The sequence below is a fragment of the Convolutriloba macropyga genome, chromosome 5 (assembly GCF_964194025.1).
Source record: "Convolutriloba macropyga chromosome 5, txConMacr16.3, whole genome shotgun sequence".
Taxonomy (NCBI): Eukaryota; Metazoa; Xenacoelomorpha; order Acoela; family Convolutidae; genus Convolutriloba; species Convolutriloba macropyga.
Window position 1 is genome coordinate 13,547,388 of NC_134472.1, and position 137,268 is coordinate 13,684,655.

Sequence of the window (137,268 nt, forward strand, 5' to 3'; positions counted from 1 at the left end):
GGTGTTATAACGAGAAGTATTCAAGCATTGACATCATTAGAACGAGTTAAAAGAAAACCGATCTTGCCATCACTCAGTAACAGTACACAAACTGCCGCATAGATTTAAAGTATAAGACATAATTTTGACATCACGATATGGCACTGAAATCTTGATACCGCAAAATGTTATATTATGAACCATTTGGTAACGTTCAGAAAAGACCAAGTCCTGGCATGGTCAAAAACTGAAACGCTGAAAAAACTGATAAGGCCTAGTTTTCTCATGAAAAAATCAAGATTTTAGTCTTAAAAACAAGAACTCTACAATCAACTCTAAGCTCAAAAAGACACAATATTAAATCATAAGGCACATAAACTTCCTAAGAAACTAATTTACGTTTTTTAGAGAAAAAGGGTATCAAAATTTAGAAAGCAGGAAGAAATTTCTTGTGTTTTGGAAACAGAGCAATTGAGACAAAAACTATATAGAATTGTCTTGTTGGAAACAACATACAGCAAAACAGGTTGTAATTATTACAAAAAGTGATAAAGTGATCAAGAAAAAAACAGAAGACACGGAATAATACAAAGACAAAGGTTGTTGAACAAAAAAACTGAGTTCATTTGTTTTATAAGAAAACTAGTTTTTTTTAGAAAAAATCTTCGGTCAAAGTTTTAAAACGGTATTCCATCAAGATCTCAGAGCTACAATATAAAAAATGAAAAATTAAAAGACCGACTCAGACCATTTAAGTTTTTACCAGAGTAGAAAAACCAATAAAATCGATAGTTCTCATGAGAATGCTAGAAGTGACTTATGTTGAAATGTGTAGAATATGGACACATATAAAAAAATTTAATAAAGCTTCTCTGTTTTTCAAAGATAAAAACAAAATTGAAAGAAAGTTAAGTAGAAAAACAAATGCGTTCCATTCATTAGCATTCAATCCCCAGACCCATACTCCAGAAGAGATAAAAGAAAAAGGAAAGAAAACATTACAAAAAATATATTTTAAATGAAATTATTTTTACTGCATTTCAAAGACTGAAAAATTTCGATTACTAGGTAAATTAACTCCCTGAAGGTGTTAGAAAGACTTTCTAGTAAACAAAAGCAAAATACAACAACTAAAACTGAGAAAAATTGGGCAAATATTGCCAAAATGAGATTAGCATTTGTAAAATTTTATAAAACACAAATTTCTCAAGTTAGAGAGAAAGTTTTAATGTATAAAACGGCAAAAGGAAGTTGCCATGTGTATTGACTGTTGAAAAAAGTCCTCTTAAGAATCCGGAAATTAAGAAGTGCCTCAGTAAAGTCAAAAATTAACTTAGAGAAATCGGCGGCCCCTTTACGCTTGAAAAGCATTGTTAAGCTGTCAAAATTATTGTTGTATCACTCCCAATGGTTTACATTTCAAACAGCATAATCTAAAAATAATTTGCACGAAAAACCAAATTACAAAAAAACCGCGAATTGGACGAAAAATTATTAAGCACGGTTATCTATATAGTCCATTCTGTCAAAACCATTTTTCAAATTCGAAAGGTCGTACACTGAATGCAGCGTATGATCATAAAAATTTGCTTGCTAAGCAAAAATCTGTTCACCATGGCAGCTTTTTTCACGTTTTCTTTGAGGTCAAAATGCCGCATGAACGAAACTACTTCCTTTAAAAGCAAAAAAGCATAACCGGAAGACTGGGTAAAATATAACTTAAACCCTAGCCACTAGCTGGTAGAACTATTAACTTCATTATACCATTCAACTGCAAAGAACAAACCGACGAAAGAAATTTCCAGGAAAAAAATTAAAAAAATTCTGGGAGATATTTCATGTGTTGCGACTCCAAAATCAGGGTTCACTCGAAAGCACGAATTCTAAAAAAACTGTTAATTTTTTTTAATTCTCTGAAAAATGTAAAGTCTAAATGGCTATTCTAAACGCACCTGAACAAACCGTCCGTGCTTATTCGTTACGCAACCACGTGACACTCAAACGGACTAAAAACACTTAAAACATAAGCATTGAAAACTACCAAAAACTGCAGAGTTGATGTATTTATTTTATGAAAATATGTGCACCTTGGTTTTAGTCGGTGCACCTTGGTTATCAAGCCTTTAATTGTTTTCTCCTAGTAACAATAACCCTAGAACCAATCCTAATTAAACAACTCAATATTCTGAAAGTCAGGAGAAACAAAAAAAAATTAGGCAAAAATTTCAACAACAGTGACTTTATGCAAGAAATTGTTCAAATTTAGCCTAATTTCTTCGACTAAAACCAATTTAAATTGATATTAACGAAATGGAAGTCCACGAATACAAACTTAAAAACCATTTTCAATCAAAAGAAAATAGCTTCGACGCTATTAACATGAAAAAGAGTACAAAAACCTGTAAAAAAAAGCGTCTAGAACGGCGAAATCACAAAAATATCTCAAAATTGCATATAAAACACTATATTATTGAGATGATCATAACTGCTCCGAAACAAACAGTTACTTGTAAATGTGGTTTAGATTAACCTCTTTACCTAAAAATGTAAAGAAAAAACTGCTTTGAAAACTAAACGGATTTTGACCATGCAACTTTCATTCTACCGCCCATTTTTTCGAATGAGCGTTCTATTACCTTCCGATAAACTTAATTGCTTAAATGTTATTGTGGACAATCAATATGCACAACAAATCAACATTCTTGAATAGAAAGTTGGATGCGTTTGTGTTCATGGATTTTGCTTGTTTAAATTTGTTTTAATTAAAAGTGGAAAGCGCTTAAAAATGCCTGCCTGTGCACAGGTAACGCGCTAATATGTTTCCCGCTGTTTGCCCGATTATTCCCCAAACGCTCCCAAATTACACAAATGACAATCGGATATAATCAAGCGCGAGGCAGGTTGCTTACGTTATCTTCATTGAGGCAGCACCGCTCAATATGTAGAGGCAAATTAGTAAGAGAATTAATGCAATTGTTATATTCTCCATGCAATGCGCCTTAAGGATCATTCCGTCCAAGCCGACTTGCCACGAAGCCGAAAACATCTAACCTGTTAATTAACTCTTTTTGTTATGAAACTGCCCAAATTTGCTGTAATTCGGATTAAAAACCTCAAATAATTCTTGACATTTTGGATTTTTTTTAAATTAAAACGATTACTTCAAGATCCAAATTTTTCCAAGAATAATTCTGTAATTTGAGATGTCGGTTTTGTGATGTGGTAGTGTTAAAAGGGGGTTACGTAAGCTGTATGTACTTTATGGTGGTATTGCAAAAATAGGATAGGTTAGTCTTTTTTTCTTTCTTTCTTTCAGTAGTCTTGAGAAAGCCTGCCTGTAGCCTAACCCCAATAATCAACGATAGTTAATTTTAAGTAGTCGCTCTATTCATTTTCATTTTGTTCACATGCGCTCATTGTATTTAATTTAACATTTATCAATCCCCCCTTGTGTGCGCTCTATTTTCCCTCTGTCTTTTCCTGATTGCAGTTGTTCCCCTTTTCAGTTGGCAACCTAACCTGAGTTAGTGGAGTTAGTAATAAATAATAAGTAACCCCAGTTATTGAGTTTCAATTGTAAATTTCCACTTTTCAAACAAGCGCTAAATAAAAACCAACCTCTTCAATTTACGGCATTCTCTGGCACGCTTATTACAGCTAACTCATTTGAATTGATTGCCATTTGTGCTCCCAGTGCGTATAACGTAGTCAGCCAACTTTTTTTCTCTATCAATTCACCCTTTTATTACTTAGTTAGCAATTGAGATTGCAAATGTGGATTTTTTTGATAACGTAAGTATGATGTGGCTAAATAGAGGCAAACATTAGCCCATTTTCCCCCTTTTTTACATCAAGCAGTTGCATTGGAGCTGGGAATAGAATTTGGCAATTAAGTATACGTATAATGCATTTACGTAATTCCAGAGCGATATAGCTGCAAGGCTTTTCCCGTAATTTCCATATCATTCTATCCCCCAATATCTGGCTAAATTTTTAGCAGATGAGGAAAATTAACAAAATTGGGAGAGACAAAAATCAATAGGCGCTGGATGCCCCCACCACAGTATGTGTGTCGAATTTAAGGAATATACAGCAAGTATAGTAGTAACGAACTACAAGTTCACCGCGTATTAAAAATAGCAAAAAACAGGTGAATCATTTGATTATTGCGTTTATTATTTTCATTTTCCTTATTATTAAATACCTCTGCGCAGTAATTTAATGCACTACCTATATATGCCACATATGCACTTCTTTCTATCTCTCGCTCTTTGTTTAATATATAATATCACATTTATATATCTATCCATAAAAATTCCGGCTTTTAAAGCCGCTCGCTCGCATTTGCTCATTTAGAATTCAATCAATTAAAAATACGCAAATCAACGCAATTAAGCAAAAAACAGCGAGTTTGTAAATCCTGAATTAATTTGAATGTTCAACGCAGAATAGCTTTAAGAGTATTTACTGCTTTTGAGAAGTGAAAGAAAAAAATCTTTTGTAATTAGAATTGCGTTCATTTTAAGCTTTAGTTTTTTATTATTAACAAAAAATAATCCAAAACTGTGTAAATGTGGATTTATTCATATAGTATATAAGACATATACTTATACATATACATAGTCTGGCTTCGTTTATTTCAATAAATTACTCCAAAAATTGCTTTTATGCGTAATGAAGTGAAATAAATTATACAGTTCCCCTATAGACTACTACTCTCTATAATGCAATAACGTGGATTTTATCATTATTTTGTATGAGTATATTTGTCAAGGAAAAATCTTGGCACAAGCTCATTTTTAGCTATCTAGCTACACATATAAGAGCTACTAATTCTAAATTACTTACTCTATCTTTTCCTTACGTTTCTCCGTATTATTTTTGTTCCTCGCCTCTTAATTTTTATTTTTCCTCTTCCCCCCATTTTTGTGGCAGAGAGCTAGCTAGCTAGCTCTTTCTCCCTCGTTCTCTCCTCGTTTGGTTTAATGTACACGGGAACGGATATTCACTTTCATTAGCTATTAATCATTATTTTATTAAACAACATTGCAGATTTGAAACACACATTATATTACTCAAAATCAATTCATTTTCTCTTTTTTCTCCACTATTTCCCACTATTTTTATTACCAATACTCTCTCTATCTTTATGTGCACATATTTCAATACACCCCCTTATTAAACGCAATCCCACGAATTTCTGCCGAACCTTTGATCTCTAATTCGAAGGAGAATTTTTGGGCGAGTTTAGATTGCAAGATAAAGTGAGTTAAACATTTTTTCAGTTTCGTTGAGTTACTTGATATTTTTCATCCTATATCTGTGTTCATCCAACTATAAAGTTTTTCATCCTATTTTTCATCCTAATATCAAGTCGTAAAGACCTTGATATTTAGGAATTAAAAATTATTTTCTGTGTTTCAAATTAATTGGTGAAAAAATTTCAGATTTTCAACTTCTCATCAAAATTGTGATTTTTGAATTTTATTGTCAAAGAAAACTTACAGTAGATAACATAATTTTTAAAGGATATCTTTCTAAATAGCAAAAATGGCATTAATAAATAATTTGATATTTGCTTGACCTCTGGGAAAGTTTTCAAGCATTGAGCAATGATTTGTCAGCAAAATGCCCTACGATAGTTTTGTCCCCGGAGTCAAAAGAGCTGAGTATACTGTCTGATTCGTAAGATGTCAATTTTTGCAGCGAAACTTAGCGAAATAGTCAAATCCTAACCTGAATGACTGCTGCTGTTTCTTCGTCAAATATTTTTGTAAGTTTTAATTTTATTTCGTTCGCTTTCATTTTGTGTTCCTTATAATTACCATTAAAAAGTGGAGAAATTGTGGTTTGTGAAATCTTCAACTAAAATCTCACAGGTGACAATTTTCAATATGAAAAGCCAATTACTCATTTTAAAGCTTATCTTAATTTCCATTTCTATACTATCTATTTCTACGACTCGAAGAGGAGTATTGGTGTTCCACAGGTTTTTTGTCTTGCTGAAGAAAATTTTTTCATGGCTTTAACTTTGACCTTTATCTTTTCGAACATTGACTTGCGCATTTAGAGTACTTAGTTGTTTATAATGCTCTGATAGTATACAAGATGAAAAGGTCATCATTCTGCATTTTATGAAGACACACACCTGCACCTATTACCCCCTGACCTCCGTCCCCCACCACCCTCGTGTCCCCCGCACCATCTATCCACTCCCTCCCGCTCCCATTGCCCTAACACCCGCAAGCGTTTTCTCTCCATTTTCATTTCGAGTTGTTTATTTCGATCTGACCGCTTTAGACATCTAAACTTTTTTGCACGAGTCTTTGAGTCGCTCCCGATATTCTACCGATTGTGTTTTCTTAAACAACTTGTGCATAATCGGCGAAGAGTGGTGTGCATGTTCAACTTTAGTCGTTTTTGTCATTAATTTAGAATTCATAGTGATCCACATTTTCCTGATAATCTTGTCCGAATTATAAGAGATTGTCAATAAAGCTACGAGCAATTTGTTTTGGCAGTATTTTGCTTCCGCGTATCATTAGCGAGGGTAAAGATTATTGGACTCATTGTCTTTTTTTCTTTTTGTCTACATAAGATTTTATTGCCCCGCTCAAAGATCAACTGGTTTTTTCGTTCAGTTCGCCCATCGATATATTCATCGTAAAGAGTTGTGAGTGATATAAAGCTTGTCCAGCGTAGAATATCAAATTAAAAAATTGAAACGATTTTTTTGAATTTCGCTTTTTTAAGCATTTTTTGAGGTTTAATGTTTTTTAAACATTAGTCTCATTTCCGTTGTTTTTTTAAACATTTTTCGTAAGTTTTGTTCAAATTTGGATCAAGTTTTCTGATAAGATGAAAAAATTGTTACCGATAATGTTATTGGTTTTATATTTAAAGATTAAAGACTTGTTGAATTGGTTTGAACCGACTCTGTTGGTAAAAAATATTTGCTAAATTTTTGAAAGTTCACTTTTTTTTGAAAAATAGCAACAAATATGCTTCTTTAGCCCGTCTTTCAATGTTTTCCGGTAGTTCAGACATAAAAATTCCTGGCAAAACCTTTATGTACACAGATGAGAGCTATTTGTTATCACCGGCATCTTGGAAAATGTTATGGAGCTCTTAATTTGCGGTTCTTTTGCAAATTTAAACCGAGGTTTATCAAAAATTCATCATTTTTTTTATATATTAAGATTTTCTTTTGCAAAATTATCTATTACGAAGCTATTAGTAATAATTACTTTATTTAACAGCCGCGCAGTGATATCAAGGCCAGTTTTGGTCTCATCGTAGAGTCTTACAATGAAAATGTTTCAATTGTATTGGGTCGCCGTCCTTTTAAAAACGTTTTTTGTTATTTTTTAAATCCCAATTACACACAAGTCTGCGTTCCTTTCGAGGGTCAGGTTTTGATGGGTTCCATTTATGTTTAATTGCGGCCCAGAGGACAAATATTATGTTCTCAGAGTAAAGCTCGTGGTTTATATGGCGGCGACAGTGTTTTTTGTAAAGTTTTAATGAAATCTTGAGTTTTGCCAGCATTTGTTGTTCTTTCTGTAGTCTTGTGGTTTTCTGTGATTAATCAAATACTCAATTCGCTATCTACAGCGGTTTTAGTGAAATTATCTTTTCTTTCCAGTCGACACCTAATGGCTCTAGTGTTTCTCAGTTTTTCTTTCAAAAAGATATCATTGATTTTTTTAATCTTTGCCAAACTTTTCTGCCTCATGTACCTCAACCTAGTGCTTAGTCGCAATAATTGTTGGTCCCAGATTTCCTCCAGTGAAACCAAATTAGTAGGGATAGAGTTTTTATTTTACCTAATATCTCTTTTTACTTTTAATATTTTTCTTTAAAGAAATTATCGGTGAATTTCTGAAACTTGTCAACTTCTTAGCTTTATTTTTTTCAACTGGCAACTCGGCTCGGTTATTGACAGGTCTAGTTTCAATTTCTGCGAAAATTCTGTTAGTGGTTGTATGCTTTAACTAATGTCTTTATAGTTTTGATACTATGGGTTTAATTTGTTGATGCTTTTCTTTAACTTGTCACAGTTCCCGTCGCTAGTGAATGGAGGCTCATTAGAACATATCTCACGTTTTCAGCGTAAGGTTTTAATAAATTCGACATTTTTTGCGCAAATTTCTCATAGTTTTCGAGTTTTGCCTGTAATTGATATTATTTTTGTAGTCGTATGTCGTTCTGAATAATGAAAAGTCTCAATGTCTTCTTATTGAGTGAAATTATTTAATTTTTTCAGTTGATATTCGATGGTTTTGATGACATTGAATGTACTTGTTTCAAAAATATCAAATTAATTTTGAACTTTCACTGTTCATCTTCTTCATGTCAACTTATCATTTTAACTTAAATGTTAGTTCTCTTCGACTGTCTTGTAACTTAAACACTAATCTTCAATGCTTCAACCGGCGTTTTTAGGACTGGCATTTAATTCCATATAAAAAGTTATTAGCTTTTTAAACTGGTCAATGTATTTGGTTATTTTTGTCATTTCTTATTGCCAATTTTAAAACCGGCTCTTCTGATGTTCAAATTAGGCGCAAGTGGATTTAAAAATAATTTCCGTTAAAAGTTCATGCTTTTAATAGCTAGCTTCAATACTATGTGTTTTTGCAATCTTTTTTTGGTTTTTTTGGTCTTGCCTGTTTTTATTTTGTAGTTTTACAATTAATTTAATTAATTTAAAGGTTTCATTTTGTGATCATTTTTGTTACTCATACCACCAATTGTTTTCGAACAGTATGCGAGTTTCCGAAAGTTTACTCTTTTCCTCATTTGTTTGGCAATTAAGTCAAAATATGGATGAGCGGAGTCGGAACATTATGTGCAATAACATTACGCAGCCTCCTTATCTGTCATAAAAACGCTATCTGTGGCAAACAGTGACAAGTCCTCTGCAGAATGTGCTCTGATCATGCACAAATGATATTGGATATTGTATTATTTTTAACCTGTTTCCTATATTGTATTATTTTTAACCTGTTTCCTAGTGTGATCTTTGCATGATTTTTTAGAACTCATATGTGCATCTGTTATGGTTGCGAGAATTTTTTTCTGTAATTTTTGGTCAAATTTACCTCTGTGTTTTTTCTATCTTCGTGAGAAACTAATGCATGGTTCTAACTCAACATCGGGTGCCTCTTCAAAGATGGTTCATATGCACTACAACAATTTGGATCTCAAAATTGGATTTCAAAATATCAGATAAAGGCGTGTAGTAGTACCTGGATTTGAAACCAGGTCCAACTTGGTCATCATCAATTTGGAATCAAATACTGAAAGATTTGGAATCTTTACTGAAAGAAACTAAAAATAAATGTGATACAAGGACGCTCGGTAATGTGCATTAGCACATAATGTTCCAACCACTCTCATCCACTTTTTGGCCAAATTGTCTACCAAATAAGGAGGGGATTGAAAACTCCCAAAAATTCAAATATTTTTCGAAAGTAATTGGTGTATGAATAAAAAATTGCTTTCAACTGAAACCGCTTCGCAAAGTAATTAATATCGCCTTAGGGAACCGATGTGATCTGCCATTATCAAGACTACGGGACTTGACAAACGGCAAAACCAAATAACAAGAACAAACATTATTTACATCCAAAAAACTTAATATCAAAATCAAAATAAGGTCAAATAAAACCTAAACTAAACAAATTATTTTGTACTTCACTAGGAAAAACATGGGACATGTCCTGAATGAGACTCGGTAATAAGTAAACAAAAACAGAAAAGTTAAATATTGCGTTTTTATTTTTTAAAAAAATAATTTCAAATAATGAGAACCATTAGATATCAACAGAAATATTTAAATAGGTTTATTTTCATCCAAATGAAAACTTTGAGACCTTCCATGATCCAGAACATGTACGTCTACAAAAACAAACGACAAATAGACAAAAAAATTAATTAAACTTTGTGACAAAGCGGATTCGAAGCCGTTCAGATCTTAATATTTTCCGTAAAAATAACAATATAATCAGTTGGGCCTTCTTTTAACATCAATAATGTGATAAGTGACCCCTGAATAATGAGACTGTGTAACAAGTAGACAAATAAAGAACAATTTGTCAAAATTAAAAAGCTATTTGTTTTTTTTCCGAAAACAATTGATTTCAAAGTCATACAAACAATATCTATCGACTTAAATCATTAAATGGATTCATTTGTTCCTCCCAAGAAAGCCAATGCGATCTGTCATTATTATAAAGAATTTTCGAAAAACCCGTGTTGAAGCCGTTAAGACAAAAAGCAATGCACTAAAAACATCAGATATGTTTAATCGTGCTTTTCATCAAAACCAATATTGTGATATGTGACCTGTAATTATTTAGGCTAGGTAACAAGGGACAAAAAAAGAACGGCGAAGTTAAAAAACACGCCTATAATTTTTAAAAAATATTTGATTTCAAAGTCATGAAAAACTTTACCTATCAACTGAAATCAGTAAATAGATTTTTTTGTTCATCCATCAGTAGCCTCTGAGAACTGCAATTATCAATAATTTTTCATATGAGTGCAAAAAAAAACGACAAACAAAAAGAAAAATAAACTAAATTTTACTAAATTCTGCCAGAAGACGTTGTCGAAGCCGTATGTTGATTGATGTTTTCAATGATTCTTTCTTGACATGTCTAATGTGACATCTCACCTCTGACTCGACCCTTAATAATCTGACAAAAGACGAAAAAGAATATCAAAGATGGGAAAATGTCCAAATATTGAAAATTTTTCAAAAACTCGTAGCAGTAAAGCCAAAAAAACGATTAATTAAAATGTAAAACCGCAACAGTTTTTAAATTATAATCCATGAACAATACGATGCAATCTTTCTTTGCTGACTTTAAGCTACAATCAGACCAAAAAAGAGAAAAAAGTGGCAAAGCTCAATAATACATTGTTTATTTTGAAAACAATTTTTTTAAAGTCAAAACAACCACTAGCTTTGGACTAAATTTCTGGGTATGTTTCCTTGAAACGCGTTAGATGGCCAATTGGGAATGTCACTACTTAGTATTGATTTGAGTTGTTCTGTTCGGGTATTAACATTAAAAAAAGCAGAAAATGCAAAATTTTTTAAGAAAAAAGACAGCGACTGATTACATTTCGAATTGTTTTTGGATTGTAGAAACAGCGATTAGACCAAAAATAGCCTTGCTATCACTGGATATGGATAAATTGACATGAAGTCAATATATATAAATTAAATGATTCGTTTTGGATAATTATCGAGTCAAATTATCAAAAAACCGACGAAATTTTATTTTAAGAACACCCTCAAAGGAATCGCAAATATAACTAGCCCTCTTTGGATTTAACGAAGATTGAGTTAGTAGATTTTATGTGTGTTACTCCGGCAAATTTAAAAAAAGTGGACTAAATAATGGTTATTTCGTGCAATATTCAAAAAGGCTGAATTTTGAAAGTTTGGCAAAAAATTTTGCCGAAAAATGGGATCAAACAGTTCAACAACAGTCTTCTATCATTAAGGGTAAAGCTAACAACACTGTTGTTAACAATTTTAACAAATTTTTCAGCGGAATTACTAAAAATACGGAAAATGTGAACAATACCAACGAACATCTGTCAAATATTCACAAAATTTTAAACCCCGATAAATCCGTGGAAAAAACGAAATTAAAACGAAAAATATTTTTAATTATACATTCTAAGCTGGACGAGCTTTCTAATGATACCACTCACAACTCTCTACGATGAATATATCGATCGGCCAAAATTGGCTGAAGAAAAAATTCATTTGAGTATATAGTTCCTCCCCTTCTAAAGCGGGTCGGAACCATAATTGATTAGAGTCCTTGTATACTATCTCCGGTGTGGGGCAATAGACTATCTGCTTTTAAAGTTTTTTCACGTTAGAATAATTGTCAATTGAAGTTTGATGTTCCAATTTGTTTTTAAACGTCACCAGGAGTAGCTATGATTTTTTTATAGGTGTGGCTTGTCAGTGTAAAATGTCACTATTTTGGTTGTTTTCCGTGTATTTTATGTTAGAAATTTGGGAATTATGTTGTTATAATAGTTTACACAACTCCACGCTGTTCCAATTTATAATACATTGTCAAATATTTGGAAATTAATTGCATAGTCAACTTAATTATGTTGAACACCTGAATTTTCCGCAATTTATAACTAGTATGCTTATAACTAATTAGTTCACGTGAGCTTGTTTCGCTCATTTATAATTGTGTTCACATTTAGTTGCACACGGTAGACATAAAATTTCACAGTGTTCTATATAGACAGTTCTCATTAATGGGTTAGTAAGAAATGTATCAATTATAATAGGTTAGTTAAGCCATAACTAACGAACTCGCAAAGCTCTCTTGCGCTGAGTTAAAATTAAAATTAGTTCAATAAATCAGGTTACTAATTAGAAGTTATTGCTTGCTATCTTAAGCAAAGTCGCTATTTTATTCATTTCTGATCATTTTTTATACCAATAACCTTGCTTTGAAAAAATCGTACACGTTTAGCAACTTTTTACTGAGGTTATTTAATTTCTCTTCAGCAGTTGTGGCACAATCGGACCAGGTAGGTAAACGTGCTCTTTTTTGGGTCTGAAGTTTTAAAATTTCATTTGATTGCCTCTGCAAATTCATACTTTCTCTTCCTATTTGTCTTAACCATACAATATTCTACTGGAAATTGCGTTTGATTTTTAAGCTCACATTGTTTATGGGGTTTGCTTAATAAAATGGAAATTGTTTTTTAACTAAATTTTTGTTCTGACTCACTTGGAGGGGAGGTACTATATACTCAAATGAGTTTTTTAATTCAGTCAATTGTGGCTGATCGATATAATAATCGTGGATAGTTCCGAGTGGTATGATTAAAAAGCCCGTTGAGCGTAAAATATGGAATGAAAAAGATTTTTTTTATTTTTTTACAGGAAGTTATCGAGGTTTCAAATCTTGTGAATAACAGATGGAACTCCGTTGTTTTTATTCACATTTTCAGTATTTATTTTTGACCAAATTTTTGTCGATTTCGCTAAAGTTCGTTTAAAATGTTATTAACAATTTTCTTGGATTTACTTTTAAGGATAGAGGAGGCTTGTAAATTGATTTTATCCGAATCTTTTGGCTAATTTTTTTTTTAAAAATTTTTGAATTTCAAACTTTTTTTAAAATCGAAAATGCTTACAAATACGCTTTTTTTGTCCCACGTGGTTTTATTATTGCGGAAGTAGAAACCTATCATCGGTTGTCGCAATTTTTGAAAAATCCAAAAAAGGCTAGTTGTACTTTCGGTTCCTATAGGAGTCTATTGGAAAGAATTAAACTTTTACCGGTTTTTTGGTAAATTAACTCAATAATTATACAAATTGCATCATTTTTTATGGTTTATTGAAATAAATCTTTTGTTAATTCGTCGTTCTTGCAGTTGTACGGAATAATAATCGTTTTTGTTGGACGCGCAGGAAGATTGGGGCTTGGTTTGGACTCATCTTGGATTCTTAAGTCAATTATTTGTTGGATTATATTGATGCGCCGTCTTTTTATAAACATTTTGCGCAGTTTTTTTAAATTTTATGTTGATTATTACCGAGAATGAATTCAAATCAAGGCCCAGTACATAAAAGATCATAATTCCATCAAAATAAAGCCAAATTAATATATTTTATGTCTTCAGAGAAAAGCTCATAGTTTTTATGGCTTCGACAATGTTGTTTCGTTAACTTTAATTAATTTCAGATCTTTTCCGTTTGTGCCCTCCTGGTACGATGTGCCCCCTATTTACAGAGCACGTGTCATTACACTTTAAATCATTATTTAAAATATGGGACAAGCGTCTGGGGATGCAAATAATATGCACCCACTAAGCTGGGGAAGGGGGGCACTAACGGAAAAGATCCCTACTTTCTTTGGTTTTTCCTTCATTTAACATTTTTTGCAGCTTCATGACTTCGTCTTATTCATCAAAGATCCAATTGGGAGCTATTAGTGAAGATATACAATGCTCTCAGTAGTTATCTAATGCCTCTTAGGAATTTGATTAAATTTGTTTTAAGAGAATGTCATTTGAGGTTTGCCAACTTCTTCTATTTTGTTTCCATCCACATGTAGCATAGTCTCAATATATTACCTCGCAAAACATTAACTTACTCCACTGAATTTTAAAAAAAACGCCTTATAGTGGTTTTGATTTTTAACTAATTGTTTCCTGGCGTTGCTACGACAAAAATTCATAAAATTTTTGTGATCTTCGCACATTTGCCTAAATTTGAGGTTGTAATTTTCCCTTTTCACTTTATCACTTCGGAGATAGCTCCGATTTCTAAAAAAAAAGAATCCACAAAAAAGCGGTATTAAAGATTTCAGTGAATTGCTTACAGTTTTAACGGCTGCAAAACCGCTCCCTCGCTAAATTTATTAGAATGTTTTGCTTCTAATTGTCGTTCTTTTTTGTTGTCAAACTGCATATTCTTGACAAACAACGCCTTATTTTTTCTTAAATGAATCCGTTTACTGATTTTAATTTATAGTTAACTGTTTTAATGACTTTTTATTTTTCAAAGAAAAATTTTTGTACTTTCTAATTTTTGTTCCCAATTTTGTCTCATTTTGGCAGGGCTCATCATTTTTCTGTTGTTCCAAACGGAACTGTTGTTTTGCGCTGTTGTTATGTTTAGTTGACGTCTTTGAGAAGAGCTTAGAAGTGGGTTGTTTTTATAAGAATTTCGTGACTTTTCGATACTGATCAGCGTTTCTGGTTCTTTTGGTGACATTTTTCACAACGACTCTTTGCAATGAAAACGTATTCAAATTCAAAGAAGGAACTGGCGAAAAATCCAAATCGTTTTTGTCAATTTAAAATTTGCAATTGTTTTCAATGTCTTATAGTTTTGAGGGCTTCAGCACTGATTTCGATGAATTGTTTGAAATTTTGTGTTTTCTTTTTTCCTTGCCACATTATCACACTAATATAGTGGCCCAATTGGCGTTTAAAAAAGTGCAATTGAGGATTTTTAAAGGATTCCATGAATAGCTCATAATTTTAACGGCTGCGACACCGCTTTCTTGTTAAACATTATTTATTTTCGTTTTTGCCGCTCTTTTGTGGTCTTCTGATAAGGTTTTGATGTATAGGTATTAGCTGCTTCATATGAGGTATAAACTAACCTTGTCGATGAGCCCAGTTAATACGTATTGGTATTTGAAATTGGTTGTTTTATCAAATAGATTTTTTTTTGAAGTTTGACCCTTTTGCTCTTCTTTGTCGACCTGATACCAAGTCTCATTAATGACATGTCTCATATAAATTCTAAGGAGGTGCAGGTTAATTTGTTTAATTCAGTTTTTATCTGATTCCATTTTTCCATGTCCTTCTATTAAATGTTTTTTAAATATAGACATCGATTTTTGGTCGTAATTAATGTTTGCTATTATTTGATTTTTATGTTTGTCTTGTCCAGTACTCTCTTAAATGGCAAGTCTCATCGGTCCTGTAATCCACACTTATATTTTAACTTTGTTGAAACGATATATATGAATTTTGGAAAGTTTTCTCTCTCTTCCTCATTTAGTAGTTGAGCGGGTTCGGACCTTTATTTGCAAACGCACATTACCGAGCCTCCTTGTTAATGTTTGCAATTTAGAAGATTGTTTTTGGTCATTTTGCTGCTAACTCCTGCTGTAAATTTTTTCTTGCAATGAATTAGATATAACCATTGAGATCTGTTATGATTGAGATAGTACAGCAGAAAACGACACGTTCGTGTAAAACTCAAATATTTACTAATAATTTTTTGAAAACCAGTATTCTCATGGTTTGAAAAATTATGTAAACATTAAAACAATTAAGTATCTTTGCTAGTGTTTTGTCATTAATCAATGAGACTAAGTGGCAAGATGACCAAAAGATAATTTCAAAACAAAAAACAATTAGCTATCAACTGATAATGATGAATAAAATCTCTTATACCTCCATAGAAAGCCAGTGGGAGCTCTCAATACTGAGTTTAAGTGATAAGATAAGATGATGTAAGTTGTCCAACTTGATCAATCAAACCCCAACAACAGTTTTTTGATTGATCAAAAAACTGTTGTTGGGTTTTGAAATAGAAGTTGATTTTATGTTGCGCAGGGTTCGACAGACACAGTTGATATCTTTTTCGCGCTTCGTAAATGAACTGCACTTATGGTAACGTTTTGTAATGGCAGTGAACATGACGTGATGATAATATGGTTTATATGTGTTCACCTTGTGGAAATTGTCAAAATTTTCAAGGAAATCATTTTTTTTTACTTTTTAATTGCGTTCGTTTGTTTAATTAAAAGCTCGTTCTGATGGGTGTCTTGGTAAATACATATATAATAAAATGTTGATAATATACATTACAGAGTTATTAATGGTGATGTTGATGTGGTGTATTAGCTCTGCTTTCAGCGCCAAGTGCTAAAGTGGTGAAAACATGGACCAATAACACAAATTAATAGAGTGACGAAAGTTTCTAATTGAAGTTTTAATTCATGAGTGGCAGGTCCCTTTGTTAATCAATTTTTATCATTAGTTAAGTAACTTGAGTTAGTACTATTTGGTGGTAGTCAGCAATTAAACAAGCATTGTTGTAGAATTGACTAAATGCAATTAATAAATGAAGCGAGTAATGAGAACGTATGTTATATGAGGTTTGATCTTTCTAGACGACGTTGATTATTTGCCTGGCCTATGAAAATGTGAAAGCTTTCGCCGCTTTAGACTTTCAAACCTTTGTTTCATTATTGTGCCTTATCGTTTTAATGAGCAACGCAAATCTTAATGTCAATTTAATTAATCATTAGTTTAATTACTCTATTTTCATTAAACTATGCAGCCATTCGCTCGCTATACGTGCCACTATGTTCAATACACAGAAAACATATAGACTATGATGTCTTTTCTCGTAACATAATCTAGAGTCTATAATCATATATATACATACATATATTCATCAAGTCATTAAACCGACTTGATTACCCGATTTTCTCAAACTTTGCAATGTTTTAGCGGTTGCTGACAAATTACCATAAATATCCCAATATTCACGACTTTGCTGGCGTTGATCGATTTTTGATTTGATGAAGCGCTCGCAAACGACGGCTAGACCCCTCACCAAACGACCGTCAGATTATAATTAAAACAGTCTTAGTTAATACAAATAATTAACTAAGGCCTCATTACATAAAATGGTGGACAGTTTATCACCAAGTCCGCTAACTAGTACTAACACTGGTGGTAATAATATTACAAGTAGTACTAATGCATCATTAACTTGCAACAGTGGTAACAGTGAAAACACCAGCACTAAAATTGAAACTATAGCCCTCAATAATGAAACAACAGCCACAAATTCTGCGAATGAAACTCAAATTATGCAAAATTCCGATTTTCAACAAAGTCATTATGCGAACGGACAACTGAACGATTCTACAGGCGACATCTTAGCCCCTAAGAAGATAAAAATGGAACCATATGAAACTAAATCGTTTGAAAATACGGCCAATATTGACAGTGAAACTCAACAACAAACTATGACTAACGGAGAAAACACGGAAATAATGCAATCGGAAAATTGCCAATTTTCAGTGGACGTTAAAGAGACAGATTCGGCTAATTGTGGAGTATGTTTCGAAGGCGTGATTTCATTCAATTCCGAGGACAGTACGTGTACACTTTCGGTACGAATCGATTCCGAAGGAATTTTTAAAGTTGTCACCGCGAATGTTTTCACGTTTCAAGATTTCCTTCACGCTTCAGGAAACGATCAATTGAAAACCTTTTCAGAAGAACTTCAGAGCATTTCGAAACGAGATATGACTTCAGAATTGAATTTTTTGAAGCAAAACACAGATTCTCAGAAATTAAAGTCATCAAATTTAAATTTCATGCTCTGTTTTGCATGTAATACGTCATACAGTGATGTAATAGGATTGTCCGAGCACGGAAAGTTATGTCATAATTGCTCGTTTTCAAAGGACGAGTTTTCGTTTTTCGACGAATCACAGTGCAGCGTTGTGTTCCAACCATTATGCAGCACTTTGGAAAATTCCAGCATCGCAGTTTTATGTCTCGACAATATTCGCGAAGTCTCACTGGAAAGTTTGAAAATCGCATCCAGACATTTAATCCAGGGAAATTCTTCTGGGACTAAATCGGAAGATGATGAAAATTCCAGTGATATTTTGACATCACTTTTCAGTTCTGAAAGCGGGACCACTAGTAACTACACAAACGCAAGTGTTGACTTTAACTCGACTTCGAACAATATTTTAAGTCATATGGCTATGTGCCATTCTCGAAACTCAAGCAAAACCCTAAAATGTCCAAAATGTAACTGGCACTATAAATACCAGCAAACATTAGACGCCCATATGAAAGAAAAACATTCGGAAAGCATTAATAATTGCGATTACTGCACTAATAATGAACCGCACCCTAAGTTATCGCGTGGAGAGACTTACTCGTGCGGGTATAAACCCTTCAAATGCGAAGTTTGCAATTATTCCACGACAACCAAAGGCAATTTAAGTATTCACATGCAATCGGACAAACATCTAAACAACGTTCAAGAATTGAAGCGAAATAACGGATCTTTAGAAGAAACGACAAACGCAAATTCCGCCACTATTTCAGCTGTTACCGCTCAGTCATCGGCCAATCAGAACGCGCAGAATTTAGTCGACACATTAGGTGGAAATTTACAATCGGCAGCTGCAAATTTTTTCAAATGTCCCGCATGTGATTTTCAAACTACAAATGCTGCTAGTTTTAAATTGCATGTTGCAGCTGATCACGCGTTGCTGTCGCTTCAAACTGGGGCTAATAGTTCGGCTGCAACCGATTTAGCTTCGGCTTTGATTACGCAACAACAGCAAACTACGAACGATATTCTACAGTCGTTGATCTTGCAACGACAACTCGAAGCTGTCGCCGCGGTTACGACAAACCCCGAAGCCTCGTCGCTTTTTGTCGGCGGCTTGGAGGGTATTTTACCACAAATAAATTCTGCAGCCGCGGCGTCGGCATCTTTAAACGCAGCTGCGACAACTAACGAAAGCGGTGTCTTTTCGTGCGGAATTTGCAATCGGTTTTGTTCAGATGATGCTCATTTGATTCAAAACCACGCTCTTAGAGATAGAACTAGTATGACGTCACAGGATTACTCAACTGTAAATAACAGTACATTCAAATGTCTATTGTGCAATTACTCGACAAATCTTAAAGCAAACTTTACTCTGCATTCTCAAACTGAGAAACACAAACAAAAAGTACAAATTTTTAATCACCTCAAAGAGGGAAACGAAAATTTAGAAAGTATATTTGCAATAATTCACCAAATTAGTCCTATTCAGATAACATGCAATGCGTGCGACTTTCAAGCTAAAAGTATTGGACAGTTAAATGCGCATTTGACAAGCGACAGTCATGTTCTGGCGCTTAAACTATTCGAAATTTTCACTTCTTTAACCTCAAAACCGGGTGCTAAATTCAACTGCAAAGTCTGTTCATCCGGATTCATGACCAAATCTGAAATCATTTCACATGTTCAACAAGCTCAGCACTGCTCTAAATTGAGAAGCAAAAAGTTGCAATCTGGGAATAATTCTACTGAAAGTTCATGGCAGGATTTTTTCGAAGTCTCCTCTGAAAATTCGATGATAACAACTGATCGAACTTCAATTTCTAGCTCTGTAGCAACCAAAGCGTCGGAAATTTACGGCGAAGCTTTCAATTGTCCATTATGCGCGAAGCCGTCCAAAACTCGAGATCTTTTGCGTGACCATATTTTGCAGGATCATAGAGTTTCGAGCGATTGCATCGAAGCTTTGCTTGCGGCTGTCAAGCCAACTATGAGCGTAAAGCCAGTGGCCAGAGCTCCACGAATCGTGAAATCGCCAGTAGTGACTTCGGATATAGTATCCGATTCCAGCAACGTTGGCAGTTCTTCGGTTATGTCTTCAGCTCTAAGCGTAGCGTCAGCTCAAAGTCTGTTTTCGGCTAATTCGAACGTCGGTGGTTTGAAGTACAGATGTCACAGGTGTAGGAGTGAGTTTAATCACACCTTGGATCTGTACAGCCATGTGAAATCATGCACCAATTATTTATGTTCGACCGTTCCCGATTGCAAGCAAAGTTTCCCGACTCATAACTCGTTGTCCAATCATATTTCAGCTCATCCCGATCAGGACTCGAGTTTGCCGTGCTGGGACCCGAAATGTGGCCAAAACTTTCTCTCTGAAGAAAATTTGATCCAGCATTTTTTCGACTCAACGACACATTTACCGCCCGGTTTGACGTGCTCTACTTGTTTGACCACATTTCTAAGCGAATCAACATTTTCGGCTCATATTCTGAACTCGAATTGTGCAAGTAGTGAACAAAATTCTAGAGGTTCTCAAAATGAATTCAAAAACGACCTTTTGGATTCGTTTCCAATCATCTCGCAATACTCAACATCCTCACTAAGTTCCAGACCGTTCCAGTGTAATAACTGCAACTTTGCTTTTATTTGTCAATCCAATTTGCAAATGCATAATAATACTGCCCATAAACAACCGAACTTAACTGGCAAAACTGGTGTACCAAACTCGGAAAACCAGCTTGCAAACTCGGCGGAATCCTCGGTGAAAACGGAAAAGCCGTTCCGCTGCGATGCCTGTGATGTGGCTTATTCCTCCGAATCCACTCTGAAAATCCACCTAGCCTCACTGCTTCACAAAGAAACTATTAATCGTCAATCTAAATTATCAGCCAATCAAAACACTTCCTCGAGTCCTGAGAGCAATTCGAATGAACAGCAATCTGTTAATCCAATACAGTCTACAAGTGAGGAAACTCCCGGATGTAAATTGGGTTCTGGAGACGGTTTAGCGTCAGTATTTAGTGCGGATAATGTTGCCGGAATTTCTGCTGGTCAAAATTTGGCGGAGAATTTGGACGAGGCGATTCGGAACTTAGCTCAACAACAGCAATCTAGTAATGCAATGAACTCGTCTCTAGCAGCTATGAATTTGCTCTCAAATATGGGCTTACAAGTTTCGGCCCAGGATCTAAAGATGTTTCAAGATACAATGGCTGCAAGTCAGCAGTTGCAATCTTCAAGTTTGCTTGACGTGCAAACTCAAATGGCGCTGTTGCAACAACAGCAATTTTTACTTCAGCACCAGAAACTGATCTCAAGTTTGATGCCCTTTTACAACAATATGCCTCAGCAGCAAATAGCATCACAGGCGCAACTTACCCAGGATCTGCTTAGCAGTTCACAATCTTTATCAACAAATTCCAAACTTTCAGAGCTGTTCAAAATCTCCATTAGCGGAATCAATGGTTCCGATGAACAGCAAAGCCTGGTGGAGGCCGCAAATGCCCTGGACCAGATAAATTCCACCTCTACCGAAAGTGACGAGGCAAATACTGAGTCGAGTATCGCGACAGTTGATGGAAACCAACAGAATCCAGTAGACAGTTCAGTTTCAACTAAAACTCGTAGATCTGAGGGCTCTTATTCAAGTTCTCCAAATGAAACAGTCAACGTGCTTTCATCAAAAACTGAAAGCTCAACGCCTATAAAGCAGTCAATAGCAGATGTTACGTCATTGCAAATCGCCGAAGAACAATCGGCAAATATTAACGAGAACGGATTGGTCGGAAATTTCCAAGATGATGATGACGATAACATGTTTTACAGTGACGATTTTCCTCAAAGTGAATCGGACAGTGGTAATAACTCGGATTCTGAAAGTCAGTCGGGTTCAAGTTTTGCCCAGAATAACGACCAACTGAATCAACAAACGAATGCCTTCATTTTACAACAAGCGGCTTTGTATCAGCAGCTGTTCATGCAAAACCCAGCAGCTCTAAGTGCAATATTACCTGCAGCCGCTCTGGCCAATAGTAATTTTGGCTCGCAATTATTCGCGAACAATCCCTTTCTTTCTATGATTGCATCGGCTGCTAACGGGAGCAAATCGCCGACGACGAATACCACTTCGTCGACTTCGAGTTCAACCGAAACTTCTCAAAAACAACCCCGAACAAAAATTTCAGAACAGCAACTTGAAATTCTGAAGCAAAATTTCGACATAAGTAACTTACCAAGCGAAGAACGTTATGTAGCTATATCACAGCAAACTGGTTTGCCTGTAAAGGTAATAAAACACTGGTTCCGAAACACGCTTTTCAAAGAACGACAAAAAGATAAAGACTCGCCTTACAACTTCAACAACCCGCCTTCTAGTAGTAATTCTGCAAATAGCAACTCTAGCAGTACTTCGTCTGCAACTCAGCAAAGTAACAACGCTGCGCTTTCTTTACAACAAGCGATTTTTAACAACATGCAAAGTTTACTTCCAGGGGCAAATGCAGGAACCACCGGGCAATTTGACCCCTCGAAGTTTAACATGGGCGCTTTATGCAGCTCTAGTTCGGGCAAACCTCCGTCGCCTATGTCTATATTTTTACAACAGCAAAACCAGCAGCACATTTCTACAAAACGAGCAACTAGAACCAGATTCACAGATCATCAAATTAAATCTCTTCAAGACTTCTTCGACCAAAATCCCTATCCAAGAGATGACGATTTGGAGAATTTATCGCGAAGTTTGAATCTTTCGCCTAGAGTTGTAGTCGTGTGGTTCCAAAACCAAAGACAGAAAGCGCGAAGAAGTATGGAGATTACGACTGGAGCCGAAACAACTACTGGCAGCCAATCAGGTCAAAGCTACCCGAACAGCGTCTCGTCAGTTGGAAGTTCGGCTCAAGATACGACTTCCTCTCTCGGATCAAGTTCCCGAGTTGACTTGAACCCGCGAAGTACTTTAGACCTTGACGCGACTAAGTTGGTCCAGGAAGTTGTAAACATGGTGGCTGGTAACCATGCAAACCAGAACAGTTATAACGAATCGGTTATAAATGAGCATGAACCGGAACCTACAACGGCTGAGAATTTCACCACTGTTGTTGAGCCACAACCTGCTCCGAATTATGACGTACTAAACGCGGTTACGTCATCAGCATCGACCAATCAAGAAACAGGAAGTGGAAAGTTACGTAATCGTGAAGACAGTGGGGATAGTTCAAAGCTTACAATAAAGGAAGACATTGAAACTAACGATGGCGGGGGGCACAGTTCACAAGATGATGATGAATTTTACTACAATTGCAGTTTGTGTCCTGCCATTTTGGCTTCCGAGGAGGAATTGGACTCTCATCAAAGGGCACACATAGAGCAAGTTGCTCTGACAATCAGTGGTCTGTCCGCTCAACAAGAACAGCAAAATTCGCAAAGTGAAAGCTGCAATGACCTTGCTGCCATGCAACGAATGAGTGACAAATACGCTGCACTTGATAATGTTGCGAATTCAAACGAATCGCCGAATGTAAACATTTTCAGCGATGCTCAATCTCAGTTTGACGCCAATAGTGCTGGCTCTCAAGAATATTTCCGACGAATGCGAACGACAATTTCGCCTGACCAGCTCGAGGTTTTGTACACAAAGTACGGCGAAAACAGCAACCCGAGTCGGACCGAAATGGAGACTATCGCTAATTCTGTTGGGTTGAGTCGTAGGGTTGTTCAGGTGTGGTACCAAAATACCCGAGCGAGACAAAGACGAGGTCAGTGTCGTGTTATTGGGAACACAGTGTACCATTGCAAGTGTCCTTATTGTGACACTATATGCAAAAGCAAGTCGCATTTGAGTCAACACGTACAGAAGGAACATTCGGATCGGGCTAAAAATGCTATTCAAATAGCCCCGAGCACTTTGGATGCCTCGGGCAACGTCCGTTCAACGGCTCCCCCTAACGTCACAATTACAACGAAGCCTAGCGAAACTAACGGTGGATCTGGGATTCCAAACGCAACCGTGGGAACCAAAACAAACTCCGCAAATCTGTCAAATAACGACCCTCAACCTCTGGAATCGTTAGTTGCGTCGGTGAGCTCAATTGTTAATGCCGCGTCTCGTAATTTTGGAGCGTCGTTGAAAGCTCTCGGTTTGGGCGATGAGTCATCGAACGATGCGAAAAGTGTGACGTCATTGAGCGATTTCGTAAACCAACCGAATTCATCGATTGTGAATGTGAAGAGTTTTGAGGATTCTGAGGAAGCGAAGCTGCACGAAGTCTCGTTTTACTCAGATGGATCAAAGTAAGTTTTCTTTTTGAAAAAAAATACTTAAGGTCGTTGTGTACAAACTATACTGTGGTTAACTCTCATAGAATGCTATACAACCCCGACACGCAAGTGCCTTTTTGCACAAAATGGGCTATATTTGTAAAGGTTAATTATAAACGGAACATGTTGAGGGTTATCCAAAATCTAAGGGTTGATGATCGCTTTTTTAAACCTATTTTTTTGCAATTTTAGTGATGATTCTTCGGCTCTCAGCCTGACCACATGTAACAGTAACAACATCAGTCCAACGGGGACCTCCGCGAACTCAGACTTCCTCTCTTCCACTGCGGCTAATATCCTCGGCAACGCAACAGCCGCTGGAGGTGGTTCGAACCAAGCAGCCTCCGCTTTTAGCCTTGCTGGGACAGGAGGGATGTACATCAACGATGATAAGAAGCGGCATCGAACTCACTTGTCTAATGTACAGGTACGTGCCGCAGTTTTTTCTCTTCATTAGTCGCGAATTTTGAGCTGGTGGAAGTGAGCAATCATATTTAAAAAAAACTGTCGACAATGCAGACTATAAAGCGACTTCGTATGAAAGTCTACCCAATGGTCTGGAATGAGTCTGATCAGACATCGTTTCTGTCTGAAAAGTGAACCTGGTTATTGAATAGTTCACTTTTATATATTGATTAGGTAACTCTGTTGAAGTCGCATAAAATCTGATGTTTGTCGATCTACGTAGCTGTAAGTCAGAATTTCAAAGTGATCATAGCAGATTCGCGTCACCTTTCTTGAAACAGACACTTTGCAAGTTTTCAATCTGACACTGCAGAGGTCTGACATTTTAAAACTGGAAACACTTGTTGTTAATGTTCCCATACATACTAACCACAGTGAAGCTTAGAAAAAGCTAGTTTATATCTGCAAGCAATCGAAGTTGCATGAACGCTTATTCTGGGCAATTTATGAGCTGGGCAATTTTTCAATTCTAATATCATAAGTTTGTCTGAATACGACTTTGTGAACAATATATCTCTTTATATTGATAACAAGAAGGCTCGTTAATGTGCGTTCGCACATGATGTTCCGACCCGAGCTCATCTACATTTTTGACTTAATTGACAACCAAATAAAGAGATAATCAAAAATAATCAAAAAAATAATGAGTTAAAAAATTGTTAGACACCCAAACTACTAATTGAATTACATAATGCGATGCCTCATTACAGCGCTCACGAGATCTGCCATTAAAAAGACTACAAGAAAAAAACTATGCAATCAGATAAAACCTTAACTACACAGATTTACATTTTCGTAACTACACAGCAGATGGACTTTTCCTTAATGCGACTAGGTAACAATTCGACAAAAAGAAGAAGAGGCGAAATTTAAAAATCAATCAACATTTTTTAAACCAAATAATTTCAAACGTGTTAAAAATCATTAGCTTTTAACGAAATAATTCCAGATAAATTTACTAAAAAGTGGTTATGATACAGATAGGACTTTTCTTTGGTAAGACTAGGCCATAGAAACGGACTAAAGATGCAGAAAAACTACAAACAAAATTACAGACAAAACAAATTATTGAAGCCATTCAGATCATTAGCTATTATCTGAAAACTATTTTTTTTATTTCAATTGTTATTCAAATTAATTCAGCTACAATTATACTGAAAGATTAAATAAGTTCATTTTGGCCTCATTTGAAAATCATTGGTATCTGGTATTACGCGAATGTGCTAAAAGAAGAGAAAAAAACACATATATTGACCACTAACAAAACTTTTGTGAAAACACATTATGTCCAACAAACAAAACATCAGTTATGACTTAATATCAATATACACGTTGATTTTGGAATTACAGGGAATTGGATGGGACCGCGCAATGACGAGAATAAGTTACAAGTTCACGAAAGAATAACAAAAACTGATGAGTTTAAAAATTTTGAAAACAAATGGTATCATAAACTTTAAGACTGTTCGCCGTAGGCTGACTGCTTGAGTAAAATTATTCGTTCAATCCTCAATTAGACGTTTATGAGACCTCTCAGTATTTTACGACTACATAAAGATAAAAAAAACCATGCAAAAACAGCAAATTCGAAAGAAATTGTGAGAAAAACGTTGAAGCAATTAAAAATTGAACTTTTCAGTTAAAAATTCTAATTTCAATTAATTATTTAATTAATTAATTTTTTAACAGCAATGGGATTCTTCTTTTTTTTTAACAATTTGACTTCAAAAAATCAACAAACATGAACAAAATATTAAAACCACCAACTTTTTGAGAAAATCATTAGTTGCAGTAGCTTTCAACGGAAGTCAATAAATGCGCTAGGTTATGACTAGATTGCAAGACAATGATGTGTTTCCCTCATAAGTTATCAATAAGAGATAACAAGGGGTCTTATGACTGTGAAAACAACATCAAGTTCAGGCAAAAACTAAAAAGTGTCGAAGCCATTTAGATCAAGCTTTTCTCTGAAAACTTTGTCCACGTTCCATTGAAAGTGTTCTCTAGGCCAATGGGAACTATCAATGTTAGGATAATGTGATAAGATTTCAAAAGGAACCAAAATTTTGAAAAAAAAAATCCAAAATTAAAAAAAAAATAAAAACTTGTAGCATCGAAGTCCTAAATCAAAGTCCAATGGTTAGAAGATAAAACCACTAACCAGGTAATTTTTTGGTTCCAGTAAAAAGGAAGGGGGTCCTTTCATTACTGAGACTGACTTACAGTTCATAAAAATTAGTTTAAGATCGGTTAATGTCCAAAGAAAATTTTTGAAAAATTATTTTGTCTTAACAGCCATTAGTTGTCCACTCAATGCACCAGATAGGTTCTCTAAATGCTTATTAGGAAGCCTTTTGAAGTTTTGGTCCACGAGTCTATGTCATAGGACTGCAAAAATTTTGTAAAGTCTCTAAAAGGAAATCAAACTTTTATTAAAAATTACCAAAACTCAGAGTCGAAGCAAAAAAAAAACATGAGCGATTCCTTGAAAACTAATTCTTTTGTTCATTGGGCATCGTTTGACTGTAAATGAATTCTGTCATTAACGGAACTTCTATATGAAAAGTGACTAGTCTGTAAGTGACTTAAAATAATATTAAAAATTTTTCTAAAACAGCTGTCAAATAGAATTTGATTTTTTTCTATAGTTTAGTTCCCTATGGGACCAGAATTAGCCTTTTTATCGCCCTTCGTCTATTAAGAACACAAAATTAGTTCATTTTGTAGCGTGCAATGTAATTTTAAATTAATATTTTTATAGAAAAAAATCCTAATTTGAACAAAAATCACGTTAAAAGTGAACAAAATCATGCCAAATATCCCGTGTTAACAAAAAACTCTAAACCTCGATAACTTCTCGAAAAAAAACGAAATAAAAAAATCTTTCTATGTTCGAGTTCCATGCTGGACGAGCTTTTCAATGATACCACTCACATTTCTCTTCGATGAATATATCGATCGGCCTAAATTGCAAAATTGATTGAATAAACAAGCCCATTTAAGTATATAGTTCCTCCCCCCACACAAGTGGGGCTGGAACAATAATTCGCGCAAGCTTATAAGACAAATACTCGCTTTTGTTTTTCTCTAAAAGATGAAAAATGTTGAAATGAAACTTCATGCTTCATTTACATAAGGTTAAACCTTCGACCTTCAATAAATCCCCGGAGCTGAGGTACTTAAAACCAGCTTAATCTTTTCGTTTTTTGTTAGGTTCGGACTCTCAAAGCCATGTTCATTGACTTCAAGACTCCAAGTATGGGCGAGTGTGAACTGATTGGGAACGAACTGGGATTGTCAAAACGAGTCGTACAAGTCTGGTTTCAAAACGCCAGGTCGAAGGAAAAGAAAGGAAAACCAATTGTCGGATGCGGAACTGACCTGAGCTCTCAATTGGGCGAAAATCAGGTCGAGCCTGGGAAAAACTCCTGCAATTACTGCCCCGAACTGAGTTTCCCTAACAGCAGCGCTTATAGGGACCATTTATTCGGTTCTCGACACGTTCAAGCTGTGAAACAGTCCGTTTCTGCAAAAGTCCGAGAAGAAAACGGTTACACATACGCCGTGCCCGTTCCTATTGGCTACGGAAATGCAGTTAGCAACAATAATAATTATCATCGAAATGAAATTATGTCACAAATAAACACCACGGGAACAAATAATTGTTCAGCTGGGATTTCAACAATTTCAGCCCCGATGGATTTGACTACCAAAGCGGTTTAAATTGGTTCAAAAATTTCGTTTAATTTGACTTCGAAGCATGCGCTTAACATGCTAGTTTGGATGGTGTTCGCTAGATGCATCCCCCTAGCGACTAGAATTTGCATCGCTGACTGTTTGAACTCTTCACTGTGTCATGTTTTCGCTCTCATCATTTTAAAGTTTTCGAAATATTCACAATTAAACTTGGAATGCTGTTTATGGATTATTTCACTTTCGCTTTGAATAAATAGATTCTCTTTTATGATAATTAGATTATGTTTTTTAATTATGCTGTAAAGTCCAGCCTTTTGACTTTGAAGTTAACTATCGAAGCATTTTGACAAATTTGAATGAATAAACTCTCGATTAATTTATTTATAGCTATTGTTTCTACGCTTATTTAAGCACATCACAAATCATACAAATTTAGATGTTTCTATTTGTTCGTTTTTAATTAAGATTCACAGACCCACAAACAGACTGAACGTATTGCTTACAAAGCGTAGGTCAAATTATACAAAACTTAATGAACCGTTAAAATTAAATCTAGTTCATTTGGGGATAAAAGTTATAAATATAGCCGTTATAAACTGCCGCCTTGCCGCGCCGTATTTCGAAATGAGACCAGTACTTAGAAGTCTAATGCTTAAACTTCAATTTGCCATGTACCTTGAATGTACAACTTATGAGACAAAATTAGACTACAATAAGAAAAATTCGTGAAAATATCACTTTTAGCATTATGATATTGTTTCCAACACAGTAACCGATCGATTTAGCTCAAAACCGTATGAGTCAATGGTCGCATATAATGTTGAAAAAGCCATTAGAGGTTTCTAACGTTCAAAAAGATCCAAAGTTCCCATTCTATAACAATCGATGACGATGGGCGAACAATAAGTTCAAAACGCAGAGAAGTAAAACAAGACACCCTCTGAATAAAAGATCCAAAGATTTTGGATTTAAATTTTCCCAAAAATTCAAGCTGACGGAGTCCTGATTTCTTAGAATAAGAACCCCAATAAACAGAAGTAGCGATAAAACTGATAAACAAAACTGAAAAATATATCTATGTACCCTTAACAGGCCAATGAAAGGTTAGTCCACGGTGAAGTTTTTTGTATTGTGAGAAATTTTAGCCATGAAAAATAGACACTGCCAAGTTATTACAATTTTTTTTATTATCCATTAAAAATTTGGAATCTAAAAAAGTGTTTGTGCAAATCAAACTTTCTAAAACCAATCCTACCTTTGAACCGCGAATATTACATCGGGTTTTCTCCCTCACTAGAGGACTAATTGTCTTCAGCTATTTGAGTGTCTTTGAAACTTTTGTAATCCACTCTACTGTTTTGACTAAAAGAAAATTTGAAAGTTCCAGCAAAAAATGAAATTTTGAGAATCAGATACAATAGTTATCCAATTGACTGAAAGTGATTCCCAAAGAAAAAGTAAAAACTAAAAACATTATTTTGAAAATTTGGTTGAGTTGAGTCAACAAAAGCAAATATATGTGAACTCAAACCTCGGTCGATTTTATTAGATTTATGCACCAATAGTACGTTAAAACAGGAGACATAATGAAAAAAAGGAATGACATTTTCTGGAAAGTGTAGTCAAACAAACCGTTGTCCAGAAATTGAAGATTTAAAAAATACAATTATACACCACAGTACAACACTTGCTACCAAGGCAACCAAAATATAAGAAAAAATGACAATTCATTATTTGCATTGAAAATAAGTTCGCGCCAAATAAAGAAATGTTTTCCTGAAATCTTAAAGATGGTTCGCAATTAGAAAACTCGAATCAACTTTTTTCGTTTATCTTTTGCGGAAACAAAAGATGAAATGTAAAAGAAAGGGGAAATTGAAGGCTGACACGTCGTTGTGCATAAAAGGTTCCAAACATTATCGACCTCTCGACAATAAATTGAAAACAGACAGGAAAATAATAATAGAATGTGTCAAGAGCTGCAACCTAACAAAATTCGCGACCTGATTGTATATGATTCTGGAGAATTTAAATCAGGCTCAATAACAAACAATTGTAGATGCTTAAGCAATGATGATCATATACAATCAAAAATGAAATTGCAGAAGGCAAATTAAGCCAGAAACGTCGGAAATCAAAATTTCAAAAATAATAGCACGTAGAGGTTAGGAAAAAAGTTTTAAACTTTATTAGTAGTTGCACGTCTGTCAAGTCTAAATTTCAAGTCTAACTTTATTTCGCAACAAACTAAATGGCCAAGCGGGAAGTTGTTAGAAATCGGGGAAAACCACGAGAGATTTTCCTGTAATTATTTGATTTATTTTTTGCTCAAAGAAAAGTTGTCTGTCATCTTTGCGTTATGATTGTTGTTTTCACGCGTTTTCTTTAATTTTTTTAAACATAATTGCATATTTTGAATTAATTGCTAGCTTAATAAACTGGTTCCTTTTTATCAAAATTCGGACTCGAAACAATCCATCGAGCAAAAGGAGAAAAAAATGCAAGATTTCTTGATTTTTCTTCTTGATTGAAACGCTTGACGCTGTAGTTTTGTTTCTCCGGAAAGACCTCTGCAAATTGTCCTCAATTGAAAGAACAAAATTTTGACATTTCCATACAAAAATAGGCAACTATATCAACTGTAACAAGCAGTCAACGAATCAAATTTCACCAATAATCTGAAACTATTTTGGAAAATCTTATAGACAAGAAAAATCAATTATTCAAAAAACTACACATTTTTGAGTGTCAATATTTGGGAACAAATTTAGGACTGGAGAACAAAAAGTCATAGATTTAACAACTTTCGATTCAACTTCTCAACGAATTAAAACTGTCGAGAAACAGGATACACGAGTTGCCATCATCAAGCTTATAAATGGTAATTTCAAAACTTAGGTTTCATTCTCATTTGCTACAAACTCTGTCTTAAAGGCCTTAAGGTTCTAAAACCTACAACGAGCTTTCGTTTTGGCCAATTTTTTTAAAACCCGAGGATCCAGTAGATTGTTTATTTGGTTGTTTAGTACAAAACAAATGACTGTGTAAAAGCACGAAATACAGACAAAAAATAAAAAAACAAATTTTCCAAAGAGAAAAATGCGAAGACCAAAAACCATCGAGGCAGAGTATTTGTTCCGACCCCACTTGTGGGGGGAGGAACTATATACTCAAATGGGTTTTTTTTGTTCAGTCAATTTTGGCCGATCGATATATTCATCGCAGAGAAATGTGAGTGGTATCATTAAAAAGCTGGTCCAGCGTAGAATTCAAAATTAAAAAGATTTTTTTGATTTTCGCTTTTTTTTGAGGAGTTATCGAGGATTGAAGTTTTGTGTGAACACGGGACATTTGATCACTTTTGGTGTGATTTTTCTTCAAATTAAGATATTTACTAGAAAAATAGTATTTCAAACTTAAATATCTTGCGAAAAAATGAACCCATTTCGTGTTCCTAATAGGCTAAAGGCGATTAAAAAGATTAGTTCTGGTGTCATAGGGAGCTTCAAAGTCAAAAAAATTAGAAATCTATCTGAGAGCTCTTTTTTTTATAAAACTTTTCTATTTTTTTTTGTTTTTTTATGTCACCTAGAGACAGGTCACTTTTAATATCGCAATTCCGTTAATGACAAACTTCCTTTACAGTCAAATGAAGCCCAATGAACAAAAAATTGTTTTCAAGGAATTGCTCATGTTTTTTTTAAATTCGACTCTGAGTTTTCGTAATTCTGAATGAAAATTTGAATTTCTTTTTGAGGTTTTTCTAATTTTTTGAAGTCTTATGGCATGAACTCGTGGACTAACAGTGCAATATGTTCCGTATGAGATTCAAGTGTGCATATCTAGAGCTTTGATTGGACAGCTAATGTCTGTTAAGACTTTAAGAATTTAAAAATAAATTTTCGAAAATTTTTTCGAACATTAACCAATCATAAACTTATTATCGTGAACTGTATGTCATTCTCTGTGCTGAGAGCACCCTCTACCGTGTCCTATTATAACCAATTTTGATCTAGTTGGCGATTTTATCTTTTAACTTCTAGTAATATGACTTCAATGACACAAGATTTTGAAAAAATTTAAAATTTTTTTTGAATTTTTCCGTATTATTGGTTACTTTTTAAATCTCATCACGTTATCCTAAAAATGACAGCTACTGTTAGCTTAAAAAAGACGTTCAGTGGATCACAGATAAGTTTTTAAGAGAAAAACCTACGTCTTCAAATGGCTTCGACCTTTTCTTCTTGCACTTCTCTATTGAATTTTTTTGTTTTTGCCTAATTTTCTTGTTGTTTTCATAGCCATAAGACTTGTTGTGATGTCTTATTGATAGCCTATGCGTAGCAAGCATCCCCATACTCCTATTGAAGCATATTTGAGCGTATTTATTGACTTTAGTTGAAATTTATTAAGTTTAATGGCTGTTAAGAGTTTAAAAATAATTTTTCGAAATTTTTTTTGAACATTAACAAATCTTTAAATTTTTGTCAACTGTTAGTCAATCTCAGTACTGAAAGAACCCACTTGCTTTCAACCAAAACTGAAGTAAATTTTGTTGGCCGTTTTATCTTCTAACTATTGATTATATGACTTCAATAAAACAAGAATTCAAAATTTCGAAAAAAAAAAATTTGGATATTTTCGTATTATTGGTTACTTTTGAAGTCTTATCACATTATCCAAATATTATACACATTATCCAAATATTATTCTAATCGTATTGGCTTGGAAAAGACATTCAGAGGATCACAGATAAAGGTTTCAGAGAAAAGCTAATGGTTTGAATGTCTTCAAAATTTTCTTCTCGCACTTTTCTACTGAATTTTGGATTTCGCCTGTTTTGTTGTTGTTTTCATAGTCTTCAGACTTATTGTGATCTCTTATTGATTATCTATGCATGACAAACATCTTTTTCCTGCCATCGTTTTTTTCTGAGCTTATTTATTGGCCTCCGTTAAAAGCTTTTGTGTTTAATGGCTGTTAAGTTTGGAAAAAAATGATTTTCAAAATTTTTTTTGAACATTAACCGATCCTAAACTTTTTTCGTGGACTGTCAGTCAGTCTTAGTACTTGCATGATCCTGTTTTATTTCTAGTGCAGCCAAATTTAGTCTGGTTAGCCTTTTCATCTTCTACCTATTATTTTTAAAACTTCAATGCCACTAGTTTTCATATATTTTTTTTAAACTTTCGGTACCTTTTTCTTATTTTTGGATCCTTTTGAAATCTTATCACATTTTTCTAATACTAATGGTTCCCATTGGTTTTAGGGAGACGTTCAACGGATCATATTTAAAATTTTCAGAGAAGAACGTATGATTTAAATAGCGTCGACACTTCCTTCTGGTACATTTCTAATGAATTTTTTTGGTTGTTGCCTGTCTTTGTTCTTGTTTTCATCTTCAATAACTTGTTTCAACATCTTATTGACCAAATATGATTGGCAAACAAACCTGCGGTCCCATGGAGGCATAATATAGCGGATTTAATGGAAATATATTAAAATTATTGGCGTTGATACTACGAGTTTTCTCAAAAATTTCATGGTTCTAATGTATTTGTTCATATTTGATTTTTTGAAACTGTATTGATAAAAAAAGAATCCCATAGCTGTTATAAAATTAATTGAACATATAAAAGTCTGTTGTGAAAAGTTCATTTTCTAATGCTTTCGACACTTTTTTCGCTAAATTTTTTTCTTGAAATTGCTGTTTTTGCCTGTTTTTGTTCTTTAGTTAGCCGTAAATTGCTTACAAGTCTCTTAAGCTTGTAATTGAGGATTGAATAAATGATATTACCCGAATCAGTTATTCAGTTTATAGCCTTTGGTCTTAAAGTTTAAGATACACATTTTCAGACATTTTCGGTTTTTGTTGTTCTTTTCGTCAAATTGTAACCTTTTTTCATCAATGAGAGGTCACATCAAATTGCTTTTATTCTGAAAAATTAACATATCTACTGATATTATTTGTCACCGATGCTTTGTTTGTTGGACAATATGCGTTTTTCTAAACGTTTTTCGAGTGGTCATTTTTTGCGCTTCTTTTTCTCTTCTTTCAGAACAACCGCGTAGTAACAGATCCCAATGGTTTACAAATGTGGCCCAAATGAACTTATTTAATCTCTTAGTATAAATCCAGCAGCAAAGTTTGTAGAAATACGAATTGAGTTTAAAATACATAATATTCAGGTATTAGCTAATGATTTTAATGGTAGCAATAGTTTGTGTTTTCGCAAATCGCTTCTAATTTTTTAAGTTTTTCTTTCGTTTCTAAGTCTTAAACTACTCAAAGACAAGGCGATATGGTTTTGTAGTAACTTCCTAGCAATTTATCATGGATTATTAAGTTAAAGGCTAATGGTTTTTAAGACTTTTGAAACTTCTTGGTTTAAAAAATGTTGATGAGTTTTTGAATTTCGCCTCATTGATCGTTCTCTTTGTTGACTTAGTCTCATCAATAAAATTTTGCATCCGGTGTATAAAAAGGAGAAATTAAACTTGAGTAGTTAAGGTCTTATCTGACTGCATTTTGACGTTGTTACTATGTGCTTTTGAAGTTAGATATTCCGTTTTTGCTTTGTTTGTTTGGTTGTTTTTTTTGTCTCGTGGTCCTTTTAAGGTCAGATCTTATTGACGCTGGAATAAGGCATCGCATTATGTAATTCAATTAGTAGATGGGTTGTGTAACGATTGTTTTAAACTCAAACATCTATTTTTGTTATTTCTTCATTTGGTTGACAATTAAGACAAAACTGCAGATGAGGTCGGGTCGGAACATCATGTGCGACCGCACATTAACGAGCCGCGTTGTTATATTTTCTTCACAATTGCCAGGTAGACATGTTTGCGTACAACGGTCCCAGACCTTACCGCAGCCAAATGTACGAGGTCTCGGACTTCATCTCAAGAGCTCTGGATACAATAAAGTTGGACAAAAATTACATTTATATTTTAAACAAGGCTCAGAATGCGTTTGCACTAAGCCTTAGCTATCATTATATTACTATGATCGCGACACGCAATTATTGCCGAAACACAGTTCTGGCACCGTGAATACGTCTCATTAATCGATAAGACCCGTTGACTAGAAAAGTTTCAAAATCTAAAATGCTATCTTCCATTTTCCGGTCTCTAAAAAGCATCACAACAAAAGCGTTTGTTTGAAAAAAATTTGTTTAATTTTCATTAACACATTCAATTGATTTCAAGCTTTTTGATTAATATAAAATTTTTGAACAAATATCGTAAACGGCTCATGAGCCATTACCAACGTTAATGGTTTTTTTTTGAATGTCAACGTTTCGCTTATTGATAATTTACTAAACACATACAGTTTTTCATTAGGAATTGAAAGCAAGTTATTTTCAATCACTTTGGTATAAACAATAGAGCATCAATTCAAGTTTAATCCCGGAAATTCAATATCAAAGATCATAGTTTTTCAAAGAAAAACAGAAATGGGCTCAATTTCTGAAGAAAAGCAGGAACTGAGAGCACAAAAAGGAAAACTAAGAAAACTGGGAAAAAACCGAGAACAACTACAAACTGAAAAACAGAGAGACAAATAATGCAAATGAAACACTGGCAGTCGGATAGCCAAATGTAGTGGTCGAATGGCACAGTTGCGAAGAACACAAGAACGGTTTAATAAAGCACACGCAACTACGGTTCGAGGCCTACTCCAGCAACTTTTTATTTATTTTCTTGAGGCGTTTCTACCTTCCAATCAACTGCATCTAGTTTCTATCGTACTAAAGAAGAGGAAAAGGGCGCAGTGGTCAACAAAGCGTAGATTATTAACGAAAGAACAAACGTTTGTTTTCTCCGACCGGGGTTCGAGTCCAGCTCAGTTGCCTCCAGCATTCCTTATTTTAATTAATTGTTTTCCGCTATATTAACAATATGAAAAGCAACAGAACATTCAGACGTGTTAAGAGTATTCGGCCAGCTGCTCGCCTGGTCAATTCGGGGCCAAATACAACGCAGTCTTTTTCATTTTCTGTCCATCTCTTTCTTTTCTTTTTATCTGTTCAGCCAGCCGCTCGCCTAGTCAATTCCGGGCTGAACAGATCACAACTGTCATTATTGTCTTTATGCGTAATTAATGACCAACTGTTGCGCCTTCTTTTGATGCCTTTCATTTCAACTTTCTTATAATCTTACTGTTGTCCTCAACACTCCACTGATTTAAAACGAAAACATCTGTCAGTTCAAAAACAAACAAAGACTATTAGTATTGTGCTGCGCGTGGTTTTATGGTTTACGTTAGCGTAGCACATTTATACAACAATTTCTTAGTTTTGTCAATTTTATTTTAAAGTTTTTTCAAGTCAGAAACAACGCTTTCTTATATTTCTCCCTCTCTTTATCAATAATAACCGTTTCTATCATCTGCTTAATCTTATTCAACTTCGAAACAGAATTATCCGAAAACTTAGCCAGCGATCTAAGCCCCAGATAGAATTGCATCAATCGGAGAGTTGTTATAGTTGAAAGGAACGCTGAATATTTGTAGCATTGAACATGCCACGTAGCGCGGTCCGCTAATACAGCATCAGAATTGGGCGCTTCGGTTCGAAACTATCCAAATCAGTTCGACGATCTCCATTTTAAATTTGCGACGACTTGAACATTATAGAACGAAGCTTGGAAACTAAAAACTTACAACTATATAAGTCAACCTAGTGCACTGAACTAGCACCTAGAGGAACCAGAACTTCAACACGAGTGGGTTCGAATCCCACCCACGCCCATTGAAATTTTAAAATTTTGCAATTCGATTTTTTTTTGTTTTTTAAAATTTTATCATGCTTACCTGAAGAAAATATCACAAGCCTTTGACACAATTCCCACGAGGCTAGCCAAGGAAACGATATATTTTCATTTTTATACGTCAAGTTCAGCCAGCAGAAGTCCTCCACGATGCTTGAAATGGCAGAGTGCATCTGAGGCAGAGGAAGTCTTTTACTACAGTTAGATAGAACTTTCAGTTTTAACAAAAAATTCCCAAACTCAGTTTTATAAACTCAAACTCTCTTCTTACTGTGTATATAACTTCATTCACCTCTGGTTGAACACAAATTGTATTGTATATGGCTGGTATGAACAATAGAGCATCAAAATGTATTTTGCAACTGCTTTAAACAGTTAAACTTGTACCAAAACTCCAATATATGAGTTTCCAAAATAAAACTCATTCTCAAAAAAGTGGTTTGCAAAAAACAAAAAAAAAGAAACGGAAAATTCGTTTTTCCCAAAAGAACTCTGAATTCTAATCAACATATACCTTCCCTTATAATCAATTGAAATTTTTTTTTCAAAACGTGATACCAATTACAACAGACCAATCAGTTAGCCACTAGAAACAATGAAACGGGATTTTTCTAGTATCATGAATTTTCTTCAAGAAAACCAAGGATTTATTTGCATTTCAGAGTTTTCCTATTAGAGATTGAAGAAAGCTCATCATCAGAGGTGCAAGGGTAGTAGCAAGGTGCTTGTAATGTATGTGTTGTAATATCAACTTATAAACATAACATCGGAAGAACTGCTCTCGAATGAGTAGTGGCAGCTCCAACATATTGCAGCCTGATTCATTCGGGGGGGGGGGGGTGTAACTAAAAGTATGCAGGGGCTTCAAATGACCTCATTAAAGGTTATTATACAGTATTATAGTCACTGATAAATCGTAAAGGAAACAAATTACACCATTTTTGTTTTGAAGTTTAGTAGTGAACTGCCTCCACTTGAATTCAGCTCTTCAAATTTTGATTGAGAAAGAATTTTAAATCACGCAAAATGAAGGTCAAGGGGAGGGGGGTCAAAATTTGTTTGAAAAATCAAAAACCTTTCGTGCGAAAAACCCGTTTCGAAGCCAGTAAATTCAAAACGAATTCTTTGAAAACCATTATATTTTTTACACTTGCACCTTCCATCAACAACAAAAGTCTCATATGTGACGTGTAGTTAACGCGACTATGTAACAAATAGACAAAAAGAACAAAAAATGCGAAGTTAAACAGCGTTAAAATGAGTTTTTTGTATTTTTGAAAACACCTGTTTGAAAACATGAAAGCCATCAGCTATCTTGTCAATACAGAACACAGACGCATTTTTTCTTCATGAAATTCCAATAAGACCTGTAATTATCCAGGTAATTTCATCCGACTAAGAAAAGTAAAACCGACAGTTAAAAGCATTTGTAGAAAAATAGAATAAAAATTCTTCTAGAAAGGGGTGTCGAAGCAGTTAAAACCATAATCTATGCTTTTCAAGACGTTTATATGTCTAATTTTGCCTTTTTTAAGCCAGTAATGTAATTTGTGATATGTAAATAATGTGATAATGTGAAACAAACTGGATAAAAAAACGTGTAGAGGGGCCAATGGTAAAAAACAAAAAAAATGTAAATTTTTGTAACACCAAAGCCAGAAAACAGTAATTTAACACTTAATACCTCAAAAAGATTAAAATTTATTCGAATAGAAAGAACATAATGAAGAAGCAGTCTTTCTTTGATGACACTAAGCTACAAGTTGACCAAATTAAAAGAAATTGTGGCAAAATTCAATAAGCCATTGTTTATTTAAAAAGCAAACATTTTTAAAAGTCAAAACGACCATAATCTTTCCAGTAAAGAAGATGGATAGATTAATTCAGAGCTGCATAGGAAGCCATTTGACCTATCAACATTGAGTTTTGATTCGAATTGTTCTGTTCTTAAAATAACATAAAAAAGCTCGAATTTTTTTTAAAAGACCGACTGATTACAATGCGAAATTTTTTTTCGATTTTAACAGTCCAATATTGGACGAAAACCAGCCCTGCTATTGTTTTTCGTCCATTTTTAACACTGAATTGTTTTGAATGCTTTAGATCTAGATAATTTGTTAGTTAAAAGATCAAAAATGAAAGCTGCGTTTTTGATAATCATAAAGTTAGCAAAAACGGCAAATTTTTGATTTTAGACTACACTAAAGGAAAGTGGAAATAAAACTAGCTTTTTTGTAGATTACACAGATTGTGCTTGTTGTTTTGGTGTGTGTACTTTCGGCAAATTGAATCAAAGTGAACTAAAAAGATTTTTTCGAGCAATTTTTGATGAAAAAGGCCTAATTTTGAAAATCTTAGCCAAAATTTTAGCCAGAAAAAATAAATCAAATAAGTCAACAATACTTTTTTGTTTCTAAAATAAAATCAACAGTACTATTGTTAACAATTTTTACAATTTTAGCAAAATTGACGAAATTTTAGGCAGAATTCCGTAAAAGGTGAATAAAAACAACGGAAATCCGTCTATTATTCACAAAACTTCAAACCTCGATAACACCCTGTAAAAAAGATATTGAAAAAAATCCATTGAAAAATCGGTCAAGATTTTCTGAACAAAAAAAACTAATTGAGTATGTAGTTCCTCCCCCCTCAAGAGGGGTCGGAACAAAGATCACCATAACTGCCCTTAATTCCTACGCGCACCTTGGTTCCTGAAAAGAAATGGCAAATTAATCCAACATCCTTTGATCAAAAAAAGAAGTTCAATAATAGAAATAACGGATAATTACACCTGACAGACGAATTTTGAATTGGTTTGGAAAAAAGGAACGTTTTTTTTGGCTAGCAGAAACCTACTTTTTTCAATTCCTGACATTTTTTTATTCATTTTGAAGTATCAGTTTCTGTAATAGATATAACGCTTCGTGATCGTGCCTTAAAAATGTTCCAGAAAACAACGACCAAACAAGGGAAAAAAATTTACCAAAAAATTATCAGGAGAGTTTTTAGTAAAATATAATAATTTAATGATGAAATCTTTTCATTGCAAAAATCTTTTAAGCGGTTTTACAACTGACTTCAAATCACTCAAAGCGTGTAAATTAACTGCACTACACCAAGTCCGATGTGGAAGGTGAACAATTTGACTGAAATGACACATTCTTTTCATCTAGGTTGAAATGAGAGCGGCATATAGCGAAACTTGGTTGACACTCTTGTTTCTGTAAATTGAGAGAACCGCATAACTGGTCTGAGTTTAGACCTGAATCAAAAATTTAGATTGCACATCCAACTCATGCAAACGCAAAAAAATGTGTGCTCAGAATGATACTTTTTTCTCATTATCCGAAACATTCTTTGTTGAAGCTCAGACTTTTTTCATCACGAATCAGAGAATTTAGGGTTCCGATTGTACATTGTGTTCAGGTTACAGGAATCTGATGAAGTGTGCAGAATAATCTGGCATTAACTGAGAAGCGCGAAGCGGTTTCGTTGAGATTCACATTTTCAAAAAGACTTGAGCAGAGTTACGTCACCTTGGTTGAACTATAAAATTGCAGATTTAAATCCACACACTGTATAAGAGAAAATCTGGAAGAGTGGAATCTGGGACCGCAGACATTTGTTATTTAAGACATGCATGTACTTTTTTCAATTGTAGAGGGTAAACAATTGATGATTGAGGGGCAAGCGCATCTTCGGAAAAGGAGATACCATCGAGTTTCAGATTACTTGCAACCAGTATTTTTTCTAATAATTGTACAAAGATTACAAAATTAATAAGTGTTTTATGTAAAATTTAAGCGTCACAAAATGTATAGTTTCACGGAACTGCTATTATCAAAATCATTAAGTATCTGTTATGCAACGAGGTTTCAAATTAACGAGAGATTCTATGTTTTCTCTATTTTCAACTATCAATTCGACCCACCAATTTTGAAGTCGCGTTCTTTGAGCGCGCGAATTTGTATTCTTACACACAAAATTTACAACACAGTATATAATATATATATATATATATATATATATATATATATATATATATATATATATATAAAAATTCTCGAGGCTTTTTTGTTGCCTCAAATTTTCCCGCAAACTACAGCAAGACAGAGCAACATTTTTAAGTGCATATTTTCAGGTATTTGGAATTTGCTTCAAAACTACAAACAAAAACATCCTGGCTAATTTGCATAGATTTATTTTACGCGTGACTTGATTCTGGTTCAATAATTGAAGGCAGTTTCATTTCATAACTTAATTCATCAATTGCGTTGAAGCTGTTCAGCAAAATTATTAAGTTAAAGTCACTGAATTTGACATTTTTTTGCTTATGGTTCCTTTTTGTAAAGGTTATCCTTATTGACGGTTATCATTGAATAATGTAAATAAAGGAACTTTAATTGTAAATAATTAAATAATTTTGACAGTGATTGCTAGAAAATCGCTTGAAAATCTGAATCTCTCTGACCTCCACTTCTTTTGGCTTTGTGATGATGTCAGCGCTTCTGTGTTGTGAAAACCTTCAACCAAGTTTCAGTGAGACAAATAGCTAATGGTTTCTCCTGTAGCCTTTCAATAACAACTCGTTGATATTTTTTATATCTGTCCACACGTTTTGGAGCACTATTTGCGGTCTGTTTGTCATTTTAGTCTTTTTGAAGACAGTTGAAGGTTTTATGAACGTTCAAACTGAGCTACTTTGGAAACCGCAATGCAGAGGCTTTAGAGCATTTATAAAAAAGTATTATATATAATTTCGGTCTTGCATCTTATCGTGGAAAGAACTAAGAGGTGAGACATCACCATCAAAATATATTACGTCAAATGTTCGTTAGCCAGGAAAATATTTTTTACTACTTGAAGGAAACCTCTCAGAATTTTTGAATTCTCATTATTAGTAATTGTGCAAAAATGAATAGCTGTATGCGTATAGAGAAACAAAGAAAAAATATCCAGGGCCAAATTCTTTTTAAAGTTTATTCAGTTTTGAAAACGATTATAGAACAATAGAAAATCTATTCATAATTCTGCAAGTAATTTAGTAATGTAACAGAAATGCTATATGCACCTAAATGCAGTTTATTAAAAATCGAAGTCTTTGAGATAATGATCAGGTGTGCTCTGTTCTGTTTCTCATATCTGTTCGGAAATGACTCGTTTGACGTTGCTTTTCCTCTGTGTTGATTGTCATCACCATCAAGACTGAACCAATTAGCAAATGCGTGAAAAGTTTAATCATTTAGTTTACATTCGCAAATTCTTAAGGTTCATTTTATTTGAAAAATAAGTCTTTGTTCCCCGAGAGACCTAAAGCCCCGGATGCGCACCCAAATTTTGGACAAGAAAAGAACAAACGAAAGAACCGAAAATGGAACTAGTGACAAAACGGAAGATTTTGCCCGGCTGATCATAAGGGGGAAAGGTAGAGTATATGTCACTCTACTTTCTGGTTGGTTCTAGGACTGCTCATATATTCACCGAAACACACACACACACACACACACGCACGCGCAAACTCAATCAAACGCGCACACACACACACACACACACACACACACACACACACACACACACACACACTTTTACCATGTTTCAAGATATAATGTGAAATGAACATAAATAAACAAAATTGTCAAGCAAATTTGTCAAGCGAAAAATTTGCATAAAAAAGACACACACGTTTACAATAATTGCTATGAACTTCGTTCAAGAGCAATTAAAAAACAATAAATATTGAACGTCGAAAACAAAAAATATTACTTAGGGTTTTGTAGTCCCATTTTTAGCTGTGGTCGATTTATATTGATTGTAATGGACCTATGAGTCATGAATATAGTTCTTAATATATCGCCGGCTTTGATTTCCTTTGAAAACTATGTGAAAAATTGCAGATAGACACTAAAGTTTTTTCTTTTCAGCGGATTATTCGTTTACAATCCGCTTGATGAGCTGAATTTTCAACAAATTTTGAAACAAATTGTCAAAGTTATTGTTAACAATTGTTAACAGCACTAACCAACGCATTAAATGGATAAATATGCAAAATCTTTTTGCTGAAAACACATTTTTAGCGGCTGTCAAACAATTTTTTGCGGCTGTCCTAACATTTTTTAGCGTTTTTAATCATAATTAGTTGATAATTTCACCTCTTCTCCTGCATAGTTTTATCACATTCCCTACACAATTTGCAAACTTTCATCGCTTATTTTAAGCAGTTTAAAACCTACACAACATTTACTAGCCGAGCCGTTTCACAACCCAGTCTACAGAAAAATCGCCTCCTCATCTACTTCAAATGTGCTACGTGTCAGCGAATTTGTGAAGATGTTTGCTGCTTTTGTAGTAAAAAGACATGTTTGCTGGTTTCTATTCATTGTTCAGCGCATTTCTTACAAACACACAAAGGAAATTAAGAAATTTAAGCTTTTCCATACTTTTTTAAACAATTTCAGCTACTAATGTTCTGCACACTTTTGACCATTTTCTAGTACACTTTCTCTGCTTACGGTGCTTCACTAACAAAATTTCCAGAATTTAGTCACCTTTTTTCAGTCATTTGTAATACTAAGAGTGAACATATTTTTCTTTTTTGTAATATAAAGAAACAATGAAGGTCCTTCTCTGATGTTGTGGGCAATTTATTTATACAAATAAATAGAGTCTTAGTTGCATTTGTGTCTAAATGCAAAAAATGAGCACTTTGGAAAAACATTTATCCTAGGATTAACCAAACTGTGAAGATATATAAAGTCGTGGCAAGCAAAGTAAAGGAGTGTTTCGTGAAACATTCAATCCTCCTGGAACGACTCAAGGAGTAACAGTTGCCCTATACCTAAAAGATAAGGTATTACAAAAATCCAGGCTGAAAAACAACCTTTCTTGGGAAACTTCTAACTTGCCAATAAAATTGCTTGTGCTCATAGGGCCCGAGTCGAATAAATTGAAACATAAATTTAAAGTCTGAGGTAGGAATTCGGTTCTAAGGTAGTTGATCAAAAGCATATGCGAATGAAATTTCAATTAGCAATCGGAAAAATTACCAATGATAATTTTATTATTATGGCGCCATTTCTACGCTTGAAGTAATTAGCATATATTGAGAACACTAATCTATACATAATATATTTGAGCAAACAAAATTATTAAAAAAATACGCTAGTTGTATTGTGTTTTTAAAAAGTTGTCATATTTGTAGTCTCAGTTTTCATGGTAAGTAAATACTAAAAAAAACTTTGGCTAAGCAACCTGAAAAAAGACCTTAAATTATGAGAAACGTTCAGGTAGTTTTGCCTAACCTAAACTTACCTTCACTTACCATAATACTTTTATAAGATTACCTATGCGAGCTCAGATTTACAACCCGTTCTACAGAAAATTGACTCCTCGTTTACTTCAATTGTGCTATGTGTCAGCGAATGGGAGAAGATGTTTGCTGCTTTTGATGTAAAAAGACATTTGCTTTGGCATTATAAAGATTTAAAGAAGGTCCTTCTCTGATGTTGCAGGAGCACTTTATTTATACAACACTTGTATTCGGAGTCAGTTGCAAAAAGATTGTCTAAGATCAGAGGTGAATAGCTTGAATTTTATAGAAAATTGTGCATCTTAGTTGCATTCGTGTCTCTGTGCAAATATTGAGCACACCGCAAAAGCATTCCTCCTAAAGTTTAACAAACTGTGGAGATATTGGCTTAGTATTCAAAGTAAACGAATGCTCCGTGAAACAATTAATCCTCCTGGAACAACTGAAAGAAAAAATTTAACTATACGTAAGAGATATTGTCTTACGGGAACCTTGGCTGAATATCAACTTTTTTTGGAAACTTCTAACCTGTCAAAAAAATTGCTTGAGCTCATAGGGCCCAAGTTAACTAAATTGAAACGATATTTTGATAGCCTGAAGTACTAATTCGGTCCTCACTTACTGCATTAGAAGCGTATGTGAATTAACTTTTAATAAGCAATTGGAAAAGTTGCCAATGATAGTTTTAATATAATGGTGCTTTTCTTCCGGAGCGGTTTTTTTGTCAACTTCATCCCTACGCTTGAAGTATTTAGTATATATTGAGAACACTAATCCATACGTAACATATTTGAGCGAAGAAAAATTAAAAAAATACGCTAGTTGCAAAGTGTTTTTTAAGAAATTTTTATTTTTGTAGTCTCAGTATTCAAGGTAAGTTTACACTGAATAAACTTCAGCTAAGTTGACTGAAAAAACACCTCAACTTATCAAAAACGTTCAGGTAGCTTTGCATTACCTAAACTTACCTTAACTTACCATAATAATCTTAGCATTCACTTTCCGAGCTCAATTTCACAAGTCGGTTTACAGAAAGTCGACTCCTTGTCTACTTCAAAAATTTTGGTATGTGTCAGCAGATGTGAGAAGAAGTTTGCTGGTTTTGATGTAAAAAGACATGTTTGCTGGTTTCTATTGATTGTTCAGCGCATTTCTTACAAACACATAATGAAAATTTAAAAATTTCAGCTTTTCCCTTTATTTTCCACACTTTCAGCTATTAATGTTTTGCACAATTTCCACAGTTTTTGGCATATTTTCCTTGCTAACGGCGCTTCTCTAACAAAGTTTCCAGAAGTAAAGAACTTTCTCAGACAATTGTAATAGTTAGAGTGAATATATCTTTTTGGTAAAATAAATACTTAAAGGAGGCCCTTCTCTGATGTTGTGAGCACATTATTTATACAACAATTGTTTTTCGGAGTCATTTGCAGAACAATTGGTTACGATCACAGATGAATGGCTTGAATTTTAGTGAAATTTGTGATTCTTAGTTGCATTCATGTCTCTGCGGAAATATTCAGCACACCGAAAAATCATTCCTCTTATGGTTTAACAAACTGTGGAGATATTGGCGTAGTAGTCAAAGTAAATGAATGTTCCGTTGGCTGAAAATCAACTTTTTTTGGGAAGTTCTAACCTGTCAAAAAAAATTGCTTGAGCTCATAGGGCCCGAGTCAACTAAATTGAAACGATATTTTGATAGCCTGAAGTACTAATTCGGTCCTCAGTTACTGCATTAGAAGCGTATGTGAATTAACTTTTAATAAGCAATTGGAAAAATTACCAATTATAGTTTTAATATAATGGTGTTTTCTTCCTGAGCGGTTTTTTTGTCAACTTCATCTCTACGCTTGAAGTAATTAGTATATATTGAGAACAGTTATCTATACGTAACATATTTGAGCGAAGAAAAATTTAAAAAACACGCTAGTTGCAAAGTGTTTTTTAAGAAATTTTTATTTTTGTAGTCTCAGTATTCAAGGTAAGTTTACACTGAACAAACTTCAACTAAGTTGACTGAAAAAACACCTTAGCTTATCAAAAACGTTCAGGTAGCTTTGCATTACCTAAACTTACCTTAACTTACCATAATATTCTTAGCATTCACTATCCGAGCTCAATTTCACAAGTCCGTTTACAGAAAATCGACTCCTTGTCTACTTCAAAAATTGTGGTATGTGTCAGCGGATGTGAGAAGATGTTTGCTGGTTTTGATGTAAAAAGACATGTTTGCTGGTTTCTATTGATTGTTCAGCGCATTTCTTACAAACACACAATGGAAACTCAAAAATTTCAGCTTTTCCTTTTATTTTCCACATTTTCAGCTACTAATGTTTTGCACCGTTTCCACAGTTTTTTAGCATATTTTCCTTGCTAACGGCGCTTCTCTAACAAAGTTTCTAGAAGTAAAGAACCTTTCTCAGACATTTGTAATAATTAGAGTGAATATATCTTTTTGGTAAAATAAATGCTTAAAGAAGGCCCTTCTCTGATGTTGTGAGCACTTTATTTACACAACAATTGTTTTTCGGAGTCATTTGCAGAACAATTGTCTATGATCACAGATGAATGGCTTGAATTTTAGTGAAATTTGTGATTCTTAGTTGCATTCATGTCTCTGCGGAAATATTGAGCACACCGAAAAATCATTCCTCTTATGGTTTAACAAACTGTGGAGATATTGGCGTAGTAGTCAAAGTAAACGAATGTTCCGTGAAACAATTAATCCTCCTGGAACAACTGAAAGAAAAAAAGTTTAACTATACGTAAGAGATATTGTCTTACGAGAACCTTGGCTGAAAATCAACTTTTTTGTGGAAAATTCTAACCTGTCAAAAAATTGCTTGTGCTCATATCATAGGGCCCGAGTCAACTAAATTGAAAAGATATTTTGATAGCCTGACGTACTAATTCGGTCCTCAGTTACTGCATTAGAAGCGTATGTGAATTAACTTTTAATAAGCAATTGGAAAAATTACCAATTATAGTTTTAATTTAATGGCGCTTTTCTTCGTGAGCGGTTTTTTTGTCAACTTCATCCCTACGCCTGAAGTAATTAGTATATATTGAGAACACTAATCCATACGTAACATATTTGAGCGAAGAAAAATTTAAAAAATACGCTAGTTGCAAAGTGTTTTTTAAGAAATTTTTATTTTTGTAGTCTCAGTATTCAAGGTAAGTTTGCACTGAATAAACTTCATCTAAATTGACTGAAAAAACACCTCAACTTATCAAAAACGTTCAGGTAGCTTTGCATTACCTAAACTTACCTTAACTTACCATAATATTCTTAGCATTCACTATCCGAGCTCAATTTCACAAGTCGGTTTACAGAAAATTGACTCCTTGTCTACTTCAAAAATTGTGGTATGTGTCAGCGGATGTGAGAAGATGTTTGCTGGTTTTGATGTAAAAAGACATGTTTGCTGGTTTCTATTGATTGTTCAGCGCATTTCTTACAAACACACAATGGAAATTTAAAAATTTCAGCTTTTCCTTTTATTTTCCACATTTTCAGCTACTAATGTTTTGCACCGTTTCCACAGTTTTTTAGCATATTTTCCTTGCTAACGGCGCTTCTCTAACAAAGTTTCCAGAAGTAAAGAACTTTTCTCAGACATTTGTAATAATTAGAGTGAATATATCTTTTTGGTAAAATAAATGCTTAAAGAAGGCCCTTCTCTGATGTTGTGAGCACTTTATTTACACAACAATTGTTTTTTGGAGTCATTTGCAGAACAATTGTCTATGATCACAGATGAATAGCTTGAATTTTAGAGAAATTTGTGATTCTTAGTTGCATTCATGTCTCTGCGGAAATATTGAGCACACCGAAAAATCATTCCTCTAATGGTTTAACAAACTGTGGAGATATTGTTGTGGCAGTCAATGTAAAGGAATGTTTCGTGAAACATGTATTTTTCTTGGAACAACTGAAGGAATAACAGTTGAACTATACGTAAGAGATATGGTCTTACGAGAACATGTGCTGAAAATCAACTTTTCTTGGAAACTTCTAACCCGTCAAAAAATTGCATGTGCTCATAGGGCCCTAGTCAACTAAATTGAAATTATATTTTGAAAGCCTGAAGTAGTGATTCGGTCCTCAGTTACTGCATTAGAAGCGTATGTGAATTAACTTTTGATAAGCAATTGGAAAAATTACCAATGATAGTTTTAATATAATGGTGCGTTTCTTTCTGAGTGGTTTTTCCTCGACATCAATTATACACTTGAAGTATTTAGCATACATCTAGAGCATTAATCTATACAAAATAATTTTGAGCTAACAAAAGTTAGAAAATAAGCTAGTTTCCTTGTGTTTTTTCAAGTATTTTCTTGTTTGTAGTCTCGGTATTCAAGTTAAGTTTACACTAAATAAACATCAGCTAAATTTACCTGAAAAAACACCTTAATTTACCTGAACCCTCAGGTGGTTTTGCTTTACTGATTCTACCTTAACTTACCTGATATTTACCAAAGAGCACTTGAAAATTTAAGGGGACACTACCCTGATTTTCACCTGAGCATACGATAAACTTACCTGAAAAACGTCTGAACAGCTGAGGTAAAATTACCTAAACCTACCCAAAAAATTTTCACAGTTTACTATAAAATGAAAAGTAAAAATATCTGGAAGATGCCTGCAAGTCACCTTAAAAACAGCTTTGTTTTAACCTGACCTTTTAAGGTAAGTGATAATGATTATTAGGGTAACTTTAACTTACTAATTAAACAATGAACAAATATCAAATACTGCCTTCAATCCACTTTTAAGTCATTGTGACTACTCTAGTCAATATTTTGTTTACATTTTTTGGCTAAGTTAACCGAAAAGCCATAATGAATAAAAACGTTTTGGAGAGAATTAAATTGTCTTTGAGTTTTTGCTTTTGGATGTCCTTTTATATCCGTGAGTTTTACTTCAAAGACTTCAAGAGTTTTACATTCACAGGGCGGGCCTAATCAGCGACGTTCCCATTTTTGACGAACTATCAGTGTCGTTGCGATCATTTTAGCGTTAATTGTCATTAATAAGTTGCACTTAAAACTCGCCAGCGTTGAAATATATAGTTTGTTAAGTGTGGACGAATCTGGAATTTTGGTCAACCGCAAGACCACCTATCTCAATAAACATAACGAACTAGCGTCGGGTGAATTGCTCTCAAACGACCGGCGAACAGATGAGATTGCAACTTCTAGTTTTGATGAGATTGCAACTTCCATGATGAGATTGCAACTTCTAGTTTTCTAGCCTTCTTAGTACTTCAACATTATAGAAAAAAAAGCTGAAAGATGCAAAAAAGTTTTCAGGTATCGCAGTGCAGAAAAGTTCAAAACCATTTTTGGTCTTTTGGAGTTCTGTCATGTAACCCATCTGCCAGACTTAAAAAGTTTCGTTGGCCAGTAATGATCGAAAAACTCAAAGGAAAAAATTTACAAAAATATTAAAATTAATTGCAAATTTTAACAAAGTCTTGCTATAAATCGTGATATTATAATCTTCAGAAAGATTTTTTCATTGTCTCAAGAGACTATGTATTATCCCTATTTAAGCCTTAAATAGTTTCACTGGCTCATAAAGATCCATAAACTTGAAACATAATAATAATTTTCAAAAAATTTAGTCAAAAAATATTGATGACCACTCCTTTATCGCTAGAAACTAAGCAGCAGCTCATTATCAAATCTTGGAAGAGTACCCTGGGTCCCTGGTGCCGGAAAAAGCAAAAAAAAAAATCAGAAATATTGAAAAAACTTATAATTGCTTAAAACTTAAGTATTTTTTATTAAATTGCTTAAATTCGTGAAATTAAAATCTCGAAAAACATTCCACTACATCTGGAAACTATGCAATAGGCTATTATCAAACCCTAGAGGAGAATTCTTGGCTAGTGAGGCAGGAGAAACATAAAAAATGACAAAAAAAATTGCTAAAAATTGTGCTATTAAAAAGTTGAAAACCAATCCACGGCCAAAAAAAACTTCCCAGTAACCTGTTACCAAACCCTAAAGAAAGTTTTCTAGCCCCTGTGGCTTCAAAAAGATGAATAATGACAATAAATATGAAAAAAAAAATAAAAAAAGCAAAAAGAATGCTAAATATCGTGATGTTTAAATCTCAAAATACCTTCAATTACATCTAAAAACTATGCTGGAACTTATTATCAAACCCTAGAGGAGGGTCCTTAGCTCTCGAGGATAGAGAAATTTAACAATTGTCAAGAACTTTCAAAAAACCCTGAAAAAAGTTGCAAGACTTAAAAAAAAGTTTTGATGAAATATGTGATATTAAAAAAATGAAAGCTATTCCCTGGCCAATTAAAAATGTTCACTAATTTACTATCAAACCCAAAGTGAAGTTTTCTGGTCCCTGGGGCTGAAAAAATTTATATAATGACAAAAAAATGTCAAACAAATTGACAAGTTTTGTCAAAAAATGCTAAAATTCGTTATGTTAAATTGTTGAAAACTAATCCATTACTACTAGAAGCTATCCAGTAACCTATTATTAAAACCTAGAGGAGGTTTCTTGTTTTTTAGGGCTGACAAAACTCAAACATTGACAAAATTTGTCAAGAAAACCTGAAAAAAATTGTGAAGTTTAGTATAAATTTGTGCGTTTTTATTTGGAGTACCAAAACATATAGCTCTTAAAGTTCTCATAAAAAGTACTTATGTCTTGCAAAAGACCCCTTTATCAACTTTAACAATTGTCAATTTTAGACTGGTCCAACAAAAAGTTTGAGAAATGACGGAACAGCACGAAAAATTGAAACAACATTTTGGGCTCAAAACACCTAAAAATGACTTCTCAGCCTTAAACTATGGCCTTCCCTGTAGCTTCACCACTTTAAGCAATTGAAGGACTACTAATCGCAGATAAGCGCCTCTAATGAAACTTAATGCCCGCTGGGCGCTACCTGTTTATCCCGTTTTTAAGGACGAAAATTCAAACGGGTCAGACAAAAAATCAGTCAAGCGAAAAATCTCATTACAAAAGACCAACACGACTAATATAATTGCTACAAACTTCGTTTGAGAGCAATCAATGATAACCTATGTAAGGGAACATTTTGTGTAAGTGAGAGAGCACAGCGTACTGGGGGCCCTTGGGGGGCAATACAGGAAAAAATTGTTGCTAACTCTTCAATATCTGAAAAACACAACTTCCCAACTCGGATTTCTTTCTCTTCAAATCGTACTGCAACATCTGCCTTATTTGGTAAACTATCAGGAACTTCATCGAAATCTTTCCAGTAGCACCTTCTCATTCGAGTGGGAGCATTAATTGTGCCTTCACACATTTGTGAAACTTTGTCTTTCGTTCTACAGGATTTTCTCACATTTTTCTTGCAATTTTAAGTAGATTGCAACTAATAAAGTAGGTGAGTCTAAGTATTGAAGAGCTTTTCAATTCTGAAATGGAGACCACTGTGTGACTTGATACAATCACCTACATTTAACGTTCTATAACAAAAACATGCTTCATATGGGAGGGAAAATTTCAAATCAAAATTCGCTTACGCTTTTTGTTCCACCTTGGAGCAATTATTAAAATGATATCAGGTTTTAGAGTTTCGCTCCTGGGCATGATTTGAACTTAAGTTGGTATTGGGTAAAATGGCATTGGGTAAAATGGCGTTGGATAAAATGGCAGGTTGGGTAAAACGTCGTAGGGTAAAATGGCATCGGGTAAATTGTCATGTAACCCGTCCAATCATATTCTTTAGTCTTCAAAGAAACTAAACAGGACCATGTAGTCAGACAGGTTTCCAGCGCTTCTTTCAAAATCTTATTGCAAGACTCCTGCAAATCGGACGGTTATCTGGAAATACATGGCAAAATTCTTGCAAGATCATGCAAGATAACCGTCCGATTTTGACTGGGGCAATTCAACAGTGGTAAGGTAACGTAAAGTGTGGACAAGTAAAGTAAAGATGCATTTTCTTTAAAATGTCTTTTTCCTAACTTTTGGAGTGAGAAAGTAGTAAATTCCTTAAAATTTCATACTGATGCATAAAGCATAACTCACAAATCGACCAAGCATAAGTTGGTTTGTTGTTCCATCGCAATTCACGACATCGACCCGAATTCCAAGAATCCAAATGGCTGCTGTTCAGTTCAAACTTTGACATTGAACTGTTTCCTTTCATCAGTGCACAAAAAATTGGTTTTCATGGCTCAATATATGTTAACAAGTTCATGCATTCTTTCGCACTAATTATGGTTTGTAATATTTGCTAAGATGTAAACACGAGAGAATTAAGATCAATTTTAGCATGAGTTGAGAAAGACACGCAATTTTTTCTAATGAAAGCAATAAAAAATTCAAATGTTTTCTGAACCGTTTTGTTTTTTTTGTTCAGCATTTAATATAAGGAAAAAACAGAAAGCTTCCTTACATTTGAAAGCGAGCGTATCAACACAGAGTTAGGTCTGCACCTATGAGAAAACTATGCCCGACGAAAAATGGGTATGAAAAGATCGTGCACGTCTCAAATAGGCATCCATGGAAGAACTATGACTGGAGCTTTAGTGGTTGCACCTATCTCGACTTTTCCTCTACCCAATTTTGTGCTGCTGGACCTTAACTCAGCCTAACTTTTTGCTGCCAGACTCAAGCTCGATCCAATTTTGAAAGTCTCCTTTAGCTTCATAAGATTCCTGGCAGACATTTTGTCGTTTGCTTTTATTCGGTGTTCTAAACTGGAGAGGTGCATAAATATACATTACAGAGGGTCATATTTCTAATGAGGAAAAGAAAACAGTTCCCTCTGCAACAACTCGAAGATCAGAAGTGATTGCAATTTTGTTGGCTCGGAATTTATCTGTATTTGAAAGCGAGCCATACTCAATAGCTTCTAATTGTGATGGTAATGCAATTTGGTCAATACTTCCAGCATACGCTGTGCAGTCTTTACTCCAGTTTAAGTTTTCTTTGACGTCATTGAAAACGGTCAACGTCAGCTTGGAACCCGGGTCGAGAAATCGGCGCATAATCAATGCGTCATTTTAAGAAAACGAAGCTAAAACTGTCGGATACTATAGCAGTGCGCTAGAAGCAGAAACAAATTAAAAGGTCAGCTCAATTTCAGTTGAAAACTTGCAGAATTTTTTGCACTTTTTAAGATCACTCTTTGAATAATTTCATAATTTTTTTTGCAATTCCTGCAAAAATTGAACTCACTCGTAAGCAGTTTCCAGTGCATTTGGCGCTTTTCTTACTTTACATCAGCATCTTTCTCACAAAGACTCATCGCGCTTTTCTCATTCTATTTTCTGAATTTCAGACGCAAAAATATCCAAAGATTTCTCAACCTTTGTTTTGAACTCTTCTTTTGGAGCGAATAGTTTGGGATAAAATCGTTTTCCAGGGTCCAATTTTGACACATCCCAGTTAATAACAACATCTTTGTCTTTCTCCTTGACCAGTTTGATCATCAAATCTTTGTTCGTAAGAGTTTGGTTCAAAAGGTCAAACTTGTTGACCTTCAAGTATTTGGGTAAAGTTAATGAGAAGTTGACGAGGTTCCCGATAAACGAGACCCGTGGAAGATCTTCGATTCGCAAATCGTTGTTAGGATATTTTTTCTCGCTATCTCTGAAGTCGGATGTTGTGAAATTGAAAGTGTTCTGTGGCACTTTCTGTCGTTTTCCATCCATATTTAAAAAAACCGCCGTAAAAATCAATAACTTTAATCTGAGAGAATGCTAAGAAACTCCGATCAAAGCTCGTGGTTGTCCAGAACTTTGAGTTTCAAACATTTTTAACTCTGAACTTTAGAAATTTTTTTGTTCCATTTTGTTACAAGTATGTTTAATCTATTTGCTAATGACACATTGGTGATAAATGTCACAACTGTGCTAAATTGTGTGCAGAAGTGGACTTGAAAGTGTTGTTTGTAACGATACCTGGTAATGCATAACGTACTGGGAGGCACAAATTTCTTTTTTCTAGCTGGAAAGTTTCTTAAATTTGTTTTCATCCTACATCAGAATCTCAAACAACCAAAGTTACATTTTTCTAACGATCGTATCGAATTTCAATAACACAGTCTAACCCCACTGAAAAAGTATGTATGAAACAGTAATAGTCCATTGATAAATTTTTTATGATCCCGTAAAAAAGAGGTTTGCCAACAATTGGATGTTTTAAGCACAGAAAAATGAGCCAAAACACCCTCAAGCAATTATCAATTGTCTTTTTAGTAAAGATTGATGAATGATGGAATTCAATCGGCGACCCTCAGAATGATGGAATCGGGCAATTCTCAGCTTTTTGTTTTGATTGTGAAAACTGTCAACAAAATGGTTTTGTTTTTTCCTTATTGTTAGCGAAATCGAAACGTGTTGGATTAGGAATATATAACCTTTGTTTTTTGAGCAGAAAGGAAATTAAAAGATAATTAGTGTTACTTTTATTTTGAAAATCAAGTCCTTTTCTTCTTTAGTGTAAACAATTTCTTGTTTAATTCTGTTTGAATTCCCATGTTTCTTAAAACACCAACTCATAAATTATTTGATTTTTTTTGTTTCGTTCCCCCAGCTTAGGGAGCATATAACTTTAAAAACCCCTGGGTGAATTTGCTATTTCTACATAATAACGTGCTATATGGCAATATAAAAATTGTAATTGGGGATTATAAAAAATACTGTAGGGGAAAAAGAATAGATCCAAAATATTTTTTGTTAAAAAAAATGATCATACAAAAAAACCATGTGAGCTTGGGATAAAAGAAGAATATGTTCCACGTTTCTGGGCCCAAGTTTTAATATAAAGGATTACTTTGTAATCAAAACTGCTCTCTAAATGGTTAAGCATAAAAAACTGGAAGGTACAAAGTTCCAGTTAATTATTGATTGTTGAAAAAATGATTGAACTGGTCATCTATTTGAGTACCAATCATAGCTATTCTACTTCTCTCCTTTTAGGCGGGAAAACAGTCAGCTTCCCGGAGGTTGGTGGCAGAGCAAATCAGCGCTGAATCAGTCTAAAGATATTCTTTTTTGAGATGGCCAGTACTCTGTTCATGTCACATTTACACTGGTCAGTCAGATTTTTGATTACAATTTGCGTCATGAAAAAATATGTTCAGCTAATCTCCCGCCAACAAGATTTGCTTTATATGCGATTCAAACGTCCGTGTGAGTGCTTGTGACAATCAATTTGCGTAGCTTGTCGTACCCACTGCCTCTGAGTATTTTCAGACTATACACGATAAGTTTAGCCTGAGCGAACATTATGACCTCATTATAATCAAAATGAAGAGATACTGCAAAAAAAAGAAACTTAAATTATTCTGAAGATACAATGTTTCAGAATTGAAATAAATTTTTACTTTTGAAATGTGCTGGTTCAGTGCTGGAAAGCTCTGAGACTGTAGTATTGCTAATTGGATAATTGCCGCCGCAATTACCGATACTACAGAGAGTATAATTATTTAACTGTCGACTTTGTGAACACTTTAGACTTAGTCTAAACTGACGGAATATTAAGAGAGAGCTATGCTGCGTGAATTTCGTTGAGTGAATGAATACATTATTCATAGCCAAATACTGCTGTGTATTATTTAATACACTATGCAGCGGTCCATACCGGCTGATTCACCACCGCTATTAATACGCGTAATACGTGAAGGATACTGAAGCTATCCAGGCCGCTCTTCAGCACCAATTCTGAAACGAATATATGACTAAAGACGAGTAGTAGTCGGCTCCACGAATGACCTAGGAATTGATTCGGAGCTAGTCATAGGTCTTGTGATTTTTTAGTCGTGTTGACTCAATTATAAACACGCACGAGACTAGATTTTGCTGCTGAAGGAAATCAGACCAAAACTCAACCAGCGCGAAAGTAAGACGCTAAAAATCTGACCAAAAAATTCTCTTCTCTCTCTTTCTCTCTCTGCTCTAAGAGCGAAACCACTATTTTCTCCGCTAAGCGGGACTATCTGCAGCAATTGTAAGTCTGCCAATTTTCTAACAAAAATAGAGTTAAATTATTATTCATATCCAGCAGTAAGATGGATTCAATTTCTTGATTAAGATTAGATACCCCACCATATTTTCAAGTAGGAATTAACCCCCAATTGTGCTCTATCATTTTTATCTATTTACTAATTAACCTTTGTATCTAACCAATTTTATTTTCTAGCAAATAACACATAGATTTGGAAATTAGCAAAGAACATTGTGAGCATATTGTGAGACTTATTCTAGCACGCTATTAAGGTCGCTACAATAATATAGGTTTAGCTCTAGTGTGGTAATTAAGATCAAGCGAATAAAATACCTACCACATCAGAGTTAAAAACTGGTGCGACGAGGAATAAAGAACGTCGGTTGCTCACACATTTAGGAGCCTGGTGGACTTTTTGTGGCTAGTTTTCCAAACCAAAAACCCAGAGGTCACACAGGTTCTATGGTAGGGCCACATACCGCGCTATCCCAGTACCTGTGTGAGATGTTCTAAGATTCTGAACGTCTCAATTACGACCGACTAAAAGAGACGGGTTCTCCCCACAAAAGAACAGTCCACTGATTTAATAACTTTGAGCACCGGTTCTTTGCTTCTCAGACCCAGATTTTGACACTGTAGGTTGGTTTTTTAAGCGCACACGTGAGTACATAATTGTGTATCATAAAAAGACGTATTTGTACTCCCCCCCGCACAAAATTCGACAAGACCGGTCACATTAATGTTACTTTTAGACTAAATAATTGTGTTCAACTTAACCAAATCTTTAATACTGTTAGCATAACGAACTGTACTATCCCCCCTAGTCCTATATACGAAATCATACATCAATATTCATTAATCTAGCTCGCATTTATTGTCCGTAACTTAACCTTAGCGTGTCCTATACATCTTAACTTTTGATTTATCATCTAAATTGTCGAACTTATCATCCTCCAAACCCATAGTATTGCAAAAACAAATTGACCCACGTGCAAATAAGCCTAGTTTAACGTTGTTTTGCTTCATTATACATGCATAGTGTACCTTTTACTGTATCTAAAAGTTAATAAATCACTCTGATAGCTACAAATAACGTTGTATTGTTAACCAAACACCCCAGCAGTCACTATAACGCCTCGATTTAGCCCCCCAATTTCCAAAAATTTCATAGTTTTGAGTTAAACAAAGTTGGTTCTATGAGATTTTTAGCCCGATTTTGCCTATTTTCTGCCTAATTTAACAGGAATTTATGAGAATTCCTCCTAAAATCAGCCAATTTTACAGAATTTTTCACAAGAATTGTCCGGAATAAAGTGAAAACTTTTAAATTTTATTAGATTTTTGAAGAATTTAGCCCTGTTTGGTGTAGAAATTGTGTGTTTTTTGCCTAAACTCACCTCAGTTTTGACTAAATAATTGAGTATTGGTGCCAAAATCCACTAAATTTCACCAAAATAAGCCCAGATTGTTCTCTAAAATTGCCAAATTAAGCTCATATATTCCTAAAATTCACTTATTTAGACCAAATTTTTTTCAATCTTTACCTAAAAAGTGCCCGATTTTAGAGCCTTTAGTCCTAAATTTGCCCATTTTTGACCAAAATATTTCAGTTTTTATCTAAAATTCATACAAATTAATCGGTTTTAATCCAGAATTTGCCTGAAATTAACCAATAACTAACTATATGTAGTAAATTTTGACCACAATTTTTGCTTTTAGACACAAAATTGAAATAATTTTAACCCGAAACTATTAGATTTGACCCAAATTATTGACATATTAGCCCAAAATTGTCAAAAAATTGTCAAGTTTAGCCAAAATTTTCCCGATTTCACCCTGTTTCATTAAGAAAACACCCGCTTTTGGTAAAGAATTGTCAAAATTTGCCAAGATTTTACAATATTTTGTCTAAATTGATCTGGTAATTGATCAAAATTGACCCAAAATTGTCATTTTTTGCCCAAAATTAACCCAAAATTCACTCAGGTAATCCAAAAATTGCCCAGAACTTGTAAAAAATTACCCAAATTGAACCACAACAAGTGAAAAATATCTCATTTTGGATACAAATTAGCGGTACAAATCTCAAAATTGGCCTCAAAATTCCGAATAATTTCCTGAAATTCGCCAATAATCCTGAAGTATGACTAAATATTCGAACACAGAAACAAGAAAATAGCTATTGAAGACTATTAACGCCTGTTTTAAGTTCATATACTAATAGAAATATAGCGTTTTGTCCAAAACTAACCACCAAACCGGCAAACTTAAAGGAAATAACACGATCTTTTCGTGCAACCTTTTTCAGTAAACGTTCCCTTTACTGGTATTTTGTAATATTTAAGTTTCTCCTTCGTTTTTCTGAGCCATATATTCGATTGCACTTGTTGGGTTACGTATAATTCTGCTACAAATTCACTTCAACAAATTTAAATTTCCAGTTTTTGCAAAAAGTTTATGGAATACCTAATAGGAGACAAACAAATAAGTATTAAGGATAACTCAGCAAACTGTCGAGTGCTCAAATACGTCACTGACGTTGAACAATCATACGTGACAATAGTCTACCGTATCAAAAGAACAAAAACTGTTGGTCAAGTAACCATTTTCAAAGCTGAAAACACCTCTTTAGATTATTTGTTTAATAGACTTAATAAACGTGGCTCAATCATCGATTTACAATGTATGTACACTCTACCACACGCTTCCAATAAATAAGTGAAAGCAGCCAAAATCTGAAATTAGTACCCTTGCCAGATAATAAACTCTATAAGTTTGAAAAAGTGTGCATGTTTTCACCCACACTACCTGACTTTGTTAAAGAAATAATCCAAAAAGAAATAGTTTATTGTGTTCTAATAAGAAAATCTAATAGCGATAATCAAATCATTTCCTATCGAGTCAGAGTATATAGGCCAATACTAACAACCGCCTACTCTGAAAGCAATCAAAAACCAAAATTTTGTCAGTCAGGAAAATTTTTCTGGATAGAATTTCGACTAACCGAAGATGGTTGCTATCAACGAATGAACAAATGCCCATAATTATTTAATCTCAAAAATTTTTGTATAAAACGAAGTGAAAAATAAAACAAAAACTCTTTTTTATTCTTATTGTCTTATATTCAAGCTTATGGATATTAGTACAAAGCATCTAAATGTAACAATTTTGTACGACGATAAAGTTGCAAAAGTTAAAAGGTACACCTTAAATAACGATAAACAATCTCTGGTTATTTATTACAGGTTTGTTAACGATCCGCGCCTACACAGTTTTATAACATTTGCAAGTTCTAATCCTGAATTTTACAAAACTTTGAAAGCTTTGCACACGCCCAATAGTTATATTGAACTCTAGTTCACTAAACTTAACTTAATTTTGTAACTAATACTGTCTAAAATTACATCTTTTTTAGAGCAAAAGTTGAATTCGATGAATATTGACGCTAACTTCTTGAATATTATAATCAAACTTGGTCATAATACAGGCAAAGTTACTAGTTATAAATTAGATAAGAAAAAGCAATATATGTATATTTTCATTAATTTTGATAACATTCCAGGACTAGCTTGTTACATAACACATGCGGAAAACAACCCAAAGTTTAACCAAATTTTAGACGCACTTCGTACCCCAAATAGTGTTTTTGAGATAGGACCATTTGTTTAAGCAAATTGTCTGAATATTTTCTAAATTCTATAAAAAATTGTTTGACCTTTTCATAGCTTCAAATTCTTTTGATTAGACTTTTATATTGCTTCTTTCGTTTATAGTATCTTTTTCATATAAAAACTTAGTAATAATTCAACAAAAACCCTAAAACAAAAATGGCTAACATCGTAGCATACCCAGACATTTCTCTTGAAAAATTTACAGGCTTAGACCCAAGTGAGGACGTAGCAGATTTTCTAAGTCTAATAGAGAGAAAAATAGAGTTTTCATTAGGAGTTAGACCAGGACCAGGAGATGCACAAAATGCATATGACGCACGTAGAAAAGCATTATTTGGCTCAGTCTTAAGAGGACCAGCAGCCCAATGGTTCGATTCTTTGCCCGCAGCGGAACCATGGGATGATGTTAGGACAGGTTTCCTAAATAGATTCACAGACGAGAAAGACAAGTACAGAAAACGAATTGAGGTAGAAAACATTCGTAGACAACCAGATGAATTAATCAAAAGTTACATACACAGACTAACAAAAGCAGTGGAAAAGGGATGGCCAGACCCATTCACAGATGCTCAAAGGCAAACTAAGTGTATGGAATTTTTTGTAATAGGACTAACTCCTCCAGCACTTAAACAAAAAGCGCATCAATATTTGATGGAAACACCTAACGCAACATGGGAACAACTTAGAAATCAAGTTAGCACTAAAGACTTAAGTTTTGCAGTAAGTAGTGATTTCACAGGTACAGCATCTAGCTGCATAGACAAAAAAATGGAGATAGATGGTATAAAAGACCAGCTCCAAGAATTAGCAAGTTTAATGAAAAACAACAGAATTAGCGCAGCCTACAACCCAAACGAGCCTAGAAATAAACAAAATTACACACGATTTTGTAAATTTTGCAGAAAGTCGGGTCACACAATAGCATATTGCTATGCAAACAGAGACTTTAAAGAACAAAACAGACAGCAACCACAGCAAAGAGATAAGTTTAGAGATAACTATCAAAGCTATAGAGGACGTCGTCCAAGAGAAGATAGTTATGATAGAAATCAGAACCGATACAGACAAGACACTAGACCACATAACAGTTACTACAACCAAGACAACCGCAGACAATACTCTCCTCATCCTAGATCTGAGAACAATAACTTCAGAAATCGCTCACAAAGCTTTGAGAATCGAGATCGACGCTATAATAGCAGATCCAACGATCGTAGACCCCAGGATAATAGGAACTATTCCAGGGAACGACAATATGATCGAAACGATTCCCGAACAAGGTATCGTGAGTCAAGCAGTCCAAGACAGGACTATAGAAGAAGTAACAGTTCTAATCAGAATTCTAGAGATAACAGTAGAGACCGTAACTCAAACAGAGTTCAATTCAGAGAAAATAAAGTTAATGGATTCTTTGTGGACAATCAACAAGATGAAATTAATTTAAACTAGACGAGTCTCCGTACAAAAATAAAAAAACAAACATTTTTATTAACTTGTACATTCACGCCGTCGGAGACAGTAATAAACATAACGGTTTCGAATCGCAGTTTCTAGTTGACACAGGAGCAACGTGTTCCCTAATAAACTTTGATTTCCTACAAGAACTTAAGTCACTGATTGATGTTAAACTAATTGAGTCAAAACAGAAAACAATTGCAGTCAACGGTGAACGATTAAAATTGTTAGGCTACATTCATGTCCCAATCTCATTTGACATTGAAGGCAAATATTACACAGATCTCAAAACATGGGTTTCAGAGAAAAACGGTTGCGAATTAAACATCCTAGGAATGGACTTTTTGAATTTTGCAACAAAATCAATCGAGTTCACAACTCCAAAAATGAACTTAAAAATTTATCCAAACGTCTCAATTACACTCTCAAAATATCAAACAAAAATTTATCCTTTTGTAAGTAAATTTGAAAAAGTTGTACTTAACAGACCTTTCGAACTAGCACCGAAATCTAGCAGAGTACTAACAATTACACCATCAAACCAATTTTTCAAACAAGGAACATCATTTATAATTGACAATCGACTCCAGGACAAAGGTATTTACACATACAACGTCTATTGTGTAAGAAAAGAAAAAGAGTTGCCAATAATGCTAAATAACCCTGGTGATCGTAAAGTAACAATAGATAAAGGTTCAATAGGATACACTTTGGAAGAAATTTGTAAAAAAACACAAAAGTACACACTGATTGATAACGTCGCGTTCTTAGATGTCTTAACAGAAACTGAAACAGATTTCAATCACATCTTTCATGTGACTGAAAAAATCGAAACCCCAATTCAGACTTTAGAAAATCCGAAATTAGACAAAACAGATATTAGACAAAAGTTGAAAAAAGCTCAGAAAAAGGTTCAAGAAAAAGAATTTGCAGACCACAATGAATTAGAAACAGATTTTAGTCAAGATCTAAAAGACTTAAAACCAAAAGCAACAATAGAAGGTGAAATTCGACCACAACAAATACCACCAGAAAAACTGGAAATGTTTAGTAAATCAGACCGTGAGTTTCTCAAAAAATTTGACTTCAGTCAATCTGACATTAATGATGCACAATTACTAGATCTCATGAAACTTCTTGCCAGAGACAAGGACGTCTACTCTCAGCACAAGTATGACGTTGGCAAAATAAAGCAAAAATTTCACGTAAAACTTCTACCAAATTCAACCTTGACTAAGCAGAGACCATCACGAGTGCCATTGCACCATCAGGAAAAACTTGAAATTTTGCTAGATCAGCTCTGTAAAGCAGGAATAATTCGAGAAATGGGAGACGACACCGAAATGGGATCGTCATTTATTAATCCCGTTATCATCCTTCCAAAGGGAAACATAGTGAAACTAGTAATAGACGCTAGGTATCTAAACTCAATAACAGACCTAAGTAAGTATTCATGGCCTCTAGAGCCAATAGGTTCTTTATTGACTAGACTAAACGGAAACTACTTCACTACAAGTGATTTATGTTCTGCATATAATCAAGTCCCTCTGACGGAGGAAACACAACAATTGACGAGTTTCGTAATAGGTTCAAAACAATACACGTTTCAACGTGGTTTTTACGGACTTTGCGGACTACCAAACTTTTTCAGTAGGATAATGACAATCCATTTTGCACCCTTAATAAAATCTAGAGAAGCCGTAACTTATATTGATGACACAATCATGCAAGCTCAGACAGCTGAAGAGATGTATGCAATCATAAAAAAGTACCATCTTTTGCTACGCAAAGCAGGACTGAAAGCTCAACCTGAGAAAACAAAGTTCTTTTTGCGTAAAGTACAATTCTTAAGACATGTAGTAGGAAAAGACGGAATTCAACCAGTAAAGAAAAGGGTTGAAGATCTCAAAGCCTTAAAGACACCTGAGAATAAACGAGATGTAATGCGAGTCCTAGGTTGTTTAGGATTTTACAGCATGTACATAAAGAATCTGCATGTAGACAGTAAGCCATTTTACGATCTTATAAAAACTGAAACCACTTTTCAATGGACAGATGAACACGAGAAGTTGTTCAAAGAAATTAAGGATCGTATAAGTGAAGATACAGTCTTAGCAATTCCCGACACCAGATATCCCTTCCATGTTCATGTAGATGCATCATCAATTGGTGTAGGTTCAATCTTAGTCCAAGAATTTCCTACCGGAAAACGGATAGTTTCATTTAATTCTCGAGTTTACACAAAAGATGAGCAAAAAATGAGTACAACAGCTAGAGAACTTTGTGGCGTAATTTCTGCTCTACAAACGTATGAGCATTACATAATAGGTTCTCCACATCCAGTTTATCTCTACACAGACCACAAGCCCCTACTGTATCTTTGGGGACGTAGAGGAAAATTATCTCATCGATTTTTCCGCTATCAACTTGTCATTTCACAATTCCAAAACTTAAAAATAATCTGGACAGAAGGCAAAAACCTAGCCTTTCCAGACATTCTAAGTAGAAACGTCTCGATAAAAGACTTAGACAAGTATCAACTGAAACACAAAAAAATTCCGAAAGACATTAAATTCTACGACGAGTCAGGCAACGAAGAAAAATACTTCGTGTTGCATGACAATGAAAAGGGACAGAAAAATGATTGCTACCCCATTCTAAAACAAACTTTTCAAGGAGTTAAAAAACTGAATTTTGAAAATGAACAATTTTTTGAGACAAACTATAAACCCAGTGATCGAATTTGTTCAACTTCGGACATATCAGAATCCTTCTTGAAAGGAAATGCAATAAATCACTATCGCGGAAAATTCCCACTAAAAGAGCCAATCCTAAGCGAACAAGACGACAGTGAAAATTACTACTCTGATTTGTCTTTAGAATTTGATGATAATTTGGAAAAGGAAAAGGAGCACTTTGAAAAATTTTCTACAACAGAAGACGATCCTCTGTTAGATTCTGTTGAATTATCAGATTTAGAAATAGATGACATGAGTCTTGAGCAAGAGATTGAAGCAAGCAAAGCAAACTTTGATAGAATAGCAAGTGTTCGACTAGCAAAACCAATTTGTGAAAATAACGAAATTTCAGATGGAAAAGAACTAATCGAGAAATTATCTAGTTTTGCTAAAGATATTGACTTGAACATAGCAGCAATCAGCCAGGAACAATTCAAAGACCCAGTCATTCAGACTGTAAGACAACTTTTTGAATCAGGAAACAAAGATGAGAAAAATGTAAAATTTCGACAATCAAAAGCCATGAAAACGTACTTGAATAATTTTGAAAATCTTTGCCTAATTGGAAACATTTTATGTATTAAACAACCAACTGAAGATCCAAATATTCAAAACATCAAAATATGCGCACCATTATCCCTCTTCTTAAAAATTTTTGAATTAGCTCACCAAGATTCGCTTTCTGGACACTCTGGAAAAGATAAAACATTGTCAAGCATAAAACGCTTTTTCTATTGGCCAGGTTTATATAAATGGGTTTCTCACTTAATAGCGAATTGTTTAGACTGTCAAAAAAATAAACAAAAACGCAAAGACCTAAATGAAGCACCACTTGAAAAATGGACAGAAACTGTACCTTTCCCCTTCCACACGGTACATATAGATCACAAAGGTCCAATAAATCCACCATCGAACGGAAATAAACATTGCCTAGTAGTAATTGATTCCTTTTCTCGTTACATCCAAGTTTACCCAGTTTCATCAACATCAGCAAGTGAAACAATATCAGCACTTGAGAAATTTTTTCTTACTTTTGGTATACCACAAAAACTTGTGTATGATAAAGGATCAGCCTTTATGAACGAGGAGTTCACAAGTTGGACTCATGAACTTGGAATTACGCATGCTCCTAGAACAGCATACTCTCCCTGGACCAACGGGAAAGTTGAGATCCAAAACAAACATCTTGGCACACATTTCCGAATCTTTTTTGAACAAGCTAATCGTAAATGGAGTGACTTAGCACCAAAGTTCGCGTTTGCTCATAACACAACAGCAAACACTAGTACAGGATTAACACCCTACGAAATCGTTTTTGGCCAAAAGCCCCAAATTCCCCTTTCTCTGAAATTAGGATTATTAAGGTCTTCCGATTTAACTTGTAATTCAGAATTTTGCAAAGATTTACCACTCCACAAGCATTCAGAACAAAGTAGCAACAACGATCAAATAGATAAACTACTAAAACCAAAACTAAGTAGTTCATTGCTTGCTCGTGAAAATCAATTCAAACAAATTTACAAAACTGCATACAACAGAAGCCTAGAAGTTAACTCCAAAGCACATCAAAACAGAAACAAACATAAACTAGGTAAGCCTTTAGACGTAGGACAACTAGTGTTAATGGAAAACCACTCATTCGAGGACGGAAAATCCAAAAAGTTACATGAACTAAGATCAGGACCGTATGAAGTAACAAAAAAATTGACAAATGTAAATTACGAAATAGAACTTGTTTCAAACAAAACTGACAAAAAAGTTGCCCATAGAAACCATCTAATTGAGTACTTCCCAATCGAAAACGCAATTTCAGAATTAGTTGTTGACTATGGTTTAAGGAATGAAAACTTCCAACCATTCTACAAAAATTTAATGAATAAACAAGTTGAAAAACTTAATAAGCCAATGAATAAATTTTCCTTTCAACAACCCTATACTGAAACTGAATTTTTCCCAGTAGACAATTTTACAAGTAATTCGGATAACATACAAAATGAAAATAATCATGAAAAAACATTTGAAGATAACAATACCAGAATAACAAAACCTGATTCGGGATTTCAAGAAGGTTTTTCAACTACGTTTGTAGATAACACACAAACACCTGATAACCGTAGTCGTAGTAGAACTAGAAGTTCTACCCCATATCCCGAAACACGTATTCGTTTTGCAGATCCACCTGACATTAGAGTCAGCCCTGTTAGAACCCAAACCCGTGTACAATCACCCGAAGCAAACCCAACTCCCTCGGATGATCAACGTTCATCTCGAATCGATCGTCGAATTTCAGGACGATTGAAAAAACTTACTGCTCGCTATCAAGCGGGATTTACTTAAATCTTATCTTATATATTTACTTTAAAGGTTCAAATCATCGGAAAATTAACTTCCGAGACCTTTTCTCTTACTTCTTCCAGCCTTATTCTTAGCTTTCTGACACTAAAAAAACCAAAAACTCAGTCAATCACTAATAAAATAAAGTTATTATGAAAAACAATAACTTCCTTTATAAATATTTAACTGTTTTGTTTGTCTTTACTGTTGTATCTTTTTGTAGACCCTCAGTTAGAAATGAATTGGATGACATCTCCCCTACGTTAAAAGTTGTTCATTATGACTGTTCAAAAATGAAAGAAAGCAAAATGTATGCTTTAAATCAAGTAGCTCAATGCAACATTAAACCGGAAAATATTAAAGTTGCACCTGCAACGGTGACACTGTATCAAAGATCGTACAGAACAAAAGTAGAGGCAGTGATGTGTCGAGTAAAATCGCAAGCTTTAAGATGGCACTGTGGATTTTTATCGCACTCTTCTTTAGCATATGACCAAATTTCTCTTACAACTGACGTCATAGTAACGCCAGAAGAATGCAGACGTGCAAACAAAACAGGAAAAATAGCAATAACAGAGTACGATAGAACTTATAAGCTAGACATTTCAAATGAAGTTTTAAAACACCAATACACACACGGTGGTCTGAATGAGGACGACCACTTAGAAGATAACACAGATTGCTCTGCGTCAGGAGAAGTAAAACTTTATTCCTTTGAAACACAAATGCAAAGAGTTGAACTCGAAGTTGATCAGGAAACAAAATCAGTTTTTACCCCATTAGGATTAAAACTTCCATGCGAACTCAAGGAAGGAGGTTGTGAAACAACATCACTAGACCCCTTCTCTTACTCATGGGATGTGCCAGAAAATTGCATTGTTACAAAACTTTTCACTCAAGTTGCAAAAATGATAAAGTTCACAAACGAACCAGATCCACCACAATACTACATCATAAGTACGCACGACATGCAAAATGATGTTTATCGTTTGCAAAACAACATGAAAATAGACCACACGCGAGACATAAAACTGAGGATAAATAATGAAAGAACTTATATTTGTGGAAAGCCTACTCCTTTGTTTATTACAAACTTTGATGATTTATTTGTTTCCTTCACAGGCGGATTTGATATGAATACGGGAAAAACCGTAATTTCGAAAAATAGTGTTAATTATTACAAAATGCAAGTCGGCACCGACAACAAAATAAGGGTGAACGGTTTTTACGAGACACCTAAAAGCGAGCTAGTTGGTAGCCAACATTTTGGAAATCATAAAAAAATTCTTGAAAACGTTGGAAAAGACACTATCGATTATGATGCTCATATGCGTATGAAAATTAATTTCATGATGTATAAGGTCTATCGTGATTTGGAACAGTCTGACTTCCTTATTTTACAAAATATGTGCGAGCTCAGACGCACTCAAATCCAAATGATCAATGCATTGTCTTACGAAAACAATAGATTGGCCGGATACATGTTAACCGGAAATCGTTCAATGTTTTTAGAAATTGAAGGTGTTATAGGTTTTCTATATCCGTGTCCAAAGAAAATTTCACCGCTTAAAGTACTTGATCGCTGTTACGACCGTATTCCGATCTTTTATGACGGAAAAACAATGTTTGTTAATCCTATTACGCGCCAAACATTTCCATTTGCAAATGAAATAGACTGTACAGATACTTTCAAAAATTTGTTTCAACTTGATTTAGATAATAATAATTCTTGGTATCAGTTGATGCCGGCGCCAGTTCCTTTTAAACCGCCCGCTGTTTTTGCTCCACAACAAATTGGTTATATTCAAAAAATCCCTGATTATGATTCTCGTCGTGCAGGTATCTACACTGTAAACCAGTTGAAAGATTTTTGGAGAACAATTTTGCATAAATCAGCTTCTAATTCAGTTTTGAAAAAGATTTCTCGAACAGTGCTTCAAAATGCACACGTAGACAGTAGTCAACGCGATATCTATCGCGCCGCAGGTCTCAATAATCGACTATACTTAGATTCAATGTTGTCACCATCATTTTTCCTTGATCACTTTAAGAGTACTTTTGGAGAAATTGGCTATTACATAGAAAGAGCCGGAATTTTATTTGCATGTTTCATGTTGATCAAGTTCTTGATCGATGTCGTAATTTTTATTTTAAGAGCTTTCGAGATACAAAAACTGTCGAAAAACACTATTGGTTTTTGGAAAACACTACTAGGAGCCTCGTACAATTTGTTTCTACTTTCCATTGTCACATCAATTTATCAAACTCCTAAAAATGATGAAAATTCTGATAACAATACAAACAACGAACCAAACAGAAGTCGATACCTCAAGCACACACCAGATAATAACATCTATCACGACAACAGTCAAATTGAATTGTCACCACTCACTGCACCTGAAGTAGTATCACCTCCTATTCAAGAAATACCACATCTTTATCCTAAAGTTCCTACTGAGCAAGAAGTAAATGCAATTGCTCCCCCATAATTCAGTCATCCAATTTGTCTTTTTATACTTAATTAATCACATTTCACCAACTCTTATTAGTTTAAACCTAACTGTTTCAGCACTATGATCTGAGATGCAAAACTTTAATGATCTTTTTGTATCCGAGTACCATAAAGGTTTATTTATTAAGTTTCACGAATTTTACGGACATATATATTACTCTTTTACACCCGCTTATGAAAACTGAGTGCATTTAAAAGTTAGCGCACCCAAATTTTCTGACTTAGTAGACATATTAATTTATTCAGACCACGAAAAATTTTATACTCTTAAGGAATTTTTACTTGATTGTGAATATGGTCTACTAGATTTAGGAAGCAACATCCACTTTCTTTTATAAAATGATGCACCTCGATCTTCAAAAGTCCCTTCGGGAACTAATTATTTTATTTGCTATTTTATACGTTTTAACTAATTTTGCTTTATTTCTTAAACATTTTAGAGAACCAAACGTATTTACAGTACATTGCAAACACTTCGAGCTCCATCAGCACGAGAATAACGTATTGGAATGTACTTTTACTACCAAGGCAGTTTAGTAAGACCTTATCAAATTAATCGATCCTTTACTATCCATTTTCCCTATCAAGTAACTCCCACTCTAGAAGTTTTGTTCGATTTTGTAGACTCTTGGGACGAAGGTTCAATAAAAATACCAGCTTTTTCCCCTTATTGGAACTTTTTTTTAATGCTTTCAGAGCAAAATTTAGACGAGCTTCCCATTGACATCTCCAACTGGTAATGATTAATATACAGAATAGATCCCTTACCCTTAAATTAAATAACATAAAATATATTATCCTTGGATTATCCACAACCCATAACTCATTTATTATTTATATTCGACAACCCCACAGCATTTTAAATCATTATCTAACCTTAAAAATTAGTCACCCCCAAATACTCGAAATAGCCCTATTCCTATCCTTCTTTTCTAACGCAGAATTAACAATTAAGTATCCTATTCCTTTATTTTAAGTCATGTTTTTCCTTTTGAACCAAGAACTAGTTGAGATTTTTAGCTTCGTGAAAACCTTTGAAACTGAACCTTCCCTTCAAGCATTTATTTTAGTAAACTTGAAGAACGTGAAAACCCAGAAAACATCAACCCTCTCAGTCTACCCCACTTCAATTTACTGGGATTATTTCTTTTACCTCCTCGATAACGAGTCTAAATGTGCTAGAAGTATCTCAACAGAATCCAATAAATTATTGTAATTATGATTTTTCACCTCAACCAGCATTTAGTTAGAATAACTGACATTAAACGTTCCTTTACCGAGACTGACAACTATACCTCCCCTTCCTTAGAAGTTTATTATGTTAATATTGACACCCAACAAAATTTAATGAAAACCCTAACTCCCCTCTCACCCCATTGGAATTTCTTTTTGAAAATAGAAAAGTCGCTCGTATTAAAATTAGGTCAATCAAATCTCCCAAATAACCTTAATAACGAAACTATCTATCCATCCCGAGATTTTTAAAATGAGAAATTGTTTTTCCTTTCGAATAGTTTCTCCCCTCCAAAATTCATCACGCCCCCCTGTTGTCGAGTATCGTGATGAATGTCCCATTTGTTTACGAATTACATCATGCTGGAAAAACTGCACCCTTCGGACGGAGACCAACCCCCCCCATCTAGTTTGCACTGATTGCAGAACTAACCTCTTCAAACATTCTTCCCAACCAAATTGCCCCCTTTGCCTCCGCCATATTTACACCGTATCCATTAGTTTTTACTACCGATGCTTCTGCTGCAATCAACTAAAGAAATGTGTCACCTCCTCAACTCACCCGCACATAAAATCTCACCAGGACCTTGGACATTTTGTGTGCAAACCCTGTGCCCAAGATAAACATAATTGCCCCATTTGTCTGAAGAAGATCAACCCTCACGACGTTTGGTCGGAAAGCTGTTAAACAATGCAAATGCACCCCATTTACGTCCCAATTCTTCTTCTCTCCTTTATCGTCACCCTCTCTGTTGGCCTCCTCCTAGAAGTCCTCATCCTTCTCCTCATCTAACGACCCTTCACCACTAGCAGGTATATACTGCAACACAAAAAACCCAGCTGCGCGGGTCGTCGCACGGAGGGGAGCCACGAGGTCCGAAACCCGATTTAGTCAGTTAAATCTGACACAATCTGATTCAAAGCTTCTAAACAATTAAATTTTTTGTTAATAGTATATTCCGATTTTTAAAACGGAGATTGTTTTCAAAATTTCAATTCCTTCGATTTTTTCTTTTCTTTCTTTCCACCCCGGTGGGAGCTTCGCAAAATTGACTCTGCACATAATGTGTGATTGCAATTCTGTACTCTAAGAGTATGATTTTGTTGGTACCTTTAAAAGTACGATTGTTTTCTTTTCAGCACAACTAGATTTCGTTTTAACCTTTATTTGTAAGTGTATTTATATTTATGTTTGACAAGATGTCGAAAAGATCCCACCAGACCGCAACCCCCACATTGCCAGAGGAGCAGTATGACCCATTGACCAACTGGATGGCTGATCTTCCACCTTTAGCAAAGAAGCCTAGAGCAATCCATCCGCGTCAACGTGGTCATCTCAACAAACAACAACTTAAACAACAACATCAACACCAACATCAACAACAATACCGACAACAGCATGAGCCCCATCAACATCAACAAACCACAGTTAAAAGCAACTCTCATCAAGCACCTCTTCAGCCTATTCACAGTTCCATAGACGACGGATTGCCCAAGGGAAGAGATTTTCCTTTGAAGGAAGAGAGGATGGAGCACCAGCGGATGAGAGAGATGCATCCGTTAGACAACAATCCAAAATTCATTAAGTCGTTGGATTATTCCCTCACAATGGACTGTAACCAATGGTGTCTGTCAGAGGAAACAGTGATCAAAAATAAAGTTACCGGCCAGACGATCACTGTTCCCACCGACATCCTACCGGTGATTCCTGACTTTTCGTTGGTACCGGCAATGAACCTGTGGAGACTTCGCTCCCGAAATGCCAACGAAAGGTCATATGAAGTGGCTCACAAGACGCTAGGCTGTAGGATGCACGTCCCTTTTTCCAACCTTACAGCCTTCCCAGAAAACACAAACATGGCCGAAACAATTTCCACCACAGATCTAGTGGTTGAGAACTCCACATTCCGGAAACAACTCTGGGAGTCAGAGAATGCTCTAGCAGACCTTCAGAGCCAACTGAGTGCTCTCCAAATCTCTGCAAAGACAACCAACAACGAGAAAGAGACAATGAGAAAAAAGCTGGTCGTTTGTTCAAAAACTTTAGAAATTAGAGATACCCAGCTGAAAACTCTAATCAAGAAGTCAAATGAGCTCATTGAAGCCAATCAAAGCCTTGCAAAAGAATTGAAAGCGCTAAAATTTATAAAGAACAATTAACATTGATTTATGATTTTGTAAACTCCCTTTCACATTAATATTCTAAGACTCATTTTCGTCTTTGCTGTATTTGTAACAACTCTTTCACTATTACTTTGTTTATGTGTCTCATGAAATTTTCCATTTAAAGGCTACTAATTTTGTCGCACAGTATCATTGCTGTCCATTGATCTCAATAGTCTTAACTTTTGTAAACTTCTCCAACGAGCATATATTCTAGTATTTCTACTCTTAATCACCAACCGGTTCTTAAATCTTATTAGTCTCATAATTGGTGTATTTGCTATCCATTCTCTATTTGTAAACTAATATGTAAACTGCAAATTTGTTTAAAATTCTATAGCTAGTAACCCTCATCAGTATCGCAAAGTTGTAACTTTTAAAAGTATTATTTCCCTTAATATGTTGCTTTCTACTTTGCAACTTTTTGTAAACACTATTATCGTTTCTTTAATACTCTTAATGTAAACTTTGTACAATAGAGCACAATTTTTCTCTTCTTTAAACCGGGGTGAGCTGTAGTATTGCTAATTGGATAATTGCCGCCGCAATTACCGATACTACAGAGAGTATAATTATTTAACCGTCGACTTTGTGAACACTTTAGACTTAGTCTAAACTGACGGAATATTAAGAGAGAGCTATGCTGCGTGAATTTCGTTGAGTGAATGAATACATTATTCATAGCCAAATACTGCTGTGTATTATTTAATACACTATGCAGCGGTCCATACCGGCTGATTCACCACCGCTATTAATACGCGTAATACGTGAAGGATACTGAAGCTATCCAGGCCGCTCTTCAGCACCAATTCTGAAACGAATATATGACTAAAGACGAGTAGTAGTCGGCTCCACGAATGACCTAGGAATTGATTCGGAGCTAGTCATAGGTCTTGTGATTTTTTAGTCGTGTTGACTCAATTATAAACACGCACGAGACTAGATTTTGCTGCTGAAGGAAATCAGACCAAAACTCAACCAGCGCGAAAGTAAGACGCTAAAAATCTAACCAAAAAATTCTCTTCTCTCTCTTCCTCTCTCTGCTCTAAGAGCGAAACCACTATTTTCTCCGCTAAGCGGGACTATCTGCAGCAATTGTAAGTCTGCCAATTTTCTAACAAAAATAGAGTTAAATTATTATTCATATCCAGCAGTAAGATGGATTCAATTTCTTGATTAAGATTAGATACCCCACCATATTTTCAAGTAGGAATTAACCCCCAATTGTGCTCTATCATTTTTATCTATTTACTAATTAACCTTTGTATCTAACCAATTTTATTTTCTAGCAAATAACACATAGATTTGGAAATTAGCAAAGAACATTGTGAGCATATTGTGAGACTTATTCTAGCACGCTATTAAGGTCGCTACAATAATATAGGTTTAGCTCTAGTGTGGTAATTAAGATCAAGCGAATAAAATACCTACCACATCAGAGTTAAAAAGACTCAAGTCCGGTTTGTAATAAAATTAAACTTGTTCTGGCTCCCAGTGCAAAGCAAAGCCAAACAAATAGCACATTATGCATAGCATTGTTAAGAGCATGAAAACATATAAACAATAGACCATATAAACAATCCAATAAGGACTACAATACATTTATCTCTCATAATTGACAATTTCCTGCTTTATAACAAAGCATAATGTCTTATTTGCTTGGCTTTGTTTGGCGCTGTGAGCCAGAAGAGATTTAATTCTGTTACAAGATGACTGTTTTCCTGCCAAAAAGGAGAGATGTAGAATAACTACGCTTGATTTAGTTGTTCGCTTTGTTCTTATCACCTCGAGGAATTTAGTGTTCTATGCAATTTATTTTGACTAAATAAAATCCCAATGATGGATTTTTTTTTATCACCCAAGGATGTTCGGTTGACGGAAAATTTGTGATTTTACAAAATCAGCTTAGAAAACCACCATTTGCTTTTCTATCATCAGCAAGAAAACGGCAGGAAATCATCACTTAATTTTCTATTGTCATTTCAAGTTATTTCTATTATCCGTTGGTGGAATGCAACGGGGATCAACCCGATTGTACTAAAACGCTTCATAGTTGATTTCACCAATATTTTGACAAAATTTTACCTTTTAATTGCGGAATCTGCTGCAATTTTTTTTTTGGTTGCAAAAAAAGGCAGCAGAAGGAGCCATGTCTGTTCCTCATTGTCAATCACTATCAAGCGTGTCAGGTTAAGACCTAGCAAATTTTGTTGCCTGAGCAAGGAAGACATTAAGAAGTGACCAGTGTTGCTCTCAACCTGCAAGTCGGATCTGTTTCTTGCTTCTTTATAAACATTTATTGCATCTATTATGTTTCGCCACCACCCCTCCCGAACCCCAATTGTTCTTTACAAAACCCCGAACCGCAATTACAAGTTTTGTATTTTTATAAAGCACGTTAACCTGTAAAAAAAGAGCAAGTTATTGATAATTTAATAAGAGGTACCGCTATACATTGCTTTTACATACCGTTATAAGGGTGCAAAAACATCAATAAAATTTAGTAAGAGTATATTCGTTTCCGAACCGCTATTTTCCGTTACGATTTATGAGTTTTTGTGGCATTAGACAATTTTAAGAAAATAATTTGGTGGTGGGAGCCGAAAACAGAATAGATCTGATTGTATTATTCGAGGCTTCCCAATATAGAGCCTCCCAATGAAACTATAACCCCCATTTATGGTATATATTTGGTAACGGCTATACGTTATATGACCCAAAAGATGGGCGGACGGGGGGTTAAAAGGAAAGCGCCTAATTTTTTCGTGGGATGGCGAAGGGTGGGGGGGGGGGGGGGGTTTGGGGGGTGGGAAGAAACAGTTCCTGCACGTCTTCCATGTGTAATGCCCAATTCTTCATATGCTCAGTTTGATAATAGAAGAAATATGCGAAGTCAACTCTGCTCAAGGCCATATCTTTCAATACTGAATGAATAACACAGTTCCTCATTTCGACTCTCCGTTTACAAAACCTGGATCAAACTCTATTTCCGAATTGCAGTACTGAATCCTCAGGTAGTCTTGTCCAAAATTCCTTATGACCGTTTTGATCAGACCAACCTTTCGGCCGAAATGACCTATAAGCAGACTTTGTGACGATCAAATTTTCACTACTCAAGATAATTTTTGCACACCAGGGCGGAAGTTAAAAATATATGCAAATTCAAAAAATCTTAGCAGTTCTTGCCTTTTTCATTTTGTGAATTCTTCCTGTTGCATAACTAAAATCAGGCCTTTCAACATTGAGGGCTGTTCCTTCAAATATTTTTGCAAACAGCAATCTAGATAAAAAGCATATATTAATTTTGATAACTTTAGAGATGCAAACGGAACCCAACCAACCTTTGACCAATATTTACGTTTTCGATGTTTTTATTTCACGAAAATTTTCAGACTGACCATTAAAAACGTTGAGAGTATTTGAAAATTGTTTTTAAAATTTGAATTTGCTTCTTTTTCAATTTGATCACAGAAAATTCTAAATTTTGCAACAATATTTTTCCAGCTACATCATAGATAGATTCTTACGCACGCCGATTTACCATTTTTTGAATAAGACAACGAGCTCTTGATTCCTGTCATCGGAGATCTACAAGTGCTTACAGCATGTTATCGGAGGTTTTTATACCTCGAAACATCGATAGGGTCCAAAATTGACACACCAGAGTCGAAGACAAAGTTAATCATGTAAAGATTTCACAAGATTTTTTCAAGACTCTTACAAGGTGTTGTTAAATCTTACAAGATTCTTATAAGATCTTAAAAGATTAAGTTTATAAGATTAAATTTTTACAAGATCCCCCAATTTAATTTTTTTCTAACAAGAGAAGAATTTTACAAGATAAACTTGTTTTTACAAGACTTGCAAAAAAATTTTCCCTGCAAAGTTTTTAGAAGATTTTTTTATCCAGTTGCAAAATTAGGTTTTTTTGATAAGAGACCCCAGAACTATTTTAAAAAGCTCCCAAAAATACAAGAATTGAGAACACAAAAGCCGATAAAAAACACTTCACTACATTCCTTTTTAAATTGCTTTAAAGAAATTTGTAGGCCAAAATAGCATTTATAGAAAATAGAACGATGCATCACAAAACAGCAGGCAGATTGCCAGAAAATAGCCGCAATTGATTCGTAGATCGGCAGTCTAAAAAAAAACAGTAAAAAAGACAGACCAAAAAATTTCGTCTTTTCATTGAAGGCTGATCTGTTATATTTTGATTAAAAATCTGTATAAGTTATTGCTGCCTCTATTAGCTGATCTCGAATAACCTTCATTTAGAGTGACACACACCCATCTGACCTTATCTCTTTGAATTAAAGTAAATAAAAGTCAATTTCAAATTGAGGAAGTCATTTTTGAGAGTGAGGTAAGTCAAGTGTGACCAAAAATTTAATCACGCGCATGAACAAAAAAACTCGCTCCACTAAGAGCGAAAAATGACGTCACACATGCAATTCAGTTGAAATTGCATGAACGAATGAACAAAAAGTGGCTGTGACGTCATATGGTCGTAACAAAAATCATGACGACGAAATAAAAAAAAACCAAGAGAAGGCCAATAATAGCCTCAGCTATCGCTGTGCGGCTATTAAAAAACAAAGAGCTCATATTAACCTACATCAGCAAGAAAACGAGAGAAAGTCTTTTGTTTATCGAATTTTTAGTTTAAACAATGCTTTCATAAAAATTTCTCAATTTGTGTTCAATCAACTTTTCTTGCAAATGCACACATACATATAAGTTGTTGTTACCAAAATTATTGTTTTAATTATCATACATTTTATTCATTTATTGAAAATTTTATAGTAAAAATGCACATGCTACGCCCGAGGAAATCTTGTAGCCCCAGTTTTTCAATCATACAACCCCATTATTAAAGCGTCACAAAATTCAGTGAAAGAAGATTTTTCACTAAGAATTTTTGGATCTTTTCTGCTAGCGCCCCAGCCTTATAATTTGCACCCCCCAAAATCTAAGTTTTCGCGAATTATGAGAGCGATATTTGCATTTCATTGAAACAAAAGTGTCTAGGTAGATTGAAGGCACTTTCGAATAGTTTCCTTGAGAAGTTTTAAAAAATCAAGCCCTTATTGCAGCCGATAACACCAAAAAATGATCTAATACAGAAATTTTTATTGATGCTTACGTTACATGCAACAAATTTTGGTTGAATACGTAATACTTTCAAACTATAGCTGTGCTAGCTTTTAGTAAATGCATATTGCTCATATATGTTCACGTATAAGATTACTTAGCTTTAACAATATGTTTACACATTTATTAATGGGGGTGCCTAACTAAGCTGGGGGGGGGGGGGCGCTAGCAGAAAAGATCCGAATTTTTTTTACTCAGAAACGATCATAACTCTGCTAAGAATATTTTAAATTCCTCAAATTAAAAGTACCCTGCTTAGCTTGGTGTCTCTACCCACCCTACTGACTGAACGCGTGACTAAAAATAGTTGGCTGAGTCACTGACTAATTATATTTTGTACTCGGTAACTTTTCATATACTGTGTTAAGACAGTAAGAAACTGCATAATTACGCCATAAAATTCACACTCTGCTCAAGAAAAATTAATGGCATTGGTCACTGTTCTTTCCACGATAGTTCTTATCAACCTATTATTTCGACACAGAAAAACTTTTTAAAAGTTCGTTAATTTGAATAAAATAAATTCAATTTGATAAATAAATGCATAGATATCATTCGTATCACTAGTTTCGGATAAGGAAGACAAATAAAAGACCAGCATTTACTCTCTTTTGATTCTTTGAGCAATAGCCAAGCGTAAGCAGACGTCTCACAGATAAAAAGAAGAACTAACCAACCTAAAAACTTCGCATTAATCGGTTTGCCTCAGTAATTGCGGATTAAGAAGACAAAGCGAGCTAATAAACGTTTAAATTGTATCTTGAGTAATTTTGAGAAAATTGAGCACAAGTCCACAGTGTCCGTTAAATTTTGCTGCAAAAGTGCATTTTCTGCCAATAGCAGATGCGAGAACATAGCGTGATAGCCGAATCTGCTTGAAAAAAAGTTTATTTGCTTTCAGAGGGCCAATTTCCGCTCATTATCTTATCCTTGATCGTTGAAAATTTCGAGTAGACGAATCCTAGAAATTGAAAAATAAGCTTGTCGCGCTAACCACAAAATCATATATCACATATTTTCTTACTTTTTGAATAGATCAAAGCGCTGAGGCCATGGAAACCTTTATAAATGAATCAAAATGGTTATCTCTTGGTTCGTTCATCTTTAGTTTGATAATATGTAATAACGAGCACTTTGATGCCAATAGACTACTTGGCATTTATAAAAAAAAGATTTTTCAGGTACAAGCATTAAATTCGCGAAGTGCTATCCCGTACCTAACTCTAAGTCGAATTCAGCACTGATTCAGAGTCTAATTCAGGTCACATTTTGCGCTGAATTTGTCTGAGTCAGAGCTAAATCAGTGATTCCTTCTGAATTATCTTCTGATTCAGAAGAATACAGAATATTTTCTCTGAATTTTGCTCTGATTCAGAGAAATTCAGAAATCACTTCACAGTTGGTTCTGAAATCCTTCTGAATCAGCACTAAATCATAAAATTTATCTGAAATTCTTCTGAATCCGTACTGATTGACACTGAACCTTAGGTGCTGGATTACCAATGCGCAAAACTTTATCTGCAAACATTTGTACAATGACTGAAATATTGATATTGATTTGACTTAATCAGTTGTTTTCGCTGGTACCGACTATGGAAATCACTTATAAATTGAGATATGATAGCATATTTGGCTTTCGTAGTATATTTTGGGTTAATGGATTTAATACTCTCGGGTTTTACCATTTTGTGCTGTTCTTCAGAGGAGAAATAGAATCGGTCAGACAAAATAACTATGAAAAATAATTGCATAAAACTAATAATTATCTGACGGGTGATTAAAAATTATATCTATTCTGTTTCGTCCCCCCGCCCCCACTTAGCGGGCATTTCTTTTACAACCCCGGGGCGAGGCTCATTTTCTACTATAGTATCGTATCGTGCTTATAGTATCGTGCTATATAATAAAAGTAAGTAGGCGCATAACCCCCACCCAGGGAAATGACGATGCATTTTGTTTTTTGATTGCAATTATTGCAATAATCCTTACCATTTTAAAACAACGTTTACCGTTGACACCCCAATTCGGTTGTGTACTTTTTCAGCTCGGAGAAACGAAATGTGTGTTCCTATTCTTTTCAGCACATTTTTGTCCTTCATTTCAGATGAATCAAGCACAAATTCCTTGGTAGGCGAATGTTTCAGCCCCACCAAATAGACTACATATTCTCCAGGGTTCTCACTTTACAGGCCGTTTTTCATTTTCCCGTTTGTGTCTGTGTATTCCTTGTATATTATATTTAAATGGTTTCAGGTCTAGGTAGATCGGATCTATTCTGTCCACCCCAGCTTAGCTGTTATTGATGTACTTAAATAGGGGTTTAGGGGTGTACTAAAGGATACACAATTATAAATGTGTATAATTATAGAGGTGAAAAGTATTCACTTGTACTTGATCATACTTCACAGGAAAAATTTCCTAGCAGTTACCCCTGTAGTGGGTCTGATCAGACGTCAACTCAGTCTGACTGAAAGAAAACTGATATTTTTGTCAATTGTTTTTTATTTTGGGCTCTCTAGATTAGATGCCCATTAATTTCGCAAAGCATAGCCGACCAACTTTGGACAATTTGCATTCAAAAGTTTGTTTGACATATGTTTTACCATTCATTTGTTTTACCAGTTTAGCGCTCTGCTCAAGACAATAGTAAAAGTGAAAATCGTTGGTCAGACAAAAAAACCGATAGGACGAAAAATAGCATTAAAAAGACAGACGGGATCAAGACCTGAATATAATTTGACTTGGAACAAGTTATACTAGTTTCCTTAACTGACACCCGATGGTTATCTTCAAGGAATCACAAAAGAATCGGATAAACCTTTACAAAAACAAAAATTTTTGAATTTTCTGTTTTTTCAGGGAACAGTTTTGGCCATCTTCAAACATGATTACCAACCCTACCGGGTTAAAAATCAAAGTTTCTTGAAACATAAAATTTTCTTACCTCTGTAGTACAAAATATGTTTAGGTTGTCCAGGTTGAAGATAAAAATAATTTCACTAAAACAAGATAAAACAATTTGACAATTTCAGATGAGAAGAGAATCTAACTAGCTAACATTAATTAGCGTCTTTCATTTATCTTGTAATACTGGTACCTATGTTTACTTGAAGATCTCAATCTTGGATTTCTACTTGAATTTCTAAAACTTCCGGTCAAAATTTAGTAAAATTGAACACAAATGCTGGAAACTTGTCGTCAGAAATCTTTTTCCAAGCCATAATGACAAAATTGAGAAATCCCAGCAAAAATTTTTGAGATAGAGATCATGAGCTTTTTGGGCAAACAGGTAAATTTTGATATTTCGACAAGAAGTCGATTATAGAATGAAAAACAACAACTTAACGATTAAACGATAACAAGGAGGCTCAGTATTGTGCATTTGCACATACAGTTCCGACCCTACTCATCTGCATTTTTGGCATAGAAGTCTAGAGAATGAGGAACAGATAGAAAACCCACAAAAATTCAAGTATTTTTCAAAAAAAATTTGTAAGAACAAAAAGATAGCCTCCAATCCAAATGACTCAGTGCAGTAAAAAAACACCGCAAAAGGTTGATGAGATCAGCCATTATTAAGACATCAAGTCAAGGCGAACAACAAAATCAACAACAATAAGAACAAAAATTAATTACCTCCAAATATTTATGTCCATTTTTTTTAATAAAATAATTATTAGCGAGGTCAAAATAGCGTCAGATGAAACAGAAACTAAACAAAACATCTTGTGCTTCATTAGAAGAAAATTCGATACCTCCATAATAAGGCTCGGTAACATTTAGACAAAAAAGAACAAAAAATCACAAAATGAAGAAAAAAATTGGCTTAAAATTTTAAAAACAAATATTTTCAAAGTAATGAAAACCATTAGATAGCATTTGAAAACATCCAACATGATTATGATCACCTACGCCTCTATCGGATGGTGTTAGGACTGATCTTCATTCATTTTCTTCGTCTTTCTTTCATGCGGTTACAGAAAGAACAACAAAAGGAGACAACAAACAAAATTTCAATTAGACTTGCGAGGCAACGATGTCGAAGCCGTAAAAACATATTTTGCCCCACAATATTTGTTCAATTGCGCCTTTCTCGAACATCATCAATGTGATATTCGATCTTTTTTTAATGAGAATAGGTAATAAAAAGACAAAAAAAACGGGCAAATTTAAGTTATAATATTTTTTTAGGAAACCTTTTTTTTCAAAGTCATCAAATCATGCATTTGCTATTTTTAAAATTGAAAAATTGAATAGGTTTGTTGTTTTGTCCAAATGAAGCACTCGAGACCCATAACTATTCAGAATATGTCTTACGTCTACAAAAAGAACGTCAAATTTAGACAAATGTTAAATATTAGTTTATTTTTTTGCGAACAACCTGTGTCGAAGACAATAAATCCATAACGAAATCCTTAACGACAATAGATTGACTACACTTTCACTTACACTTTCCAATAACCGACGACAATAATGTCATATGTGACCTGTAATAAAATAAACTAGGTAACAAATAGACAAAAAACACAAAATGTAATGAATGTTTTTTTTTCGTTTTTGAAAACAATTGTTTTCGAAGTCATAAAAATCATCAATCATCTACTCAGATCAGAATATGGGCTCATTTGCTCTTCCATAAAAGGACAATGAGGCCTGTCAAAATCCAGGAAACATCATGCCACCAAAAATACAAATTAAAAACGACATTTAGATGCATATGTCAAAAAAATAAATACATGCTTCGAGAAAGGGTTGTCGAAGCCGTTGAGACCATAATCCATTCCTTTGAAGTTTTTTTATGTTCAATTTTGTGTTATCTGGAACGCCAATAATGTTGTATGAGAACTTTCAATGATGTGATATTGTGACAAAACGAGAAAAAAAAACTGAAAATTGGGCGAATGCCTAAAAATAAAATTAATTGTTAAATCTAGTAGTACCAAAGCCAAAAAACCACAACTTAAAGCGCAAAAAAGATGTTAAGAGAAAATTCATGGCAAAGTTCAATAAGTCATTGTTTATTTAAAAATCAAACATTTTTAGAAGTCAAAACGGCCAAAACTTTCCGAGCAGAGAAACTAGATATATTAATTTGGAACTGCTGATGAAGCTTTGTTTTTAATGGTTCAAGATTGGACCAAAAGCAGCCCTGCTACTGCTTTTTGTCCATGAAGAACACTCAATTGTTTTGAATGTTATAGATCAAGATAGTTTGTCGCTTAAAAGATCAAAAAATGCTGCTTTTTGATAATCATCAAGTAAATTTTGCAAAAAACAGCAAACTTGCAATTCCAGAATACTCTCAATGGAGGTGGAAGTAAAACTAGCTCCCCTTTTAGTTTAAAATGATTGTAAATGATGGTTTTTTGAGGCGTGCAGTTCCGGCAAACTTAATCAGAGTGGACTAAATGCAATTTTTGATGAAAAACCCTGAATTTTTTGTAATATTTAGCCAAAATTTTAGCCGAAAAATTGAATCAAAATAGACAGCAATACTTTTGTCTTTAAAAATTAGATCAACAATACTTTTGTTAACAATTTTTTATGTTTTTAGCAAAACTGACAAAATTTTATGAAAAAATTCCGGAAAATGTGAATAAAAATAACGCAAATCGGATAATGTTCACAAAAATTTAAACCACGATAACCCGCTCTAGAAAACGAAATTCGAAAAATCTTTTTCATTCCATAATTTACACTGTTTGGACTTTTTGATGATACCACTCACAACTCTCTACGATGAATGTATCGATCGCTCAAAATTGTCTGAACAAAAAAACCCATTTGAATATATAATTCCTCCCCACATCAAGAGGGGTCGGAACAAAAAATTGTGATCTAAAAACGATAGCCGTTTAATGGGTTTAAATTGATTGAATTATTCTATTGAAAACTGACTGGATTTAAGTTTGTGAAGGCAGCAATTTTGTGCTTCATATTGTATTTAATTACCACAAGAGTCAAAAGTTACTTTGTGAAATATAAGATACTGGTAACGCGCTACTGGTGCTTCTTTTTAATTTCCTTGAATATGTCGATATCATAGACTTAATTGAGTTAGAATGGATTTCGATGAAATACACAAAGATCTTCAAAATTGGCCTGTTTCAATTTTAAACTTGATGATACCATTTCAACTTACTGCATAGATAGATGCAATTTTTTTGAAAGCGGGTTGATTTTAGTTAAGCGGGGGAATTCGCGGGGGTTTATTAGGTCATCTTACTTTTTAGGTACATCTTTGAGGTGTTATTTATTGAACAGAGTTCACGATCTTCATTAATAAAAAAAATCCGCAGAATAGTTCAGTCAAGAGTATAAAACTTTATTGATCTTCTGATCCAATACTGTTCAAAAATTGTTTTTAAAACAATCCGAGTACAATTATTGTTAACTTTGGAATATAAATGTCTAATAAAGAAAGGAGAAAGGGAAAATTCGAGCCTGTCTTCGACAATCTTGCACGACAGCACACCAGCATTCGAACATTTACACTTCGAAGGAGGTGAACCACAATCCACTGTTTGTGTCTTAGTTGCATCACAAAGTCGAAAGATCACAAAGCATAACGCCACAAGACTGGCCAAGACGTAGTTCGGTTTCAAATTCATGATGTTTTCAAAAAACAACTCCGCTTATTCTATTATTACGCACTTTTGTCCCGTGTGAAAAGTTACATTTTCAGCCCCCCCCCCCCCCCCCCCGTGAGCTTAGTGGAAATTGTTTACCATCCCAACCCGGGTTGAGGTGTCACCACCAATCAGCAGAAAATTATGTAAGCGGTGAATGCGGAAATTTTTGTAAGATAAGCGGTGAATGCGGTGAAAAAAAACCTTTATCGCCTGGTAGCGGTAAAATTACATAATTTCACCGCTGAATTTAGCGGTGAAATTACATAAATTCACTGCTTCGAAAAAAAGTGTTCAAATTACGTAAGATCAAATTACGTGTGAATTCGGTGAAATGACATAAGCTCATTGCTCAACTTAAAGGTGAACTTACATAATTTCACCGTTTAGACGAAGAATGTTAAAATTTTGTGAGAACAGCAGTGAAAGCGGCGAAATTACATAAATTCACCGCTCAACTTAGTGGTGAACTTACATAAATTCACCGCTTAGAAAAAATTGTTAAAATTGTGTGAGATCAGCAAAAAGTGCGGTGAAATTAATGGGGGGTAAGGGAGGAATTGTTAGATTTACCCTCCCACCAAAACTACCCCTTAATCTTAAATCTTTTTGATACTTTTTCTAAGCGGTGAATTTATGTAATTTCACCACTAGAGTAAGCGGTGAACAAAATATCACCACATTTTACCGCTAAAATATGTAATTTCACCGCTATAAATTGCAAATCTTACAAAAATTCACCGCGCATGTTTTACAGAAAGTAGAATGAATTTGATTTATATTCAAAACAAAAATGTGAGAGGTTAGTGAGAGATGGCGCAGTGGAAGAAGAAGTGCATCACATGCAGGAGGTGAGAGGTTCGAACCCTTGTAAGGGAGGTGAAATTACATACTTTAGCGGTGAATTGTGGTGAATTTTTGTAAGATCACCGCTTACTCTAGCGGTGAACGTACATAATTTCATCGCATTCACCGCATTTCACCGCAAAATTATGTACGAATTTTGAGGTGAAAAAACTAACTTTTCACCGCTTATCATACTCATTTTTCCAATTTTTTCTCGACCCGGGAAGGATACGCGCTATACTCACTCATTTTGATTTGCTAAAAATACTTACGACTAGTAATAGGGTGAGCAAGTCTCCCCGGGGGGTTTAGACCCCATGTATGAGATAGGGTATAGGAGTTATTTTCCTGAGCGGGTCTACAGTAATGTATTAAGGTTGGGGATAAATTCAGGGGCGCCTACATGTGTTCGAGGGTGTGAGTAGTAAGGTAGGAGCAGATGTGGGTGATGTTCCGGAGCCACTTGTCACGTGATTTTAGAAGTCATTTAGGGCAGCGCGCAGGGGAGTTGTACAGGCGGTGAATTTTACAGTCAGCGCGCAGGGGAATTCTACAGGCAGCGCGCATTAAGGGATAATTCCCCTCGCAGTAAATTTCAACATTTTTTTGGTTTAACCACCGGAATGTATTAAGATTAGGTATAGCCGACGCAATGTTATAAGATTAGGTATAGCCGCCGCAATGTATTAAGATTAGGTATAACCGCCGCAATTTATTGAGATTAGGTATAGCCACCGCAATGTATTAAGATTAGGTATAGCCGCCGCAATGTATTAAGATTAGGTATAGCCGCCGCAATGTATTAAGATTAGGTATAGCCGCCGCAATGTATTAAGATTAGGTATAGCCGCCGCAATGTATTAAGATTAGGTATAGCTGACCCTAAATAGCAAGATGGCGCAGTGGTAGCGTGCTTGGCTCATAACTCAGAGGTCGGTAGATCGAAACTACCTCTTGCTAATCTGGCACTGTCACAGTACTAGTGGAATTTTACGCGCTCATAACTTGGAAAAATGTTAAATAAAAGAAAAAATTGAATTAAAAAGTACAAAATAACAGACAGAGTACAAATTAAGTACATGCAAATACAAAATTAATCAAACGTTTACATGATGATAGTACAAAAGAAAAAAGTATTTAAGTACAATCGTTATCGAGCAATCGTTATCCAATGTTCACCAGCTTCACTGCTCGGAGAGGTGTTGATGATAGCAAAGCTGAATGTGGGTAGTCTTGGAACACAATCTGCTGGAAAGGATCCAATATAGCGGTATTTGAGTTCAGTGATTCGTTCAATAATCTGTCTCAGTGAAGTGTTATCCATGACAAACGATTTTTCTCTGCTTTATTTCGCAAGTACCATTAACACACGGATTTCTTACTGTACAGTCAAGCTGAAAAGACTCATTCTCTTCAAAAAAGCAACAATCATTGGACTTTTTACCTTGCTCTCAGAAAATTTTGCTTGATTTTTTAATTTTGTCAACATAATTGTTATGGGAGTTGGGGTAGAAAAAAATAATTATAAAAAAAGTACCAGAAAAATTAGGAGAGGAACGTAAACAAAGAAGTTTGAATTAGTTCGCCCCCAGTTAATGTCCATTTTCAGAAATTATTTGGTGAAGAGAATGGCAACTGGGTGATGATAATACATAACCCACAAATGTTCCAATGCAGAAAGCGATGATGTAAAACCCATAAAATCTGAAAAAAAATATGAAAAAAATTTCGTTAACGCAAAAATCTTCAGACATTTTTAGCAACCGTTCCGAACTGATCAATTTTAACAGTGGACATCCTTTCTCCTAGAACAATTAATTCTGTCACGTTTATTAGCGGGCGGTCGAAAAACATTTCTAATTGGATACTTTCACCGCTGAGCTCAGGATAATGAACATTTTCTTCAGCATCTTGAAGTGAAGTGAGATCAAATACAAGCACGTAATGGTTCTGAAATAGATTATTTGGTAACGCAGGAATCTCTTCGTTAAAGTTCATTGCTTTCATTGTTGTTACATATGTTCTACAGTCATTGGTTGTATCAATGGTTACTATAGCTCTACCTCCTCGAACAATTCTTAGTTCCCGTAAACCAAATTTCCGATAATGGAAAGGATTTTCTTGAAAATGTCCTGTGAATGCTGAATTTGTGTTCATCGCAATAGCTATTCTTCTGATTGGAGCATTGTTAAAAACATTTTCCTGAATAAACTGGTTCTGTCCCGAAGGAATAATAAATGTTCGTGCAATTGTTTCCATAAAGTTGTAACAAGCAGGTTGATGAGTTAATTGATATTTGATAGTCTGGTGATACACTTCGTTAACAACAACACGTCTTGTAAACAGGGAACAGTCAAGAACTTTATGGGAGACGTGAGGATTTTAGATCATGTAAAAATTGGGTCTTGCACGAATCAATTTCAGTCTAACTTTTGTATTTGGAAGCAGAAACTTTTCACAATGGAACAAATCAATTGCTAATTTACCGTTATAAGTAGTTCCATTTTTAGCAAAAGTTCTTGCTCTCGATCTTTAAAACGGCTTTTTGTCAAAATTACTAGGTTGTTTTTCAAATTCATATCCATGACAATCCAAAATACCTTCATTATTTCTTGAGGAAGCGATAAATTCATTGGAAATTAAAGCTTTGTTTCCATAGAGACCATTTGAGTTGTAAACCTGTTGATTGTTCAGATACACCTCACAGTTGGAGAAGAGCGAGTGCAAAAAATTGTTGATGTGAGTCAGATAATGTAAATCATCATCTGTAAAAGACATTCCCATATCTGCTTTTCCATGCTCGTCTTTTTTCATAAAGTCATCAAACAATCTTCCCTTTTGTAAACTAACTTTGATTTGAAGGTGGATATCTCTCATATCCAGATATATGCTTCTATTTGTTTCAAACTTGAATTCAATGTTGCTTTTATCCAATGAGTACTGGTATAAACTTCTTGAACGTGAGAAGATTCAATTGGTTCAAAAACATGAATTTTGTCAAAAATCTCCAAGCAAGAGTTCGTAAAGTGACCATAACGAAAGTTGCTATCGTTTGTTGATCTAGTTTTCATTTTAGCTTAGAAAAAATATATCTTCTAGTTCGACGACGTCGACTGGCTTTTGGAGGAATTCATCGAATAATGCGACGTTTCTTAATTTTTCCACCACCTAGCTGTTTACGAAATGTTTTCTTTCCAACATCTGCAGCCACAAATTTGAATTTTTTTCTTTCCAGTTAGAACATTTCCAATTTCGGGTGCAGCTATATCAAGCAAATCAGCACCAGCTCTTTTTGCTACTGGGACAACATATCTCCCCAAGAATGGAATAGCTGTCCTCCCAATTGTTTGTGCTAACGCTCCGAATCCTCTTCCCCTCTGTCTTGAGTAACCACGAAAATACAGTAAATCACAATCAGCAACCATTTTCTACAACTTTAAATCTGAAATTGATTGCCAGAAGTTTTTCTAAACATTAGTACCGCTCTTGTTACACCAACAGAGTTGAAAGGAACTTTTTCACCATAAGAGTCCTGGAGCTCGAGTTTTATGCTGTGGAATGAGTTTTTTAGAATTTTTTTAAATTGTATGTTTGGAAAATTTTGATAATTCATGTATTGTCCCGTTGAGATGATATCTCCATTCTTAACTTTGATATAAACGGAATGCATCGTGAAAGAGCAGCTTTTGTATCACCCACAATATTGTATTCAACAACATCACTATATATCATTAAGGTGTGTATTCGTACAATGTCATAAGGGAACTTGGGAAAATGTGAACCAGCACCACTCATGGAAACGCCCATACAATAAACAGCTTCTTCGCATCCAAAGACATGACAAAGATCGGCACTAAAAATGACAAGTAAAGAGTTTTGATTCGGAAGACTCAAAGAAATTCGCTGTGTAATTTTGTTAACGTATAATTTGATTGGCGTTTTTTCAAACTTTTCACGTTCTTGAATTTTTTTGTCCATTTCATTGACAATATCAGAGATCGAGGGGTATAGACCTGGATCAAGTGTGTAATAATCCGATGGTTTTTTATCTGGTGTTGCTTCATGTAGATAGAAGAATTTACCCTCTGTTATGTTCTGGTACAAGGAAGGATATGACAGTTCTGTTATTGCTACCTTCCATTCTCCATCAAGATTAATTTGTTCAGGTTAATTCGTGAAAGAACTTAGTGTATTGTCTGGGTAACAATCAAACGACGCATTGGAAACCAACTCAACAGTGAAAGAGCTCATCTTTAAATGATACACTTTGAAAGCTCTTGTTCACAAAGTTTACCTAGAATTTCATAACTTTGTTCTCCACAAAGGTTATAGGTTGGTGGTTTAAAAGTAGGAACTTTAACAATTTTGAAGATTTCATTTCGTGAACTGAGATTTATAACCTTTTCTGAATGGAATATCTTTTTTTGATATTCGAACATTTTCACCAACTTTAAAGCGTGGTCGCCTATATTGTTTAATTGGTTTCTGTAAAAAATTGACAAAAGGTCTTTATTTGTTACATTTTTTGGAGCTTTACCTGTTGAGCGATTAAATCTTGTGTTCATATTTTTTAAAGGAGTCCATTTTTCTCATGTATTTGTCAACAATTTCTTCCATATAGCGATAAATAATATTTTTCAGAGATTTTATAGCTCGTTCTGCTACAGCAGCTCTTGTTTCACTTCTAGTAGAGTAAATTTTGATTTTCTTGTTCGTACAAAACTTTCGAAACTCACAACTAAACTCTGTTCCCTGATCAACCCATGTTTTCGCTGGCAGACTCTTTTTGCGCAACATTCTTTTGAAAGCTACAACTGCATCGGTAGAGTAATTTGACTTCATTGGTTGCACACGAACAAAGCGAGAAAAGACGTCAACACATACTAATAAATACTTCACTCCATTATTAGTATCCGATAATTAATCCATAAAAGCTAGATCGAGACACCAGATCTCATTGATTCGCTTAGGAAATGCTGGTAATCTTTTGAAACGTCGTGTTGCATGACGATACTTTGTGTAGGATTCTTTACTGTGTAGAAAGTAGGCAACTTTCTTTTTGGATAACCCACTTGCCTTTTGTAGATTTTTAATTGATTCATATGCGGCTTTTCCATCACTATACAGCCTTTGTAGGTTGGCTTTCTCAGATTTTGAAAGGAATCCACCTCCCTCTGTCTTTTCTTTTTTGGCATCTTTGTTTATTACTTTTTGCCGATTTATTCCGGTAGCATCAAGTATTGCTTAATATATGTCGGGAAAATCAACGTTCTTTCTTTTTAATGCAAAAATAAGATCTGCGAAAGCTACTTCTGTAACTCTTCCATCTAATAAAATTGTGTCGTTGAGAGATAGCTTGACTCGCGGTGAATTCAAAATTTGATCTACAATTGATTCCTTCTTTGAAGATCTGGTTTTGTTGCTGATTTCCTTGTAATTAGGGTTCAAATGTGTTGGGACAGAAACTGGTTTCTGCTCAAAAGTGTCCAACTTTTTAACTTCTAATTTGAATTTTTGAGGAATGAGGAATCAAAACAAACTGTTCCATTTCAAGACAATCGATTGATGATTGATGGTGTCAAAATTGATATGAGCTCTATTCCTTTTCGTGTATTTAAAATTGCTCTTCTTTTACTTATTCCGATTCTTTTTAGCACGAGTTGATGAATTTCGTCTCTGTACTTTATTACGTATTGTTTTTGTATTTCCTGTAGTTGTCCCCCGAGAAGGTTTACTATGCATTCGTTTAGAAACTGAATGAAATCTTTTGGACAATTACTTGGGAACGTTTTCTTGAAGTTCCGGGAATACGTTTGGAACGTTATCAGCGTAGAGAGAGTCGACTGTTTTTGCGGAGTCAGATCAATGAGTAAATGACCATACGGGATTGAAGTAACTTTTGTATACCAATCTTTTAATTGTGATCCTAACCCGAGCCGTTGACTAAGAGTGTTAATCTAGAGAACATCTCTAGGAGACTTGAATAAAACTATATGAGTATTTTGTAACTCAATATCTCTTCCCAACCTACTCTGATGAAAAAGATTATGCTTTATATATATATTGTACTAAGTCCTTTGTGCCTTCCAGCTGTCGCGATTTTGACAAATTCTTTTGAGCTTGAATTTTCCTCACAATAATCATCAAAAATCAGCAAATACTTTGTTCCATTATTGGGTAGACTCTGAATGAATTCAAAGTCAACTACTTGAATAAAATGATTGTTCTTAATGTTTTTGGACATTAGTCGGTAAAGTGATTGATAATGTTGATAAAAATGGCAAATTTTATCAAAATCGGGTAGAAAAGTTCCAATAATTAGCAAATCATGGATAAGATGAGATTTTCGAGACCCGCTTGGTCCCAACAATGAAATATAAATGTGTTCCTTAGTAGAAAATATTTTGTTCATAGTTTAGGAGAAGGTAAAATATAACCGACTGTACTAGATAAGATAGCAATCCAAGCTGTTGTTTCTTCACACGTTTCGGCAAGAGTTATTCTTACTATACAGCACGCTATTATTAACAAAATAACAAACAATTGGGACAAAAAAACAACCAGAGATCTATTACAATCCTGTCCAAAACATTTCCACGATTGTCGTTCCTGGTTATTATCATCAAAAACAAAATTACCTAAATTTAAACCGTTATCTGTATGATCGGTCATTTATGCCTTATTTTTAAGGGAAAATCAATTTTTTGAACTGGGAATGCGACTTTTCTCTGATTTCAAAAGTATTAAAATAAAAATAATAAATTACAAAACGATCACAAATACAAATAGAAATTACAAATAGAAATTACAAATATTATACGTTATCAAAAAATCTAGAGTCTAAGTTCCGTAAGCATAAGCTTTCTTCTCTGCACAGTGACATGTCTTCTTGTGTCGGATAATTACTACAATCCCAGTCAGTATCCGAGTTATTGAGAAGTTTAGAACTTTTGGACAACCAAGTTCATCTAGATTCTCCACATCTTTACACAAGTAATTTGAGAGAAGATTACACTTCTCTAACCCTTTTGCAAAGTATCCTATTTTAGGTGAACAATGTTGGTGAATGATTGATGACAACTCAGAGTTTTCCAGTTTTCCATTGTTCCAATTAATCTCTTATAAATTTTTAGTGTTCCGTTTTGCTTGAAAAATAGGTTTATAGTCTTTGGGAGGGAGGAAACTGTATCCCAATACAATTCCATCCTTGAAAACACCCAACTCCTTGACAATTTTGCCCTCCAAGCATTCACAATCAAATACAACGAGAGATATTTTTTTTCTAGGTTGGATTATTACAAAAATGATTAGCAGTCTAGCATTTTGAAAATTTGAGAATGATAAAGTTTAATAAAAACACAGAAGATTAACTCAGTTAAATGTCCCAAGAAACATGAGCTTGGAAAATTTGGTAACATGTGACACTATCCTAGTCCCTTGTTTGTAGTTGCTTTAACCGCTCCAGTAGAATCGTGTAGTATAGCATGTAATCGAAAAAGTTTCAATCTAGCAAAGAAAAAATCTAAAAAGGAATTTCCATAACCAAGAAGTCCTCTATGAGGAAATTTTTGGTAAATTTCCTCCAAATTTATATTCTCGTCCCAATTTTTACAGGCCGCTAAAAAACAGTTTTTGCGTTTTTCATTTTTGGGAAAAATTGAAAGGATGCTTCCGTAACAATTGAATATGTTGACAAGAATGAGAATCTCCATCAACTTTGCGTTCCTTCATCCATGTCAATGCAAGTTTTCTTAAACTTTTCAATATAAGATAAAAGTGTAGGGAGATGCTTTAGTAAGTTCCAACGACGTTGTGAAATGGTAACTTGTTGTTTATCTGAGCGATATATAAGACTTGTTCTGCGTAATCCGTTGTGAACAACCCACTTAAATTCTGAAAATTGGGACTCTATGTCCAAATTTTCTAATTTGGGAAAATTTTGAGCTTCAAGAACAGTATAGGAATATCGTTTAGGTTTGTAATGAAGTCTAACGTGAAAAACCTTTGACTTATCTCTGAGACTCAAAAAAATGTTTCTTGAGCAACCAATATCCCAACTCATTCTCAGATCAAAGATTTTTAAAATGAAAAATTTATTGTAGAGAAGACAAAGACATTACAAAATCACACAACAATTATTACTGAAATGTACATTGTTCAATGTTAGAAAAGTCATTCAAATTTTGAATCAGTTCCGTGAACTCGTTCAAAGTGTAGCTGACATATGTCACTTGCTTAAACTCATTGTTTTCTTTACGACAGAAGAGCCGAATCCGCACATAAATGGAGGCTGGATTCTCCTGAACGTTTTGAATGAAAGTCACATATATTCGTCGATTTCGTCCTATGCTGACCTCTCTGAATTTGTGACATTGTTGCAGCACATCCTCCATACATGGGTTCTTATCAAATTGAGTCGGGTGCTCACTCAATTCCAACTCCCCATTCAGGATACTGTTCTTGAGGAAACAGAATTTCTTGAATTCGTAATCTCCAATTCGAAGCTGTTGGTACTTTGAAATGTTCCAGAGTTATCTTTTCTGAAGACTTGGAAAGTTGGTTCGGAATAATTTTGTCCATTTTTAAAAATCTGGGACACAGTAAATCTCCCAAATCTTTTTGGGTTAGAACCAAAGTCTATATAAAATGGAACCGAATCATCTCCAGTTTTAGGTTGAGAATCGATAAACATAGACGGAACACTCGAGTAAAACGGAGAGACTTCACAGAGAGAGACATTTTATCATTTTAATCTGACAGAGAGAAATTAATTGAATGATTTGACTTGTTATTTTATTCCCTCTATTGTTTCCGATCACCTTTATTTGGTAATGATGTCACTATCCTTTTTTAATTTCCAAATATGGAAAATTCAATTGTGTCAATTTGCAAAAAAATCCATATAAGGAAACGTAGTCAGAATTTTTAAGTTGAGCAAATGTTTGAACCAGAGCAGTGTATTTATCTTGATGTTTACCACGTCTGTGTTGCATTAGCGAGTAATAGTGTTTGAAATATTTAGAACAAGTAAAACAACGGATTTCTCTGAGCTGCTGTCTCTTGAACTGTGTCATTTTTCAAATAAAGTTTTCGTTGCATTTGAACTGAATTATATTACTTCCTTATACGGCAGTTTAAAAGAATCGCCCAAAATCACTTTGGTTACAGAATGGCAGCAGTTATGTGTCAAGTTTCACCTGACTTTTATAAAAAGTTTTGTGAGAAAGCTTTGTTCATTTGCGTATCGGTTAAAGATTATAAACCCTACTTGCTTACTAACGAATACTCTGTTGCGTCTCACAATTACACTTTTTGTCCTCTGAAAAATTGTTCTTATCGCATAAGTCTCATTTCATCTTCCATTATTGAATTACTCCAAAAAATGGATGATTTTTCTTTTCAATATCAGACCGTGGACTGCTTATACATCTTATATAAACATCGGTTTTTTGGTTACACAATGGACGAAGCAGGACTTGTTTTTACTCAATTGAAGAGAGCGGTACAACATAATTTGGAAAACAAATTTGCTGAAAAACTACCCAGCGTGTCTAAGAAGAGATTGAGTAGAAAGAAGTTCAAGAGACATCTACTGAGAGCTGAGCAAAGAAATGCAAGCACACAAACATTGAGATCGTCCTTCTTCGACCGAATTCAGTCACTTAAGGGCTCAAATTATGAGAGTGCGTTAATAAAAAATGTTGATTGTTTACTAGATGGTCATGGAATAATTGATAACCCCATGTTGTACTTTGAAGTTAGAAAGTAATAAAGTGTTGGTACTAAAATGGTTCAAATCTAGTGTATAATCTAAAGGTCAAAATTTGAACTTAGTTTACTTGTTAAATGTCGAATTTTCAAACAACATTTTTTGTTAAAAGTCAAAAATAGAACCACAGATTTTTCGCTAAAAATCAAAATTTTTTACCAAACTGTGCGTACAAATTCTGCAATTTTTTTCTCATTTTTCTTTGCTTTACGGTATGATTTTAAGCAAAAAACAAAAATTTTAATCATTTTCGAAATGACAAGTTTTGAATCTGATCTTGCAGCTTAAAAATCGGATTTGTAACAAAAATTTTTTCATAAAAATCGAATTTTTTCTCGACATTTTTTGTTAAATATCGAAAATTAATTCGACAGTTTTCTTAGATATCAAAATTAAATTCGTCATAAACAAAATTTTTAATAATAACCAATTACCTAAATTATCAACTAACCTTTGGTGTTAATCTTTGTTCTGAAAAACTTGAAAAAAGTAATTAGAAAATTTTAAAATTGAAAATGTTTATTCAATACGAAACACCTAAGTATTCAACAACTTTATTATTTTTATGAACAAATATAAAATAGTTTACAAAAATGAACATACAAATCAATCAAAAAGAGTTTCAATAACATATTCTGGCAAGTTCTGAATTTCATTACCGAAGCCTCTTTGTCGCTCATTTCTACCAGGTAGTTGGGTTGGTTGAACAGTGACTGGGGTATTAGGTGCATCACTCAAAAAGATAGGATTGCGAGCTGTTACTTCCTCAATCGAAGGAGTTTTCATGGAGGGTGAAGTTGACATGTCAGTGGATCCATAGTACTGCAAAGTTTTCCAGATCGCCAAATGACGTGTTGGTACTAGTGTCGATACTCAACTCGCTATGTTCTCTACTATGAGCTCTTAGACTATTTGGAGAAGATTATTTGCCACCTCCGGGCTTGATACCTGACATACGTCCGGTGTAGTGAACCAGCTGTTTGGAAATTGCGCTTCCTCCCACGGAAATGTGTACTGAATGTTCCCAGCTACGTAGTTGGCGGGAAAATCAGATCCATTAACGTGAGGATAGTGGTGTCCACTAACAACAGCAACTTCGTGTCCCATCGCGTGAGTTCCAAGCTAATTTTCTGTGATTGGAACCTGTCTCTGATGATATGTATCAAACTGCTGTCGCTGGTGCTAAAAAATGTGCCACACAGTAATGGGTAAAGTGATCACAGACTCATACAGTCCGTTTGATAAATCTCGCACTCCTATCCGAGCAATATCCTCAGTGAAAAAAATTGAGTACAGAAGGTTATTATTTTGAACAGTGAACTCCATCTTGGATTAAATAATAGAAGAGATATTTGTTAGAGAGTGTTGAGAATGGAACAAAAGATTCTTGTTGAGAACGTGATAAAAGTAATCAGAGGAGAGACAGTTAGAAAACAACAAATTTCCTTTTTAGGAGGGAAACATAAACTATAAATTAGATTTAAACAAAAGTTAGTACTAAATTAAGTATTTTTTTAATAAGAAGAATTTGAATGTTGGCGCTCGATAGCAGGATAAAATGTTGAGGAGTAGTTAGTATATTGTGAGAAACAGTAGCCATGGTGTTTTCAGAGAGATTGGATCAAACGATAATGTCAAAATCAACAACCTCTATATATAGTGCGCTCTGTCCAATCAGAGAACAGTAATCAAAGATGGAAGATTCTACGAGACAAAGTGACGTTTAGCTGGAAATTTCTGGACGAACTGAAATTCAAATCCAAATTTGGGTAAAATTTCCCAACAGGGTAGGAAGTGAAGGATACGTACAAGTTTTCCTAAAATGGTCGATTTTAGTCGAAATGAAGTGACATAATTTACCAAAAAAGTCAAGCTTTGATAAATGTTTTCTAATTCGTCAGATTTCAGATCAATCTCGGAAAATGTTTCATTTTTGGAATCAAATTTTTGTATATATGCGTTAGGTAAACGAATTCCGAACCTGATCCGTGCTCCCACTGGATTGTAGTCGTTGTAATAATGGAAGTACAAAGCACTCTGTAGTGAAGAAGTTATTGTTATTGGTTCTGGGAGAGCACAAAGTTTGTTTGTGAAATATTTCTGTACTGTTCCAATATATCGGCTACGGAGTTCAAAATGAACAACAATTCGTATTTGCTTACATTCGAATCTGAGGATAAATCGGAAGACTGTTTCGCAATAAACTCCTCATATTCAAATTTTTTAATAGAGAACGTTGCATACTCAAGTCCTTTACTAAATCGGATTATTCTTTTGGATTTTGTGAAAATATCCAAAAAATTGTGAAAAAAAGTATGAATCTACATCAATTTCGTCAATTTTGTATGCATCAGGTATACCTTCTTTTCTCTTGTAAATCTTCTCCAAAGTTTGTAACTGGTTTTGGATCAACATCTTTCGCAAATGAGTAAAATTTCACGTATTAATCTATTAAAATAAAAAAATGTTAAAATAGAGAACGAGATAAACAAAACGATATCGTTAATTTTTACAACAAGTTTACCAATACTAAAATTTGATTGGTTTCGAGTTTGTAATATAATCACGTTAACGTTAATTGTATATAAGTCATCTTCAATTAAAGTACGAGTTTCCTTCTCTAATGTTTTAATATTATTGTAAAAACACATTTAGTGTTCTATCGATAAAATTACAAAATTAGTTCGTTTACAATATTATTTGTATTCTCTAAGTGAGCAAACATCTGACAGATAGATTTTGTTAAAAAGTCTGTATTGGGATGAATAGTATTGAATAGTATTCGTCAATATGACAAATAAATATAACTTAAGATTTCCAATTTCCCTCCAAGGATTGAGGTTACATATTTTGGATGTTTTCTGGATTCAAACTCAATTTAGAATGCAACACTGTGGCGGATTCGTAGGAAGTTCTTGAACTTTCTCATTGCGTAATGTTACTAAAAATAGAAATTACGTCATTTCCTTATATGGAAGTAGTGAGTCATAAAAGTTGTTCTAACTAACAAAACAAAAATTGTATTCATTCTCACTTTGTTATCAGATACAGTTGCTCGGCACTTTACCTGAATTTTTTTTCAATTCATTTTTGATCACAACAATACAATGCCTTCTGTTGACAGAAATCCACGTGTCAAAAGCACAAAGTGTGGGAAAATGGTTGTCAAGCAGCAAATGGCTCGATACAAAAAATCGTGTGATAGTGGGACTTTAAAATGTCCCAAGTGTCCACATTTCTATACAAAGAGGAGAGAAGACTTGAACTACCATCTTGCTAAGCATCACGCTCCTCAAGAAAAGAAGCTTAGTACAGTGTGCACTATATGTTTGGAGGAATTTCCAAGTTTTTATTCTCTTCAACAACATAAAAGACGGACACACGGAACATCGACCAAAGTTGGAACCAAATCCAGCGAAAGCTTGAAAGAAGTACTAGACTCGGAAGAGTTGGATAAGAACAACGAACATTTATAGCAGGAACTTAGTGCCTGTCAACACTTCTTTGACAATACTGAGATGGAGAATGGGAGACACAGAGTATTCAATTGTAAATTGTGAAAACTTGATCCCAGCGAAATTAATGAAAAACTGAAGTGTTTGAAAAGCTTAACTGCGCTGCAAAAAAAATTTATCTCTGGGATTTATTTTACGAAATGTGGACACAGACGAATACCGATACCTTTATGAGAAAAACACCTTCTTTGAGAAATCTCAATTACTTTGTTTTAAGTCTCACTTCAGGATAGAGTAGAGAAAATGGATTTGATTGAGACTTGTGCTCAAGAAAGGGCAAACACAAAATGGCGGTATGCACTAACTACGAATGTAACAATTTTCTGTGCTCTTCTCAACAATATCCCAATGGGATGTTTAGATGCTGTTATACTTGAACAGTTGTTGAGAAGAAGAGATGTAAATTGTCATGTTACGAATGGATACGGAGAAACCTGCAAAGACTTCATTTGCTTGTTTAGGCTGTGGCTGTTCACCTGTATGGATCAGCTGAGCTGGAAACAAATGCAGCAAAGTTGTTCAGTGATTTTCTCCACGAGTCTGGTCATGGCGCAATTAACTTTAGAGGAATGTCAATGGATCACCTTGTCTGTGTTGAAAACGCTATAAAACACAACATTTTAATCTATGACATTGACATTGAGGACGGGGATTTTGTAGGTGAACTTGCCAGAAGAGGTATTGAGATGTACGAGAACAACAATAATCTACTGCGCTACAACAACCACATTTGCTATGTTGATGATATACACACGTTCTTCAAACGATTCCGCTGTCCTAATTGTGATACCTTTATTAAGCGTGCTGGTAATTTCCACCGTCACGTGAAATCTTGTAAAGACAGGATACAGCACATTTATCCGAAGAGTGTTTACACTTTGAGAGAAACTTTGTTCGATAAACTTGATGGTTTTGGAATTGGATATGAGGAAGAACAAAAACTGTTCAAGAACTTGGCTGTATTTGACTTCGAATCAATCTGCGTTCCATCTAATGAAATAAAAGATACCAATACAACTACTTGGATAGGAAAACATGAACCAATCTCAATTTCCTCAAATTTAATACAAGAACCTATTTTCCTTTGCAACCAAGACCCCAAGACACTGATTTTATCTTTTGTTGAAACATTAGAAGAGCTAGCTAGCAAAAGTAAAGCAGAAATGTTGCAAAAATTTTCGCCAATTGAAAATGGAATTAAAACCAGAATAAGTTCAATTTTCGAGAAGCTCATTGGAAGGAAAGATGAGAGTACTCCAATGTTTGAATTTCAATATATGGAAGAAGAAGAAATTGATATGTCGACTCAATTCCTCCAAATTCAGAAAAATCACTTTTTCGAACTACAACAACATTTTGAACGTTATGTCAGCACTTTACCTGTATTTGGATTCAACAGCGGGAAATATGATCTGAATCTTATCAAGTCTTATTTACTACCCTACCTCATTCACGAGCGCGATATTCAACCAACGGTTATTAAAAAAGCTAGTCATTTTGTATCCTTTAATTTTGGTGATTTTCAGTTTCTTGATACTCTAAATTTTCTTGGTGGAGCAACATCACTAGATTCGTTCCTCAAAGCTTAAAAGACAAATGAGGCCAAAGGATTTTTCCCTTATGAATGGTTCGACTCACCAAACAAATTGGATGTAACTTCCTTCACCCTTACGAATGTTTCTTTAGTAAGTTGAGAGATCACAATCCCTCGGAGAAAGAATCTACGGATTTCACAAAATTGTTGAATAGTGGACTTTCCCAAGAGGGAGCTCTGAAAAAACTTAGGTTGAAGGTAGTGCCCCTCTCGGGATTTGACAACTAAAATTACTTGGAAAGTGTGTGGGAGCACGAACAAATGACAAATTCCAAGACTTTGTCTGGTGGTATAATAACAAGGATGTTGTCCCGACACTAGAAGCGATGCAGAAAATGATGGAATTCTATCATAACAAAGGGATTGATATGTTAAATCTGGGTTGCACACTACCTAATTTAGCAAATATTTGTCTACACAAATCAACTAATAACAAATTCTATCCTTTCGTTGAAGCAGACAACGATTTACATGATAAAATCCACGAAGACATGACCGGTGGTCCCTCGATTGTGTTTACTAGAAAAGCGGTTGTGGATCAAACATATATTCGAAACACAGAAAACATTTGCAAATCAATTGTGGGTATAGACGCCAGTCAACTTTACGCTTCTCAATGTGTCAAGAAATGCCCACTGGGCTTTAAACTAGATGGGAGTTTGATTCAGACTCTCAGAAGTTTAAAGCTAGGCAAAATAAATCTAGAAAATTTGAGAACATTGTTATGTCGTACCTAAAATCCCAGCGTCCTAACTGCACTATTGAAAGCTACTACACAACTGGAACTCAGAAAAAGTCTGATTTTTTAAATGTAGACGGATTTTGTGCTCACAGTAAAACTATTTTTGAAGCAATTAGTTGTTACTTTTACTGTCTTGTCAGGAAGCAAGAATAAGTATGTCAGAGGAAGAGACTCAGAGAAGACTCAAGAAACGGGAATACGATGAACTAAGACGAGACTATTTGCGAAACAAAGGATATAAAGTTGTTGAGATATGGGAATGTAACTGGTGGGAATCTCTCAAAGGTGATGAATCTGTAAAAATTCACGTGAGAAACAATTTCCCATTCAAGCTACCTCTGACTCAAGAATCTCTACCTGCTAAGATAAGAGAAGAAAAACTGTTCGGTTACGTTCAGTGTGATCTCGAAGTGCCAGATGGGTTGAAATACAAGTTCTCAAATATTCCACCAACCTTTAAAAGTTTTAATGTTAGTCGAGCAGATATTGGTAGTTATATGAGGGATTATGCAATTGATAACGATTTACTCAAGCAACCGCAACGCATGTTGATTTCAAGCTTCAAGTTGGAGAATGGAACAGTCATAACACCTTTACTCAATTTTTACCTTAGTCTTGGGCTGAAATGCACTAAAAATTACCGCTTCGTTCAGTATCCACCCAAAAAATGATTCGACAATTTTGTTCAATCAGTTGTTGATGCTAGAAGAGCTGGAGATGAAAATCCTGAATCAAGCGTTGTAGCAGAAACAATGAAATTGTTGGGTAATAGTTCCTATGGTTAGCAAATCATGGACAGAAGCAGACATAAAGAGACAAAATACCTGAACGATGAAAAAACACACAAAGCTATCATTGGGAAATTGTTTAAGAGACTTATTAGTGTATCGAAAGAACTATAAGGAGTTGAACTTTTAAAATCAAAAATTGAGCGCCGTGAACCGATAATAGTCGGCTTTTTTATAATTCAGTACGCAAAATTAAGTATGCTGGAGATTTATTACATTTTTTTGATAAATTTTGCAATGTCGACACATTCGAGGAGTTAGAAATGGACACTGACTCCTTATACGTCGCTCTATTACACAATAATTTGTACGATTGCATTCGTCCATCTAAAAAAAGCAGAGTGGGAAGCTCTGAGGGAATACGATTGTGATGATTCTTTCAAAGCTGATGCTGTACAAAATTTCTTCCCTAGAACTTGTTGTGATAAACATAAAAAGCAAGATAAGGGTGAACCAGGTCTGTTCAAGGAAGAGTTTAGATGTACTGAAATGATTTGTCTCTGTAGCAAAACTTATTGTTGCTATGATGCCAAATCGGATAAGTACAATTTCAGCAGCAAAGGACTAAACAAACGAACATCGGAAGAGACCGGAGATGGACCATTGGAAAAATATCGGCGAGTGATGGAAGAAATCATCAATTTAACATCTACAAAAAGAAGATTTCGGACAATCAACCACTGCGTCGCTACCTATGAACAAACAAAGAAAGGGCTCTCATATTTTTATCCTAAACGAAAAGTGTTATCGCATGGAATTCATACTGTACCCCTGAACTTACCCCATGAACTATTTAATTAATTTTCATTTTGTGAGCGTTCTCTGTAGTGTTCAAAATTACTAAAAATTTACTTGATTAATACTGTGTCTGTCTTTTTGTACCTTCATAATTCATTCTTATAAAAGTTTTCAATTTTCTCAATTTTTAGTGGTTATAACTAATCTTAATACCTTGCGGTGGCTATACCTAATCTTTATACATTGCGGCGGCTATACCTAATCTTAAAACATTGCGGCGGCTATACCTAATCCTAATACATTGCGGCGGCTATACCGAATCTTAATACATTGCGGCGGCTATAACTAATCTGTATACATTGCGGCGGCTATACCTAATCTTAATACGTTGCGGCGGCTGTACCTAATCTTAATACATTGCGGCGGCTATACCTAATCTTAATACATTGCCGCGGCTATAACTAATCTTAACGCATTGCGGCGGCTATACCTAATCTTAATACATTGCGGCTGCTATACCTAATCTTAATACATTGCGGCGGCTATACCTAATCTTAATACTTTGCGGCGGCTATACCTAATCTTAATACATTGCTGCGGCTATACCTAATCTTAATACATTGCGGCGGCTATACCTGATCTTAATACATTGCGGCGGCTATACCTAATCTTAATACATTGCGGCGGCTATACCTAATCTTAATACATTGCTGTGGTTAATTCAAAAAATTGTTGAAATTTACTGCGAGGGGAATTATCCGTTAATGCGCGCTGCATGTACAATTCCCCTGCGCGCTAACTGTACAATTCCCCGCCTGTACAATTCCACTGCGCGCTGCCCTAAATGACCTCTAAAATCACGTGACAAGTTGCTCCGGAAAATCACCCTCATCTGCTCCTACCTTACTACTCACACCTTCGAACACATGTAGGCGCCCCTAGATTTATCCCCAATCTTAATACATTACTGTAGACCCACTCAGAAAAATAACTCCTATACCCTATCTTTATACATGAGGTCATACCCCCCCCTCTGGGGAGAGTTGCTCACCCTATTACCCAGGTTGAGGTCGCGCTCGAAATCGCCTCTGATCAGACCATCCCAGACAAGTGGGACCTCTGATCAGACCCTCCCAGACCGAAGTAACCTCTGATCAGACAAGAATGCGCTCGAAGATCATTGTGCGCTCGAAGTGCGCTCGAAGCCGCCTCTGATCAGGCGATTTCCAGACCGAAGTGACCCCTGATCAGACAAGTTCCAGACTATTGTCCAGACGAGTTCCAGACCATTGTCCAGACTAAAGTGCGTTCGAAATAGTCTGATCAGAGAATGATTTTAAACATGAACAAGTCTCTCAATATCGCTATAATATATTCATTTCATCTATCATTTTATCAATCTTATATTCAACTAACAAAAAACCAATCCCGAAAGTATTGTTAATGAAAGTAAATCGAAAAAAAATGATAAAAAAAATTACTGAGTATGCCATTTTTTTATGCTTTTAACTGAAAAAATAAACTTACACAGCTCTGCATAAAAACGTCTTGATCTACTTTGATTCAAAATCTTTTCTTGAGGGGACCGGCAGTTGTTATCAGCTGGACCCCTCGGTTCTGATCAAACCCATCAGATTTTCAGATGAAGTTCCGATCAGAATGCTGTTTTATTATTGTCTCTTAACCGAGACAACAAAAGTCAGTAAGAAAACAAAAAAAAACTTGAAAAAGATGTCGCTCGAATTGGTCTCTGGTCAGACTAGTGTGCGCTCGAATCGGCCTCTGATCAGACTTGTGTGCGCCTGAAACTGTCTCTGATCAGACCGTCCCAGACCAAAGTGACCTCTGATCAGACCGTCCCAGAACAAAGTGGCCTCTGATCAGGCAAGTTCCAGACCATTGTCCAGACAAAAGTGCGCTCGAAGCCTTTTCCAGACCATGTAATTCGAGCGCACCGGGAACATGTGTGCGCTCGAAACTCGTCTGATCAGGGGTCACTTCGGTCTGGCCACCTCGACCTGGGTACTACTCCTACGGATAAAAATATTTATGTAGATAGAATGATGCATGTTCTCCGCAACCAGCATTTGCTGAACCCAATGTTATTTTGAATTTGCAAAGCAAATATTTGATTTAAATGATGAAGGCGTGAGCGAATTGTGAAGATTTCTCGAGTTATTCAGCTTACAGCTGATTACGGAAAACTGGAAAATTTCTATTTGGATTTTTTTCGTAAGAACTTTAACATTTTTTGGATCTACTTTTCTTACGTCGCTACTTTATTCATGTCACCCAGTTACGAGTTTTTTATGAGTTGTTTAAGAGCCCTTTATTGTGTGAAAATTTGGTTGTCCGCGTGAGAGACGTAAAAGCATTTAAAGGATCTGAGAACTCGAAATTGTACTACGATGAGGGGAGAGGGGACTGTATAATGTGGAAAGAAGCAAAATTTCACAGTAAAGCGATGAAAATTAATCTAATGTTGGTTAAAATTCTTGGTAATGAAGTTAACATGGAATCAGTTGTGAAGCTTGGTTCTATTTCAATGCACATATACTTGGTTGTACATGCAATATGTAGAATAAATCACTAGTTTTAATGCGACTAATGGACTAATGAGTGCACTAATGGGCCGTTCTGTTCACATGAGAGGTAGAAATACGGCATGATTTTTTGATCTAAATTATCTGAAGTTGAACATACTTTCATGCCGGTAATAGAGTTGTCATACTTGTTAAGTATCCGATGACGTCATCCAATTCGTAATCGATTTCATATACTACAATCCCTGTTCTGAGATTTCCCAGAAATTATTTATCATCCTTACACGAGTACCAGGATCGCACACATGCATACCCAGAACGAAGTATTAACCCCTGATTAGACCATCCTTTTCATAGTAATAGACAGACTTTGCCTTATGACCAGACTGTGCAGTTCAGACTTGTGCCAGGTACTCCCCAGGTTGAGGTGTCAACGCTAAAATTCGCTAAAGAATGTAAGATTTGCGGTGAATGCGGTGAAAAGACGTAAGAACTGCGATTTTTAGCGTTGAATGCAGTGAATGCGGTGAAAAAAAATTCACCGCTAAGAACCGCAGATCTCACAAAAATTCACCGCCAAATTTACCAATAATAGTAACCGGAGAAAACATTGCAGAAAAAGATGTAAGAGTAGCGGTGAATGCGGTGAAATTCTGCAAGATTTGCGGTGAATTTTTGTACGATTTGCTATTTTTAGCGTTGATTTTTTTCAGCGCATTCGATTGTTAGCGATGAAATTTTTTCCCGCTACCAATCGAATGCGGTGCAAAAAAACACACCCCGCTAAAAACCGCAAATCTTAGAAAAATTCACCGGTAAATTCACCGCAATTCTTACAAAAATTCACCGCTTTCACCGCATTCATCGCTAAAAGATGCGGTCGCTTTGCGGTAAAAATTTTTTTCACCCCTATTCACCGCAACTCTTAAATTATTTTTTCGACAAAACCTCGACCCGGATCAGACTATAAATCAGTTCAGAACTTTGTCTCCCTTGATTAAACGTTTTTTAAAACCCGCCCGTGTCGAGGTTTTTGGGCAAATTTTTGTAAGAATTGCGATGAATGTGGTGAATTTTTGTAAGAAATGCGGTGATTGCGATGAATGCGGTGAAAAAAAATTGTCGCATTTCACCGCATTTCTTAAAAAATTCACCATGAAAATCACCGCATTTCTGACAAAAATTCACCGCATCGTCTTATGTGGCAAATTAATGTAAGAAATGGTGGTACCACGGGCGATGTGGTAACGGGGCTGAGGTTAGAGTTATGAAAAAAATATCCGTATTGGGTAAGAAAAGACCGTGCTCGACGGTTATTGCGCATGAAAAGGCCAGAAGTTGTCCTGCATAAGAATATGAACCATATGATCCAATAAAAATGCCCATGATTCGAATATGCACGAACTAGAAAAATTAATTGAGAAATAATATGACGAAGAGCTTTCAAATTTCGATTCTGCGGCACAATGCAAATTTTTGCTACTGTGACTCCAAAACCTCACCAATCAGAAACTGGAAGGATAAATTGGATACCCGGATCAACAGGAAAACAGGAAAAAAAATGTAGGATAAGCGGTGAAAAGTTTTTCTTCACGGCAATTTTCATATATAAATTTTCGGTGAAATGCGGTGAAATTATGTAATTTCACCGCTAGAGTAAGCGGTGAACGTACAAACTTTTTCCACGTTTAACCGCTTATTACAAACTATCAGACGTACGCGGATTCGAACATCTCACCTCCTGAATGACAACCACTTCTTTTGCCACTGCGCTACGTCTCACAAAACTGTAGCATATTTGCTTTGAACTTAAATCAAGTTCAATCTACTTTATCAAGAACATGCGCGTTGAATTTTTGTAAGGTTATCGGCGAAATTACAAATTTTAGCGGTTATATGTGGTGATTCTTTGTAAGTTTACCGCTTAGTCTACTGGTGGAAATACTTAAATCCACCGCTTAAAAAAGTTTCAAGGAGATGTAAGATTATTCGTGGGTAAATTTTCCGTGCGTCTTCAATAAATGTATTTCAACTTTGCTGGACAAAAAATCAATTCGAAGCGTTTTCTAAGCGGTGAATTTATGCTATTTGACCACTAAGCTAAGCAGTGAACTGAACTTATGTAATTTCACCGCATTAACAGCTGATCTCACACAATTTTAAAAAAATTTTCAAAGCGGTGAATTTATGTAATTTCACCACTAAGTTAAACGGTGAATTTTTGTAATTTTACCGCATTAACTTCTGATCTCACAAAATGTTAAAATTTGTTTCTAAGCGGTGAATTGATGTAATTTCACCGCATTCACCGCTTATTTCAACGCTACCGTGCGATAAAGTTTTTTTTCACCGCAATCACCGCCTGATTTATGTATTTTCACCACATTCACCGCTTATCTTAAAATGTTTTCCACATTCGCCGCTTAACTTACATAATTTTGCATTGAATGGCGGTGACACCTCGACCCCGGTTGATAGCAATGTATCCACAAAGAACCATGTAAGATTGATTAATTGTCGTGCGCAAGACTAAAAGCTATTTTCGTTTTATTTTTTGACAGTTTAATTGTTTTAACATCTTCACCTAGAGGTAGAACTATATAAACCAAAACTCAATTCTACATGCCTCCATGAAAGATTTTTTGTGTCTGTAGTAGCTTAATGGTTTGTTGTGAGAAAATAGATCACCAAGAGAACAAAAAATAAAGTTTTAAAAAACTTGGCAAAATTGTTCGAAGTGTTATCAATAAATAATAAAAAAAATTTAGCGTTTGAAAATAAACGTGAACAAGATGTGCTATGTCACGTTGACGATTACGTTTGGCCAAATTCACAAAAATTTTCAAGGGTATACACATTTTTTTATTAAAAACATTTGAACAACAATTTTCCATTTTTTTAAATGAAATTTGCATGCTATTGTAACATCATAAAAAGATCCCGCAGCAACAAAAATGCTTGGGGGAAATTGAGCAATCGAAAGTTGCTCCCTGTCTTAATTATTTTTATTCCGGCAAAACGAAACCTAAATGTATGGGAAAAAAAGAAAATTCTTTTTATGATGTTTGCACATTGCGGGATAAAAAAGAAGGATGTGGTCCAGACCTTTGTATAAGCAAGGGTATCTTATCAGCAACGTTTTTTTTTTCAATGCGCACGTAGAACCACTGAGCTGCTTCTAATCACTAAAAATCGTGAAAGCAATAGTAACTTCGGCTGTTATTGCAGACGAAATTTCCCAAGACCGAACAAAAATCGACAGAAAGACGTTTGATTTGAAGAAAATCCAAGAATTTTGAAAAATTTAGAAAGTTAGTGCAAGTTTTGCCAACAAAGGGATCCCAATTAAAGTTGTAATGTAATTCATATCAAATTAAAACGCTATAAATACGCATATAAAACTTTTTGGATACAGCATTATGTAGCTACGGGAACCTCAAAATGGTACCTGGACAGCATGTACATCATGTCACTTGCCTGTTAAGGTAATTCGCAATTCGCTGCTGATACAAAAGCCTTGCAACTTGAGATTACTTTGTCCAATGATATAAGAAGTTGGTTTGATTTTTTAAAGGTCGGAGCGAGTTTCCAACGCCCTCTATAGAAAATCTGTATGTGGTGGATAAAAAACTGCTGATACACATTGTTTCAAAAAGGAAAACGGTGTTCGAATCGACAATTTATATCCACTACTAAGTATACAAAAATACAAATAAAATCATTTACAACAAACAATCAAAACTAAGCTTCCTGATCTCATTTAGTGCAGTTCAATAATATCAGAGTTAGGTTGAAAATTAAAAATTTATAGATATATGGTGGGGGTTCTCTCCTCACTTAATTCTGCGAACTTATCTCAAATATATAGTGTAAATAGTGAGACAACGAAAAACCATGTTGGGCAAATCAATCTAAACCCAAAGTTTACCGGACTAACTTTATAAACCTTTGAAGGCACCATTCAATCAATGGAAATTCTTTACGATACAAAAAAATTGAAACATTAAAATGAAAAATCCTATACTCAATCATTGTTAAAAATAAGCAACGTAATAAAAATTTTTTACTTTAAAGATATTATAGGTATAGAAATATTTCTAAGACCTTTAATACGTTAAAAAATATTGCGATTGAAACTCTTTCTTCTGAAACTGACCTTTATTTAAACTATTCCGTTATTTCTTTATACCATTCAATTAAACTATCAACGTTACAACTCTCAATATTTCTTTTCAGAACATCATGTACTAATTCATTAGTTTCAAATACTAATTTAATCCCAATACTTACTACTTGATTAATCCAGTTTTTCTTTAATGATTAAATTCTTATCATGGGCATAACACACAATGTTATTTACATATCTTTTAACATCAGAGAATCAGAATCTTTTATCATTCAAGCTATTTAAACCTCGTTTTAGCTTTTTTTGAGCCAATTTCTCATCTGTTTTTAGATTCCGTTCTGAATTGGAATTCTCACTTTATTATATATTAGGGCTTTATAGTAATCAATATGTTTTCCTTTATTCTCCTTCTTTGTACCTTTTCTATTCCAACATCACTTTATAGATTTTAATTTTTCGATTTCAAATTTCTAAACTTTCCTATGAGCTCACTACTAAATCATGACTAAACTTGCCAGTAAATTTATTATAGTTTTTGTCAGGATTATCGAGAATTCGCTAATAAAAAAATCACTATCAACACAACCAATATCTATACCAACATCACTAAAGATTATATTTAAAAAACTCTCAGTATCCATATAGGGTAATCTGAAATCTTTAGATGAAAGTTGAAGGACATTATAGATGAATTTAGAAACGTTTATACACAAAAAGTTCACTAAGTCTAAATCATTATTATAGAAATAAATTGTTTTATCATAATTCATTGTTCTATTTGCATATTCAAGCCGTTTTAAATGGTGGTTTTCTTACTCTCTTATTTTTTTAAATCAAAGAGTTTTTCTGAATATAATTGAAAGGATTCTCACAAGTTTTACAAACAGTTTATTATTAATCATTTCATATATTTTCCCAAGACATCTTTTGAACACCGCTAATTGTGTTTATTGATCAAATGTTGACCAATTTTCACCCAACTTGCTTCAAAAAATTATGCTATATTGCCTTTAAACGCGGATAAAAATTGATTCAAAAATTTTCCAAAAAAGCAAAAATTTAGAAAATCGTGTTTGTTGTGAAATTCTAGATGTAGAGGACTTTAAACTGATACCAGATAAGTTAATCTGGTGCTGAGGTATGCCCTTAAAGAAAGTCAAAAACTGTCTGAACAACAAAAAATGGGCTAGCGTGCAAGTTGTTCCATCTCTTTCCCCCAAAATGGGGGAACAATAACAAATTTTACATGACGCTAAGAGTTTTTATAGGTTTTTGGATGTCTTGAAGACTTCTTGAATCAATTTGATCGTTGACCGTATTTATTGCTGGACACCAACAAAAAGTCATTTCTCCAGTAGCTTTTTAAGGTGTTTTCTTTTTGTTGAATGCATCACAGCCTTCGAATAATCTTTGGTCTGGTTTTGGGACCATTAAATTGTTAGATCAACAATTTTGTGCCAAAGATTGGCTCAACCCGTACAAGCCACATAGTTGATGCCCAATTGACTCTAGTTCGATTGCAACTTATCACAGTTGACTAAAAATGCAATTTTTAGAGGTTGACTAATCAAGGCAATGAATTCAACCGAAGCAATGGTGAAAGAGTGTTTTCAGTGACTGTTGTGACAATTTTCCTGTGTTGAGCTACCTCAAAGATTTAGTGCGTAATTTTCTTTTCTTGTGAATCTCGAACCCTTAGGAAAATGAGACATTATCTCTGGCTGTTTTTGGAAGCGCTTTCTTTTTTGCTCTTCATTCCGTTATGATAGGCGCTTCTAGTGACAAAAGGTAGCGTATTGCAATATAATACTGCGCATCTAAAATGTTTACTGGTGTTCACAACTCAAGCCCAACTGTCAAGAAAAATTTCTTCTTGAGCTTTATTCAATAATTCACAAACTAACTAAGGAAAAGGACCCAGATGTGGTCGAAATTGATCCCTGAAATTGATCCCTGTATATGCCCTGTATACAGCAATGCACTGAATACTGATGGAACGACAACAAACAAAAATTTCGAAACGAGTTTTAATGTTCAAAATTGTAACATATCAATTGAACTCTAAGACAAAACTATTGGATTACAAACTGCTAGAATTAGTCAGATGCTTTATCCTCAGATAGTTTTTTGAGCAAAAGTTGTTTTGTTGACTTTTTTGAACAATAGCTGATGGGATTGACTCCCGTAACTTTATGTACAATTTGATATCATTGTTTTTTCCAATGGCTGCAGTCACACGCCACTTGCAAACTGCAGATATGATATTGTTCTCTAAAATATTTCAGTCAGTCATTCATTATAGTTGCAAATTTCGTACGATCTCAAGCCAATGAAAACAGTATGGCTTGATTTTTTTGTGGCTGACGCAGAATTGTTCCACATTCGTTGTTCGTTTTTGAAAGCACAATTAATATTTTATCATTTCACCAGGAATTATAATGCAGAAGCGGTTGTTGTAGCATTGAACAATGTTTTTATGAAGCTGCTACAAAAGAGTTAAATTAAATTTTTGCTGGTGTTTGAGAAACCGAATGTTAAAATCTATATGTTTTCAGGGGAACAAAAAACCTGAGTAACCTTCAATTAAGAAAAAGTATTTAGTTGTTTTTTTATTATTGATAACTTTTACCATTAGATGTTTCCTCAAACGTGTTTTTTAAATTCATGACCATTTAGTATTCAATTTTTCTCCATTATTGACGGTTATGAGTTATGATAATGCTCTACCTGTCTTGTCCTATCACTCAGTATAAATTTCAAGATTTTAATTTCTAGCATAGTCAAATTGATGGCTTACGATTCCAATTTAGCTGTTCATGAAAAACTAATTCTAGCTTTCTCAGAAGCAAAATTTGAGTTCAATGCTTTTGCCAAAATGACTGAAACCCATTGCCAAAGTGATTGAACCCCTCTTTATTTCAACTTATTCGTAGCCAACAAATTTCGTTTGACAAGCGCAAAGTAGTGGAAAAATTCTTCAGTCTTACTTCTCTTTTAATGTATTGCTAGTAAAAGAAAGTTTTAAGTAGTAAAAAAGAAGAAGCTCTTTTTAATCCAATATAGACAATTTTTAAGAAAAAATTTAAAAACTTGCTTTTTTTAAAAAATAGCAGGTAAATAAAAACTTAAAAAAATAGAAGTTAAAAATATATCACACCCATAAATGCAAACAAGACAATGCTGCAGTGACATATTTTTTCAACAGTCTTCACCGCACCTTGAAATATATTTACCATGTTAGAATACTGAGATAGTAAAATTTGGAAGAGAAAATACAAAACAAAAAGCATTTTGTCCAGCTGGTTGATTTTTTTTACAATTGTCATGTGTTAGCGATAGAGCAAGTTAGATTACAAAACTGAGTTAAATTTGATTATTTTAAAATAATTTATATTTTCTTGTGGTATCAAAGTAATTGAAATACAAGTAAAGACGCCAATTTAACTTAACAAATGAAAAAATCACACTTCACAGGATGTAAAAAAAGGTTCAAAACGGGAACTCAAACTGCGGACAAAAACAGTTCGTTTCGGCTTTTGCAAAAGGTGGCTTCTAACTTTTTGAATAGCAAGTAAATTTTGAAAATTTACAAAATTTTGAAAAATATAAATTAGATAGAATACAGTAGTGCGAACTCGACCCAAAAATGACAATGCAGCAGTGAAAAACTTATCTTCAAATAATAAGGGCTCAACTTCCTTCTTCGCTTCCTGAAAGACATTTACTATGTTAAAGCACTGAAAGAGTAGGATTTAGTAGCTACGTATAAGCTATCAGGCTACGTACAAGAACTTCCCAAGAAAGAGACAGTATAGGTCATTAGAGAGCAAATAGGACTTGTCAACTGTTATGGTTGGAAGAAGAACCATAAGTTTTTCACCCGGAGTTAATTTAAACAATTTAAACAATTTAAAATAGAATTGAAGCGAAAAATTTTATTCTGAAAATTAACACCATAAAAATTAAAATATAAAATAAGAGAATCAATTGCTGTCTGATTCCTTTTAAAACTGACATCAATAGAGTTAAGGGTATCGACAAAGTAGAAAGAAGACATATGAGGGAAAAAATGAAATGCCTGAAATTCTATTTTAAAATAATTACTTCTAATTAGTTTTTTTCAATGGATAAAAATAAAACCACTGATATCATTAAAAACGCCGTATCACATTAGAAATTATGATCAACATCGATGATCAAGCAAATTTCAATCATGCCTTATGAGCAGGAGAAATGTATAAGCAAAACCAAAAATGTTTTCAAAACAATTTTTTCCAATCTCACAATTATCAGAATCATTTTCAGTGATTCATTGATTGAGACTGAAGCTAAAATTTAACAGGAGACTCTTTTTACTTTCTACTCGCTTTCGAGAAAAAATCCGATACTGAAAAATAATTAACAGTAAAACAGCAACCAAAGCACCGAAGTTCGTCAAAAACGCGAAAGTCTCTTTCTCTTAAAGCAGAAAAAGTTGAGAGAGAGAGAAATAGAATTTCCATGTGAAAACTGAGAGTTAAAGAAGGACAAAACTTCTAAAACAATTAGAGTAAAAAAAACAAAAGAAAAAGCATGTCCCAGCTGGTTGATTTTATTACAGTTGAGTTTTTAGCGATAGAACGAATGAGAATAAAAAATTGATTTAAAATAAGTTTATTTTTTAAAGACTTCAAATTGCTTTTGGTATCAATTAATCGAATCACAATTTAGGATACAAATTCAAATTGGTAACTGAAAGAATCACACTCCACGGGATATTAAAAAATTTTTAATATTTAAGGGAACTCAAAATGCGGGCAAAAGCACTTCAATCCGAATTTTGAAAGAAGGTGGCTTCCTAGATATTGAGTAGCAACAAAAACTTTAAGACTTCAAAAATTTTGAAAAGTACAAAAATATAGCACACATTAGTGCAATTTTAGTACACAGTAAAAAACTTGAGCTTCAATTAATTAGGGCACAACTACCTTCTTCGCATCTTGAAAAACAAACACTATTTTAGAACTCTGTGAGCGTAAGATTTCGTAGCTACGTACATGCTAACAAGCTACATACATTGCGCTCCCGAAAAAAACTGTATTCTTTTATTATAAAATAAATCTCTAACTTTTTTAAAAAACGTTTGAGTAGAAGAACTTTCCTCTAAAAATGACATAATTTTAAAATACATCAAACACTAAGCAATTGAAGTCAAATTGTTTTCCAAATTGATATCGTTAGAGTTAAGGGTATTGCCAATGTACAAAGAAGACATATTTGGTAAAGACTTGAAATATCTGAAGTTTTTTTTTATTGTTGCTAATTGTTGCTAATTAGGTATTTTCAATGGGTAAAAAAAACTGATACCAACGAAAATGCCGTATCACAATAGAAATTTTTATCATCTTTGATTATCAAGCAAATCACAAGGATGCCTTTTGAGCAGGAGAAATGTATTCAGAAAAAACTGTTTTCAAAACAATTATTTACAATCTGCAAAATATCAGAATCATTTTCAGTGACTCAATGATTGAAACTGAAGCTAAGACTTACCAGAAGACTCCTTTTACTTTCTGCTCGCATTCGTAAAAAAAAATCCGATACTGAAAAGAATAACAGTAAAAGGAGCAGTCACAGCACCGATTTTTATCAAAAACCCACGATAATCTCTTTCTCTTAATACGGAAAAAATTGAGAGACAGAAATAGTCAATCCGTATGAAAATTGAGAGAAAAAGAAAGACAAGTCCTTGAAAACATTTGGAGAAAAAAAAACAAAAGAAAAAGCATTTCTGTCCAGCACGTTGACTTAATTACAGTCGAAAATTCAGCAATAGAGCAAGTGAGAATAAAAAAACTGAATTAAGAAAACAATATTTCATAAATTTAAATCTCTTGTGGTATCCAATAATCCAATCACAATTTAGGAGACCAATTTAAATTAGCAACTGAAAAAATAGCACTCCACAGGATATAGAAAATTAGTTCAAAAAATAAAGGAACTCAATTAGAGAGCGAAAGGTTTTCAATTCTGCTTTTGAAAGCAGTTGGCCTCCTGGCTATTGAATAGCAAGTAGCTTTTGGAAACTTCAAAAATTCTGAATATGAAAAATATATAGCATATATTAGTCCAAACAAGACCCAATTACGTCAGTACAGCAGTAAAAAATCTGCGCTTCAGACAACTAGGGCTCAATTACTTTCTTCTCATCTTGAATAACATTTACTATTCTACGATTAAGATACCTACATGACATTCCGACAAAAATGAAGACAGTATTTTTTTCCTAGAAAGCAAATAAAACCTGTCATTTTTTGCTTGAAGCAGAGACACAATTTTTTCATCAGAAGTAAATGATGCTCTAAATTTTTAAGAGTACGCTTGAATGAAAGAATTTTTCTCAAAAAAATGACATCATAATTTTTAATATTAACAAAAGGAAACCAATTGAAGTCTGATTGTTTTCCAAATTGATATTAATAGAGTTCAGGATATCGCCAAAGATGATAGAAGACTGATGTTGGCAAAATTTGAAACGTTTTAATTTTTTTCTTTAAAATCATTCTTTCTGAAGAGGTATTTTCAATCAGTACGAAATAAATTTGAGAAAACATCAAAAGTGGCGCGTGACAAAAGAAATATTGAATCACCATTGATGATGAGACAAATCACAGGAAAGCACAATGAGAAGGAGAGTCGTATCTAAAAACCAAATTTATTGGAAAACAGTAAATTTAAGTCAGAAGCTTTTCAGTATCTTTTAAAGCGGTTCATTGACTGAAATTGAAGGTAAGACTTAACGGAAGACTCTTGTTACTTTCTAATTGCATGCGTGAAAAAATTCGATAAAAATAACAGCAAAAGTAGCAGTCAAAGCACCGAGGTTGATCAAAAAGGCGATAATCTCTTTCTCTTAAAACACAAATAGTTGAGAGACAGAAATAGAAGCTCTGTGTTGAAAATGGAAGACAAAGCCCGAAAATTCCTTCAAAACAGTTAGAGAAAAAAACAAAACAAAAAGCTTGTCTCTCCAGCTGTTTGATTTATGTACTGTCAAATTTTCAGCGATACAGCAAATGGGAACAAAAATTTGATTGTGATAGAATTATTACTTATTAATTTCAAATCTCTTGTTGTATCAAATCATCGAAGTACAAGTTAGGACGCCAATTTAACTTAGCAACTGAAAGAATATCACTCCACAGGATATTACAAATAGTTGGAGAAGTAAGGGAACTTGAATTGCCGGCGAAAGTACTTGGATTTGGCTTTTGAAATCATGTGGCGTCCGTATCAATTTTCATAATTAAAAATATATAGCATACAGAAGTGCGAACAGGACCCAATTGTTACAGAGCAGCAATGAAAAATTTTGAGCTTAAACTAAATTAAATTTTGGGCTCAACACTCTTCTTCGCATCATTTAATAATTTAAAACAATGAGAAAGTAAGATTCTTTAGAAACCTACATGCCATAACTCTACGTACAAGACGCTCCGGCCAAAAGGAAGACAATGTTTTTTTATTAGAGAGGAAGTATGACTCGTTGATTTTGTTTGCCTTGAAACAGAAACACAAATTTTCTAATCCGAAGTGAACGAATCTTTAAATTTTTTAATATATGTTATGCAACATCAAAAAACGATAAAACGACATCATAGTTTCTATAATACTTACAACAAAAAGAACCGATTGAAGTTTGATTGTTTTCCAAATTAATATCAATAGAGTTAAGGATATCGCAAAATTGGGAAGAAGGCATATGTGGAAAACAATTGGAAATACTTGAAATTCGTTTTTTTTAAATTGCTTCTGAACAGGTATTTTCAATGATTAAAACAACAACTGATACTTAATTGCTGTCTGATTCTTTTTTAAACTGATATCAATAGAGTTAAGGGTATCGACAAAGTAGAAAGAAGACATATGAGGGAAAAAATGAAATGCCTGAAATTCTATTTTAAAATAATTACTTCTAATTAGTTTTTTTCAATGGATAAAAATAAAACCACTGATATCATTAAAAACGCCGTATCACATTAGAAATTATGATCAACATCGATGATCAAGCAAATTTCAATCATGCCTTATGAGCAGGAGAAATGTATAAGCAAAACCAAAAATGTTTTCAAAACAATTTTTTCCAATCTCACAATTATCAGAATCATTTTCAGTGATTCATTGATTGAGACTGAAGCTAAAATTTAACAGGAGACTCTTTTTACTTTCTACTCGCTTTCGAGAAAAAATCCGATACTGAAAAATAATTAACAGTAAAACAGCAACCAAAGCACCGAAGTTCGTCAAAAACGCGAAAGTCTCTTTCTCTTAAAGCAGAAAAAGTTGAGAGAGAGAGAAATAGAATTTCCATGTGAAAACTGAGAGTTAAAGAAGGACAAAACTTCTAAAACAATTAGAGTAAAAAAAACAAAAGAAAAAGCATGTCCCAGCTGGTTGATTTTATTACAGTTGAGTTTTTAGCGATAGAACGAATGAGAATAAAAAATTGATTTAAAATAAGTTTATTTTTTAAAGACTTCAAATTGCTTTTGGTATCAATTAATCGAATCACAATTTAGGATACAAATTCAAATTGGTAACTGAAAGAATCACACTCCACGGGATATTAAAAAATTTTTAATATTTAAGGGAACTCAAAATGCGGGCAAAAGCACTTCAATCCGAATTTTGAAAGAAGGTGGCTTCCTAGATATTGAGTAGCAACAAAAACTTTAAGACTTCAAAAATTTTGAAAAGTACAAAAATATAGCACACATTAGTGCAATTTTAGTACACAGTAAAAAACTTGAGCTTCAATTAATTAGGGCACAACTACCTTCTTCGCATCTTGAAAAACAAACACTATTTTAGAACTCTGTGAGCGTAAGATTTCGTAGCTACGTACATGCTAACAAGCTACATACATTGCGCTCCCGAAAAAAACTGTATTCTTTTATTATAAAATAAATCTCTAACTTTTTTTAAAAAACGTTTGAGTAGAAGAACTTTCCTCTAAAAATGACATAATTTTTAAAATACATCAAACACTAAGCAATTGAAGTCAAATTGTTTTCCAAATTGATATCGTTAGAGTTAAGGGTATTGCCAATGTACAAAGAAGACATATTTGGTAAAGACTTGAAATATCTGAAGTTTTTTTTTATTGTTGCTAATTGTTGCTAATTAGGTATTTTCAATGGGTAAAAAAAACTGATACCAACGAAAATGCCGTATCACAATAGAAATTTTTATCATCTTTGATTATCAAGCAAATCACAAGGATGCCTTTTGAGCAGGAGAAATGTATACAGAAAAAACTGTTTTCAAAACAATTATTTACAATCTGCAAAATATCAGAATCATTTTCAGTGACTCAATGATTGAAACTGAAGCTAAGACTTACCAGAAGACTCCTTTTACTTTCTGCTCGCATTCGTAAAAAAAAATCCGATACTGAAAAGAATAACAGTAAAAGGAGCAGTCACAGCACCGATTTTTATCAAAAACCCACGATAATCTCTTTCTCTTAATACGGAAAAAATTGAGAGACAGAAATAGTCAATCCGTATGAAAATTGAGAGAAAAAGCAAGACAAGTCCTTGAAAACATTTGGAGAAAAAAAAACAAAAGAAAAAGCATTTCTGTCCAGCACGTTGACTTAATTACAGTCGAAAATTCAGCAATAGAGCAAGTGAGAATAAAAAAACTGAATTAAGAAAACAATATTTCATAAATTTAAATCTCTTGTGGTATCCAATAATCCAATCACAATTTAGGAGACCAATTTAAATTAGCAACTGTAAAAATAGCACTCCACAGGATATAGAAAATTAGTTCAAAAAATAAAGGAACTCAATTAGAGAGCGAAAGGTTTTCAATTCTGCTTTTGAAAGCAGTTGGCCTCCTGGCTATTGAATAGCAAGTAGCTTTTGGAAACTTCAAAAATTCTGAATATGAAAAATATATAGCATATATTAGTCCAAACAAGACCCAATTACGTCAGTACAGCAGTAAAAAATCTGCGCTTCAGACAACTAGGGCTCAATTACTTTCTTCTCATCTTGAATAACATTTACTATTCTACGATTAAGATACCTACATGACATTCCGACAAAAATGAAGACAGTATTTTTTTCCTAGAAAGCAAATAAAACCTGTCATTTTTTGCTTGAAACAGAGACACAATTTTTTCATCAGAAGTAAATGATGCTCTAAATTTTTAAGAGTACGCTTGAATGAAAGAATTTTTCTCAAAAAAATGACATCATAATTTTTAATATTAACAAAAGGAAACCAATTGAAGTCTGATTGTTTTCCAAATTGATATTAATAGAGTTCAGGATATCGCCAAAGATGATAGAAGACTGATGTTGGCAAAATTTGAAACGTTTTAATTTTTTTCTTTAAAATCATTCTTTCTGAAGAGGTATTTTCAATCAGTACGAAATAAATTTGAGAAAACATCAAAAGTGGCGCGTGACAAAAGAAATATTGAATCACCATTGATGATGAGACAAATCACAGGAAAGCACAATGAGAAGGAGAGTCGTATCTAAAAACCAAATTTATTGGAAAACAGTAAATTTAAGTCAGAAGCTTTTCAGTATCTTTTAAAGCGGTTCATTGACTGAAATTGAAGGTAAGACTTAACCGAAGACTCCTGTTACTTTCTAATTGCATGCGTGAAAAAATTCGATAAAAATAACAGCAAAAGTAGCAGTCAAAGCACCGAGGTTGATCAAAAAGGCGATAATCTCTTTCTCTTAATACACAAATAGTTGAGAGACAGAAATAGAAGCTCTGTGTGGAAAATGGAAGACAAAGCCCGAAAATTCCTTCAAAACAGTTAGAGAAAAAAACAAAACAAAAAGCTTGTCTCTCCAGCTGTTTGATTTATGTACTGTCAAACTTTCAGCGATACAGCAAATGGGAACAAAAATTTGATTGTGATAGAATTATTACTTATTAATTTCAAATCTCTTGTTGTATCAAATCATCGAACTACAAGTTAGGACGCCAATTTAACTTAGCAACTGAAAGAATATCACTCCACAGGATATTACAAATGGTTGGAGAAGTATGGGAACTTGAATTGCCGGCGAAAGTACTTGGATTTGGCTTTTGAAATCATGTGGCGTCCGTATCAATTTTCATAATTAAAAATATATAGCATACAGAAGTGCGAACAGGACCCAATTGTTACAGAGCAGCAATGAAAAATTTTGAGCTTAAACTAAATTAAATTTTGGGCTCAACACTCTTCTTCGCATCATTTAATAATTTAAAACAATGAGAAAGTAAGATTCTTTAGAAACCTACATGCCATAACTCTACGTACAAGACGCTCCGGCCAAAAGGAAGACAATGTTTTTTTATTAGAGAGGAAGTATGACTCGTTGATTTTGTTTGCCTTGAAACAGAAACACAAATTTTCTAATCCGAAGTGAACGAATCTTTAAATTTTTTAATATATGTTATGCAACATCAAAAAACGATAAAACGACATCATAGTTTCTATAATACTTACAACAAAAAGAACCGATTGAAGTTTGATTGTTTTCCAAATTAATATCAATAGAGTTAAGGATATCGCAAAATTGGGAAGAAGGCATATGTGGAAAACAATTGGAAATACTTGAAATTCGTTTTTTTTAAATTGCTTCTGAACAGGTATTTTCAATGATTAAAACAACAACTGATACTATCAAAAACACAGCATCATTCATGGTCAGGAAAATAACGAGGAAGTAAAACGAGAAGGAAAATTGAAAAAGATAAACCAAAGTTAATTTTGAAGCAATTTTTTCAAGTCAAAAAACTATCAAAATCGTTTTAAGTGATTCAATGACTGAATTTGAAGCTAAACCTTTTTCGAAGTCTCCTGTGTCTTTCTATTCTCATTCGTGAAAAAATCCGGGACTAAAATACAAACAACAGCAGTCAATGCAACGAATGTCATCGAGAACTCAAAGAACTCCTTTTCTCTTAATCCAGAAATTTTTGAGAGACTGGTAAAATTAACCTGTATAAAATTAGTGAGACAAAGCAGGACAAGATTTAGAATGCAATAAGAAAAATTACAAAAAAAAGCATGTTGTCTAGCTGGTTTTTTTCATTACAGTTGTCTTCTGTTAGCGATGGAGCAAATAAGATTAAAAGTTGAGTTAAAATTGTTGATTTCAAAATAATTTAAAGTCTCCTGTGGTATCAAAGTAATTGAAATACTAGTTAGGACACCAATTTAAGTTCACAACTGAAAGAATTACCGTCCACGGGATTGACAAAAAGGTCTAAAAACTTAAGGGAAGTCAATCAGTGAACAAAAACCGTTCGTTTCGGCTTTTGAAAACAGGTGGCGCCCTATTTTTTGAACAACAATTGAATTTTAAAAACCTTCCAAAACTTTGAAATTCAAAAACATGTAGCATACAGTAGCGCTGAAAAGCCCCAACTTTGAGAGTAGAGCTGTGAATATTTTGAAATTCAAATAGTTAGGGTTCAACTACCTTCTCCGCACCTTTAAGGACATTTACCAATTTGGAACACTGATAATTAAGATTTATTACCTGCGTAAATGCTATCATGCTACGTACAAGACAATTCCTTCAAAAGAAGACAGTATATTTTATTAGAGAGCTATTAGGACCTGTCAATTGTTTTTGGGTTGAAACCGAAACACAAATTTTTGCTCAGAAGTGAACGTTTCTTTAATTTTTTCAAAATATTGTTGAAAGAAAGAACTGTTCTATAGAAAATCGCATCAGAAATTTTATATTAAATAAAAAAGAGAACCAATTGCAGTCTGATTATTTTCCAAATAGATACCAATAGAGTTAAGGATATTGCCAATGTAGAAGGAAGAAATATGTGGAAACAATTGAAATGTCCTAAGTACTTTTTTAAAACAATTTTTTGTAAACAGCTATTTGCACTGAGAACAAATTAAAAACTGATATCATCAAAAATGCCAAATTACCTTAGAAATTGTTATCATCATTGTTTATCAGAGGGACGTTTTATGAGAATAGCATGAATTTTCAAAATTGAAAATATATAGCCTACAGAAGTACGAACAAGGTTATGACACTGCAGCAATGAAACAATTCGACCTTCAAATAGTAAGGGCTCAACTGTTTTCTTCGCATCCTTTTTCAATTTACTATAATAGAACATTGAAATAGTAAAATTTGGTAGCTACGTACCAGCTATCAAGCTACATACAAATCGCTCCCGCAAAACGGAAGACAACATACTTTTTTAGAGAGCAAATAAGACCGGTCAATTATTTCTTGCTTGAAACAGAAACACAAATTTTTCTTCAGAAATTAATGAATACATAAATTTTTTAAAATATGTTTGAAGGGAAGAAGTTTTTTCTAAATATCGAAATAGTAAATTTTGAAATACATAAATAAGGGAGCAAATTGAAGTCTGATTGTTTTCCAAATTGATATCAATAGAGTTAAGGTTATCGCCAAAGTAGAAAAAAGACATATGTGGAAAAATACTGAATTGTTTGAAGTTCTTTTTAAAAAAAATTGTTTCTAATTGGGTATTTTCAGAGGGTAAAAAACTGATATCATCAAAAATGACGTATCACAGTAAAAAATTTGATCATAATTGATGATCAGTCAATTCACAAGGATGCATTATGAGCTGGAAAAATGTAAAAGAAAAACCAAAGTTGTTTTCAAAACAGTCATTTCCAGTCAGAAAAACGTCAGAACCGTTTTCAGTGATTGATTGTGCGAAATTAAAGCTAAGACCTAACAGAAGTCTGCTGTTGTTTTCTACTCGCATTCGTGAAAAACCGATACTGAAAAGGAAACTTAAAAAAAGCAGCAGTCAAAACGCCCAAGTTCGTCTTCAGCCCTTGAAAGTCCCTTTCTCTTAATACAGAAATAATTGAGGGAAATAAATTGCCAGTTTGTATGAAAACCGGAGAAAAATGTCGAAAAAGTCAGGACAAATGCCGGAATACAATTAGAGGAAATACTGAATAAAAAGTGTTGTCCAGCTTGTTATTTACAATTGTTTACTGATTGCGATAGAGCAATTTAGATTATAAACTTGTGTTAAATTTGTTTAATTTACAATAATTTCAATTTTCTAAGGTAATTGAAATATGGGTTGAGATACCGATTTAACTTCGCAACTGAAAAAATCAGACCCTATACGATATAAACAAAATTTGAAAACAGGTGCCGTCCTAAATTTTGAATGGCAAGAAAATTTCAAAATTATCCAAAATTTTGAAAATTAAAAAGTATATAGCATACAGTAGTGCGAACAAGACCTAATTATAACAATGCAGCAGTGAAAAATTTGACCTTCAAATAGTTATGGCTCAACTTCCCTCTTCGCATCGTGAAAGACATTTACTATGTTAGAACACTGAGATAGTAAAATTTGGTAGCTTCGTACAAGCTATCAAGCTGCGCACAAAACTCTGTCTAAGTTAGAGATCAGATGAGACCCGTCATTTTTTTGAAACCGAAACGCACATTTTTTGATCAGAAGTGAATGAATTTTTATTGCTGTTAAATATGTTTGAAAGAAAAAAATTTCTTCTTAAAAACCGACAGCTTAAATTCTAACATAATTAAAAAAGAGAACCAATTGTTTTAAATTTTGATATCATTAGCGTTAATGATATTGACAAAATAGAAAAAAAACATATGCGGATGAGTTTGAAACGTCTGAAATTCGTTTTTACAATAAATTGTTTTTAAGCAAGTATTTTCAATTAGCATCGAATAAACAACTGAATTAGACAAAAAAAATAGAACCAATATAGAATTATAAAGAATCAAAATAGAAATTGTGATTACTATCAAGCACTATGTGTAGGAGAACTGCCTCTAAGAAAATCTAATTTCTTTCTAAAAGAATTATTTCAAGTTGGAAAATCATCAGAACAAGTTCAAGTGAATCAGTGATAGAAAACAAAGTCAAGACTTAAGAGACGCCTCTTATGGCTTTTTATTCGCATTCATGAAAAATCTGGTACTGAAAAACATATAAAAATAAAAGCACCAAGGTTGTTAGAAACTTGCAAACGTCCTTTCCTATTTATACAAAAATTGTTGAGACATAGAAAATTGATCTGTTATGTAAAATGAGAAACAAAGCAGGACAAAACTCGGAATACAAATAGGAAAAACACAGACAAAAAGTCTTTTCTGTCCTGCTGGTTGATTTCAATACACTTCTTCTTCGTTAGCAATAAAACAAATGAGATTACAAAATTGAGTTTAATATTTATCCTTTAAAATTTCTAATCTCCTGTGGTGTCAAAATTAAAAAAAACCTGCTTAGACACCAATTTAAATTAGCAACTGAATTAATCACACTCAACAGGGTATAATAAAGAGTTTCGAAAAAACAGGACAACTCCTAGAAAACATTTAGAGAAAAAAAACAAAAGAAATATCATGTCTTTTCAGCTGGTTGATTTCATTATCAATGTCTTTCGTCAACAATTGAGCAAATGAGAACTAAAAATCGAGTTAAAATTTTTTATTATAGAATAATTTCATATCTTTTGTGGTATCATAGTAATCCAATTACAAGCTAAGACACCAATCTGACTTCACAACTGAAAGAATCATACTCCACTATTTACAACAGATTTGAAAAAGTAAGGAAACTCAAACTGTGCTCGAAAACACTACGATTCTTTTGAAAACAGGTGGCGTCCTACTTACTGAATGGAAGTACCTCCAAAAAATTTCAAAAATTTGGAAAATTAAAACTATGTAGCATACTGTAGTGCCAACAAGACCTAATTATGAGAGTGAATCAATGAAAACTTTGAGCTTCAAATGGTTAAATTTCATCCGAAATTTAAATTTTTTAAGAAAATATGATAACAAATGACATCTAAAAACGTTTGCTTACAGACAGGTATTTTAAGTGAGTAAAAAAACAACTGATGCCATACAAAATGCGACATTACAATAGAAATTTCAAATATCATTGATTGCAAACCTTAAGAAATTACTACGAGAAGAACAGTATAAATAAACCAAAATTGTGTTCAAATAAAAAATATCGGAATTGTTTCGTGGTTTTCAGTGACTGAAAGTGAAGCTAAGCCTTATTCAAAGTCTCATGTATCTTTTTATTCTCATTCGTGAAAACACGCGGTACTAAAGTACAAACAACAGTAGAGCAGCAGTCAATGCACCGAACGTCATAAAGAACTCACAAACGTCCTCTTCTCTTATTCCAGAATTAGTTGAGAGATAGAAGTAGACAATACGCATGAAAATTGGAAAAAAATGGTCAACTCATGAATATCAATTAGAGAAAAAAAACAAAGAAATATGGCTGTCTAGCTGGTTGATTTTATACAAATATTTTTGTTCAGCGATTAAAAAATGAAAATAAAAAGTTGAGATAAAAAATATGTTATATAATAATTTTAGATCTTTTTTGGTATCAAATTAATCCAATTACAAGCTAAGACACCGATTTAACTTAGCAACTGAAAGAATCACACTCCACAAGATATTAATGGTTATTTATAGATTAGGAAGAAATTATAATGAGAAAGAAATTACAACCTTAAAAAAACGTGTTGTCTTGCTCGTTGATTTCAGTACAATTGTCTTCTGCCAGCGACAGAGGAAATTAGATTAAAACATTGAGTTGAAATTGTTTGCTTTGAAAAAAATTTTTTATCTCCCGTGGTATCAAAATAATTGAAATAAAAGTTAACACACCAATTTTACTTATCAACTGTAAGAATCAGTTTCCATCGGATGTAAACAAAGCTTCAAAAAATTAAGGGCACTTGAACTACGGGCAAAAACAATTCGTTTTGGCTGTTTAAAACAGATGGAGTCCTAATTTTTTGAATAGCAAGGACATTTTGAAAATTTCCAAAATTTTGCAAATTAAAAATAGATGGAATACTGTAGTGTGAACAAGATCCGATTACTATAATGCAGTAGTGAAATACTTGTGCTTCAAATAGTTAAGGATCAAGTCCATTCTTCGAATTTTGAAAGAAATTTACTATGTTAGCACACAGAGGTAGTAAGAATGGATAGCTACGTACAAGCTATCAGGTTACGTACAAGATGCTCCCGAGACGAAAACACTATTTATTATTAGACAGCAAAGAAAACCTGTCAATTGTTCTGGTTTGAAACGCAAACACAATTTTTTCCTCAAAAAATAATGAATCTTTATTATTTTGAAAGATGGTAGAATGGAAGAATTTTTCCCCTATAAAAGGACCCAATAAACTCTAAAATACATTAAAAAGTTAACCAATTGCTGTCTGATTAATTTCGAAATTGATATCAATAGAGTCGCCAAAAAAGAGGAGACATATGGGGAAGGAACTTGAAACGTCTGCAGATCCTTTTTTAGAATTATTGTTTCTAAACACGTATTATCAATGAGTAAAAATTAAACAACTGATACAATCAACAATGCCGAATGACAACAAAAATTGTGATAAACATTCATGATCAGCCAAACGATAAAGAAATATTTCGAAAAGGAGAACCGTATATAAAAACTAGAAGTAATTTTGAAACAATTACTTTCAAGTTAGGAAAGATTCAGAAGCATTTTAAGTGATTCATTCATCAAAATTGAAGCTAATACTTAACAGAACACTCCTGTTACTTTCTACTTTCATTTTTGAAAAAAACACCGGCACTGGAAATCAAACAACAGCAAAAGAAGCAGTCAAAGCACCGAATTTCATCAAAAAACCCGCCATTGTCTCTCAACCCGTAATGTGGCATCTTTGATGGTATGCTAAATTGTATGCTAAATTAAGCAAAAAAGCAGGACAACTCCTAGAAAACATCTAAAGAAAAAACAAAAGAAATATCATATTTTTTCAGCTGGTTGATTTTATTATCAATGTTTTTCGTCAACAATTGAGCAAATGAGAACTAAAAATCGAGTCAAAATTTTTTATTATAAAATAATTTCATATCTTTTGTGGTATCATAGTAATCCAATTACAAGCTAATACACCAATCTGACTTCACAACTGAAAGAATCATACTCCACTATGTACAACAGCTTTGAAAAAGTAAGGGAACTCGAACTGTGCAAATTCTTTTGAAGACAGGTGGCGTCCAACTTACTGAATAGAATTACATCCTAAAAATTTCAAAGATTGAGAAAATTAAAACTTTATAGCATACTGTAGTGCCAACAAGGCCTAATTATGAGAGTGAATCAATGAATAATTTGAGCTTCAGATAGTTAAATTTCATCCGAAGTTTATATTTTTTAAAAAAGTATGTTGCAAAATGACATCAAAAGACGATAAACTATATCCTAATTTCCAAATACATAAAAAATGGAAAAGATTAAAATTTGTTTTTTTTCAAATTGATGTCAAGAGAGTTAAGGATATCGCCATGAACAAACGTACAATGAAGAAATATGTGGAAAACACTTGAAACGTCTGTCTAAAAGTCTTTTTTTTCTAAAAACGTTTGCTTACAGACAGGTATTTTAAGTGAGTAAAAAAACAACTGATGCCATACAAAATGCGACATTACAATAGAAATTTCAAATATCATTGATTGCAAACCTTAAGAAATTACTACGAGAAGAACAGTATAAATAAACCAAAATTGTGTTCAAATAAAAAATATCGGAATTTTTTCGTGGTTTTCAGTGACTGAAAGTGAAGCTAAGCCTTATTCAAAATCTCATGTATCTTTTTATTCTCATTCGTGAAAACACGCGGTACTAAAGTACAAACAACAGTAGAGCAGCAGTCAATGCACCGAACGTCATAAAGAACTCACAAACGTCCTCTTCTCTTATTCCAGAATTAGTTGAGAGATAGAAGTAGACAATACGCATGAAAATTGGAAAAAAATGGTCAACTCATGAATATCAATTAGAGAAAAAAAACAAAGAAATATGGCTGTCTAGCTGGTTGATTTTATACAAATATTTTTGTTCAGCGATTAAAAAATGAAAATAAAAAGTTGAGATAAAAAATATGTTATATAATAATTTTAGATCTTTTTTGGTATCAAATTAATCCAATTACAAGCTAAGACACCGATTTAACTTAGCAACTGAAAGAATCACACTCCACAAGATATTAATGGTTATTTATAGATTAGGAAGAAATTATAATTAGAAAGAAATTACAACCTTAAAAAAACGTGTTGTCTTGCTCGTTGATTTCATTACAATTGTCTTCTGCCAGCGACAGAGGAAATTAGATTAAAACATTGAGTTAAAATTGTTGGCTTTGAAAAATATGTTTTACATCCCGTGGTATGAAAGTAATTGAAATAAAAGAGAAGACACCAATTTAACTTTTGGCTGTTTAAAACAGATGGAGTCCTAATTTTTTGAATAGCAAGGACGTTTTGAAAATTTCCAAACTTTTGCAAACTAAAAATAGATGGAATACAGTAGTGTGAACAAGACCCGATTATTATAATGCAGTAGTGAAATACTTGAGCTTCAAATAGTTAAGGATCAAGTCCATTCTTCGCATTTTGAAAGAAATTTATTATGTTAGCACACTGAGGTAGTAAAAATTGGTAGCTACGTACAAGCTATCAGGTTACGTACAAGACGCTCCCGAGACGAAAACACTATTTATTATTAGAGAGCAAAGATAACCTGTCAATTGTTCTGGTTTGACACGCAAATTTTTTCCTCAGAAGATAATGAATCTTTAACATTTTGAAAGACGGTAGAATGGAAGAATTTTTCCCCTAAAAAAGGACCCAATAAACTCTAAAATACAATAAAAAGTTAACCAATTGCTGTCTGATTAATTTCAAAATTGATATCAATAGAGTCGCCCAAAAAGAGGAGACATATGGGGAAGAAACTTGAAACGTCTGCAGATCCTTTTTTAGAATTATTTTTTCTAAACACGTATTATCAATGAGTAAAAATTAAACAACTGATACAATCAACAATGCCGAATGACAACAAAAATTGTGATAAACATTCATGATCAGCCAAACGATAAAGAAATATTTCGAAAAGGAGAACCGTATATAAAAACTAGAAGTAATTTTGAAACAATTACTTTCAAGTTAGGAAAGATTCAGAAGCATTTTAAGTGATTCATTCATCAAAATTGAAGCTAATACTTAACAGAACACTCCTGTTACTTTCTACTTTCATTTTTGAAAAAAAGACCGGCACTGGAAATCAGACAACAGCAAAAGAAGCAGTCAAAGCACCGAATTCCATCAAAAATCCGCCATTGTCTCTCAAACCGTAATGTGACATTTTTGATGGTATGCTAAATTGTATGCTAAATTAAGCAAAAAAGCAGGACAACTCCTAGAAAACATCTAGAGAAAAAAACAAAAGATGTTTTTAGGCTGGTTGATTTCATTACAAATGTCTTCTGCCAGCGACAGAGGAAATTAGATTAAAACATTGAGTTAAAATTGTTGGCTTTGAAAAATATGTTTTACATCCCGTGGTATGAAAGTAATTGAAATAAAAGAGAAGACACCAATTTAACTTTTGGCTGTTTAAAACAGATGGAGTCCTAATTTTTTGAATAGCAAGGACGTTTTGAAAATTTCCAAACTTTTGCAAACTAAAAATAGATGGAATACAGTAGTGTGAACAAGACCCGATTATTATAATGCAGTAGTGAAATACTTGAGCTTCAAATAGTTAAGGATCAAGTCCATTCTTCGCATTTTGAAAGAAATTTATTATGTTAGCACACTGAGGTAGTAAAAATTGGTAGCTACGTACAAGCTATCAGGTTACGTACAAGACGCTCCCGAGACGAAAACACTATTTATTATTAGAGAGCAAAGATAACCTGTCAATTGTTCTGGTTTGACACGCAAATTTTTTCCTCAGAAGATAATGAATCTTTAACATTTTGAAAGACGGTAGAATGGAAGAATTTTTCCCCTAAAAAAGGACCCAATAAACTCTAAAATACAATAAAAAGTTAACCAATTGCTGTCTGATTAATTTCAAAATTGATATCAATAGAGTCGCCCAAAAAGAGGAGACATATGGGGAAGAAACTTGAAACGTCTGCAGATCCTTTTTTAGAATTATTTTTTCTAAACACGTATTATCAATGAGTAAAAATTAAAAAACTGATACAATCAACAATGCCGAATGACAACAAAAATTGTGATAAACATTCATGATCAGCCAAACGATAAAGAAATATTTCGAAAAGGAGAACCGTATATAAAAACTAGAAGTAATTTTGAAACAATTACTTTCAAGTTAGGAAAGATTCAGAAGCATTTTAAGTGATTCATTCATCAAAATTGAAGCTAATACTTAACAGAACACTCCTGTTACTTTCTACTTTCATTTTTGAAAAAAAGACCGGCACTGGAAATCAGACAACAGCAAAAGAAGCAGTCAAAGCACCGAATTCCATCAAAAATCCGCCATTGTCTCTCAAACCGTAATGTGACATTTTCGATGGTATGCTAAATTGTATGCTAAATTAAGCAAAAAAGCAGGACAACTCCTAGAAAACATCTAGAGAAAAAAACAAAAGATGTTTTTAGGCTGGTTGATTTCATTACAAATGTCTTCTGCCAGCGACAGAGGAAATTAGATTAAAACATTGAGTTAAAATTGTTGGCTTTGAAAAATATGTTTTACATCCCGTGGTATGAAAGTAATTGAAATAAAAGAGAAGACACCAATTTAACTTTTGGCTGTTTAAAACAGATGGAGTCCTAATTTTTTGAATAGCAAGGACGTTTTGAAAATTTCCAAACTTTTGCAAACTAAAAATAGATGGAATACAGTAGTGTGAACAAGACCCGATTATTATAATGCAGTAGTGAAATACTTGAGCTTCAAATAGTTAAGGATCAAGTCCATTCTTCGCATTTTGAAAGAAATTTATTATGTTAGCACACTGAGGTGGTAAAAATTGGTAGCTACGTACAAGCTATCAGGTTACGTACAAGACGCTCCCGAGACGAAAACACTATTTATTATTAGAGAGCAAAGATAACCTGTCAATTGTTCTGGTTTGACACGCAAATTTTTTCCTCAGAAGATAATGAATCTTTAACATTTTGAAAGACGGTAGAATGGAAGAATTTTTCCCCTAAAAAAGGACCCAATAAACTCTAAAATACAATAAAAAGTTAACCAATTGCTGTCTGATTAATTTCAAAATTGATATCAATAGAGTCGCCCAAAAAGAGGAGACATATGGGGAAGAAACTTGAAACGTCTGCAGATCCTTTTTTAGAATTATTTTTTCTAAACACGTATTATCAATGAGTAAAAATTAAACAACTGATACAATCAACAATGCCGAATGATAACAAAAATTGTGATAAACATTCATGATCAGCCAAACGATAAAGAAATATTTCGAAAAGGAGAACCGTATATAAAAACTAGAAGTAATTTTGAAACAATTACTTTCAAGTTAGGAAAGATTCAGAAGCATTTTAAGTGATTCATTCATCAAAATTGAAGCTAATACTTAACAGAACACTCCTGTTACTTTCTACTTTCATTTTTGAAAAAAAGACCGGCACTGGAAATCAGACAACAGCAAAAGAAGCAGTCAAAGCACCGAATTCCATCAAAAATCCGCCATTGTCTCTCAAACCGTAATGTGACATTTTTGATGGTATGCTAAATTGTATGCTAAATTAAGCAAAAAAGCAGGACAACTCCTAGAAAACATCTAGAGAAAAAAACAAAAGATGTTTTTAGGCTGGTTGATTTCATTACAAATGTCTTTTGTCAGCAATAAAACAAAAGAAAAAATTTTTATTATATAATAATTTTAGACTTCTTGTGGTATCAAAGTAATCCAATAACAAATAAAGAAACCGATTTAAATTAGGAACTGAAGGAATCGCGCTCCACAGGACATTAAGGATGGTTTTGAAAAAGTAAGGCAACTCGAACTATGGGCAAAAGCTTCGATTTGACTTTTGAAAAAAGGTGGCTTCACACTTATTGATTAGCAAGTATATTTTGAGAACTTCGAAAGTTAAAAATATATAACATACAGAAGTGCAAACAAGACTCAATTATGACAGTGCGGCAATGAAAAATTTTGAGCTTCAACTAGCTAGGGCCCAACAAAATTCTTAACATCATGAAACAGAAACACAATTTTTTTTATCGGAAATGAATGAATTTTTAAATATGTTAAGCAAAGATATCAAAAATGATAAAACGTTTTCCAAATTGATATCAATAGAGTTAAGGATATCGCGAAAATGGAAAGAAGGCATAAACTGATACTATCAAAAAGTCTTCATCATTCATGATCAAGCAAATCACAAGGAACTATTACGAGAAGGAGAACAGAATAGAAAAAACCAAAATTGTTTTGAATCAATTTTTTCCTCAAGTCAAAAAATTATCAAAATCTTTTTAAGCTATTCAATGACTGAATTTGAAGTCAAACTTTATTCGAAGTCTCCTGTATCTTTCTATTCTCATTCGTAAAAAAATCCGGTAATAAATACAATCTACAGTAAAGCAGCGTTCAATGCACCGAACGTCATCAGGAACTCACAAAAATCCTTTTCTTTTAATCCAGAATTAGCTAATCTGTGTAAAAATTGTGAGACAAGCAGGACAAGATTTAGAATGCAACAAGGAAAAAATAAAGGTAAAGCATGTTCTCCAGTTGTTTGATTTCATTACAATTGTCTTCTTTTAGCGGTAGAGCAAATGAGAGTAAAAATTGACTTATAATCGTTCATTTTAAAATAACTTCAAGTCTCCTGTGGTATCAAAGTATTTGAAATACTAGTTAAGACACCAACCTAAATTCGCAACTGAAAGAATCACACTTCAAAAGATATAAAATAGGGTTTAAAAGTTTTGGGAACTCAAACTGCGGACAAAAACAATTTGTTTCGGCTTTTGAAAACAGGTGGCGCCCTAGTTTTTGAATAACAAGTGATTTTTAAAACCTTCAAAACTTTTTAAATTCAAAAACATATAGCATACTGTAGTGTAAATAAGGCCCAATTATGACAGTGGAGCAGTGAAAATTTTAAAATGCAAATAGTTAGGGTTCATCTACCTTCTCCGCATCTTGAAGGACATATAACAATTTAGAACATTGATAGAGTAAGATTTCTTTGCTTTGTACATGCTCTCATGCTAGGTACGAGACGCTCCCTCCAAAAAAGACAGTATATTTTATTAAAGACCTAATAAAACTTGTCAATTGTTTTTGGGTTCAAAGAGAAACACAAATTTTGCTCAGAACTGAACGTTTCTTTGAATTAATCAAAAGATGGTTGAAAGGAAGAACCTTTACCTAGAAAATCACATCAGAAACTTTATACTACATAAAAAAGAGAACCACTTGCAGTCGGATTGTTTTCCAAATAGATATCAGTAGAGTTAAGGATATCGCCAAAGTAGAATGGAGACAAATGTGGAAACAATTGAAATGTCCTAACTTCTCTTTTGAAAAAATAATTTCTGAACAGGTATTTGCACTGAGTATAAATTAAAAACTGATATTATTAGAGATGTCAAATCACATTAGAAATTGTGGTCATCATTGTTGATCAGAGAGATTACAAGAAAGTATTTTGAGAAAGAGAACTGTATCTTAAAACAAAAATTGTTTGAAAACATTTTTTTCAAGAAAAAATATCAGAATCAAATTAATTGAATCAGTGATTGTAATTGACACTAATCTTTGATAGAAATCTCCTGTTACCTCTTATTTGCTTTCGTAAAAAAATCCGGAACTTAACGAGGAATAACAGTAAAAGCAGCAGTCAAATCACCCAACGCCATCATGTACTCTCCTAATTCCTTATCTCTTAATACAAAAATAGGTGAAGACAGAATTAGCTGATCTGCATGAAATTTGTGAGACAAAACAAGGCCAAAAATAGAAGCTGAACAATTAGAGCTGAACAAAAAGACAACCAGGTTGTTGCCATTACAGGTGATTCAGTGATTGGAACTCAAGTGAAGCTTCAACAGAAGTCTACTGTTATTTTCTACTCGAAATCGTGAAAAAACTCGGTATTTACAAAACAGATAACAGTAAAAGCAACAATCAAAACACCGAGGTTCATCAAAAACATGCGAAAGTCTCAGTCTCTTAATACTGAAATAGTTGAGAGGCAGAAATTTGCGATTTGTATGAAAGCTGGAGACAACGAGGGACAAGTCTCGGAAAACAATTGGACGAAATACATAGCAAAAACCATGTTGTCCAGCTGGTTGATTTTATTACAACTGACTTCTTGTAACGATAGAGCAAATGAGATTAAAAATTTAGTATAAATTGTTTATTTTAAAATAATTTAAAGTCTCCTGTGGTATCAAAAGAATTGAAATACTAGTTAAGGCACCAAGTTAAATTCGCAACTGAAAGAATCACACTCTACAAGATACTGAAAAAAGTACAAAAAGTTAAGGAAAATAGAACTGCGGTCACAAACGCTTCGATTCGACTTTTAAAAACAGGTTAGGCCTTACCTTTTGTATAACACGTTATTTTTTGGAAAACTTCAAAAATTTTGAAATTCAAAAATATAAAGCATACAGAAGTGCAAAAAAGAGTAGTGCAAAACTTCAAGTAGCCAGTGTTCAAATACCTTCTTCGCATCTTGAAAAGCATTCAATATTCTCAAACACTGAGAGAGTAAGATTATTTGGTAGCTACGTACAAGCTATCTGGCTTCGCACAAGACGATCCCTCAACAAGACTCTCCCATATTTTATTAGAGATTTAATAAAACCTGTCAATTGTATGATTGTTTTCCAAATAGATATCAATAGAAGTAAGGATATCAACAAAACAGAAAGGATACATATGCGGAATAAAATGAAATGTCCTAAAATCTTTTTCAAGACAATTACTTCTAAAGAGGTATTTGCACTGAGTATAAAATTAAGAGCTGATACAATCGAAAATGCCGAATCACAATAGGAATTTTAATCATCATTGTTAATCACGAAAATCACAAGGAAGTATTATGAGAAGGAGAACTCTATCTAAAAACAAAAATTGTTTGAAAACATTTATTTTCAAGAAAAAATATCAGAACCAAAATAAGTGAATCAGTGATTGTAGTTGAAGCCAAGCATTGACAGAAGTCTCCTGTAACTTCCGCTTTTCATTCTTGAAAAAATCTGGCACTTAGTAAGGAGTAACAATTAAAGCAGCAGTCAAAGCACCGAACTTCATCTAAAACTAGTGAAAGTCCTCTTCTCTAAAGACAGATATTATTTTTATTATTATTATTGTTATTATTATTATTATTATTATTATGACTACTAATATTACTATTATTATTATTATTATTATTATTATTATTATTATTATTATTATTATTATTATTATTCTTAACATTATTATAATTATTATTATTATTATTATTATTATTATTGTTACCAATACTATTATTATTATTATTATTATTATTATTATTATTTTTATTAAAATTATAAATACTATTATTATTAATATTATTATTATGTTTATTTTTATTAATATTGTAGTACCGTTTTTATTATTATCGTTGTTAATATTATTATCATTATTATTGTTATTATGGTTAAATTTATTATTTTTACTACTATAATTATTATTATTATTATAAATAATAATAATAATTTTATGATTATTGCTTTTATTATTAATATTCTTTTATTAATATTATTATAAATATTTAAATTTTGAAATTCAAAAATATATAGCTTACAGTAGTGCAAAGTATCCAATAATGACAGAGGAGTTGTGAACAATTTGAACTTCAAGTAGCTAGTGTTCAACTACCTTCTTTGCATCTTGAAAAGCATTCAATATTCTCAAACACTGAGAGAGTAAGATTATTTGGTAGCTACGTACAAGCTATCTGGCTTCGCAAAAGACGATCCCTCTACAAGACTTTCCCATATTTTATTAGAGACTTAATAAGACCTGTCAACTGTATTTGGTTGAAACCGAAACACAAATTGTTTGCTCAGAAGTGAACGTTTCTTTAAATTTTTTCAAATATGATAGAAAGTCAGAACTTTCCTCTAGAAAATCACATCAGAAATTTTATACTACGTAAAAAAGGGAACCATTTGAAGTCTGATTGTTTTCTAAATAGATATCAATAGAAGTAAGGATATCACCAAAACAGAAAGGATATATATGCGGAAAAAAATGAAATGTCCTAAAATCATTTTCAAGACATTTACTTCTAAAGAGGTATTTGCACTGAGTATAAAATTAAGAACTGATACCATCAAATATACCGAATCGCAATAAGAAGTTTAATCATCATTGTTGATCCCGAATATCACAAGGATGTATTATGAGAAGGAGAACTCTATCTAAAAACAAAAATCGTTTGAAAGCATGTATTTTCAATACAAAAATATAAGAACCAAAATAAGTGAAACAGTGATTGTAGTTGAAGCAAAGCATTGACAGAAGTCTCCTGTAACTTCCGCTTTTCATTCTTGAAAAAATCTGGCACTTAGTAAGGAGTAACAATTAAAGCAGCAGTCAAAGCACCGATCTTCATCTAAAACTAGTGAAGGTCCTCTTCTCTAAAGACAGATATTATTTTTATTATTATTATTAATATTATTATTATTATTATTATTATTATTATTATTATTATTATTCTTGTTACTATTACTTATATTGTTATCATTTTTATTACTATTATTATTAATATTATTATTGTTATTATTATTATTATTATTATTATTATTATTATAAAAATTATTATTATTAATATTATTATTATGTTTATTTTTTATTAATATTGTTAGTATCATTATTATTATTATCATTATTGATTTTATTATCATTATTTTTGTTATTATGTTTAATATAATTATTTTTACTCTTATTATTATTATTATTATTATTATTATTATTATTATTATTATTATTATTATTATTATTATTATTATTATTATTATTATTAATAATCATAACGTTATGATTATTGTTTTTATTATTAATATTATCAAGACTATGAATATTTTTATTAATACTACTATTATTATTTTTACTATTATTATTATTATTATTATTAATATTATTTTTATTAATATTACTTTTATTATTATAACTTATTATTATTATTATCAAAATTATAATTATTGTTATTATTTACCTTATTATTATGTTTTTATTTTTATTAATATTGTTAGTATCATTATGATTATTATCATTGTTAATATTATTATCATTATTATTGTTATTATGGTTAAGTTTATTATTTTTACAAATAATATTATTATTATTATTAATAATAATTTTATGATTATTGTTTTTATTATTAATATTATTTTTATAATAACTTTATTATAAATAACAAAACTTTGAAATTCAAAAATATATAGCATACAGTAG

The 137,268-nt window shown here is 33.8% G+C and overlaps 2 protein-coding genes across 12 annotated transcripts in view; one reads left to right on the plus strand and one right to left on the minus strand.

The window, feature by feature from the left end:
- LOC142339148 (zinc finger homeobox protein 3-like) overlaps positions 1 to 28,800 on the plus strand; it is a 342,404-nt gene extending 313,604 nt beyond the window's left edge. For 3 of the 7 annotated variants that reach the window (XM_075388923.1, XM_075388916.1, XM_075388919.1), the window contains exons 2-4: positions 17,020 to 24,163; positions 24,383 to 24,617; positions 27,869 to 28,800. In XM_075388923.1, the coding sequence (XP_075245038.1) occupies positions 17,199 to 24,163; positions 24,383 to 24,617; positions 27,869 to 28,378 (7,710 nt within the window). In that variant the 5' untranslated portion in view covers positions 17,020 to 17,198 and the 3' untranslated portion in view covers positions 28,379 to 28,800. Of the gene's footprint in view, positions 1 to 3,244; positions 3,772 to 4,494; positions 5,244 to 5,787; positions 5,859 to 12,279; positions 12,562 to 17,019; positions 24,164 to 24,382; positions 24,618 to 27,868 lie in introns of those variants that run through there. The other 4 variants (XM_075388920.1, XM_075388918.1, XM_075388921.1 and 1 more) reach the window with 4 other exon arrangements.
- Positions 28,801 to 42,131: 13,331 nt separating this feature from the next.
- LOC142339816 (uncharacterized) lies at positions 42,132 to 104,870 on the minus strand. 5 transcript variants are annotated; one of them, XM_075390106.1, is made up of 10 exons: positions 104,734 to 104,870; positions 84,102 to 84,310; positions 79,726 to 79,838; positions 75,402 to 75,427; positions 74,663 to 74,761; positions 53,757 to 54,071; positions 53,211 to 53,405; positions 52,449 to 52,564; positions 51,582 to 51,764; positions 42,132 to 42,328 (listed from the first exon to the last, which is right to left on the minus strand). In XM_075390106.1, exons 2-10 carry the CDS (start codon positions 84,266 to 84,268, stop codon positions 42,142 to 42,144), a joined length of 1,401 nt encoding a protein of 466 aa, XP_075246221.1. In that variant the 5' UTR covers positions 84,269 to 84,310; positions 104,734 to 104,870; the 3' UTR covers positions 42,132 to 42,141. The 5 variants fall into 5 exon arrangements, with proteins under 5 accessions (XP_075246221.1, XP_075246220.1, XP_075246222.1 ...); XM_075390105.1 differs by having other exon boundaries at positions 75,333 to 75,427; XM_075390107.1 differs by lacking the exon at positions 75,402 to 75,427 and having other exon boundaries at positions 79,742 to 79,838.
- Positions 104,871 to 137,268: the final 32,398 nt, after the last annotated feature.

Excerpts from the sequence above, each read along its gene's own strand:
- LOC142339816 (XM_075390105.1), bottom strand. The coding sequence starts at position 84,268 with ATGAATTTGAAACCGAACTACGTCTTGGCCAGTCTTGTGGCGTTATGC. Across the intron at positions 53,406-53,756 it reads AAGAAGAGTTCAAAACAAAG|CTGACGTTGACCGTTTTCAA; the intron begins GTTGAGAAATCT and ends CCGGGTTCCAAG. Across the intron at positions 51,765-52,448 it reads GAGTTATGCTTTATGCATCA|AACGAAAGACAAAGTTTCAC; the intron begins GTATGAAATTTT and ends AAAATCCTGTAG.